The sequence below is a fragment of the Paroedura picta genome, chromosome 6, assembly GCF_049243985.1.
Source record: "Paroedura picta isolate Pp20150507F chromosome 6, Ppicta_v3.0, whole genome shotgun sequence".
In the NCBI taxonomy this organism is placed as follows: domain Eukaryota; kingdom Metazoa; phylum Chordata; class Lepidosauria; order Squamata; family Gekkonidae; genus Paroedura; species Paroedura picta.
Window position 1 is genome coordinate 32986268 of NC_135374.1, and position 142214 is coordinate 33128481.

Genomic DNA, 142214 nt, shown 5'->3' on the forward strand with positions numbered 1-142214 from the left:
GCGCTCCTAACCACTACACCAAGCTGGCTCTTCATTTTTGAGTGGCTCCACTTTCAGCCAAAGATAAATTAGCCTCGTTCTCGATTGGCGAAGACCCACTAAGTTCTCCATCTTCTATGGCAGTGGTCCCCAACCTGTGGGCTGCGGCCCGGTGCCGGGCCGCGAAGGCCATGGCGACGGGCCGCGGCTCCCTCTCCCCGCCCCGCCCCCACAGTAAAAAACTTCCCAGGCCGCAAGCTTGCGGCCCGGGAAGCTTCTTACTGCGGGAGGGCGGGGAGAGGGAATCGGGGCCGGGCCGCGCCTGTGTGGGCGCGCCCCGATGTGCGGGCGCGGCTCACGGGGTGCGGCCCGATGCGGGGGCGCGGCCCGATGCGGGGGCGCGGCCCGCGGGCGCGGCCCGATGCGCGGGCGCAGCCCGCGGGCGCAGCCCGATGCGTGGGTGTGGCCCACGCCCCAATGCCCTGCCGGTCCCCAACCTCAGAAAGGTTGGGGACCACTGTTCTATGGTTCATGAAAGTGCAGGTATCAGCACTGTTGCTGATAATCTTTGACTTTCATAAGCCAAAAGAGCAGGCATCTGCTTACAAGTGGATGGATGAGAAGTAGCTGAAGCAAAAATCAATGCCAACTCTTTAGGAAACAAGATGTCTGACTTTTCACCTACATTTCTCCTAGCTCCATTGAAATCCATGAAAAGTTAGACAGATCTCTTCTAGTGTTATTAACAACTACCTTTAGCTACTAGATGTGGTGCACCATGGAAAAATTAGTCAGCCTACCCCTCTCTGCCACAAGAATCACGGCTAATTGCCTCTTAATGGAACTGATCTCTGCAAAAAGTAATGAAAAGACTAATCTTTCCTAAATCACCCACAATCCTATAATCTCCCATGTTGGTGAACCCTGATTAAAAACACCAGCACAGCAGCTGTCTTTTTGTCCTCCCTAATTATGACTTGGCATTGGGTGTCATGGCAAGCTAGATATTTGGTTTCCCCCAGTCTTTGAGGACTGAATGTACAGGCAAGAGAGTGCATTCAATGGGACAGCAGGGAGCTGGAAAGAATGAGTCTGGTTCCCATGGATTTCACTTGATGAAGAATTTCCCCCTTTTCTACCAGCACTAGAACAGACAATAGGAAAATACACCTATCAAATATCAGGCAAAGAGGGAAAAGACCTTTCATTTCCCTCCCTATTGCATGTCAGCAGCTGTTGGTTTTCCAGAGTTTTTGATGAAGTTTAATCACCTAAAGGAGAACCCCAAACAACACACCTAGACAAATTATACTCTGATATCTGGAACAAATGTTGATAAAGCAATTGACAGATCACTACCTGCACTGATTTGTAAGAAAAGATGGGGGAAAGATTTCCCCCTACTTAAAGGACTATCAAATTGCCTTCCCTTCCTCTCTGAGAGAACTGTGACTGGCCCAAGGACACCCAGCTGGCTGCTTGCGAAGCCCAGTTCTCCAGATTAGAGGCTACCACACTTAGCCACTGTGCCACGCTGGCTTTTAAAGTAAGACCCAGTGTGAAATACAGTGGCACTATGAATTTAGGTAAATTATTGATTTCGCAGATATTTTAAAAATGGGGCCGTGAATTTCGCTGTGCTTCACTATGGACTATGGGGCAAATGCAACTTCATGGTTTGACAGGCATGTCACATCACATCAGTAGATATAGCTAAGGAATACACCCTGTTATACAGTGCAGTTCCGATGCCATGGCCATTCACATATTCATAAAGCACATATTCATACTGCCTTTCCCAGGTATGTAACTGGACTGAAGTTTTAAATGTTTGCCACTGTGCAAGAACAAAAGCAGGGTCTGGAAGTTATTTGATAATTTTAAGAGTCTTTTGTTTATGCAGCACACTTCAAAACTAGAAAGTGATTGACTTAAACCACAAAAATTGCTGTCTATGACTGCCTTCCATCAACAGCAATGCCTCCTGGCAGACCCAGACTACGAAATATTGTTTTGCTTAAAGGATAATGTGGTAAATTGACACCAATGATCAGAAATGTTGTCATCAAGTAGACTAAATCTGTTCTTGCTTCAGCTACCATCACTGCTGTAAAAAATGATTGATCCAAGCACTGAGTGCCATTAGGTTATATAGCCCACTTTTGGGGGTTGTTATAAGAGAGAGCCAGCTTGGTAAGACCTCACTCCCCCACATGCAGCCAGCTGGGTGACCTTGGGCTTGCCACAGCACTGATAAAGCTGCTCTGACTGAGCAGTAATATCAGGGCTCTCTCAGCCTCACCCACCCCACAGGGTGTCTGTTGTGGGAGAGGAAAGGGAAGGTGCTTGTAAGCTGCTTTGAGACGCCTTTGGGCAGAGAAAAGCAACATATAAGAACCAACTCTTCTACTTTATCTGTAATTATTTTACTTTTATTGTTAATGGACACAATAACTTGCCTATTAAGCTGAATTTTAAGGTTTTTTATTCTAAAACAGAACTATTAACCTGAACCTTAGCACACACAGTAACATCCATATTATGTCTACTGCTATTTATCAAGTTTTTTAAAAACACGGTCAAGGTTGACATTGTCAACGTGAACAGGGAATGTGGGACTTTCAGCTACCTCTTTTTTGGTCACCACTTTCCTGAGGCTGAAAGAGAGGCAAAGTCTTGCAGATTCGGATTTCCTAGCCAAGGCACACAAAGCTGAGCCTAGAATCAGATGGGGGGCTAGTCCAAGAGATCTGATTGTTAAGCATATAGGTAGGAAAAGGCCATGTTTCTGGTATTTGTACTACTCTTAACTACTCCGAAAATAAAGGCACAAAAGATCTTAAAAGTACTGTTTGCCTGCCAGTTCCCTGCATAAGTTCCGTAGCTGTTTACCCACAACATCCAGGATTTTGTTTTTAAAACCAATCAGTACTACAAACTGTATAGAGCAATTCCAACTGATGTTTTGAGTTTGTTCAGCAAGCAAGATTGTCTTCCCTGCTACAAAGCCTCATCTTGTACTAAGGCTAAGGTCCTTTCTCCACCCAAATCTGTTGGCCTAGGTTCAAAAATTTCCATTTACTTTCAAGCTCAAGCCAAAAGAAGCATTGGTCCAACTTCTCTCAAGTCCCAATCCCAAAAGGATACCTTTTGTCTACTATGTAATATTGTACAGAGAATACTCATAGCCTCAGTACTGAACATGCTTCAGCATTCTTGCAATATACTTCAGCATTAGCTTTATTGAAAATGGTGAACATCTTATGAAACACATTATAGTACAGAAGGGATATTGTAGCCAAGAGTTTATTTAAAGAAGTGTCTTTTTAGGGCAAATAAAGAAAAATAAACAGCAAATACAAAAAGTGTACAATTGCAAATAAGTGTACAAAAATTATCCATTCACAACTTTGTTTTTTAAAATTAGTGTTACTATTATGCTGTGTGGCTTCTGTGCTCTCTGTTCTCCAAGAAAAAGGTAATCTGACAGCTCTACTCTTCCTTCTTCCCCCACTTGACATTTGGAAATCAGCCTCCAAGGATGGGATTGTTTGATAAAGGAGGGATGGCCACATGGGGGGGGGGAGAGATTTAACCCTTTCTTAACCCAAATGGCTTTTACTCTTGCTGGGAAAACATTCAGGTACCTGTTCCTTTCCTACTGGGGATGACTTTATGCAGCAAGTAAACAACAGAGGAGGGAAGTTCCCCGTCAGCATTTTCTTCCTTGATCCAACAATCCCCAGAGGGATTTGCAAAAGAAATAAGAGTCTTTGAATATATAGATGACCTCTCAAAGAGTCACTGAAAAGCCTTAAGCTAGGATGCCCACTTCTTTACATACTAGCAAAGATTGTTTAAATACTATTGCGGTAAGGCTCAGCTGAGAAGTCACTGAGATGATTGACTCTTAAGAAATCAGCTATAAGGGCAAGGAAAATTAATACAGGTGAACTACTCTGTGATAAGGAAAGGTCTTATGAGAAACACAGAAACTTCAAGTGCAGAGACAATTTTAAGGCTGCAGGAACTTAAACCATGCAAGAATATGAAGAGGGCACCCATCTATGCCCTGCTCTTTTAATGCACATTTAGAAAAATTCCACATGTGACAGAAATGGGGTAGGAGGGGGGAAGCAGGACAGTGTTACAATTCAAAGATGCTGTTATACAACACAATATCTTTAACAGAATCTCAATTAAACATCATTTGAACAAGTGGGGAAGAAACCCACAACAGAAAGTTTAACAATACCATAGTTATAAAATTACTCAATTGGAGGCAAGATTTCAGACAGAAATAGTCCTGCTAGAAAACATTAGTGTAAACATTTGAAGTGCATCTCCTTACATTCTTTAACATTGTGAAGGGTGCAACTGATCTAGAAAAAGGCAGCAGCATGGGCTTGTGTGTCTATGTGCTAAATGTACAAAAAAAAGCTATAAACCATTGATCCAGGGCATTTGCATTCCATAAACAAAACCGGACAGTTGAATTAAAGAAAGTACAAATTCTCTTTCTTCTCCAAGAGTTAGCATACTGCTTATGTAGAGGAAAGCCTGAAAAATTCTGCACTGTTCTTCTTTGAAAGATTTCTAAGTTCAAATGGCCTTTCTTTAAAAAAAAAAAACTTATGCTTGTTAATATCATAGTCAAATAGTAACAAGTGAAGACAACTCAAACTTTGAAAACTGAAATTAGATTGAGAGGACCATTGCTTCTCACACAGACCCTGCTTTCTTTGTGTCTACTGCCCAATAGACAAATAGTGTTGTGCATATCAAAACAGCAATTCTTCCCCCCAAAATAAAATTCTTTGAAGAAGCCACTGTTTTTTCAGGCTAAAAGACAAGCTGGCAAAGTGGTTAGCGCTGTTGCTTCAGAGACATTGAGAGATTTTTAGGTGCTTACCTCTTTTTTTAAAAGTATATTTTTACTTAAAATCTTTTGCCATAATTTGCTCACACCTCCTACAGATTCTACTATAACAATTTAGTGCTATCCCATCGACACAGCAATGATTCATCTTTGAACACAATTCTGCAATAAGCTGGACTGCTGCAGCATGGTAACAAGGAAAACCACACCGGAGTAAATTCAGGTTTTTGTATTGCATTTAATGGTCCCAAAGCCCCTCTGGGCATCTGGACAGGGATGACAGGAGTTATCCCCTTAGGAGATATCCTGATTTAGTCCCCATTCAATTCCTTAGATCGCTATCATCAGTCATTACATTAAATTACTAGAACACCTTGTGCTACAGATACAAAACGGTACTTTACATATGTATGCTGAAGATGTGCCAACTTCATACATTGAACATAGTCTACCATTCAGCACAGATACTGGAGATGCTTTTCTGTCTTAGCTGATCTTAGTATTCTATTAATCTTTTAACAGACGTGTTACCTTTCATTTCCATGCAGTGCATATATGAACAAGGCTAAAGTCTTCCAGTTTCTTAATATAAATTGGCAGAGAACTGCACACTTTCACAAACTTCCATTTTTATAAGCTTGCTGCTATCAAAGCTGCGACAGAGAAATTCAGTTCTTAAATTACTTTCTGTATTTACAGTTTGCAGACTTTACATAATTAGCTTGCCTAGGGCTAACTTACAAAATTGTCTAGTATAAATATCTGATAATGTACAAAGAGAAGCTGTAATGTGCCAACTATCAACATCCGTAAGTTACATATCTAGTAAGTATAAAACTAGCTTTAGGCTTTCTACTCCTGAGTAGTCTATACACAAAAAAATCTGTCTTTAGATACACAGTTGGGTAAGGCTCACAGAACAATGTTCCATCAGCCTCTAGAGCAGAAAATCTACAATAAAAGACTTGTTTTTCTTTTGGAAGTCAACATTGACATCTTGTTTCTCAAGATACAAAGGTGATTTTAAAAATAAGCCTCAAAAAGTATTAAGAGTACCAAAAGACATACTAATTACAATACTCTCAAGAAACTGTACAGGATCCCTTAGCAAAATTCTTGATTCATTGTTACACAAGACAGAATTAATGTGATACCATCCAAAATGGGGAAAAAGGGAATGTGGCAAAGATTTGTGATCCCTGGATGCCTGTTCCAATCGCTAGAGGCTGTCGTCCCCTTAAAATGAAACTTTAGCTGAGACCAATTAATGGCAACCAATGGAAATAGAAGGCAAATATTAAGTTGGGTAAACTGGAAAAGGCTTTTCTGAAAATAAGCTCCCAGTGTTATTTCCACCCTGTCGCCAAAGTTCTTACATGTGCTTGGACTGAGGTTTCCACATGGCTTGATTTCAAAAAGCATCGATTTCAAAGAGGAATGTAGTATTCTAATAGAGAAAGGAGAGGGGAGACAAGTGGAACAGCACCTGTGAGACTAGGTAAACAATTCAGGAACAGGCATCAATTTTAAGAGCCTATTAATGGAATGTAGTAAGTCACTTGCAGAAACCAAAGAGCACTTGGTTACAGTTCCAACGTATAGTCCCCTTGTCACTGTTTCTGATCTGACAATGATTCAGCATTATTAATATCCTAGCTATAAGGTACTGTTAGGTAAGAAGGCAGTGACTTAGTTACATGAAGTTCCTTTACATTATTGCAGTGAAAAGTAATTATAGAAAGCAGAACCACCAATCCCTGAATTCCCAAAAATAAGACATGAAAAGCCCACAAGATAAAGTCCCCCAAATCCACTATATTTTAGTTCAGTTTGAAAAGATATCCCCCCTGTGAGAGAGAGAAAAAAATGTGCCTAAATAGGAAAGAGTAATTTTAATCCTCATTATGAATTATCACAACATGATTCACTGAAACTGCCTAACTTTAAAAAAAGTTTTGCACCAAGATGCATACAAAAGCTTAGTTAAGCAACTGATCCTGAGACTTATCACAAAATTCCTAATCCTTTGGTTTAGTAGACAGTTGCTTTGTTCTGTAGTATACAGGTTTAGCTAGCGAGCTGAGTAACTTGGCTCTAGGAAGGTGTGTACAATCACTTGATGGTGAAGATAGTTGTGCAAGTCTTCTAGTCCTAAAGGTGACAATTCCTTATACAAAGATGAAACTCCTCACTTTCCTGCATAAAAACAACAAAAAGCATTTTTGAACTGGTAACCATTAAAACTGATGTTTACTCATGACATTAAATCAATGCTTTTCATCATCCAAGACACAAGTTAAAATACATCAGCCATTCTTCTAGAACTTGTGGCTTTGAAACACAAAATGTAAGTGCAACAAGATATTTGCAGCAAAATATTTGTCTGTCCCCTTCTGAAGACTTTTTTCATTTGCCATGTCCTCAGTGATCCAAATCTCTTAGATGCAGTTTTTATGTCTTTGTAAAAAAAATTTAAGACTTCTGGTTTTAGCCTATTTTAATGATGTGTGTGTGTGGGGGGGAATTTTGATGCTTTTAAAATGTGATTTTATCACATCTGCTTAAAATTATTAGCCACCTTGCTGGCCCTTGTGAGGACAGAGAGGTGGGATAAAAATGTTATAAGTAAACAAATCCCACAAGACAGTTGACAGGTCTCTTCACATGCAGGCATGCAGTTCTCTCTGCCGGTGTAACACACTGGGTAAAGAGAACAAAGAAGTTTGAGGAGCTCCCCAGTTTAAATCTCACACCTGCTATAAACGCATTAGGTAGCTTTAGGCAAGCAAATGTGTCTTTCAGCCTCTGCACACGGCACGCACACACAGAGTTTGCAATGAGGGGGAAGCACCTGCTTTATAGGTTTGTTGTAAGGACTGCAATCAGTTGGTATCCAAACTTTTTCACTGACAGTTTCTCGCATACAGCCACAAATCTCCTGTTTAAAAGTTCAGCTATACCTGCAGATTCTGGTTTAAACTGAAGCCCATGATGTCTTGTTCTAAGAACAGTGTGGGCACCTAGATCTATAAATCAGAACTACAATGTTCACAGTGTCAAATCAGCAGCCATTCTATGCAAGGAACAAAATAAGGGCACCTTGGCACATAACAGCCTTATACTGCCCACCCTGTACAGGGATCATAATAAGAGTACATATATAAGGAGAAAGTAAATTAGTAGTAAATTAGTAAACAGCATCATAAGTACTTCTTAATAGGTTTCTTCACTCTACTTCTTTTCACAACTGGTAAAGTTGTCCCCCATTAATCGCTAACTATACATTTTTGTTGCCCCAATGTTTTTGTGAATGACAACTGAACCCAAAGGACTGCTTTTCTGGTAAAGAATTATCATACTGTATATTTAGACTTATGATGCTGTTTACTAATTTGCTACCTCCTTATATCTGTATTATGATCCCTATCACATTGTCTGAGGAAGTGTGCATGCATATGAAAGCTCATGCCTTGAATAAATCTTTGTTGGTTCTAAAGGTGCCATTGGACTCAAATTTGTTGTGCTACTTCAGGCTATCCACTTGAATCTATCAGAAATAAAATGTTATCCAGATCAGAAAGGTGGAGCTGGGACACACAAAGCATAGTCATGTCAGAGGGAAATGGCCAACATTTGAAAGTCTGTTGGTTCACCTGTTATGAAAGGCACACAGCAAAACATTTCTTCACTGCATCCCTGTGGGAAAAAAACAAAAGATGAAACAAAGGTATTGGCCCTTAAACATTTACACAGCCACATGAAGGTATTTAGACATTTCTGTGTGAGCATATTTGCCATACAACTGTCATGTTATAACAAGACTTCCAGATTGTCTATTGTTATACTGGAATAACCTACTGTTATTCTAGTCCTATAACAACAATATTTTGGATATCACTATCTAATGATGTAATGATTTCATTTATAAATAAACTCTAATTTTCACAAAATAGTAATTTATTAAGACCTGGCTCATTTTTCAAAACCACATAGGAAGTTGGTCTTATTAACTAGACAATTTATGAAGCCTATGGAAGAAAATTAAGGTTACCTTGCAAATGGTATATAGGAAATGCTATACCTAAAAGAAAGAGGGAAAGCATATTAGCAAGTACAGAACATACACTTTTCTTCCAGCATGACATGTATTAAGAAGTCTAACATGAACTCAACACAAATACAGCCCACCAGTAATGCACTGTGATAAAAGTTATTCTTCGAATGCAACTTCATGTACTTACTGGAGGATCTTACCAGGTGACAAAGAGAATTGCTGAAGATCCCATGGTCAAGCCATAGAGTTTCTGACAATTCATAGGAGCTACTTTTAGTTGCTTACAGTAAAAACGTCCAGTAAATACAAAAAGCTGCTTTTTATGGCATTGGGGAACAGGGGATCTCCACCCCCACTGAGGACTTAACAACTCTAGAGCAACAGAGAACAGAGGGACATAAGGACTTTACCACATATGAATTGGCCCAGGTCAGTGCACAAGATTTTTAAAAGGGGAGAGAGGGTTACAATGCAAAAAGTGTGAACTGATGCTTTGTACTGTTATACAAGAAAACCTATACTACGTTTACCTTTTATACAATCTAAATCAACTGCATTTCTTTACCAGCCACACACTATTTCAGAAACATAAAATGCAATACAAAACAATATCCCACTAAAATTGTGGAACAAATGACTGAGAGAAGTGTTGTGCAGAGGGTTGCACTAAAGGACTCTGGAGGTCCCTTCCAACTCTATGATAAGAAATTTTAGGAGGAAATGCATCAATCCACACTAAGTTCTATCATGAGTCTCTTGTAAAAGTGGTACCAAGATTAGACCATCAAGAATAAAGAAACTGTCTTTCTATTTATCACCATCTACAACAGCCTCTAACAATCCTCCAGAACTATAGTTGCTTTATTCTGAAAATAAAGTGCACCCCCAAAAAGGAGGATGTTACCTACCATGCTAAGGCAAAAAACTGCAACACACAGAAGATAAGAGCAAGTCCTTTGTTGTGCCACTAAAAAAGAAATAACTAATTAAATCAAAACAAATTATTATACATTTTATTATTAAAACACAATGGTTAACAATTCAAGCACTCACCCAGAAAGCTGAGCACAAAGTCAGTACGAGACACAACTAGAAAAGAAGAGGAAAAAGTCTATTAAAATAAGAGAGCTACTGTGACAACTGAACAGTTATGTGTTCCTGTATAAAGGTAGAACACAGTATTAAAATATAAGAACTATTTGACAAAAAAACCCTTACATTTGTGCATTGACTTAGAATATAACCTGCTCACCTACTCACATAGCATACGTTAGCAAATTTAAGGCTAAGTGCCTAATCAAATTTCTTTTACATTTTGTGAGTATATAATTTAACTAACAATAGGATAGTAACTACCATTCTAATAAGCACATAAACATGCAGATGCAATGTTTATATATAATGTTTATAATTTAACTAACAATAGGATAGTAACTACCATTCTAATAAGCACATAAACATGCAGATGCAATCACAGGAAATATTTTCTGGTTCAACAACCTCTATAAATAGAGAAAAAAATTATTTGTAGAAATATTCTATTATCTCACTTCCACAGCTACAATAAAAAGAAGAAAGGGAGCACTGGACAAGACTGAGAGTGTATAGATTCCTATCTGCCTGGATAGCTGAAAGGGACCTCCGTGCCCAGCAATAATATACACAACTCCATGTACCAGGTGCTCTGAACATCATGGCTGTCACTTTCATGCCCCTCCCCCCCTTTTAAAGAGTTTCCCCAAAATATCATGCTGGACTGTCAGAAACAGAAAGATGGACTTTGGTCTGCTCCAGCAAGAACAAAAGGAGTCCCATGACAGCTTAAATACTAACAGCATTTTATTCCAAGGGGGAATACAATTAAATGAATGCACACACCCTGAGTTAGCCCATTTTACATAGCTACAACAGCAATCTTGGGACTCACATAGCAAGGCGGAGGGGAAGGGGAAGGGAAGTAATGCCTCATCTCTAACCCTGCATGGAACTCCACTGACATTACCTAACATTAACCACACGGTGGAAACCTTGCTCCTTTCGTTCAATGGTATACTCTTCCCCCCCCCCCTACAAAGCCCACTAGCTTCTTAAGAGGACACATGGAACTAAAGCAAACTAGGGATATTAGGATACTGTACAAGCAATAGAAAAGGTACCAAGGTTGTTCAAATTAGGTAGTTTACATAAAATCTTTAACAAACATTAAGCTGAAGCTCATTCCAACCCACAAACAGTCTTTTAAAAATTAGCTTTGTGACTTACGAGCATGACTATAGTAGCTATCAAACGGGTTGGTTCAAACATTCTTTTCAATTGCCTCATAGGCCCCATAAGAAAGATGGTGCTGCAACAAGAAAAATCCCTTAATCCACTGGGAAACAGCCAAAAGAGACAAGACATGTAAATTGTGCCCACTTAAAGCAATATAATAACACTCCAATTCTATGCAGTCCACGGATTTCAATGAATTTAAACTGGAGTAATTCTGCACTCTTGTGGCGTAATTCTGCACTCTTGTGGCGCAGAGTGGTAAGGCAGCCGTCTGAAAGCTTTGCCCATGAGGCTGGGGGTTCAATCCCAGCAGCCGGCTCAAGGTTGACTCAGCCTTCCATCCTTCCGAGGTCGGTAAAATGAGTACCCAGCTTGCTTGCTGGGGGGTAAACGGTAATGACTGGGGAAGGCACTGGCAAACCACCCCGTATTGAGTCTGCCATGAAAACGCTGGAGGGCATCACCCCAAGAGTCAGACATGACTCAGTGCTTGCACACTGAGATACCTTCACCTTTACCTAATTCTGCACAGGCTTGCACAGTAAGTGTATTAGAGGAACTGTGGCACATGTTAGCCTCCAAGGTAATGCAACCTACTGCAAGAGGAAAGTTGGGGAATACTATACAGAAGAGCAATGATTGTTTCCCAATACAGCACTCCCTAGTTTATTTTATTTATATCTTAACAATTCATGTTAGTCTCAGGACGGTTTTCAAGGAATCTTTAAAAACAAACATTATTATTAATCCTTTAGTTGTATAAGTCCCATAAAAATGTTAGAAACAAATCTCACACACAATTCAACCAGAAATTTACATTTCTAAAATGAAGGTGCCAACAAAGCAACTGCAGAAGGAAAATCCACAAGCAAGGCATCGGAGCAGGAAAAGCCATTGTTCCTAAAGGCACTGCACAAAGAAGAACAAGAAGAGTTGGTTCTTAGATGCTGCTTTTCTCTAAAAGGAGTCTCCTCAAAAGCTCCTTTCCTCTCCCCTCAATGGACACCCTGTGAGGTAGGCGAGGCTGAGAGAGCCCTGACATTATTGCTCGGTCAGAACAGCTTTATCAGTGCTGTGGGGAGCCCAAGGTCACCCAGCTGACTGCAAAAGGGGGCCTGGGGAATCATAGCTGGCTCACCAGATTAGAAGTCGGTGCTCCTAACCACCACACCAAGAGAAGTAACTCAGTCATTGAAGAAGCATATTAAGAAAATATAGCTAAGGCACTGCTTAAACTAGGTGTTCATTTGGTCACCTCTAAGAAATAAAGGAAGGCACTGGTAATATTTTGTCTTTGCGATCATGTAATGCTGATTATTTGCTGTTTTACTCTTTCGAGTTATACCAATGCAGCAACATCAAGCATGGCTAAGCCTTGTAGACTATAAGCTAGGGTTGGGCGCTTCAGCCGCCAAAGCAGCCGTTCGTGCCCGAAGCAGCCCACGCCATTGTGTGGGAGGGAAGGGGCAGCATGGGTGCTGCCCCTCCCCCTCCCCCCGCAGCACTGGCTGCTTCAGGCGTGAATGGGTGCTTGGGCGGCCAAAGCACCCAACCCTACATACATGGTGCCAATTCCTTATTACTGGGTCTCAGGAGGAGCCTTCCAAACCACAGATTAATTAGAACTCTTAACTACTGCGATACTTGGTCATGCAACGGATCCCAAGAGAAATTACTATAACTGTGAATGTATTAATAATAACATAATTGAGCTAGACAAGAGGTTTTAAGCAGCCTTCGAAGAAACAAAATTTCCAATATCACTAGCAGTGTAAATACACCATAAATTGCATTCCATTTTAGGCCTTTTGTCATCTAACATTTAATATTTAGGAAAATGAGATTTGTTGAGAATAGTTTCAAACCACCCTGAGCCTTTGGGGAGAGCGGTAAATAAATACAATAATAAATAAATCTTAACCATTAGTGGCTCTCTAATATTGTAGAAAAGCCACTAAGGGTGGAGTGGGGTCTGGGTGTCCAGACACCGCTTCCGGCTCCACAGGCCAATCCGGGCACATCCAGCAAAGCCGGGTGCCCCTGGATCGAGCCGGTCCTTGGAGCACCCATCTCCCAGGAGCACCCACCTCCCAGGGCACAATAGCAGCCTCGCAGCCAGATGCTCCCTGCACATTGGACTGTGCAGCCCTGGCCCTGCGCACCACTCCACCTGGCAGCAGCAAGGGCAACCACAGCCAGGACAAGGACCGCCAGCCCCTAGGCCACTGTGCGCTCGCCCCACTGCCTTTGGACTCCACGGTCAGGAGCAGAGAGGGGGAGCCACTCCCCGCGCACCTGCCGCCTCACTCCCCCCCCCCAACCATTCCCCCACTAGTACCCACTACATTTTAAACTGCAGTGGGCTTTTGGTCTAGTAAATAAATAAATAAATAGCAGTGCTAGCTGAAGCATGAACAAGCAGTTGACGGAAAGCTTCCAATAACATGGAGTAATATATACACATGGTTAAATTACTTTCCAGATTTCAGGTAAACTGAAAAGCACAAGTATGATAAATATAGAATAGATTACACAGAAATAAGTTAACTACAACAGAGGAAAATATAGATTATGAATTTTGAGAATGGGCATTTCATTAAATTCATTGACAATTACCTTCCAAGGGATGAGATATTTCCCAACGTATAAAATACCGCAAACAGTATTAGTCCTTTCCTGGGTACCCATAGCAGGCCAGTACCCTTGAGAGGAAAAGGAGAAGAAAGAAATTTATAAGACAAACGATCTGTAACTAGGGGCTATTAAACACGAATTCTTACTGGCTCAAAAATTTCTTAATGGAGCACAAAATTCTGTGATAAACTTAGTAATCTACTTTCATGCAAAATCATTTCATCAGCCTACAAGTGTATAGATTAGTATTGCAAATCCATATTTATTTAATTAATTACATTTGTATTGTATTTCATCAAGCAGGGAGCATTGGGTTGGATTGTGGCACATCTGTTCCCCTACTAGTAGCATATCTACTAGTAGTGGAAGGATGCTCTGCTATTAGAGTCTGTTGGATCAGCAGAAGAGTAATTGTGTCAGCAGAAAACATCATCCACAGGGTAATAGATCTGTGGGCTCTATCCCTAAAAACATGTAGGCATGACTCTACTGTAACAGGTCAATCAGCAAACAATTATACTCAGACTTGGCAACCCAATTGTAAACTAACTAACGTTGTAGTTTGGGAAACCAACCCAAGTTTCAAAAACAATAACATACAGTTACATGTGAGATTAACCCAGCTTCTTCCGTGAAGTGGAGAGTAGTATTTTGGCCTCTCACTTATAGCTGTTACAGATTTAACTGACTTCCAACAGGTGACCAATGAATTTCATAGCTGAGAGGGATCTGAACACAAGTTTCTCTCATCAAAACCCTTAAAAGTCAATCAACCAAAACGATACTAACACAAGAAAGGAGCCGTATAATTATAAATGAACTTTTGAGAATATCATTTACACATTGCAACTGTTTGATTCCTCCAAATTCTCTGCTCATGTCAATATAAGTTTACCACAATTAGGATACACAAAATAAAACTGGTTTCTTAACATACAGCAATATAGTAAGTGCTCAGGGGAAGCTCAAGTCCTAGCAAGATCTTAGAGATGAAGGCATCAGCATTCAAAGGTGATTACCAATCACTTTCAAGACTAAAGAAAAAGTTATCAACACAGAAGGTGGAGGTCAAAGAGAGATGACTTGAGTTCAAGGAACTGATTACAAAACACAGATAATTTATAACAATGAACATAGAAGTTATTAATTTAGTAACAGAAGAAAAAGTGAAAAAGTATGTTTAAATCTATGCTGAACTTAAAAGAGCAAATATCTATGCACCAGTGGAAATGGTTATGGGGGAAAACATATTAACAGTCAGCCAGGCATTAAGAGGAAGCTGATAACAATGTTTTTCAGATGGTATATTACTCTGAAGGATAATGAGAAAGTAGATGGAAACTACAAAATAAATTGTTGGAAATTTCAAGATATAGGTGGAACCTTTTGCCATATGTGCCAGATTTGTAAAAATGTAATAATAAAAGGAAATACATGGGAAAATGTAGTCTTGTTAACATTTAAATTCCCTATGAAATCTAAGAATATGATATTAGGAATATTGCCTAAAACAACTATAACCTGACAAAAGCTGATAGAAGGGAAATGGGAGCCTTACCAAAATAGAGCAGAGAACTCCTGTAGCAAAACAAGCTATGAAACCTTTCACCCTTGTGCTCCAGCTTAGAGAAGATGCATCAACTACCTGCAAAATTGAGAAAAGACCATGATTAAAATTGTCATCACAACATCCTGAGTTTCTGGAGAGAGGGTGGTAAATAAATGTAACAAATTCTAAGACAAGAAGCAGATTGTATCCTGCACAGATTTTAGATGTTAAACATAAATTAGAGAAAAAATATGCAATATTCTGGGGTCCATATAATGAAAACTATTGCTAAAAGAATGGGCCAGGTTTCCAAGTAAAGTAAATTGAATCAAGAGCCTCTCATACATTTATTTTGACATAATGCTAATTGTGCATGAACAAAGCAGAAACTGCATCTTGTTATTTGTTCTAATAGCCACTTTAAACATACATACCCGTTACCTTCTTTGTCCCACAATAAGACCTTACACTGAACAATTTTCAACGCTCCCTGCATATTAGCTGTGCTTCATTATTTATCACCATAAGAACAGTCCCTCCCTTCTATCTTACTTGCTTCATCCAAGTTGAAAGCTTTGTATCCAATTTTCCCCTACAAGATTCTAGCAACAAAGTCTAACAGAAGTACACTGACCCACAAGAACAGACAGGGTATAAGAGTTTAATAACTAAATACAGTACCCTTCTGAAGCTAAGCAGAGCTGAAACAAGAGGCAAGACTGAGACAATTAAATAAGAGATGTTCTTAAAGTGTTTGGAAGTCTCTGTACGCTTTCCAAGTACAAATGTTTTGTAAAACATTTACTATTCCTTTAATAAAAACGAAATTTGGATCATTCTAATCACTGTTCAAAAATACCAACAAAAGCAGTTATTCAAAACTTATTTAAAGCACCTATAATTTCTAAAATCCAAAAAATATTTTAGTTAAAGTCAGGGTAGGAATGCCATACAGAGAGAGGAATATCATTAACGAAAGTTTAAAAACAGCACAATAAATATTCCACATTTTTTTCGGCTGCTAGGCTCACAATCAAGTAGAAGGAAACAATTCTTAGGACTTACTTATTCTCCAGCCTCTCCAGTAATATTCCCTCAAATGGCAGTTCCAATACAGGGATGTTATTTTCCCAGCACAACAATATTATATTTTATCATTAACAACCAAAATTCCTCTCCTACATCCAGTGCACCAACTACCAAAATACTTTCCCTTCATCCGGTGCACCGACTACTGTTGTAACTGATATGATGTACAGCTCAGGTATCACAGACATGCCACCAAGGACAAGCCCTTCAAACACAAATATGAACACCCCAGTTTGTGAGTTTCTATGTCACCTATCTTGGGACATTTTCCCCATACCTTTCATTTCAAGACTCGCCATTTATTAAACCTTTGCTAATTTTTTTTTAAGTTTGCGGGCTTTGCCATAAAGCTAGTGCTAGAATGTTTATTTAATTGAACATTAGAATCTGTGAGACCTTAGGTTTGAATCCTCACTCTGCCACGGAAACTCATTCTGCCAGGTCTTTAGTTGAGGCCATCACTACATCCTCTGGCCATGAACTCCACATTTTAGTCAGTCGCTGTACAAAGCAAAATTGTCTTTCATCTGTCCTGAACCTACTGCCTATCAGTATCATTGGATGCCCTCAAGTTCTTGTATTTTCCAGTTCTGCATTGGCCTTTTGGTCATTTGACTGTACAGCATTCCAAATAAAGCCACACAATACATAGAATCATAGAATCATAAAGTTGGAAGGGGCCATACAGGCCATCTAGTCCAGCCCCCTGCTCAACGCAGGATTAGCCCTAAGCATCCTAAAGCATCCAAGAAAAGTGTGTATCCAACCTTTGCTTGAAGACTTCCAGTGAGGGGGAGCTCACCACCTCCTTAGGCAGCCTATTCCACTGCTGAACATCTGAACTGGAGTGTTACAATATCTACTGTTGTAATCTCAATCCCTTTCCTAATAATCCCAAACACAGAGGTTGCTCTTTTTACTGCTCCAGCATGCTGGGTTGCCACTTTCATTGAGCTGTACTCCACAACCCAAAGATCTTTTCCCTTCTCAGTCTCAGCAAATTCAGGCCCCATTAGATGATACTTTAAGGGCTGTTGTTGTTTTTTGTCCCCATGTGCATCACCTTACACTTAGCAACACATTGTCACCCACTCACCCAATTTGGGAAAGTCCTCTTGGGAGTTCTTCACAGTCAGCCTTGGTTTTCACCATCCTGAATAGTTTTGTCTCATCTGTAACCCGGGTGCTACACTACTCACTCCCAGTTCCAGATCAGTCATAAATTAAATAGTACTGGCCCCAATGTCAATCCAATAGTTTCCTTGCATTATGTGATGAATCTTCCACTGAAAGAAAACTCTTCCCTCCAAATGAATACTCAGTGCTTAACTAGAAGGAAGCATCATAAATCATAAATATAAAATAAATAAAAATCAGACTCAATTCAGGGCAGTTGCTGTTAACTTACAAGAAGCTGTTTCTTATGCCCATGCTACTATTTTTTTAATCCAACTATATTTAAGCCTTGCACTTAATAGTTGAAAATATCACAAATACACTTGCAACCATTCCACTTGTTTTTTCCTAAATGGTACAGCCCTCACAAAGGCACGGTCAGCCCAAGCAGCTAAGTTCAAGAATTTAAAATTTTCAAAAACGATTTTCAGATCTTCAAAGACAAAGAAGAAGAAGAGTTGGTTCTTATATGCCGCTTTTCCCTACCCGAAGGAGGCTCAAAGCGGCTTACAGTCGCTTTCCCATTCCTCCCCCGCTGCTCTTTGTTACAAGGAGAACCATGAACCATTATAGCTTTACCCGGTATCTACCACTGCTCGACTGACGCTTCTGGTTAGAATGTTCCCCTCAAGTTACTCAGAGCAGCATTTCTAGTTTGAATATGCCCTCCACGGTCTCGAATATGTGCCTGGAGAACAATGGCCAGCGGATTCTGCCTAGAGCCGACGCGGCGAGCAATTATACACCTTCCCTTCCATCTTTCTTCCTATACATTCTTCATAGGTCCTTCAGTACAACGCCTATTTTAATAGGCCTGCATTAATATGCAAGCTTAATTCAGTCGGCGATGAAAAGGCAACTACAACGTCTTTGACCAGCAGGAGACCCCTCAGTGAAAAGCTTTCGCAGAGAAGAAAAGCAGGAGGACGCCGGAAGTGAAGCAGCCCGGTAGTGAAGGGAGGCAGGCAGGCAGGCAGGCAGGCAGGCGGAGGAGAGACGCTGACATAAGAGACGACGGGCCAAAGCCCAGCAAGGAACGCAGTCGAAATGGAGGGGAGGCGGAGGCGTCCCTCCCGGCCCCCCGGTAAGGACAGGCTTACCTCGGCCAGGGGTCCCGGGTCTTCCGCGTCTTGCCCGCTGAGAACCCGCTTCAGCTTGTCCATTCCGCGCCGCCCAGGCACTTGTTGTGCTGCGGGGTCCGCCGCTGACACCGACCAATCAAGCCGCCTCCCGCCTCGGAAGACTACAATTCCCAGACGCTTCTCCTCCGTCTTCTCCTCCTCTCTAAGCGGCCTGTCTAACGCAATGAACGCTGGGAGATTTAGTGCCTGCTGTGCCGCAGCTTGGGAGGAGGAGGAGGAGGTTCGTGTCTCCGCTCAGCTGCATTACGCGGAACAAAGCGGGCGCCCTGCTTCGTTGAGGGTTTTGAAGAGAAGGGCCATTCCGCTCCTGGTGTCACACGTTTGTGTGCAGCGTGCTGCAACGTGGCCTGCCTGGCCAGTCTGGGGGGGGATCGGTTGTTTCTCCTGCACGTGTACGTCGGGAACTCTGGTCGGAGTGGAGTCGGCTGACGGGTCGTGGACCTCATAAACACGCCGCGTGCTGGGCCGCGATTCTTTCTCACTCGCCTCTCGTTTGAACGAGTTGCCTGCATCGCGCAAATAACGTGGAGTGACTTTCAAGGACTTTGTTTCTGTGTACACCGAATCACAAATCCGCAAACGCGTGTCCGGGGAGCTTCAGGGTTGTGAATTCTGCCTAATTAATCAGGTAGCTATCATCCCAGTATTTTCTATGCCCCTATGAACTGTGGGCATAAGGATGTTCCTTAGGTAGCCGTATGCAAACTGCACGGATTGCTTGCAAGCATGAAAAATACAGAAAACCTGCCATCATCTGTCGATTTTTGAAAGTACAGGCTTATTAACTCCAGTCTCTGGAATGGCCCTACAACATTCTAGCTTTGATCCACTCCTGCAAAATATACCTTTCCTCACAGCCCTCCTTAGTGGAACATTTCTTCAGTACTTCCCCTGTAATCCAGTCCTAGATAACCACCACCCACAAATTAAGCCTCCACCTAGCTAGGGGCTATTTATTTATTGTTTGGTATGTGTGTAATACAGTCAGATTGTGATTGGCTACCATGCAAGAGACATTTGGAGATGCTTTGTCATTGTCTGCCCTCGCATCATGTCAGGGCCATCTGAACAGCATGGCAGGCTGCCAGGCAAAGCAGAGTTCTGGGACCCTACCTACACAACCACTCACAGTAACTTATTGATAAAATTAAACTTATATTTATCGGTACCACCAACAAAACAAGTGTTTTAACATTAAAAAAACATGCTGTACAGCTTGCCCGTTCACATATCAATACGTAATAGATTAGCATGGGGCCATTGTGCTTGTGAGGTCCCTGCGCAACTACCCAGCATTCCATGTGTTAAGACAGCCCTGCGCCATGGCCCTGGTATCACTTTCGAATGCTAGCCAGGGCCAAGCTTAGCTACCAAGATCTGACAGGATCAGGACTACCTGGGCTATCCAAGTCAGTTAGCTAGGGGCAGTTTAAATATTTTCATTTATTTTTCTTAAAGTTATTTATGGTTTGCCTTTCTCACATGGATTTGTGGGGGACCCGAGCATTGTCTTGCCCCTGTGAAATAGATTAGCCTGAAATCCAGAAAGCTTCCCTGGCGCTCTGTGTCCCCTATGATCTATAGTCCTATGACCTAAGAGAAGGCATACACAGTAATTTCTATATTTCTTTATCCTGCAGCAGGACAAGGATGATGGGTGCATGTGTATAAACATAGAAAAGCTCTAAAGCTTTAACATTCCCAATTTAATCCCCTTGAGAAAATATTACTTAATCCAGTGAAGAAATCAAACTTGAAGGGAAAATATAAAATGTGGCATACATTTTTATTTAGTGACGGGTGCTCAGAAGAATAAAACCATCACGTTTAGCTAATGAGCAGTAAGAAAGGCCTTTTGATGATACTGTCTCAAAATATTGCTCATCATCGGCTTTTCTATGAACAGAAGGGGCAATACAGATTTCTTTTACTTCAGTGGATTTTATGCTGTTAATAGATGGTAGCCAGTTGACACTGGAACTCAGTTGGACACCAGAACAATTGCCAGACATGAGAAACAGTGAAATCTGTATATCACACAATATGTACAATAATAAAGGACACAGGATTCCCATTCTCTTTCCCCATTGTATTTGTACCGTATGTTATATATTAATATGACAACTGAAGCTGACAAGTCAATATTTTCTTATGTTAAACATACCACAGATACTAGTGTGTTATACAATACACAGTAAGCCGTCCTCTCTCACCAGTCACCCTGATGTTGGCATGCCTTCCACCTGATTGTGCTACAAGAGAATAGTATAAATTAGTCTGACTGGATCTTCATATTATGTCAGCAGATATAAGGATGGAAAGCACCAGCTCCAGTGTTTGTTATTTCTCTTATAAAACTTCCTCAACTAATGTCAATATAAAAAATCTACTTTAGATAAACAGGATTCATTTTTTCATAGTCATGGAAATTGGTTATTTTTGCTTCACTGTCTTCCCTTCTCACTTTTTTGCAGAAAGTACCTGTTCCTATTTCACCCCTTCTTCAGTCAGGCAAGAAAACAGTTTTATTCTATTTTGACATATTCTATAGTATATCTCAAACTCCCATTAAGATAGGGATTCCCATATCATATGAATGAAGAGGCACTGATTATTTCAATCCACTGTTGCTAATTGAATTGGGGATAAATTGGACAAGAGTGGAGAAACTTCTGTGATCTCCCAGTTATAAAAATCTAGAAGACTTGCCAGCTATGACAGTGGAAGGAAGTTAAACCTACCCCCTAAACTGTGTGCAAGCCCTGCCCCCCCCCCCAATTCCTATTTACCCTGCAGTGGAAACAATATGGTATATTTCCCTATTGGGGCAAACTACAGCTTCCCTGGGGAGAGAAGTAAGCCATGATCTTAATTTTTTTCTAGAACTTTCTCCCCTCACATTGGGGGGGGGGGGAGACAAAAAACAAAAAAACCCAAGTGAGAAGTTTTCCACTGTGCTTAATCTGCCATATGGAGAAATGAATAAGAACAGAACAGACTGGCAGATGGAATGTGAGTTTTTACCTTCTGGCAAGCTGACATTGGGAAAGCATAGAAGAAGAATAGGAGAAATAAAGGCAAGGGTGAAGTTTCATATTCAAACCTGCATTGCCTACTGCTGGAACACAACGGAACAAGCATTACAGTCATATTAGGTGGTGTTTAGGTTAAGCTTTACATTGCAGGCCAAACATGCTTGCTAGTAGCCTGATGAGATGAAATCAGTTATGAACATTAAAGTCCTTTATAAAGGAAACAGCAGGTCATTTACCTATTCTACCACTGTAAACAATATTAACCCCTGGTGTGTGTGTGGGGGGGGTTTTGAGATCACAGGCAACATTGAATGTGGTAGCATGCAATCCCCTTAAATAAAACAATACCCTATTCATATCTAGTCCACTCCAAAATCATAGGATCAAGACTGGCAAAAAGTAGACAATATGGGATCCAAATATGAATCACAATTTGCCAAAAATTTATTATGCAGCTCTGTTGTTTTTCTAGCTCTGCGAAAGGTTTCTCTAGAAAATATCAAACAGCACCACTCGCATCTTCCTTATTTAAACAGACAGATCTCAAGCAACTGACAAAAAATGCCATCTAATATATTCAAGGCTCACAGACCTACTAGGCATACGTGATCCTCAGGAAACTGAGTCAACCTGACCTCAAGAGGAAGCATAGTTAGTGTATGCATTATACAACAGGGTCCTCTCTAACAAAAGTAATATGTTAAAGTTCTTGCAAGCTGTTTAATTTTGTGAATTGCTCCATTTTAAAAGGCCTCTACAACTGGTGAATCTGGCAAGCTTCAGAAGTATTGCTCCTGATTTGAGGGCTTATTTTCCAACTTCAGGTACACTGGCTGTGAACTGGAGCTATTCAATAGCTCCATTACTTTGAAATAAAGAGACAATTGAAAACACTGCAAACATCAGCAGGGGGGGGGGGGGGCTTCCTTCCCCAGGGCTACAGGAACATTTTTCATACATACAAACACATCCCAGTCCAGCAAGTAGTGGCATCTTCAATGGAAATGGCCAAGAGACTATTATATAATCTCCAGAAGAAAGTCTGTTTCAAGTCCACTTAGATTCCACTTAAGTGTGTTCTGGTACTGCTGCAGATTCAGAATTCAAACTTTCTGGAAATTCCAACTTCTCACACACCGTCTCCTTCACCGGTAAATACTGAGCAATCTCATTAGGATCTGTGAACAGGGCTTGAGGAACATGCTTAAAAAGAAAAGAGCAAACATTATGCCAAGCCCAACAAAGGAAACACAACCAAAAACATGCAATCTAGAGTGAAAAAGAATGTGACCTTTTAAAAAAGAATACAGCAAAAAGCTAACCACCCAAAAAACATTAAATTACTATGTATTGGGGGAGAGAACTGAAGACTAGTCAGGGTGTGTGTGTTTTATTAATAGTTGATAGATGAGTTTACAACAAATGCTGATTGCAATGTTGATATTTGTCAGTGGCTTTCATTAGGATTTTGTTAATGTTATTTTTTTTCAGTAAATGCTGAAACAAGTAGCATTTGCCAGAGTCTTTGCAGAAAGTTAATTTGTTCTAGGAAACTTCCAAAGCTAACACAGAAAAATAACCAAGCTTAAAATGTTAATACCATTAGACTTGATACTTTGCTTTCCCTAGATGTGTATTCCCGCAACATGTAGCATTTGTCAGCCTAGTAAAAAAGAAGAGATTTGAAATGTAATTGCATAGTTATGTAACACTCTGCATGCATTGCTAGTTTAAATAATCGATGTAAAATAAAGAAATTGAAATGGGTTTGTCGGTTCAATGACAAAAGATGATTTTTTTTCAGTTTAGCAACTCAGTTTAATCTAAGCAGTCACCTGGTGAATCACATAAACCTGGGCCTTAAACACATGTTAATAGTTCCAATAAAGATACTGAACAACATGTAGTCTCTAAATTTATGACCAAGAAATGACCCAATCCATCTTGAAAAAGCATTATTGGATACTAGCTTCAAAGACCGTTCCTAAGAATGGCCTTGAAAGGGTCCACCTCCCCTGACCCCCAGCCAGGCAGCATAAGGTGGCTTTGGGCCACTCGGACTCCAGAGCAGCTCGGAGCCGGATCAAGTGGGGTGGGCGGGGGCTGGCCAGCTCATTAGCAGGGCCGGGACAGAGCTCCTTAGCAGGCAGTCAGCAGGCCGAGAGGCCGTCGTTAGAGGCTCAGACTAGCAGGCCAAAAGACCCTTAGCAGGCAGTCAGCAGGCTGAGAGGCCGTCGTTAGAGGCTCAGACTAGCAGGCCAAGAGACCCTCCTTAGCAGGCCCTCCACCAGGAACCTTTGCCCAGGGCCCTCTCCCCTTACCTGCTGCTAGCTCCACGCACTGAGGTGCGTCTGAGAGCAAAGCGGCTAGAATCCAGGCATAGGGGGCGGGATCTGTAGGAACAGGTCCAATCAGGGTGCAGCCAGCTTTGCTGGCTGCACCCTGATTGGCTCTATTCTAACTTGAACAGCTAGAAACATTCCACCCCCCCAGGCTGTTTCACAAATATATAAAGGAACCATGGATAAGGATGGGGGCTCAACTTTATTTACCATTTCTAGTCCACCCTTCCCCAAAGACTCAGGGAAGATTACAACATTTTAAAACATACAGATTTAAAACTGATTTAAAAACGAAATTACCAATACCTGATCTTGAATCAGGCAAAGCAGAATACAAATAATATTTAGGTAGGATGTTCACAGATTGCGTGTAAACTGGGCAGCACCGTGTTCAAAAGAGATATTTCCACTGGTATGATGAGCATCAACTAAAAATAGTATTGATGACTACACAGCTTTTTCGCAGCACACCCAGATTTATGGACAAAGATAACAAGAAGTGTTTCATAATCCTAGGAAGGGCTATCTGAAATCTACTCAAGCCAGTCAGGCCATTACAAAGAAATACCTAGCCACTGTTTTGCCCATCAAAGTTACTGTACCAAAGCCACAAACACAGTGCAACTCAAGTCCAGATGCTTATTCCATCCAGGAAAGAATGAGTACAAGTATGAGTACAAAGTCTGTAATGTATTGAGTTAATTGGGCCAACTGCCCCTTTAAGGCTTTGCAGACATCTCCCTTGTATTGAGACTATTTAAGTTGCATGTGCGTTTTATTAGCTGCTGGTTGTTAGGTGCCCCTGTGCGTTAATAAAAGGTTTTGTAGAACGTGCGTCTCTCTATTTAATAATGGCGACGAGGATGGGATTTTGGCCCACAAAGAGAGAAGGAATGGAAACACAAGGGCACATTGAAGAGTTCGACGTGTCTGACCCAGGGAAGTGGGTAAGCTACGTCGAGCGGTTTGAATTTTATGCCATTGCAAACGGCATCACAGACGTTGACAGGAGGAGGGCACTTTTCTTCAGTGTGAGTCCAGTAGCACCTTTAAGACCAACAAAGTTTTATTCGAGATATAAGCTTTCATGTGCAAACGCACTTCTTCACGTTTAAGCATGGTATAATATAAGCATGGTAAGACTTCCTCACCTCATGGTAAAGCCTGGTGTCATTCATGCGGATAAGCACACCATCAACTCGCAGGAAAAACCTCAATAGCACAAAGAAGCTTGAAGGCATCACCCTCTGCCAAAGACCATAAACATTATTTGCATCTGCATGGTTTGCTTATCAAATATCTAGTTCAACAGTAAGAATTCTGTAACCGCACTAGTCATCAATAGTCATTTTGCAACAAGTTTTGAAACTTAATATAATCTGATCCTTCTATTTCTTGTAGGCACTAATGACTAATGAAGACACGTATGAACAAGCAGATTAAGAAAAAATGTTACAGGCCATTAAGCTGTTGACTTGTTTACAAAGAGCTTTCAGTACTGAAGAATATCTTTGTTGACTATTCTCTTGTCTACACCCATTTCCTTGATTCAAACCGATCTTATGCATGCTTACTTTGGAAATAAGTCTCACTGAACTCCAGTGAAATAATTTCTGAGGACTGTGCTATTATCCCCCCCTATTTACAAAATCTTCAATGCAACCTGAACATTTCTATCAAGCCTCAAACTTCTCTGTAAATCAAACAATAACAACAAAAAATAAACTAGATATTTTAAAAGGACTATTGTTAAAGTAACATTCCCAAAGAATTTGTTTGTCTGAATTACTTTAACCAAAGAGAAACTGAAAATGTCAATGTGGGCACTATATCATTCAGATGAGTTCTAACATTATTTTGTATTTCAAAATGACATGCAAAATGAGCTCACTATTTTGACACTGAGACTTGAAACTCCATGATCGTGAAGTTCATCTTCAAACAGCAGCACTTCTTCAAAGAACATAATCTGTTCCCTGGCTTTTAATTTTTCTGTGTCGATATGCTCTGTTGTGGCAGAAACCTGGGCAAAAAATATATATAATATATTATATAAACGTCTATAAAACTGTTCCATTCTGAATCAGACCATTGGTCTCTCAATGTTAGAACTGTCAACTCACACTGGCTACAACCCTCCAAGGTCTCAGGTAGAGGACTTTCATATCACTTACTGCCTGATCCATCTGACTGAAAATGCTGGGAATTGAACCTTATCCCTTCTGTATGCCAAGCAGATGCTCTGACATTCAGCCATGACCCCTCCCCATTAGGAAACATAAGTAAAGAGTTGCTAAAGAATACATTCATATTTGCAAGGTAATGAACAACCAAAAGAATTCAAAATGTACCTTTAACTGTAATGAATCACCCAATAGTGTTCCTTTATAATCTGTTGTATAAGTCCAATCATATGGCTTAACAACCTCTTTTGTGTGTTCAGGCTCAGATCTGAAAGAAAAAAGACAACATTTCTAGCATGTTAAATACTGAACAAGCCAAAGACTACAGCAATAAATCTATGGACCTCACAGCTGTCATGGCTCTCCCACATTTTATTATCACAACATACCTATGAGGTAGGTTAGGCTCAGAGTGTGAGATTGGCCTAATATCACCCCTTATGGCACTTAGCATTTGAATCTATATTTTCCAGGTATGATTTAACCAGATGCACAGCATGGTATAATGGTTAAGACTGGCAGCCTCTAATCTGGAGAAAGGGGTTAGATTCCCCATTTCTTTAAATGAAGCCTACTGTATGATCTTGGGCCAGTCACAGTTCTCTCAGCCCCACCTGCCTCACAAGGTGCCTGTTGTGGAGACATGAAGGGAAAGCGATTCAAGCCACTATAAGGCTGCTTCAGGTAGGGAAAAGTGAGGTACAAAACCCCCCAACTCTTCTTACTTACAAATCAGTGCAGGTAGTGCAGTGTATACAAATGTACTCCTCTCCCTATGCCACACTGGCTTAAAGACGAGACAACTGCATTCTTTATACAGATAATGTTTCTTGTTAGACACATGGCGATGTTCCCAGTACAACAGCATTGTGTATACAATTACCAATAATATTTTGTTATTACCTGCTTTCTTGCCACTCTTCAGCACAGGCAACTTTAACCACACCTTGAAAGTTATTTACACATCTTAAAGCATCAACTGCGTTGAACTCGATTCCAAACTGATTCTCGTGCTGAATCCTTAAGATATTGTCTCCAAACATCATTTCTGGGACACAAGGCATGTGCAGCTCTTCAGCTAGTCTAAATGGAAACAAGATTACAGCAAATTTGCTTTTTTTTCTTGAAAGAACTATTTTTTTATTGATCTCTACATTTTTCATTCCACAGGATATTTTAATATTTTTTACATGTCTAGTAGGGGATATGTTAACTGTGAGTCAGTTCCATTTAGTCAAGACAAAACCGGCAATAGGAGGACCATGATCCACAAAAAGTATTATACACCTCTTTCACATTATCATTTCACCATGCAGAAAACGACTGCATGTGGGAATCAATATGAAGCCAGAATGAGAATCCCATGTATGCTGGGAATTAATTCAAAGCTGATGACATTTTCCTCATATACAATCCATAGCACACTGCAAGTAAGAAGACAAGGCACACCTTAAATGCACAAATCTTTGAACAGATGAAACCATTTGTTTTGCAACGAATTGCAGCACACAAACTCAGTTGTTATAAAGAACTGCCAATATAGGAATTTCCAAAAACATTTTGAACACTGAAAAAATTCGAGGAATATTTGCTGTTACTGTTATTTAGCCATTGTAAGGGTGGGCGTTTGCTTGTTTGTCTCCCCTGTCCTGAATACTGATATCTGCAGATTTAGATTTCCGGGACGAAATGCAACGCAAAGAACTGAGATTGGCTGCCAGACACTCAGCAATGACTACTAGCTCTGACCCATCTCCCACCTTTCGGCCTCAGCCGACTTCATGATGTGGGTCCGAGCGGCGGTAAGCTTCCACGGCCCGAAAGTGAAGTCGCGCCGGCTGCTTTTGAAGGCGGGCATCATGATGGCGACGGCAGGGAGGGAGCGACCATAGAAGTCTGGACATGGGAAGAAGGCCCCCGAGGAAAGCGATGCCCGAGAGTTCAACTCAAAACAGGCGCAACCATCACAGGAAACACAAAGGAATCTCTTTCCGGTTCCGGGTTCATTCTCTAGGGGCGACTTCCGCTAGAGCCTCTATGGTTCTTGAAAGAACTTCCTGTTCTTGGTTGCAGAGAACGGAAGCTTGTGGCGTGGAGAGAGGAGGAGGGTCCTCGTGGAAACTCGAGTCAAGCCGGGCGAGTTACAAGTTGCATTTCGTTGCGGGCACTGAACGGATCCTACTGCAAGCCCCCGCCTACCTCCGAGGAGACAAGAACCCCGATCCAGAAGGGCATGCATGGGTGGTGAGAGCAGCTTTTCCCGCCAGAAGCGCTCCCAAAGGAAGCTGTGTACAAAGCCAGGCGATTTATAAGTACTGTAATAAATGATAGCATGACGTGCTATGTAGTAAATAATAGGAACCGTCCAAATTGGGGGTTTTAATTTTGGTTTTATTGTGTGTGCTTTAATGTAATCTGTGTTGTATAATGTTATAAGCCGTCTTGAACTTCTTAAAGACAAAAGTTGGCTAGTAAAATAAATAATTAAAACATCAAAAAATGGCGACATGCACTGTTCTAGAGAGTTTCCCCCCTCCTATAGCATAAATACTGCATCTGTTCAGACCAGGCAAATGCAGTTCTAAACATGTCACGCTGTACTAAATGTATAGAGATCAGTGGGTTTAGAGGTGTAAAGCTCAGTTAGGATTCCATTGTGACACGGTAATTTACCGGGAATCATGGTGCAGGGAGAAGGTGAAGGCGCTCCCCCCTCAAAAAGACCAAAAGGAGCATGAGGAGGGAACACTTCTGTTTTTGCTTTTTTTAAATGACTATTTTACTCAAATTTTCATGTAAGACAATCTATAATGTTAATTAATAATTCCTTTGTAAAGATTATGTTATGTTTTCAAGGGCCAGGATTTGGGAGACCCAGGTTTGAACTCCCACATTGTGGAAGTTTGTTGAGTGACCCTGAATCAGTCACTTGTGTCCACCTAATCCAGGTTTCGTGAGGGGCCTGGAAGGATTTCCTAAATGAGTGGGAGTGAGTTGATTTAGATTTAGACAGATAGACAGACTATAAATCTGATAAACATTTATTGGGTGATACTCCCTCCCCAATGGCCAATGATGGGCCTGAAGGGGGTGGCTTCAGGTGACCTTGTGAATAGCTATGCTTCCCAACCATATTGTGCACAATCACATCACTTCTGGGGTTTCTCAAAACCTAAACAATGTTTCAGGGATTTCTCAACAGTAAAAAAGTTGAGAAAAGCTAACCTACCTTATCTCATACGATTGTTGTCAGGATAACATGAAGGAGGCGATAGCTGTAAGCCATTTTAGGGCCCTGTTTAGGAGACAAAGATTATAAGAATCTACAGTGTGTTTAACAGTAAGACACTATTAAAGAGTTCAGTGTTTTCTGTGAAATGTAAAATACAACTAGACTGTTGTGACCATATGTTCAAATAATATAATTTTTCCCTACAAAATTATGCTTTTAGCTTCTACTTTTATTTTTTCCTACCTTTCAGATGGCAAAAATTAAGATATGTGTGCTAAGGAAGGACATGGTGCAACAGTTTGTATCTCTGTCAATCAAGTATTTGATATGTTAGTATATTTTCTTATAGAAAGCTAAGAATAATACCCTAAAAGTAAGCCCACCTAATCAGATTCTGAGTAGACCTGTTTAGGATTACATTTATGCTTTTTTGCCATAAATATGGCAATTAGTATTTATATATTTTAATTCCTAGACTGTCAATCCCTGCAAGCAGGTTTGCTGCAGTTCACAACACATCTAGATTAAAACAAATTTTAAAACATTATAAAATTTACTTTAACGTTTCATCACTTCCACTATCACCATTGCCACATTGGCCATTTTGTTATACTGAAAGGTAAGATGTTCTCCAACATAGAGGGGTGGGAGGCAAAGTAGAAAGAAGGACATGAAGAGGGGAAATGAGAGGAGTTGTTCCTCAGTCATCTTGCTTGGCAGAAGACAGTTAAGTTATACATTTTAAGTTTGATAAGAAAGTAAGCATTTCTTTTTTGTCTATCTGTAAACTTTATTTTCCCCTTTTTTCTTTTTTTCTTGGTCTGTTATATTTTTAAAATCTTTGAATAAAAGTGTTATTTAAAGAAAAGGGGGGAAAGAGAAAGGAAGTATTGCGTGTATTTTTATTTTTCCCATAACTTTATCCACCTCAGAACACTATATAACACTATATATAACACCTCAGAACACTATATTCAAAATTTCCATAAATACTTCGTCTATAGCTGGGCCCCCTGTGTCCCCACACAACAATAAAAGCTTTCCTCCTGTGCCCCAACAAAAGTAACCTGGCCAAGCCTGAGCAGAAGCTGAAACTGACAGTTGTTAAAGGTAAAGGTGTGGGAAGTTTACCAGGCGTAAACCTACTCTCATTCCCATTTTTCAGTGTCTGGCACCTTCTAGTTTTTAAATGGCCCCAAAGTATGACCTAGAGATTCTTTTTGGATCATGATGCTTTTTCTACTCAAACAGTAGGGAAGAAAACTGTAAAGTTTACAAAACAATGGGGTGGTTCCTAATTTTATATGACAAAATCAGGTAAAACCCTCCAACGGTCCAACCACAAATTCATGCCAAGAGTACTGCAGAGTGTTCAGAGCTGATGGAAAGGCTAGTGATGCTTTGACACTCTCGAATGTTCCTGGGATATCAACATAAATAACATTTTAGATTACTCAACGAAAATAGAGTCCAATTACACCTTTAAGACCAACAAAGATTTAGTCAAGGCATGAGCTTTCGAGTGCATGCACTCTTCTGCAGACTAAATGAACAACCATCTTAACTGTGGAGATATAAGGCACAAGAAAATTATGGCAAATTAGTAAACTCTTTCACAATATCCAAATTAAGCCATATAGTGCCATATGATAATTCTTTGCCAAAACAGCCAGTCCTTTTGAGTTCAGTTGCAGTTCACAAAAATATTGGGGAAATAAAACTGGCTACGTTAGTAATGGCAAACACTTTCCCAGTTGTTGCTGGCCCCATTTTAGGTTACCGTCAGTATTTTTTAAATGGGCTTTCCCTTAGGGCTGACAACCTCCAGGTGGCACCTTGAGATCTCCCACTATTGTAATTGATGTCACCAGACAACCAAAATCCTAACCCCGAACAGCCATGGCCTGTCCACTCTCATAACCAGATAGGAGCTTGAGAAATTGGCTTCTTTTCCTAAATTCTTTTCTCTGCTATCGAAGAGAAAAGAGCCCAGAGCTTCCAGCCAGACATCTCATCCTCAAAAAAAAAAAAAAAAAAAAAGATAACCACCTAAGCCTTCAGGGAGGGCAGTATATAATAAATATAATAAGTTTATCATGTTTCCCCTAGGGTTGCCACCTAGGTAGTATAATTTATCTCCAGATTTATTTATTTTAAATTTTTATACCAGCTTTCCCTGGGGCTTAGGGTGGTTTATAACAAAGCAGTGAGGCAAATAACATTACATATAAAACAGAATCAAATTTCAGCATACTCAAATTCAAGTTATTAAAATTTTTAAATTGGATTGAAATATTTCCTGTAACATTATCTTTTAGGAATGGGAGCCACTATCTGTGTCAGCGGTCGTAGAGGGGACAAAGTGCTGGAGTGGAGTGCATGATGGTTGTCAGCAGTATTAGATGAGAGAGGAAGAGTTGTTTCTTTATATCCCACTTTTCACTGCCCAAAGGAATCTCAAAGCTGCATACAATTGCCTTCCCTTCCTCTCCCCATAAAAGACACCCCATTAGGAAGGTGAGGCTGAGAGAGCCCTGACAAGACTGCTCCATCAGAGCAACACATCAGGACTGTGATGAGCCCAAGTTCACCCAGCTGGCTGCATGTGGAGGAGCACGGAATCAAACCTGGCTTGCCAGATCAGAAGCCGTCATTCTTAACCACAACACCACACTGGATTTTCTTATCATCTGTATAGTCATAACAACAACAAGAAGAAGACGAGTTAGTTCTTCTCTATCCGAAGGAGGCTCAAAGCGGTTTACAATCACCTGCCCTTTTCTCTCCCCACGACAGACAACCTGTGAGGTAGGTGAGGCTGAGAGAGCCCTGATATTACTGCTCAGTCAGAACAGCTTTATCAGTGCTGTGGCCAGCCCAAGATCACCCAGCTGGCTGCACGTGGGGGAGCGTGGATTCAAACCCAGCTTGCCAGATTAGAAATCCGCACTCCTAACCACTGCACCAAGCTGGCTCTCAAGTATGTTTGTATGTATTCAACATGAATACATAGGGAGGCCAGGTTCTTTGATGGATTTATGACCCAGATCAGTTTATCTAGACTAGATAAAATGGCTGCTTTGGAGGGCAGACTCTATGGCATAATCCCCTGCTGAGGTCCCTCCCCAGGCTCTACCTCAAATCTCCAGGCATTTCCCATCCCAGAGCTAGCAACCCTGGTTTCCTCCACAGGGGGATGCTGCACCAGTCAGGAAACCATTGCTGGGAGAAGGAGCAACTCAAGAAGACTCAAATCAGAGTAGGCTCCATTCTAATCTGGGCTCCAAACCGCAAAACCTCTTTGCGGTTTCTTTCTCTCAATGCACATCAGTACGACACAGCTGCCCAATGAAAATACTGTAGGCATTGGATGAAATGGATTCTTGTCCACAAACACTTTACCGGTCATGACCGTTTACCCTCCAGCAAGCTGGGTACTCATTTTACCGACCTCGGAAGGATGGAAGGCTGAGTCAACCTTGAGCCGGCTGCTGGGATCGAACTCCCAGCCTCATGGGCAGAGCTTTCAGACTGCATGTCTGCTGCCTTACCACTCTGCGCCACAAGAGGCTCTTCCACACACTTAAACTGCAATAAATCATCACAACAGACACCGATAACCTCAAATTGCACCATAGCTCTCCTTGCCCTCTTAGCTCTTTTCAGAATTGCAATTGAATTCTTCAGTGAGTTCTTCCTGAGCAACTTGCACCTAGGAGTGGTGTGCATACCCACCATCTTTTACGTAAGTGTTGTGTATGTGAATCTGCTGAGGACTGAGCTTGAGGTCCAAGGCAGGATCCTGGCAGATACAAAACCGGCTAATGTGCTTGCAAAGATCCTCTCTGCTGGATCCAATCAGTTTAAATCAAGTCGATCTAGCCAATCGTGTGGCTGCGGGAGATCCCTTTGTCTACCACATGTATATATGTTGCAGTTTTCTGCGGGGTTATTTGGTCTTGTCACCTCCTGCAACTTGTATCCACTCCTGAGATTGGCAATAAAGAGCTGTTTGTTTGCCCAGTAGCCTGGCATTCCATCCACGAACCTAGGGATATAACAATAAGGATTAAATTAATGGAAATATAAAAGGCAGTGTAAAAACAAGATTTGGTTCAGACTACCAAAAGAAGAAAGAGCCTCTTGTGGTGCAGAGTGGTAAGGCAGCTGCCTGAAAGCTTTGCCCATGAGGTTGGGAGTTCGATCCCAGCAGCCGGCTCAAGGTTGACTCAGCCTTCCATCCTTCCGAGGTCGGTAAAATGAGTACCCAGCTTGCTGGGGGGTAAACGGTCATGACTGGGGAAGGCACTGGCAAACCACCCCGTATTGAGTCTGCCATGAAAACGCTAGAGGGCGTCACCCCAAGGGTCAGATATGACTCGGTGCTTGCACAGGGGATACCTTTACCTTTACCTTTACCAAAAGAAGCAAAGCACTCAATAAGAAAGTTGTTATTTTGTTCCTTTTAAGTGTTTTCCTTTATTCAGTGGTGCACATTTGCACAAATATTTAGGGAGCTTAACTTAATGGGAACTTAACTCAAAGCTCCAGTGTCAGAATTAGGCTTTCCAGCATCCTTGCTTCTACTTTAGCCACTTACCCCAACCATCCTCCCCAACTCTGCAGAACCCCCAAATCAACCTTAAGGATACTGGAAACCTTGCAGATGTTTTGAAATCATATCAATTTACCTCCAATATGAAAAAACTTTGGATCCAACAAAGCCCATACCTGTCAAGAACATCTCAGCAAAGTCAGGTGGGCATAGGGTGGCCAGCTTCCCTCACCAGTGGCAGAGGGGGGGTATAGTTGCCAGCTCCAGGCTGGGGAATTCCTGGATATCTGGGGGTGGAGCCAGGGGAGGACAGACTTCAGTGGGATACAATGCCAGAGACTCCACTTTCCAAAACATCCACTCCCCAAAACATCTCCAGGGGACCCGATCCCTGTGGTCTGGAGGAGAGCTGTAATTCCCAGCAGTCCCCTGGTCCCACGTGTAGGTTGGTATCCCTCTGTGGACAGGGGAAGGGAAATGTCAGGACTTCATTGCCAGTCTTGTGTTTTCTTACAGTTCCTCGAGTTTGTTCGTGTCTAAAATCTGCCTTTCTTTTCGTCTCACTCAGTAGCGCGGAGAAAGGAATTGGTTGAACGCGAGGGGGGTGGGCAAGGAAGCAAAGTGTGGGGAGCCTGTGAGAAACCATTTCCCACTGGTGGCAGCCTAGACCGTCGCTTGGAACTACACCCAGTCGGCATCACCCCGCCTTTTCGAAAACGAATTTCGCCCAGCCCTGACCGGGTGAGGGAATCTGAAGGAATGAGGCGGGGGACGGGGGGGGGGTCGAACTGGGAAAGGACAAAGGAGCGGAGAAGGGGAGGCTTGTGGGGGGAGGAGGCAGGGGCGGAGTGAAAGGGGGCGAGGAGGAGACGCTGGCGGGATGGGAAGGAGTCGAGGAGGAGGAGGAGGGGGGCCGGGCAGCTTTCCTGGGACTCCGCGGGCGGCGACCGTGGGGGGTCTGGGGCGCCGTCCCGTGAAGGCTCGAGGCGGCGCAAGGGGCAAGGAGCTTCCTCCGACGGTGAGTGGAGCCCCCGCGGGAAGGGGCGGCAGGCGGCCGGAGTCTTGCTGGAGTGGCGCGCAATGGAGTTCCCTTTGTGTAAGGCGGGCGGGCGGGGATGCTCCTGCCCCGGACGGGCTCTGCCGCCCTCGGTCGCCTGGCCCCGGCAGCTGCCGCCTGCTTTGTCTCGCTGCCCCGATGGGGCTGGCATGGGCAAGCGGGCGAGGGGGGCGGCCCGGCCCGGGCGGGAGAGCGCCGCGCGCCGCCCTTCTCCACGCCTCGCTGGGTGGCCTCGGGAGAGAAAGGCTGAGCTGGAAGAGAAGAGCCAGTCCCGGGAGCGGGAGCAAGCGGAGCCTTTCCGGCCTCTGGAAGCGGCGGGGCGGGGGAGCATCTAGGACGGGAGGGTGTGTCCCGGGTTAGAGTTGCACTAAACATGCCCCCTCGCTGTTTGCCTGCCACAGCCATACATCCCCCAGCCATAAATTCCTCCTAAGGTGCCACAAATCCATAAAATATCGGACTGTAGCATGTCGCAGGCTGGAAGCATTTCCTTCAGCCTAAAGAACCTGCCTCCAACTTATGCAGCTCTTCCATTGGAGGAAGGCTTCAGGTTTTGCTCAGTGGAGGTGTAGCGTGCACAGGCATGTTCCTAAGCTCCAAAAGACTTCAGTGCATCAGCAAACCTGCACATCCATGGGGGTTTCTATGGGGGAAGCTCTTTGGGAGCCAATGCAGAATCTCCAGTATGCACGGGCAGCACATAGCACAGGCCAGCAATTGGGGCAGAGTAAATGCTTTTGTTTAACTTTTTAATGCCTTCCTTCTTTACAGGTGCCCAGCATGAGCTGGCCTCTCTATCATCCTATGCTCTGACAATGAGCATCAACTCGTCACTCAGCAATGAGAAGGCATTGAAGAACCTCACGCTGCTGGACGATGGGGCAGGCAGAATCACAGAATCCATCGCTATTATTGTCATTGCTATTTTCATCTGTTTAGGGAACTTGGTGATTGTGCTGACCCTCTACAAGAAATCCTACCTCCTCACACTGAGCAACAAGTTTGTGTTCAGCCTGACCCTCTCCAACTTCCTTCTTTCTGTGCTGGTGCTTCCTTTTGTTGTCACCAGCTCCATCCGGAGGGAATGGATCTTCGGAGTCGTTTGGTGCAACTTCTCTGCCCTGCTGTACATGCTGATCAGTTCTGCCAGCATGCTCACTCTTGGGCTCATTGCTATAGACCGGTAGGCTAATCTTACATTATGTGCTATGTGGGAGAGCAGCAGCAGGTCAGAATGCCCAGAATTTAGTGTTCGAGGCACAGAAATATGCTGTGCATCTGATAATACAATATGGCCATGTCATGAAGTTGTGCCTCATGGGAGTATTTATTGTCATCAATATGCAGCATGGTTTCTAGCAGACTTTTTCCTCTTTAGATATTAAGGTTGTGGTTGTTTTGGTCAGCCATTCAGTCATGTATGACTCTTGGCTAACCCACGGCACAGCCATCACCATGATCCCCGATCCCGCACTGCCTTGCCATGCAATGTTCTGGCTGGTGACCACCTTGCCTTCACCATTGGCAGCATCAGCACCTGGGTTCCTGCTGTATTTGCCCCAAGCACATCACAGAATCCAGGGCTACTTGCTGCAGATCCTTGCTCCTCCCCAGTCACTTGTTCGGTACCTTCCGGCCTGAGGGGCTCACCAGTGGGCTCCATATCAAAATTGCCTTCCCTTTCCTCTCCCCATAACAGACACCCTGTGAGGGAGGTGAGGCTGAGACAGCCCTGATATTACTGCTCAGTCAGGATTTTCTTATTTATTTTATTTAATTTATTTATTTGGATTTCTATACCGCCCATTCTTTACAGCTCTGGGCGGTTTACATGGAACATTATGAAATTTTTTACATGGAACATTATAATAATTTAATCAATAACATACAGTTTCAATACATCATAACAATTAAGTAACAACATAAATAACAACACTGGGGAGATCAAATTTGTTCAGTCATGGAAGGGCCAATTTTTTTTCAAGATAGGTTGCCAGGTCTTTCCTTAACCCTCCCCATTTACCCAGGCTTGGGACTGGAATGCTCAAGTACCCTACTGATGATATGCAATCAATAAATAGCATATTATTCATTAACATGGAAACTTTTCCTAGTGCTTTATTTTATCCTCTTAGGTTCTAGTATTTTGAGACTGTTTTTATTTATTTATTTATTTATTTATTTATTTATTTATCATACTTGTATACCGCCCTCCCCGGAGGCTCAGGGCGGTTTACATCATAACAGAGAACAATACATAAAACAGTCTGTAACATGTATAACTGATAACTAATAATTGTAACCAAAATAACAGCACAATATAACGGTATAACAATATAGTACTACAAACAGGTCCAGGGCTTATTGATGGGATTCTGAGGGGGGTGGTTTATTTATTGAATTCTGAGGGGGGGGTGGGGGGGAGCAGGGGCCCTTGGTCGCTGTTGATTACGTCTGGTCTCAGCCAAATGCCTGGTGGAGGAGCTCCTTTTTGCAGGCCCTGCGGAACTGTTTAAGCTCCGTCAGGGCCCTGATCTCTTCTGGGAGCTCGTTCCACCAGGTAGGGGCCAGAACAGAGAATGCTCTGGCCCTGGTCGAGACCAGACGGACTTCTTTAGGGCCAGGGATCCTTAGCTGGTTGGTGGTAGTAGAGCGCAGAGCTCTTTTGGGGGCATAGGCGGTGAGGCGGTCCCTCAGGTACACTGGGCCCTGACCGCGTATGGCCTTGAAGGTAATAACCAGAACCTTTAGTCTGATCCGTTTTACACCTGGGTCTAAAATTCGGTCTCAGCACTTTAAATACCTATTGTGCAGATATACTGGGTAGTTTGTATTGGTGTTATTTCCCAAACACAGTTCCAAGACCCCACACCAATGTGGGTTGTGTCATCCAAATGGCTTGCTGCCAGTGTAGATATATTTCACTGTTTGGACTAAAAGATACATCTCCATGGGACTCTTTATGCACCGTTAGCTTTCATAACTGCAAAGACAGTAGAAAATCTGGCTTACAAAGCAGTGTAAACCTCTCCAAGTCAGTTGGCTAAACTGGATTCCAAACATGTAATGCTGACTTTACTGGGAAAGATTCCACTGATATTGTATATGACACTACAAACATATGTTTTAAATACATGTATTATTACAGTGGGCCTTGTACATACTTGTAAACTGGCACACACACAATCAAATCGCATCATATCTCATGAGTCATGAAAGAGAGGTTTCTGTTTTATTTCTGAAATGTCATAAACAGACCATCTCCATGTATGGGCTTGGCCTACGTCATTCCGCCTGCAATCTGATTCCATGTGTTTCAATAGACTTTTTAAAAAACAAACGTAGAAAGTTTACAAGAAATACTTTCCAAAACAAGGATTTCGGGAGACCCAATAGAACAGGCAAATATTATGTACCAAGAAAAACTGTCAGTAATATTAGACCAAGGACACCACAGATTAGTATGGTAACAAGCAGACTCAGAAGTGTGACATTACATTTCAGCCAATGTGCCCTTTCTTCTCCTTCCAACAAATTGTCACAGCCACCCTCTTCCTTGATGCGATGTAAATAGCCCCATCTGAAATTTATTATAGTACATTCATATAAGTTTTACATAAACGGATGGTCTGATATCGAGTAATTACAAACAATAGTCTACTAATAGTATCATACTATAATCCTTTAACCTTGGCAATTTCACATCTTTTAATTTCCAGGTGTATGGTAAATTACCCATTTTGCTGGGTAAATATATCCAGACAGAACTGACATTCAATAGATCAACTCATTTATCTACTAATTGCAGTTTTATATATGCATATATTTGTGTTTTTCCCTCAGATACTATGCTGTCTTGTACCCAATGATTTACCCAATGAAGATTACGGGTAACAGAGCAGTTGTCGCCATTGTGTACGTGTGGCTACATTCTCTCATTGGATGCCTGCCTCCCCTCTTCGGCTGGTCTTCCTTAGAGTTTGATCAGTTCAAATGGATGTGTGTGGCTGCTTGGCATAAAGAGGCTGGTTATACTGCCTTTTGGCAGATCTGGTGTGCTCTGCTGCCTTTCGTAGTAATGATGATTTGCTACGGATTCATATTCCGCGTGGCCAGGATTAAGGCACGGAAGATTCATTGCGGGAGCGTGGTCATTGCAGAGGAAGATACCCAAAGGAATGGGAGAAAGAACTCTAGCACTTCAACTTCCTCCTCAGGCAGTCGAAGGAACGCTTTTCAGGGAGTGGTTTATTCTGCCAACCAATGCAAAGCTTTGATAACAATCTTAGTTGTGATTGGTGCTTTTGTGATCACATGGGGGCCTTACATGGTGGTAATTACATCCGAGGCACTTTGGGGGAAAAACAGCATTTCTCCTGCTTTGGAGACATTAGCAACGTGGCTGTCTTTCACTAGTGCTATATGCCACCCTCTGATTTATGGACTCTGGAATAAAACTGTCCGCAAGGAATTGCTGGGAATGTGCTTCGGAGACCGGTACTACAGAGAATCATTTGTTCAACGGCAGAGGACATCCAGATTATTTAGTATTTCTAATAGGATCACAGGTAACAAAGCATTTTTATTTATTTATTTTCACATTTATATTCTGCCCCTCCAGCACAGCTATAGATCTCCAAGTATAGTGTCATGCCCGCACCTATAGTTTATAGATATATATGCAGATAATGCATATAGGTGCAAAGACATGATTGTTTCCAAAAGGGTTTTTGTGGGGGAAACATTCATATCTCTTCATATAATGAAAAAGAAACATAAGAATTTCCTTGCCTTGGATTTCTCCTTTAGAGAAGGCATTCCTGCAATCACAATTCTTACATAAGTCTAATTTATATAAGCATAATAAAATTTTTCGATGGTTTCATTTATTGCCAGCCACTTTTGATCCACTGGCAAATGAATCAGGTTGTCAGAACAGGTTTGTGACAATGTTTCTGTTAAGATCCTCTTGCTGAACTATACATTGTTAATAATACTGGAACTCTTTTGCAGACTTGGGGCTATCCCCACATCTCACAGCACTCATGGCTGGCGAGCGACCCTTAGGACACAGCAGCAGCACTGGAGACACTGGGTTCAGCTGCTCTCAGGATTCAGGTAACTCTTTCTAATCGTGTTCCCAGCATTTTGCATGTAGGTGGCGAGAACTCTCAAGCTGCCTAGAGTTTTCTGTTTCTTGCAAGGTAAATTTGAGGTTCGGCTGAAGCTGGAGAACATGTTTTTGCTGTCAGAGCTGTGTTAGTTGTAATGCCAAAGCGTTTACATTTTAGAGGGAATGTGAGGAATCTGATAAGCATTACAGCGACTATGTCTGTCTGAGGAAAAGGCATTTAATCAATGGAAGGTTATACTCGAATAAAAAATTGTTAGTCTTTAAGGTGCCACAGGGATTTATTTATTTTCTGCATCAGATTAACACAGGCTACTCCTATGGGAAACTATAATTGTCTCCTTCTCCTATGCAGTACTGCAAACCAAGCTACAAATGCAGCCTGGGAGACTGAAAAAGATCCTAACTGGAACAGGAATACTGAAAGGCAGATCACAGCTTATAGAAGAGCTGCCCTGGGACCCAGGCCTCTTCTGTGGCCTTGCAATGGGCTTCAGTTCTGACAGAGATTTGGTCCCTTGTATGACCTAATATTTCACTGTACTCCTGCAGTGTGTGTCTGACAGCTATGCAATATTATTATTATTATTATTATTATTATTATTATTATTATTATTGAATTTATTACCCACCACTCCCTTGCGGCTCGCAATTTGTTTCTTTCACTTGATTTTTTTTTTAATTGACTAAATCAGTCGGGTCATTGTGATTATATAGGTAGATGCAATACTGACATAAACGTGCAAACCACAAAATAACTCATTTTAAACATGTGTTCTTGTTTAAATTCTAGTTATATTCTTTTAGATAGTTTTAATTAGCATTTCCAGTTTTTCCATTGTCCTAAGACACATCTCACCCGACCACAGAATGCACATCTTAGTTCTGCCCTACAGATGCTCCTTTGTGCTTGGCATTCAGTATTAATTCCACCCTTGGGCAGTTAAATCCGATGGAGGTTTGCATCCATCCGTCCAATAGGAAAGCTTTCCTAAATATACTGTCTCAAGCTCTGGTTTCCTTTTAGGAACAGACGTTATGCTGCTTGAAGACTACAGCTCGGATGGAGTTAATCATCCACACTACATTTATTCCCATCGGCGGCGGAGTTCTGTGACATTTGAAGATGAAGTGGAGCAACTTAAAGGTGGGCTTAGACTGCTTTTTGATAATGAGGTGTTACAAATATAAGAGATTTCTTGTTTTAATCTGTTAAGAATTTAAAATTGTATTGAACTCTGGTGCAAGATTTAAAGGACAACACAGCACTGCAGAAACAGCTTGGCACACTTGATGTGGAAGGGCAAGGCTGTTTACACATGGATGCTTTGCTCCACTTTGAAGTTTACTCAGAGCATCCCCATAAAGTTGTCCTCTGTTCATGCCAGTTCGGTTTTCCCCTCATTTGCTGCAAACTTTTCCAAACCTTATTTGATAAAATCTTTTTTTGAAGGATTGTTATCAAGCCACTTTGGATGCCATGTAGATGGAAAGGTATGTATTTTATGCAGGCTCCATCTATGTCAGTGCTATTTGCCTTAGCCCTGTGATTACCATTCTTCTCCCTATATACACTGGAGGGATTTTTCAGATTAAAAAAAAAGAATCACTTGTTAGATCACTGTAGGATCACTGTTACAACACTTTAGTACGATGAACTACTTATCCCCAAGTTCTTTAAAAAAGAAACAAAAACTTCTGGTCCTTTTCTTCAAGGAGATTTAAAGGGCGAGATGACCAGGTATAACTTTAGGATCGCACTGTAGATTCCCCAACTTATAGTTAGCCTTTAGAGCAGCGGTTTGGGAGGGGGGAAAGAATACAGATTAGGGTCACAGAATTGGGAAAGGAAGAATTTCGCCCTCGCATGCTTTTAGCCCAGTGACCCTGGTTTCCTGGATAGTTCCGCCGCCATCAGGTGGGGTGGGTTGGGGATTGTTCTTAGGTGTTTTATGTATTAGGGGTTTTATGGGGTTTTTACATGTTATCCGCCGCGAGCCTCAAGGGAACGGCGGGTTAGAAATCCAATAATAATAAGAAATAGGGAAAGATCGGACAGATGGTGACTGTCTTGTTTCCCCCCCCCCTCTATTTTGGCTAAAAGTACCTTTTGGGCAGGTCATTTTTAACTCTGAATGTGCAACAAGGGAAGAACAACCTGGTTCCTATCTATATCACCCATAGCTATTTTTTCAAGACTAGACTACACATCAGAGGCTTCCCCAAGGCAACATGTCATTTGATCAAAGCTAGTTTCCTCTTGTTCTAAAGCTTTCTAAATAGAAGACTTTTAGGGTCTTATTGTTAGCTAGCTAAATGTTGCTATAGTGGCTTCAGCATGTAAGATCTGCATCCTTGGTATATAGCTGCCATTGTCAAGCTAATGACAATGCACTATAGGGCGCATTCCCATGCTTGGATCACATCTCCATTTAGAATTACCATGCTATTCCATGTGGAATCCTGACCTCCACACTGATAGGTGTACGAGTGTGTGTATCACGCATGTAAAGTCATTTGTTGTTTACAAAAGCTAAATCCATTCCCCTAGTATAGTGTTATGTTACCCTCTCTGTGTGGTTGTACTTTCTTCAGACACTGCAAAGAATTCTGTTCTCCACGTAAAAGCGGAAGTCCATAAATCTATAGACAGCTATGCAGCCAGCTTGGCTAGAGCAATTGAAGCGGATGTGAGGATTGCCTTGTTTGGAGGAGATGCTCTACCCGGCTCTTTGTTTCCAGCGCGGACTGTGGTGGGGAGCAACGCATGCGCACGGCGTGGGGGCAGGGCCCACATTGGCCCAAGGCTGCAGCTGCAAAGCATTGAAGAAGGGAGTGCTTAAAATCACCTAAATAAGGAAGGAACCTACAAAACCACTAAAGACAACACAGAGCTGATTTCACTTTGGGAAAAAAAAGAACACTTTTATCAAGGACATTTGAAAATACCTGAAGACTTGCCTTATGCAGTATTAGAATAGGCCACTATGTGGCTGAATGTCTAAGAAGCAACAGAACTGTTGTTTGTTTTTAAGATGGGAGGAATTAGAAACAAGCAAAAGGCCAACGACAGATTTATTAATGAACTTAAAATTGTCTTCCCACTCTAATGGTGCAATCCTAAGAATGCGTTCATGTAAGTAGACCCCATTTCATAGATCTCACTAGGATTCTGAATAGACCTGCTAAGGATTGCACTGACACAACTTCTTGCAGTGTTCTCTTCCTCCTTGCTTCTCTAGCCGCTGAGATCATCCATTTTCAAGACCGCTTCTCTCTCCAAGCCCCACAAATTACAAAAATGCTTTCATTTTGTTCCAAACAGGAGTCCAGTGGCACCCTAAAACTTAACAAGATGTCCTTTGTGAATCAGAGCTCGCTTCATCGGATGTGTAGATGGTGTTAAGGTGTAATTAAGGTGTAATTAAGGTGTAATTGGACTCCTGTTAAATTTTGCTACTAGACACTAACATGGCTGCTGTTCTAGAATTTTAGCTCTAAATAGGAAAAGTATCACAAAGGGAAAGGGGAGTAATTTATATAAGTATTTGTTACTTACCTGATTGGACAAAAGAATAAAGCAGAATTTCCTGCTTAGAAAGGTGTGTTTGAATCAACATTATATCTCGGGGATTGCAACTAGGGCTCATGACCTGGGTGCTATACTTGATGGAGGTGCACTGGGCACCGACAAGCCCCCTGTGGGTGGTGGAAGCCCTGCATCCTGACCAGCCCGCACCCGATATCCATCCCAAGAGGCGAAGGATGGCTCAGTGGCATGCACAATGACTGCTGATGGCTTGGATGGATCTGAGGATGGGTGCAGCAGGTGCTTGTGAGGTGCAATGCCCAACAGCAGCCCAGTGCAAACTCTCGCAGCCTTCCCTTTGGCACAGGCATTGGTACGAGCTGCTCCCCTCGGCGGTTGCCAGTTGCCCATCCCAACTTCCTGAGTGGCTGGCGTGAGCCAAGGGATTCACAATCTGAGGCAGCGGGTCCATCCTCAGTGGGAGGGAGTGATTTGCAGAAAATATTTTTCTGCAGAACTCCCACCATGTCCATCATGCACTTTGGTTTAGTTAATATGTTACATCTGAACTTGTTGTTTTTGTCAAGTGTTTTATTTGAAGATGAACTGCACACATAGGTTTTCCTGAAGCAAAAACAAATAGGGTAAAGTAGATATTTGAAGCACTGAACTGGAATTCTTTAAGTTGCAACATCGGAACATCCATAATACATTTTACTGCTGTACTTGAAGGTCTTTCATGTGCTGCCATAGTTACATGTGTGTTTGATAGTGCTTAATCTAGCATTAAGGAAGTTTATCTGAAAATTTCTACCCCTGCTGTTCAAATGAATCCCTTCTTTAGTTCAAGGAAAGCTTAAACCTTTTTGCTGTGTCACTGTTTAGCTATCCTTATACACATGAGCTTTGAAGAGAAAAAAAAGATGAGCTTTATTCTCACAATACTGTAATTACAAGGAATTAGCTGTACATCAGCTGGGTGCAAGTGAAACCTTGCAGTGCCATCCTAAGCAAAGTTAATCTTTCTAAGTCCATTGACTCAAATAGATTTATAAGGGTATAACTGTTTAGGGTTAGACCCTCAAATTCTCTTTGTTTGTTCCATCAGCCTAAATGGAAATTATCTATATACCTGTTTACATCATATGGGATGGATTTTGAGGATTACTGGCTTAATCTAGCCTGGGCACCCTGTGCCCTGTGTGCCTGCCCTGTGTCTGCCACCCATGACACTTCTGTGCCAATTACCAGCCATCTTCTATTAGCCACAAAGTACTATGAACTTTTTAAAGCCTGAAAGTGACATAAATGCTGCACATGTCACTTCTGTAAGGCGCAATGTGCAGTCCCTTTCTGTTGGCTTTAAAGAGCTGTCCTAGCTTTGGGTTGGGTTCTGCATCTGAAAAAAAAAGGCAACAGGCCTGAATGGTGCTTTGTATTTTAAGCAGGTGTGCTGTCTGCTTCTGGTTTTAATTTGAAAGTCTGTCATTCGTTAAAGGTTTGGCAAGAGATAGAGGACCTGATACATTGGGAGTTCTGTGGATGGAGCTCCTAGCACTTTTTAAAACCTAATCAGCAGGCATTTGAGGACCCAGATGGGACTGGAACCACCACATGAGATTACGATAGCAGGAGTCAAAATTTTGCATGGACCTTTTTGCTGGACTGTCTGTCCACATTATGTTTACAACAGGGTGACTGGGATAATAGTAGCCTTGAAATGTCAGCATGTTCTGCAGGGCAGCCAAATAGCCTTGGCAGATGGGTTCAATCCATTCCACTAAGGCTTCTTTCATCACAGGAAGTTTAGCAAAAAGGAGTGATCCATCTCCGCGTTTAAACGTTCCCGTGAATGCTGTTTCTACTTTTTGTACTCACATCTTCCGCTGTTGTAAATACCCATGTCTTCCAAAGATCAATGAATAACTACCCAAAGTAGTTTTCATCTCCAGGATACTGCAATTTCTCACAAATGGTGGTGCCACTTAAAGCAATCTAACCCATTTAAACTAAAACCATTTCCCCCTTAAAGACAGAAGAAGCTGTCCTCCGTATTTTAAAGATGAATCCTTGAAAATAATGCGGATGGTTATTCTGACCTTACTGCTATAGTGGGGAAAAGACGGAAGAAATAGAGTCAGTGTCATTATATCACAAGACATTTTGGGGATGTTCATGGTACTCCGTTACTAGGCACAAAACTAAGATTGTATTCTCATAGAGAAGCCCTATATGCTACATATTACTTTTGTATTTCTTTCCCAAGTTTTAGAATGAGATGTGACTTTCTATATTCATTCTCTAAAAATAAAAATATTTGAAGACTGCATTTTTTTCAATCTGAAGTATGACAGTATATTCTAAACATTGGCAGAATACTTTAAGCAAGGTCTGGTTAGGTTACTTAAGAGCATGATATGGTTATTATTTACTTATTGTGTGGCATGCATACAGTATAGCCAGATCCTAGAACTGTCTAGCCAGGACTGCCCCTGCTTCACTTCCAAGATCTGATGAGATTAGGCTATCCTGGGCTATCCAGGTCAGGGCTCATGGCATTGTAAGAGAGTTCGAGCAGACCAATCACCTCCCTTATCTCAACTGACCTCAACATTCTGTCCTCTGAAGAGCAATGACAATACACATTCCTTGTGAGGGTATTTTTCTTTCTTGGGGAGGAGCTTTTTTGTTTATAAAAATGCCTCCCCCCAATAAGCCCTCAGCTTGAGCACAGGCTAATTTTCCCATCCCCTTTTTCAGCATTCCACATCTCAAGTGTGCACCACATTTGTTAAGCGGTTAGTTTTTCTTTCGATACAGGCATATTTTTCCCTGCATACCTGCAGAGTCAGCAAATAGATGTAGTGTCTAGCTTTCCTGCTTTCATGACTTTTTAATGAATGGTTTTACATAGTTATATTTTACACTTGCTAAATTTTATTAATGACCCCACTGATTACCATTAATGAGCCTCATGAAAGATTTCACTATTTTGTGAAGCTCTGTGTTGGCCTCATCACTCAGGGAAGGAGTTGGAATTATGGCCAAGGAAACAGGAATCTGCCTTTGCTTATGAGGAGAGTGATGTTTACCTAGAGCGAGTAGAATCTTGACTTTTATGGTCTCACTGTCAAACTTCAACTCTTGCTAATATGTCATCTTATAATGATTGGCCGAGAGCCATTCAGCCATGATTCCTATCCCTCTTAGCACAGTAGTAGTAATCTTAAGTTTATATTTTGACTTTGTATTTAAAATAAGGAATGGTTCCAGCTGTCAAGTGTTAAGAGCTGGATGAGTGCTGGAGGGGTTCCAAAAATCACGCATGAAGATCCAAGACTGTTTCTGATTATTTTTCCATTTATTTTTCCATTCCAAGAAAGCAGCAAAGGTAATTCTCAATATAACTAATTTCATATTTCCAAATGACCAAATGAAAGCTAGTTGCTATAGCTATCTATGTTCAGGTGTGTAGCTGTGTTGGTCTGAAGTAGTAGAACAACGTGAATCCAGAGGCACCTTTAAGACCAACTATGCACGGACCAAAAGTTTTGATCCTGAATAAAACGTCCTTAAGGGTGACACTGGACTCAACCATAGTTCTGCTGCTAGAGCTATAAACACTTGGTTATTATTATTCTTGGGGATAGACCTTGTTGACTGGTCCTTCAAGACTCCTTGTTTTGAAGCAGTTACTGTTGCCTACCTTGGGCCAGTCAATTCCCTCTTAACCCCAACTCTGTCCACTAGGAAACCACTGCAGTAGGGCACAATGTCCTGGCTATGAAGGTCTATGAGAGGTGGCGATCCAAAGCTTTGAGAGGGAATGCAGATCTATTAGGTATTCTCAGTATTTGTGATTTGATTCACAATGATGAAATAGGAAGTATGAATAAGGAGCTTCAAACTACCTTCAGCCTCTCTTGCTATGAAGATAAAGAGGCCACTGGAAGAAGGTTCGTTTACAAAAACTATGAGAACCAGATTCAGGTGGATAGCCATGTTGGTCTGAAACAGCAGAGCCGCTTTAAGACTCCTGAAGGAGAAAAGCGGCATATAAAAAACAACTCTTCTTCCGAACAGAGTTCGAGTCCTATTTAAGAACAATAAAGTTTAATTCTGGGTCGAACCTTCCTGAGCACGTACACTTCATCAGGTATCTGGAGAACAGTTCCTGCACACGAACACACACACACACACACACTTCTTGAATAACACGTTGTTTTTAAAGGTGCCATCGGACTCAAACTTTGTTCCGATCCGCAGACAGGCTAATCTCTCGCCGATGTCATGGTGCAGCTCCTTGCTGTGGCTGCTCCATCGCATGATGGGCGAGCATTTCCCACTGGCGGCAATCAAGACCGCGCTCGCCGGGCGACTCAAGCTTTCCAGTCCGCGTTTCCGCAACGCCGCCCGACTCCCAGGCCAGCCTCTGCCGCGAACAAGCCTCCCTCGGCCGCCGAGCGCCTTGCGCCACGGGAAGGAGGGCTCCCATCGCCAGCCAGCCAACCAGTAGCTTCACCTTTCCCCTCGTCGATTGGGCAGAAGACAAGGGCGCGAAGAGAGACCGTTTGGATTTGATTGGAGGGCGGGCAAGAATGTTTCCCGAACTCCCTTTTCAGCCCGCTCTCTTTTGCTTTGATAGGCTCCACGGAGACCAGTGGGCGGGGAAAAGAGTGCGATTGGCCGGTTTGGGAGGCTCCTGAGGTGCGCCTCTTCCTTCCTTCGCCGTTTTAAGAAGCCGGGGGAAGGAAGGGAGCTCTCCGGCGGCTTGTTATGGAGAAGGTGCTGTGCGCTGCGCACGGTGAGGAGTGGGCCGCGGCACCTGGGGCCGGGTGCAGGGAGGTGGCTGGCTGGCATGCAGGTGTGGGGCCACAAACAAGGGCGATGGGGAGCAAGCCCTGTAGGGAAACAGGAACCTCAAGGCAAATAGCCTCGTACACTTAACTATACATTAAAGAGTAGAAAGAAAGAAAGAAAAATAAGTCAAGGGTATGAAGTTCAAATCTGTTGGCGGAGTTTATATATACAAGGAGGGGCGAAGCAGCAGGCCACTTCAAAGGATAAGATAGATTTCTTGCGAAGAGAAACAACTTCGGAAAGAGGATTGCAGAGAGCATCCTGACTAACTGATTTTTACATTCTGTACATTCTGTAAGCAAGCCGGGAGGAAGAGCCGACCTGTTGAGAGGGGAGGTGTATAAAGCCCAAAATGAATGAGTCAAGAAGCAGGATGTCTCCAAATGAGTCAATAGGAGATTGTTGTTGTTAGGTGCGAAGTCGTGTCCGACCCATCGCGACCCCATGGACAATGATCCTCCAGGCCTTCCTGTCCTCTACCATTCCCTGGAGTCCTTTTAAGTTTGCACCTACTGCTTCAGTGACTCCATCCATCCACCTCATTCTCTGTCGTCCCCTTCTTCTTTTGCCCTCGATCACTCCCAGCATTAGGCTCTTCTCCAGGGAGTCCTTCCTTCTCATGAGGTAGCCAAAGTATTTGAGTTGCATCTTCAGGATCTGGCCTTCTAAGGAGCAGTCAGGGCTGCTCTCCTCTAGGACTGACCGGTTTGTTCGCCTTGCAGTCCAAGGGACTCGCAAGAGTCTTCTCCAGCACCAGAGTTCAAAAGGCTCAATTCTTTAACGCTCAACTTTCCTTATGGTCCAACTTTCACAGCCATAAATTGCAACTGGGAATACCATAGCCTTGACTAAATGCACTTTTGTTGGCAGGGTTGGCAGGGTGATGTCTCTGCTTTTTAGGATGCTGTCTAGATTTGCCATAGCTTTCTTCCCCAGGAGCAAGCGTCTTTTAACTTCTTTGCTGCAGTCCCCATCTGCAGTGATCTTGGAGCCCAGGAAAATAAAATCTGTCACTATCTCCATTTCTTCCCCATCTATTTGCCAGGAATTGGCCCATTATGCACAGAGTGGAAAGTCTGCATTCGGGGTGGAATGGCGGCGGCTAAAATCACCAATTATGCACGCTGCAGGCGGCAACCGGGTGCAGAGTCAACGTATGCCGCCGAAAAAGCCACATTAGCGAGATGCGGAAGAAAGTGGAGCTTCCTGGGACCAGGGTGAAACCAGAAGCGACTCCGGAGTATCTGCGTGCATAATTGGATACTCTGGGTTTTGCCGCCGTTGTGTTCCGTCCCGTGCATAATTGGTTTGCTTCGCTTCTTCCTCCTCCTCGTTCTCCATGCCACCGTTTCAGCGGCCGTGCATAATAGGCCATTCAGAGGGCCGGATGCCATGATCTTTGTTTTCTTGATGTTGAGTTTCAAGCCAACTTTTGCACTCTCCTCCTTCACCAGCATCAACAGGCTCTTTAATTCTTCATCAACAGGCTCTTTAATAGGAGATAGGAGAATATCATTTGAAAGTCTGACTTTGCTGAATACATATCTCCTCTGATGTCTTCTGCAAGACTCTTCATATTGTGCTCAGGGGCACTGCTGATCTTGTGTGTTCCAACAGAATTGTAAGCCCCAACACACTGGATGGCAGAAGCAAGTTGACTTCTTGGCAGGATGCTGGTTATGGTCTGTGCCTTGCAGAGCAGCCTTTCACAACTTTTTTACTGTTGAAAAACCCCTTGAAACATTCTTCAGCTTTGAGAAGCCCCAGAAGTGATGCACTTGTGCAGCATATGGTTGGGAAGCAAAGCTGTGTATACACCCAGCTGGGGCCCCTCCCCACTCCCTCAGGGCCCATCATATCACTCAAATGTTTAACAAATTAAAAATATATATATTTAAAAAAATTAGCTCCCACCCATTCAGGAAACCCTTCCAGCTCTATCAAGAAACTCTAGGGCAGTGGTTCTCAACCTGGGGGTCAGGACCCCTTTGAGGGTTGAATGACCCTTTCACAGGCCAAGCAGCTTGGCCGGGGGTGCCATCCACACAACAGCCTTGTGGGGTAGATCGAGATAAAGTATTAGTCTATCTCGAGCAGTGGAAAAGAGCAGCATCGTCATGGTGGGACAAGAGGCAGAACTGAACAGAGAAATCCCGGAAGAAAAACAATTTATATACCATAATGAACAATGGATCTTCATACCCTTGGTCAGTTTCGGTTTAATTTCTGTGAAAGAACACTTGTATAATTTTATGGTTGAGGGTCACCACAACATGAGGAACTGTATTAAAGGGTCGCGGCATTAGGAAGGTTGAGAACCACTGCTCTAGGGTTTCATGAAACCCTGCTTCACAGAGCCTGTTGTAGAGTCTTATGTCAAGAAAGAGGACATTTGGCCACCCTTGTGGGAAAAGAAATACCCAAGAGCAGTAGCAAGGTTACTCATTTGTTACAGGGGAATTTGATTGCTAAGGTGTGGTCTTCTCCTTCCCCCACATGGCTGCAGACATTTTCGGTATCCCAAAGGCAAAGTGGCTTGATGAAATGGTTTGCTGTAGACTGAAGGAAAGCTGAATGTTTGAAATAACAGGTTTTAAAGACAAAATCCTTACATACGTGGGGTATGCTTAAATTGTAGAACTACAGTGGATTTGACTTAAGCTGCTGCTGTGTTTCTCCTGTGACTCCTATCTTACCTCTCCCGTGGTTTCCTTGTCCTTCCTAGGGTTTCCCTGCCTTTTGAAGACTGGCATCAAAGATGGCCCAAACAAAAACAAAACCTTCTATATGTGTGGAGTCCAAGGTCAACCTTGTGGATTTGTCCTCCCCACCCAGTATGTTGAACATTCTTATGTTGTAGATTATCTGAAAAATTATGGTCTGGTAGTTACTGCTGTTGAATTCACTCATGTTAATTTACATTAATCTTGTATCCCCTGTACCTTTACAGGAAGAACTTTAAGCACATAAAATTCCTCATCTTGTTCAGAATCAAAATGTGGTAGTTTGGATTCAAATGGATATTAATTTAATCTATTGGATAAACATGAGCCCTAATAACTTTTCATTTGGGAATGATTTAGTGTATGGTTTTGACTCCCTCTTCCCTCCATGCTTGAGACCAGGTGGGAATGTTTGTACTGTGAAATGATTAGTTTTAGTTTAAATATGCCTGTATAAGACACGGATTAGCTCATTTACTTGAATTCTTTAGAGATATTTATCCTGTTATGTGATGCATATGCTCTTCGTGTGGCCTTGATTGTGTGCATATGCACATATACATACATAGATGCAGATGTCCTTGCTTCTTAGCAAGTGGGTGAACCAGCCATACATTTCTGAGACACAGGCTAACAGGAAGTACTTCCACTGGAATCTTCCACTGCTTTGATTTGTTCACAAGGGGCTTGTGCAAGACAATCTCTTCTTGAATTGTGTCTGTAGTCTTCCAGCTATATGTGCAGAGCTTTAGCTCATGAAAGGCTTGTTGCTATAGCTACCAGTAAGCAACACTGCATCTTTTTCTCAATATCAGACTCTAAAGATTGACTTGGATGTGATTTCTTTTTAAAAGTAACAATATAAATATGTTCAGAAGTATTTATTCATCTCTATAGATCTGCACATCTGGGACTGTGTTTACAGTTTTAAATGAAGAACAATAAGGGGAAACTTCATAAACATTTTTAATACTGTTACATATACTGTCCTCCTTTGCATTTTTGCAGGTGATATTAATACTGGATCACAGGGCTGTCTTCATGCTAAAAAGCATCAACCATAATCACATAGTTTGACAGGTTCATTGTCTACTCATTGAGGAAAAAGAAGAATAGTATCACATGTTACACATTCCATGCTAAGGTTTTTGAAAGATCATCTACATTTCATGAAGCACTTGTAATAGGTTATACTCCACTATCTGAAAGCTAACAGTGGAACAATATTATTTGAAAAAAGGAAAAAAATGTAAGTGTATAGAATATTTGGTTTGTAAACTAAATAATGCAAAATCTTCATAAAATCATAGAGTTGAAAAGGGCCATACAGACCATCTGCTCAATGCAGGATCAACCTAAAGCATCCATGATAAATATCTGTCCAGATGGTGTTTGAAGACTTGCCAGTCAGGGGGAATTGACCACCTCCTTAGGCAGCTTATTCAACTATTGAACAACTCTGATCCCCCCCCCCCAATATCTATCCAGTACCATTCTACAAGTAGTTTAAACCCATTACTGTGGGTCCTATCCTCTGCTGCCTTTCCTCCACCAAGTGACTACTTTCAAATACTTAAAGAGCACTCCTCATGTCCCCTCCCATCCTCCTCTTCTCCAGGCTGGGCATTCCCAATTCCCTCAGCCTTTCCTCATAGGGTTTGGTCCCCAGGCTCCAGATCATCCTTGTTACTGTGGGTCCTATCCTCTGCTTCCATCCTTTTCATTCTTCTCTGCATTCTCAATTTTGTCCACATTTTTTTGAAGTGAGGTTTCCACAACTGCACACAGTATTCCAGGTGCAGTCTGACCAATGTGGTATACAGCGAGACTGTGACATGTTGCAATTTTGATGCGATGCCTCTGTTGATACAGCCCAAGACTGCATTCACCTTTTTGCCACCACATCACACGGTTTGCTCATATTTAATTTACAGTCTACAAGTATCCCAAGATCTCATTCACACACACTGCTATCCAGAAGTGTATCTCCCATCCAGTATACATGCTTCTCATTTTGGTGACCCAGGTGTAGCACTCAACACTCATCCTTATTAAATTGCATCTTGTTCTCGTTTGCCTATTTTTCCAGCATGTTCAGATCTCACTGAACTCTCTCTTCTGGGGTGTTTGCTATTCCTCCCAGTTTGGTGTCATCTGCAAATTTAGTGAGGAGTCCCTCCACTCTCCTCATCCATATCACAGAAAGTACTGGACCGTGTACTGAACACCCACTGCTCACCTTCCTCCCATCCGATGAATCACTATAGACAACTACAATTATTCTTTGGGCATGGTTTTCTAACCACTTTCCCTATCCACCTAACCCTCTGAAAATCTAGTCCGCAGTCCTCCAGTTTACCCATCAGAACATCATGGGGAATCTTGTCAAAAGCCTTTCTGAAATCAAAGTAAATAACATCACCTTGAGTGTCCACAATCAAGTAAACCTGTCAACGAAGGACACTAGTTTGGTTTGGCTGGACCTGTTGAAGACAAATTCATGGTGACTTCCCAGGATCACCATGTTGTCCTTCAGATGTTTGCAGCTTGCCCCCTTTGTATGTATTTGTATTGAAACACAAAAACTTTCTAATAAGATGTTGAGCAATAGCTATCAACTATAGAATGAGGGCTCCAATTTCTTTGTCAGCAAGTATTGTTTCCTCATAGGTTTTATAACATACGGGAGAATAGAAGGATGTAAAATAATATTTTGGAACTGTGGTCCCCAACCTTTTTATCACCGGGGACCACTCAACGCTTGACAATTTTACTGAGGCCCGGTGTGGGGGGATAGTTTACTCCTCTACTCTCAACCACAGCCCTAACGCTCTCTGACTCTGGTCGCTATGGTAATGTTTAAACATCCCTTCAAAATAAGATACAGACACGCCACAACAATGAACATAAGGAACATTTTATTTTCATGGATGACAATGACAAATCAATGGGAACCCTGAGCTTGTTTCTCTGCAACGAGATAGTCCCATCTGGGAGTGAATGACACCCGAAGTGTGTTGTAAAGGGCTGGGGGGGGGGGAAGGCATCCTTCGCAGCCCACCTCCAATTAGTCGACGGACCACATGTGGTCCGTGGCCCACAGGTTGGGGATCGCTATTTTGGAACACAGTCTGAAGCTCTTACAAGGGTTGTTATCTGTTCCTGCTATAAACCTTACTTACATTAGTACCTTTTCTTCCCTCAGACTTTGTCCGTCTCACTGCTTGATGCATGAGGAGTATGTGGTGGACCTGCAAATTTTGATCAAGCAGCAGGGAACAGACCAATATCGGTATATTTTCCAAAGAATACCTGCCATTTTTTAATAATCTTATGGCATACTTGGGGGAGTCCAATGTATGAAAGACCCTGCTTGACATTCTGTACTTTGTTTTGTTGTTCACCAGATTGTTCTATAGATGTACTCAGCATGAAGAGGAAGGGAAGCAGTGGTGTGGAAGTGTCCCATGGCAGGTGCTTATACCTCATTGCAGTTTCTTTGTTGCTAGCAGTGTGAGATGTTCATGTTTCAGAAATCTGTTGTGCTCACTGATCACTTAACTGTGCTTAACTGTATACAACTGAACTCATCTTACAGCTGTGTCATTTGCACTCCTCGCTCTTCCCATCTGCCTCTTCTTTGGCCAACAGGGCTTGATTGATAACTCTCTGGTTTGATCTAGCTCCAATTGCCATGACAGGTACCTTGGCAAATTTGAGCCCATTCCCCCCCACTAACTGGGATTCTAATTCTTAGTTATCATCTTAGATTACCAGTTTGAGGATGGAACAAGCTCCAATTTGCTCATATGCCTGTATTTCGACATGATTGCAAGCTGGAGCTTCATCAAACCATAGAGTGTAAGGGAAGGCACAAGGGGAGTAGACAAGAAGGGCAACTGATCTAGGGAATATCAAGCTTGATTTGGGTTTGCCAGACATGTGGAATGATAGGAAATGGAACCTGTTGTAGAAAATAGTAAATATATTCATCATATTTAAATGTGCATCTATTTGATATGTATTATTTATTCTGGATTAAAGTTTTCAAGCAGTTTGGGATCTTTTGGCAAACATTCCATGTGCCACAAGATGACCAGAAAGGAAGTTAGGGGAAGGGAATTGGCCTTATACACAGTTTCAGAGCGTACCCATGTTGGTTTACAGTAGAACAGTTAGATTCCAGTCCAGTGACACATAAGAGAGCATTGACATTTTGCCAGGTATGTCCTTTTGAGTCAAAGCACACCCCTCACCCCAAATCTCGTTGGTCCCTAAGTTGCTAGCTGGTGGTCAGTAAAGACAGAAAATATTTGTGGCTGAAAACAAACTGATTAGGGCAGTAAAGCCTGATCCAGGACTTTATATAGCTTGTGATATATTGATATTATGTATTCATGGCTAGATCCTTCATTTGTTAATCATCAACATAAAGATCCTCAGGATGTCAATTTTCATTCTCTATCAATTTGAATGCAACAGTTCTGCAGAGACATTGAGAAGGCATAGTCTTAGTATTCATGGTGCTAATCTAAGATTTGATCTGAATTTCTGTAGGATTCACAGCCCACCAGATTGTCAGCTAAATCACAGTCTCAGCACATGATGGACTTACCCCTTAATCAAAATGATCAAAGAAACCCCTTCAAAGTGTCAGACAAGAATAAAAAAACATTATCTTTGAAACAAATTAATAAACATGATGGGGGAAATTCAAAAGAAAAAGATAAGAGAGAGACATTGGACTCTGATAAAAAGAATCTACAGAAATTATTGGAATATGCTGGGAAAGAACTTCCAAAAACAAGTAAGATTAAGTTTGGAGATAAAAGTGTTAGAACACCAAGGGAAGAAAAAGAAAGGCAAACTAATTCAAGTGACTTGACAACTGGCCTTCAAGAAACTGGACTTTTGAATACAAAAACAAATTCTAGCAAAAAAGGTGAGGTGCCCTCTGGACACACCAGGCAGAGTGCATTGATGAGAACTGTTGAAGATGGCTTGCAGAAGCCAGGAATAAGCTGCAGTAGCCAAACATCAAGCATAAAGCCTTTTAATAAGGAGCAGTTTGGAAAAGGAGGATCTGAATGCCGCGTAGACGAAAGAATAACACAAAAGACTCATGGATATGCGGGAAGTGAAAAGAGAACTGTGACACCCAGAGAACTTGAAACAGTTTGTGAATGTACCAGCTTGCCTACGATGTCTCCTGGAGAAAACACTATATTACACAGGGGGTTGACTGCAGAAGAAGAACAGGATACCAATAAAAATGTTATTGGTGAGAAGCATGATAGATCTGTTCCATCCAAATCACCTGTTGGACTGGTAGTAGATCCCTTGCGTGGAAAAGATTGCAGTCTGAAGAATTCGACTTCTGTTTCAGAAGAAAGTGCCCCTTCACAAAAGGCAGAAATTCTGGATTCCAAAGCCCTTCATAGCCAGCTTTCAGCTCAGCTAAGGCAAAAAAAGGTATCTTGGTTGCTTTCTTTTTCAAAATCTGAGTGTCCATTTATGCTGTGGCTCAAAGGTTTCTTGTTTCCCTTAAAGCTTCCAAGGTGAGACAGCCTTCAGTTGGTTACTTCTGTAAACCACTCAGATGTTTTACTGTGCCGCCCTAAGCAGGGTTACACCCTTCTAAACCCATTGATTTAAATCAGAGTAGAAATGTTTTACTGGTTTGTGTCTGGCACTGTCGGAGACTATCTTATGATACTTAGGCATTGTTTGAAGTCTATGGCACACAACACAGTGAAGAGCACAGAAGCCTTCATTTATAAATATATAAAACCAAGTCTAATTTTAAAATTTCTAAGGAATATGCCGCTCTGACGTGGATAGCCCAGGCTAACCCCATCTCATTAGATTTCAGAAGCTAAGCAGGGTTGGCCCTGGATAGTATTGGGGTGGGAGACCTCCAAGAAATACCAGGGTCATGACGCAAACCACCTCTGAACATCTCTTGCCTTGAAAAGCTCATCAAATCTCGCATGATTCAGCAAAAAAATAATTCAAGGAATGTGCATGTGATTCATAGTTGATTTTCCACCCCTTTTTTGGTAGTAATTGGAGGTGACTATTTAAATGACAGAATAGCATGTAGGAACTCGATGATGCCTTTTTCTCCCCCTCTCTTCTCTCTAGAGCACTTTGAAAATGGTGAATGTGCAGGCTCTGCCAGATAAAGGGCAACGATTATTAAAGCAAGTGCAAGAGCTGGAAGCTGCGCTTAGCTCTCTTAACCTGGCGTCAGAAGAAGGTGCAAAGGAAGGTGTGTCTATTTAGAAGCTATTGGCCATACAGCGGAGGCAATGTTGTTTTCTTTATTTAGAACACTCAGAAATATTTATTTGGTTCTAAATCTGTCTTGCTATCCAAAATGTTACAATGTATTTCCTCTTAATGCATCTTGGAGCCAGTTCAAAAAGCCTGCTGTTAGGGTTTGTTACCTGGAATGCCAGCAGACATGGGCAACGCCTGGGGTAGGGATTTGCAATATGAGACAGATTTTAATCTTTGCCATACATAAACAGAACAAAAAGCAAAACAAAATCAGGTAGATAGTAAGAGATTGTAAAATACTAAATTGGGGGGATTGCTGAGCTCACTATCTGCCTCTCCTCCCAGCCACACCCCCTCTCCCTTCCGTTCTTTTTTTTTTACTTTTGATCATGACTGCATCACAACACGAATGCTCCAGAAAATGAACCTATATAATGTTTTCTGCCTGATCTTTCCCTGCTATTAATATGAGAAGGTTCCTTCAAAAGGGAAACTACATGTGGAATTAAAGGGCTGTCGAAAAGCAGGAGATGGGTGATGGCCATGACTTCGCTTATGCTTAGATTTCCAGAGGAAAGACAGATTTCTGGATAGTCCTAGAGGGCTGATTACTGCCCTGCAAACCTTGATCATTAATTGTAGCCTGAATGTTGATGATCCCCCTGGAAGCCACAGATAGAGCGGTCATCAGGGGAGTGTCCCAGGGAGAAGTGGGGGAATACCCTGTGAGTCAGCTTCTTAATTGCCTGTATCCTGATTGTTACTTCTCAGCTTCAATATCAGGCAATAGGCAACAAACTTTCCATGGTCTGAGAATTTAAGGAGGCATTGGGATTGGGTCTCAGACACATAGCTCCTGACCCAGGGCTGCTTTTGTGGAAACAGATGGGATCATGTGTTTGCTCACAGAAAGCTATGGTGTTGAAGGGCTAGCTCTGAAATACTAATTTCTGAGTCGCATGTAGGAAGTACTGTACTTCACTGTTCTGCTGTGTTTGAACTGGGTTTTACCCAGCAGGCAGTGCGAGCACTATTGGAGAGGAAGAAGAATTGCAGCACAACCCATTCAGCAAAACCAACATAAAGCCACTAAGTACCCTGAAAGGAAAAGAACCACAGATGTTCCATGAGCAAGAAAATAGCAGACCATTTGAGCTCAATCTACCTGCGGAATCTAATCAATACTGCAGTAACCCTTCTGGAGGTAAGTGAGGGAGCAGCCAGCCAGTGATTAAAGTAAAAAGGAATTGGGAGGGACCTACACCCAGCTTACTTTAACAGCTCTTTTTGTCCCTTGAACATCTTTGGGTCATTATCCCAAATAAAATGTGTGCCTCTGAAGCATAGAATTGTGTGTTTTCACGATAGCCTGAATGGAAATATAAGCAGCTGCATTTTCACAAAGTCCATAGTTATCTTTGGGAGCCGCCTGATTCTTTTGTTAAATATTTTATGTTCTGAGAAACTCCATCAGAGCCTGTTTTTCTACAGGCTAGACTGTCAGATTTGAGCAAAATGTTACTTTTACTTAATAATCAGTTCTGCAGTAGCTCATCATTTCATTACTGTCTTCTAGAATATTCTTCTGTGCGGAACCTTTACGGAGGCCGAATGACTGAAGAGCGCCTCAGAGCTGTGTATAATGCCACAACGGATGCAATTGATCAGCTCCACAAGTCCCTCAAAACCTGCCCCACAGAGGAAGCGGTAACTGTAGACCCGCCAGGACTGAAGGTGAGCGAAGGTGAAAAAAGAATGTTGCTGCTCCAGTGTGCTGCCATCTTCCTTCTGCTAATTTTTTTTACATGAGCTTGTGTGACCAAAAGAAGCCAATAGAAATGGCTGAAAAGGTTTGTCTGCAGTCTTATAGATAAGAGACAGTGAACTAGACAAAATCTAGAGAAAACCGCTTAAGGATTGAGGAGTTGGTGTATCCTGGAAGGAGCGGGTGCTTGGGGTGCTGCGCAGGTTTAGAAATGTAGTTTCTGTGTAGTTTTACTACCTCTCTGTAAAAAATAGAGCATTTTTTTTAAAGATGGGAAAGTGTACAGAGGCTGGATTTTATCAATGAAAAATTGCCCATGTGCATCTTGTGTATCAGTGCTAAATTTCATCATTGCAAGTTTGGGAGGACCAGAAAAGGCCCCAGGTGACTGTTCAAAAGACCAAAAAAGAAAGTACTTATATGAGAAGGAATTTACTGTTGAAACTGAGGTCTGAGGGCTGTCTATTACAAATAGCAATTCGTTCCACATCTTGTACTGCCTTTCCCAGGTCTCCCTTTTGCTGCACCAGAAACAAGCACTTACTTGGCTCCTCTGGAGGGAGAACCAGGCCCCCTGTGGAGGAATCCTGGGTAAGAAACTTTTTGCCAGTTACTATTCTGGGAGTTTCTACAGCTCCTTTTCTGATAAAAGTCACTTTAGTTGTTTATCAAATGTCAAGCATAGAATGCAGGCTTCAATAACCCATGGTATGACCCTTGGCCCCAACCTAGAATGGAAGTAGGTTTTAATCTGAACCCTAAAGAAAAAGATATTTGGCTCAGCTCAAATCTGCTGTCCAACGGCATTCTGGTCTGGGTGGCATGTTGCTTCTTCCTTTGGCTTCCTCATGCATCTGAATAGGCATTATACAGCATATGATAGACCAGCATTCCTTTTTTCTTGAAAACGAGGCATTGAGACGTAATCAGCAATCAAATGCTTCTAGAGCTTTAGGTGCCTGATCAGAGGCTTAAGAAATGCAGCAGTCTTTGTTCCCATTTCACTCTGATTTTGTTCTGTGCTTTCCCTCCCCTTCCAGCGGATGATATGGGCTTAGGGAAGACTTTAACGATGATTGCCCTTGTCCTGACCCAGAAGCTGTTGCAAAAGGAGAAGCAAGTAGAGATATGCAAGTCACGACAAGGTACAGATGAAGTAGCACTAGCACTGTCTGTAGACTTGATTATGCAGACTAGAGAAATTCTCATCTACTGGTAACTTTTGTCTTTATAGCCAGTAAACATGGTGGACTGTTCCACTTGACATAATATATTCATGTATTATTCTTTATATATTTGAAGATTCCTCTGTTATCTTTTCCAATGGGACTCTGATTGTCTGCCCTGCATCCCTGATCCATCATTGGAAAAAGGAAGTAGAAAGGCATGTGAACAATGGCAAACTGCGAGTCTGTCTGTACCACGGACCCAACCGAAATAAGAATGCAGCCGTGTAAGTGCAAAGCCACAAGGCAGGGCTGGCTGGTATAAGCATAATACCATAGGAAGCTTGACGTGGCCCATTGCTTCAGTGTACATTTTCTTGGACTTGTAGAGAAACATTTTCACAGAGAGATTGTGTAGCTTAGAGTGTCAGCTGAAATGATGAGTATTTCCTCTTCAGAGTTCAGCAGCTCTCTCTGCAAACTAAGCTGGGCCAGTTTATATTTATCACAGGTCAGTCTTGTTGCGGTTGACAATTCTGACACAATCTTACCAAGCAGGTGAAACCTCCTTCACTCTTAACAGGGGGCTAGGATAATTCTGTTGAGTATGGTCTCTTTTCTGGTAAAGTTGAGCGTGGAGTCAGGGTACAAATTTTGTGCTGTTCTGTCTGTCCCATTCTCTCTATCAGATGCTGGAAGGGTGGGTGGAAATGCACAAGTCAAGCTTAGCAGCCTTTCTTTGCCTGTAAGGGGAGATTCAAATTCAGGCTCTTAGTTACTCGTTGGGATTTAAGCTCTGTTTTTTCTTTAGTTCTTTGTGGTTGTGTTGAGATACCCTGCGGCTCACATAGGCGTTTGTCTCCTCGTGCAGCCTCTCTGGATATGATATTGTCATCACCACCTATAGCATCCTAGGCAAGGAAATCCCCACACACAAAGAAGAAGCCAAGGACCACGTCATGCAGGTGAGTACAGACTAGTCTTACGCTTTCCTGAGGTGAAAGATACGCTTGACAATTAAGAGCCCTGTTGATTTTACAGACAGTGCAGGTGTTGTGTTGCTTTGTTAAGGAAGCTCCTTGCAGCGCGCTCCTTTTTGCTCCTATTCCTGCTGTAATTGTACTGAAACACTCATCGAAGGCTATGACTGAGCTAAAAAGTCCTCTGAACAATGCAGTGTTAGAAGACGTAATTAAAATGTATCATAAACCATTTCTTAATGCAATAGCATAGTTAGGAGTCACAATTAAATACATCTATATTTTAGTAGGGTCTGCCTTAGGAGTCAGGTTGGGAACTCCAGTTGGTATTGAATTCCACGGCTTGGGTTTTGTCAGGAGCTTGGGTGGGACATGCCCATTATATCCCTTCTACAGTCACTCAGTTGGCTGGCAGTATTCCAGGCTCCATTCAAGGTACTGAGTGTCGCATGCAGAACCCCACATAGTTTTGGACAATGATATCTGCAGGACTACTTCCCCATCACCCTCACCTTGTGGAACAGCCTGCCTGAGGAGTTCAGGAGGGTTCCCATACTTCTGCCATTCTGCAAACTATGTAAAACACAAGGGTGCCATATGGAGGATGGAGCAGAATTGTTCTCTCTTGCCCCAGAGGGACAGACCAGAACGAATGGGATGAAATTAATTCAAAAGAAATTCCATCTAAACATCCGGAAAAAGTTCCTGACAGTTAGAGCGGTTTCTCAGTGGAACAGGCTTCCTCGGGAGGTGGTGGGTTCTCCATTTTTGGAAATTTTTAAACGGAGGCTAGGTAGCCATTTGACGGAGAGGCTGATTCTGTGAAGGTTCAAGGAGGTGACAGTAGATGAGTGATAGGGATGTGAGTGTCCAGCATAGTGCAGGGGGTTGGACTAGATGACCCATGAGGGCCCTTCCAACTGTATGATTCTTTGATTCTATGAACTGTTCAGGGGGGAATTATTATGAAGGTGATGGCTATATTATAATGGAATGGTTCAAGAATGTGCTGTAATAAAGGAAAAGGGCTATGTGACTATACTGCTCCGTACACTATGTTGCTGTATGTATTATCTTGCTCTCACTGAATTGTTTCCTTAGTACCATTGGGTAACATATGTCTAATATTTATTTTCAGATTTCTATAATTCTGTTCTGATTACATAATTTATTAGATGTCTCATCTTATTGATTTCATTGATTTACCCTGTGTGATCTGCTTTATATCTCATTGAGCAAGTTGGATTATAAAGAACATAAAGGAATGTAAATAAACAGAGATACAATTTCCCCCGTAGTAATAGCACATTTTAATTGAATTAAAAATTGTAAGACTGGAGTCAGTGCCTGAACAGTTGCAGGCAGAAAGAAATCTGCAGACAAATGATAGAAGAACTTTGGGGAGCATTCCAATGGCCAGGGATTAGCATTCTTAATTTACTGTTTCAGTCAGCTCCCCCTCGTGCTGCCTCTACCTGCTTCCTTTCCACAATCTTTAGTTTAAAAAAATGAGCTTCTCCATCTTACCAGTTGTTTAAATTGATTGTGCAAATTAAATGTGTACACATTTTGCTACCTCTCTATATTTGACTATACCCACAGTGAACGGAACAGTTTAGAAATATTTGACACAATATACATTTGTGGAGCTGTAACAAGATTTATTATCTTGTAATTCAGTGTATGCACACACTCCTTCAGCCTGTGTGTTACAGAATTTCCCTAAATTCGCAAAGATTTAACTGTTTTATTTTGAAGTAAAAATGGAAGGAGGGAAATAAATCTGAAAGAGAGAAAAAATAACAGAAAGAAAAGGTCAATCTGGTTTAGTTTTTCATGCCAAATATGTAAATAACATTAATATGTTTAAATATTTCAGACACCCATTACTTTAGATTTTAAACCCAGATCTATGTTGTGCTCTAGGATAAGTCACCTCCCATCTCTCCCTTGCTCTGGATAAACTGGGCAAGAGTTATATTGGATGAGGCACACAACATCAGAAACCCCAAAGTGCAGGCCTCAATAGCAGCCTGCAAGTTGAGAGCTACTGCCAGGTGGGCTGTAACTGGGACACCCATTCAGAACAACCTTTTGGACATGTACTCCCTGCTAAGGTAAGTTGATCACAATCAGAAACTTATAAGAGCTGGCATTGTAAGTCTGTGTCTTAAACTAAGGGCTCATCACAAACTACAGTTAGACCCTGTTTGTCTATGGTCTCTATGATAAAAACTTGGGGAGAAAATGTGCTTCCTCCAAAATTGGGTAAACATTTTACCCAGATGCTTTAGATGGAAAGTATTGCCTCTCCCACCCACCCACCCCCAGTTCAGTGAGATCCATTGACAGCACTTCAGCTGCCACTCCTATTGTCCCTGTAGGTTCCTTCACTGCTCGCCTTTTGATGAATTCAAGGTGTGGAAGAGTCAGGTTGACAATAATACAAGGAAAGGAGGAGAGAGATTGGCTATTTTAACCAGGAGCCTCTTGTTGCGAAGAACCAAGGACCAGCTGGACTCATCTGGCAAACCTTTGGTAATGATTGTTCTGCCTCTCTTTGGGTATGAAAAGAAGCCACACAGATAACTCTGTCCTGTCATCTCTTTGCTGATGGCCAGCTAGTTGGTTTGATCAGTTGTGTGTGTGTTTCTTAGCTTTTAAATCATTCAAGTAAAAAAATTATCTTCTGTCAACTGAGCAGATTTGCCACAAAATTAGAAATAAGAGTTTACCTCTAGTTAAGACATTTAGTTCTTCGTACACATAAAGTTGACCAACACAGAGAAAAATTCTTACTAATGAAATGTTAAATGTCCCAGAATATTTGTCACTTTGGACTTGTACTGAGGTGTATTTTTGGCAGTCTAAAAACACGCTGTGATGCCATGCTGTAAAGTCTGAAGGCTAGGCATTATAACTTACTGAGATTTCTGGACCCTGAGAAGCGTGAAGTCAAATGTGGCACATGAACTTTCCTTAAGAGAAGTGATTTTGCTACCGCTCTTTAACAACTGTATTTCAGCCAGTCATGAATGACGCTCATTTTATCCATTTGGTTCTTCCCTCTATCCAGGTCTTACTACCTCAGCGTCTCACTCAGCTGCACAGATTAAAACTCTCAGGTGATGAACAGTTGGTGTATGATGCGCTATTCACACGATCAAGGTATGATGGTTTCTTGGAGGCGTTTCTTAGCTTATTCTGTTTCAGCTACAGTTAACAGTTCCAACAGTCCCAATGCTTTCCTTCTGTACTAGACTCTTTCTAATGCACTGTGCCCCCTTCTATTACTGACTTGTTTACTCCCACTCTGTTCCTCAAGTATCTTTGGTAAAAGTTGGCATATATGCAGCATGTTTCTGAAATGTACCTAATTAGAATCACACCTCCAAAATAACAGAGAGCAGTGTTTTCCCTTCAATTGATTTACAGGTAAAGCTGCTTGCTGCCTTGTTGAACTGAATCCTTCTAGACCTTCCTGCTATGGGGACAGGTCTTTCCTTCCTGCTAAAATGGTATTGAGTGTGCCTTAAAACTTAAAAGGCTAAGTGGAGAAGATTTTAAATTTGTTCATTGCTATTACTACCCCAGCTTAATGCTGCATGGAAGAAGAAGAAGAGTTCGTTCTTATATGCTGGTTTTCTCTACCTGAAAGAATCTCAAAGTAGCTTGCAGTCAGTGTGGTTGTATAGTGGTTGGGATATGGTACTAGGATCCAGGAGAGTTATGTCCAAATAACTGTCAGGAAGGTCGCCAAGTGACCTTGATCTAATCACTCTCTGTCTTAATCTATCTCAGAGGTTTGTTCTGAGGATATACTAGAGAGCCGACTACTACCCTGGGTGGGATAAAAAAAGATACTAAAAATACTAGGAAAGAAACTAACAATGTATTAAGGTACCAGTGTTGCAAATTTTGAATTAGGTGAAGACAACCAAGAGAAGGGGCTGTGGATTAGTGGTATATCATCTGCTTAGTAGGCAGAAGGTGCTCATTTTAGCTTAGTTAAAGGGATCAGATGGTAGGGAATGGGAAAGACTCTGGTGGGCCACTTCCAGTCTGAGTAAACAAAACTGATCTTCGTGGAACAAAAGGTCTGATTCAGTATGTTATGAAAATCCTATGTCTGCTACTTACTTTAGGCACATCGAACAATGAGTAGACTGATGTGGTAAAGGAAATTTATTCAAATTAAATTGGAGAAGGGCCCCTCTTTTAGAAAACAAACCTCAGTGGCTGGGCAATCCAGCACCCGCTTTTAAAACCTACTCCCATCCATCAAATCCCTAAAACCATCTCTCCACGCTCTCAGGGTGGAGTTACAGGCTAAGCTCACCGAATTGTCTACAACCTGCAGCATTTAGATGAGATTTCTAACATGGATTTTTTTAAAAGAAACAATGCTGTTGTTTACTGATACATGACCACCTCTTTGTGTTGCAGCTGTTTACGGTTCTCAGCTTGTATGTATAGAAAATGAAACTCTGAGTGGACAAATCTGTCTGATTTGTTTTAAAATGTGCCTTGTTTAATCAGGTCAACTCTGCAGTCTTACCTCAAGCGGCAGAAGGATCAACTGACAGAGCGCATGAGAGAGAACCCGTTTGAGAGAGGTTAGAATTCTTAAGATATTTGTAGAAATGTGTTGAATGTGATGGGGGTAGTCATAACTTTATACTATTTTGTTGCCATGTTCATTTACTGCTCATTATAGCAAATGTTGGCAGATGCTGCTGTAGAAGATCCCTCCCCTCTCTAGTTGCTCTGACATGTATATTTCTCTTGGCTAGTGGCACAACAATTTCAAGATGGTCAGCGGGACTCCGTGGGGAAGACGAGCACAGATACTTTTCCTGGCTCCACCACTGTTCATATCTTGTCCCTGTTGCTGAGGCTCCGTCAGTGCTGCTGTCATCTTTCTTTGCTGAAAACAGTAATTATGCGGGGTCATACAGAGTGCTGGTTGCTTGCAAGGCAATGTCACCCTACTGCAGAAGCTGCTGACTGAGTCAGTTTGGTGTAGTGGTTAAGAGCAGTGGCCTCTAATCTGGACCACCGGGTTTGATTCTCCACTCCTCCACAAGCAGCCAGCTGGGTGACTTTGGACTAGTCACAGTCCTGTTAGAGCTGTTCTCACAGAGCAGTTCTGTCAGAGCTCTCAGCTCCACATACCTCACGGAGTGTCTGTTGTGTGGAGAGGAAGGGAAAGGTGATTGTAAGCTGCTTTGAGACACCTTCAGGTTGTAAAAATTGGGGTATAAAAACCAACTCTTCTTTATTGCAGGCTCTGGAGCAGGCCAACTTGGACAGTGAAGGCATCTCTCTCTCATTGGAGGAGCAGCTCTGTGCTCTGACCTTGTCCGAACTTGATAGCAGTGACCCTAAGTCTGTGGTCTATCTCCTTGGCTCACCCTTTGATAAAGATCTTTTTGAAATCACAAGACAGAGTACCAAGGTATTAAGACTGTAGCACTCCCTTTTTAGGGAATTCTGGTGACTGCTCTGTGGCTTTCTTCCCACCAGGTATTTTTACAAACAAGGTATAAAGCTATATTTCAGTGTTGAAAAAAGGTAAACCAGTATTTTCATTCTATACAGTCAGACTTCTACTGCTACATGAATGAAGAGGCCAATCCTTTTCATTAAAACACAGTTAAAGCTGTTTACGTTGCATATAATTTCACAGCTACTTAACCAGCAGAATAAACGCTTCTGCCTGCTACATTTTTATCCCGCTCTTCCTCAAAGGAGTTCAGCGACATATATCAGTTTCCATACATCCGTTGTATCTTCAATACAACCCTGTGTGTGTATGACTGGCCCAAGGTCGCCTTAGCAAGCTTCAAGGCTAAACCTGAGTATCTCCATTCTAACACTTTAACCACTACACCAAACTAGCTCTGTCTTTTAAATTTCTTAAAATACATTGGCTTCGCTCAAAGAAAAGGCAGCCCAGAATTACTGGGAGATTCCAAATGGCGCCCCTAGAAGAGGGACAGCAACATTCAATGAATGCTTCACTCATCCCCTCCTATATACCCCCAGCTCCATTGGTGGGACAGAGAAGATGGATGTGATTGCACAGGCATTTTGAATGGTGGTGGTTTGTTTTTTAATTGCCCCCAGACTTCAGTAACTTAACACCTGGTTCTTCATTTCATAAAAAGCAGCTAAATAGGTTTAGGTACCAATATCTTAACCAATAGTTCTGTATCATACAGTGCATGCCTGGGAAAAATGAAAGAAGGTACATCAAGTTTCCTTGTTAAAGCAATCACTAAAATCCAAACACCAAAATTTCTGTAGCCACAAGTTGTACTGCTTGTGTTGCTATTATGTCATCCACTGCTTGCAGCATGACATGCTTATGTATGTTGCCCAAGTCTTACATCCTTGTATTCATTGATGCCTGCATTCAATTTGTTAAAACTAGGTGCATTGCTGATCATTCATTGTTTGACTTGTTTCGTTAAAGCAAGGCAGGCAAATTCCTCTTCATTTAAGTTCACACAGTGCTTTTCAAATGTTTGTATAGGAGATTGGAAGTGCCTTCACAATCAATGATGATAATGTAATTAATGTTGTAGAGACTGAGGTTCCAGGTGCAGCTACTTTATTAATTTTATTACTTATCAGCCAGCTTGGTGTAGTGGTTGAAGAGTGAGGGTTTCTAATCTGGCAAACCGAGTTTGATTCCCAACTCCTCCACATGCAGCCAGCTGCAGTTCTGTCAGAGTTCTCAGCCCCACCTACCTCACAGGATGCCTTGTGGGGAGAGGAAGGGAATTGTAAGCTGCTTTGAGATTCCCTTGCGTTGTGAAAAGTGAGGTATCTCTTCTTATAAATAATAACCATCCCTGAATTCAGCAGACCTTATCAATGAGTAACACTGCCCCAAGATGTCACAGTATATAAATTAAATGAATGAATCAATAAATAGCTTTGCATGGAATTGGATCGTAAGTCTACTCTTTCCCCCAACTTTCTAGTTATCACATCTCTTGGAAGAGCTAAAGGCCATCCAAGGTCAGTGCCAGAAAAGGTAAGTTTAGTTGTACCAGGTGATCTGGGCACTACTGTAGATGCAGGGTGGTTACTAATAAAATACACAAAGAAAGGTGAGGTACTATTTGGTGTGATTGTGTTGCCTGCAGCAATATGAGCCAATCCCGGTTAGCTTGAATGGGGAATGTCAAGTTAATGTGTATATGTTAGAGAAAGGAACATGCAAACCAGAGTTTTAGCTCTAATTGGCAACACAAGACACAAGCATCACCTGTCCAATGGGATCCACATTTCTGTTTCTGGATACTCAAGGATCCCACTCTTCTTATATTTGAACTCCAAAGCATTCTGATAGCATACCATGGAATGCAATCACTTCTGTTCACCTCACTTCTTCTGCCCTGGCACACTCCAGTTTGGTCTTTGGGGTCTTTTTGTTTTATGGCAAACTTTAGTTTGCTGTTCCATTTGAAGTCACTGTAGTTTGCTCAGCTATAAGAAAAAGAATTAGTTGCAAATGATGCAAGAGGGAGGGAGGAACACACAAGCTTCCATTCAGTTAATATCAGACCATATTTTGCTTGCTGCATTGAGCCCAAAACTAAAACACTGTCTCCTGTCTTTGTAGTGTTGTTGTGTCTCAGTGGACTAGCATGCTGAAGGTTGTGGCAGTACACCTTGAGAAGTTTGGCCTGAAATGTGCCACCATAGATGGCTCAGTGAATCCAAAGCAGAGGATGGATGTGGTTGAAGAATTCAACAGTAATCCTAAAGGACCTCAGGTATGGAAAAGGCCAGAGAGGTTTTTTTCTCACTGCTCCTATTATTTTCAATAGGTAATCGCACCCAATTCAACTCAATTGCTGTGTATAATTCCAGCACCAGGTGAATGTTCTGATCCCCTCCCCCCCTGACGGAGCCTACATGGCAAAATGTGCAGGGACTTTGTACAATAAATCTATTACTTATTAGATAGGATTAAGCTAGCAGTTGTTTAGCCCGTTATTTTGTCTGATCATATGTAATGCATTTGAAGAAGAATGTTTTTCTAAAGAGTTCAGATGCTTGAACTAATCAGTAACTCCAGAGATTCCTGTAGTTAATTCAGTTTTCTGAAGCAGCAAAAGAGAAGAAAAGGATGCACAGGTGATACAGGTTTGGTCAGGTCTTTTTAGGCTCCATATCTGATGCTGGGCACAAAATTCAGCTTTTGAAGAATCTGTTGTAAAAATAACTTTCTACTTAAACCAAATGTAAAAAGAAATGGTGGATCTGGGGTGGGAGATGAGCATCTATTTCCTCTCCTCCTCTGTTTTAGGTGATGTTGATCTCCCTTCTGGCTGGAGGCGTTGGCCTCAATCTCATTGGTGGAAATCATCTCTTCCTCCTTGACATGCACTGGTAAAGATAAAGGCTGTTTTGTCTTCTGCCACAAAAGCTTTCCAGAGAAATTTGTTACTGCAGAAATCAGAATGAGTTCAGTTAAGGAATTTGAGTTGTTTAGAAAGGACCTTTATGCGGAGCTGAAAATGTGAGCTGTCATTTCTGCTCCCAAATGACTTACATCTGTAGCTTAAGCAGAGTGACAAGACAGCTTCCTTTCCTTTCAGGAACCCAGCTCTAGAGGACCAGGCCTGTGACCGCATTTACCGTGTGGGGCAGCAGAAAGATGTCATGATCCACAGGTCATACTTCATTCTATGTATTGTGTCTTTTTTTAATTTGTGAGTTGTGGATTTGTCCCCACAGTTCTAAGAATGAGGCTGAAGCGCTGCAGAACCACTTCTGGCCTACTCCCTTATGGGGTTCTTGTCTGATTCCAGCTCCTTTCTGTTGAATCATTTAAGCTGCTTGAACAAAGACTGACAAGACTTGTGCTAACATAGCGTGCTTGATTTCTAGGTTCGTTTGTGAAGGGACAGTAGAAGAAAAGATCTCGGAGTTGCAAACCATGAAAAAAGAGCTGGCCCAGAAAGTGCTGTCGGGAAGAGGTGACTCCTTCACAAAGCTCACCCTGGCAGACCTCAAGCTTCTTTTTGGCATTTGACTGTCACATTTTGAATGAGAAGTAAATTAAGGATATATAAAGTGATTAAGTCAAGCTTTTGCAATTGTGTTGCAGTCTTGTTCTTTGTAAGTGTATTTTTTCTGTAGGAGAAAGGGCTTGCTCACCTATGATAAGAGGGTAAGGGGAAGAAAGGAGAAGATGCTCTATCACCGATATGGAATGAGTTAACATATTGCCTTGTACACTTCCACCCACTGAACATAGTCACCTGAGTATTTATGAATTTTCAGCTGTATTAGATGGTGAGCATGAGAGCCAGTGTGCTGCCTAGCAGGATCATCATGATACCAGTGTCGGCCAAAATGGATCCCTTGAAGGAAATTATGGGGAATTATGAATATTGCAAGAGGTTGGGTAGCACAAGATCTTTCTAGCAATTTTTACAGGGGCCTTTCTCTTGGAGAAACCCTTCTCAAATAATGACAGTTTACACTCAAGGAGATTTATTTGGGGAAAATATTGGGATACAAGCAAAAACATACTGGTTCCTAAGAAATGAAAGGGAAAGAGGGAGGAACTCTGGGCAATAGTTATCTGATCCAGAAAAACAGCGGGGTGGGGTCACGGCCCAGAGCAGCAGCCTGTATTGCAGGCTGGGTTTCGTGGAATATGAGAATGAAGTTGGTGGGTTTCTGGTCTACTTTTTAAGCCAATTTTTCATATTCACCAGGAGGAAAGGTCAGAGGTGGGGTCAATAGGATCTTGAGTTACCAGATAAGCGAGACAGGAAAGGCTTCCATACATATTTTTTCATCAGGAAAGAACATGAAGGTAAAAGCAGTACATGATTGTTCGGGGATTATCCACTAGGCCAACTGTTATTGCAGTCCTTTGTCTTGGACAGGGTAAGAGATTATACTGGCCCTCCTTTTTGTGCACATTGTTGCAGCATACCTGTGATAGATAGAAAATCTCTTTGCTTGAGGTTTGTCTTGACATAGAGAATCTGCGCTGCTTATGTCTGATGTCTGATGCGTTCCCCAGTCTGTATTGACACATGAAACGTGTCAATACAGACTGGTATCCCCATACCTATGTGAGCCTGTGGCCAGTATTATACTATTAATATATATAAGGACTTGTCACTGATGAAAGAACTGAAAACAGAGATTACCTGGATTCCGTTTTGACAGAAGTCCTAAAGAATAAAGAAACAAGGAAAACCACAAAAATAGGACATTTTTCTTTATCATATTGCCAGTGGATAGGTCTGTTGCTAACATTTCCCAGCAGACTGCAAGATGTTAAGCCCTGATGGCCAAGTGCTAAAATGTTCTGAAGAAGAGTTGTGAAGCCAAAATAGCCCCTCATAGTGGCCTCACCCCCCCCTTAAATGAAGAGGAGGGGGGCATGCCTGATTCAGTTTTGTTACAGCTCCCACCTCCAACTGTTTTACTGGCCAAGCTTCTTAAGGGTTTGTCCAAGTACATTAGTTACACCCCCAAAACGACAGCCATGGGGGGGTGATAATTTTACAGCAGTTCGCTTAGTACATCTGCTTCCTGAGAGTAGCATTTGGATATCTGCCTAACTGAATATGGAGCAAACCTGCTGCTCTTCTGTTCTGTAAATTGCCAATTGTGCCCTACTGTTATAATATTGAAAGCAGGGCTTTGCTTTACTAAGCTGCAAAATCGCTATCTTACAACCCATGTGTTTTGTATGAGAGAAATAGTCCTCCAATTGTTGCACTGAAAGTCCTGATTTCTTTTGCTATGAGGAACAGGAGTGTCCAATCTGGATGCAAAGTTACTTGATAATACATCTAAAATATAGTGTGTGATGGGTGCTTGAGCGGGGGAAGTAATATCGCCATGACATTTAAAAGGTAGGAATTCAACAAAGTTGAGACTGAATTAACTTTTTTGGATGAAATAATATTTCAGGTTAGTGTGGATTACTTGTAAATGTGTAGAAGCATTTTTGCTCAACTGTCAGGATGGCCGAGCGGTCTAAGGCGCTGCGTTCAGGTCGCAGTCTCCCCTGGAGGCGTGGGTTCGAATCCCACTTCTGACAACAAAATATTTTCTTAAACGCAAGAGATCGGGGTCTTTATACAATTCCCTGGGCTATTTCATTAAAGAGAAATACCACTAGGATTTCAAATACTTTTACACCCTCTTCACAATGGGAGTGCAAGGCTTGGTGTTTACAAGCTGCAGGAATAGGTCCCTGTAAGGTGTTCTGATCGTTTTCTGCCGACATCCCCAGGGGACTACAGATTTTGGCGGCGCCGTGGAGCGCTCCGTATCCCTGCAGCGATCAGCGGGCCACGAGGGCCACTCGAGTCGGCGAACGGGGCAGCCAGCCGCGTTCCGTCCCTCTGCTGCCAGCGCGCGGCACCGAGGGGTCTTGGCTGGGTGGCCGAGCACAGCGCCGGAGCGCCCTCGGCGTGCCTTGCCTTGCCTTGCGCGTGATCTCTCCCAAGCAACAGCAGGCTTGCTCCAGACCTCCTTTGGGTGGCCTATTTCTTAAGGGTGGGGGGGAGTCTTAAAAAGTATTTCGGTTCCGGTCTCCCTGAAAGCCGAGGGTGTGTCTATTAAAAGGGTCCCCCGCGCTCCGTTCCCCGTTGCATTTCTCAGCCGGGAAGTGCTTTGGGCACTTCCCATGCTGGACGAATCCAACGGGTTCACGCCAGCCTCGGCCTCCTTTACACCTTTGTTATGTCGGCTGCACAGGCCCGGGGGGACTGGAGGGAGGGCAGGCGCCCTGAAGCGCCCACAAAGCGGGCGAAATGGCTGCCGCCGAGCCCGGTCCCAAACCCGGCTCTCTAGGAGACGCTTCCCTGGAGTGGGGGAAGATTACTTAAGTGTGTGTTGATTTGGACAGGCTATTTATTAAAGGGGGGAAGGAAATTGGGGGGGGGGACTCCTCTTTGCTCAGGCTTTTAAATCAAGTGGAATTTAAGGTCTTTCCAAGGGGACGGGAAAATGTCCTGTCCCTGCTTGTTTCTCTCTGGCGCAGGGAGGGGAGCATTTGCTCTGGAGGCCAAAGGTGTCCGGTTCAGACTCCGGCCACTCCCGTTCAAGGGATCAGGTAGCCGTTGGGTGAGAAAGACTTCTGCCTCAGACCTTGAAGAGCCCCTGCCTGGCTGAACACACAGGAGGTGCCGCCTTCTTTTGGTGGCGGTTACCCATGCTGGAGCTCCTCGCTCAAATATATATATGATCAGGAGACAAGCTTTACTGCTAAATTTAAAAACTAACATGTTGCTAGTTATAGAGGATATACACCAAAGGGTCTGTAAGGAACTGGCATATGGATTTCAGGACCGGGCAAAAAACAAAAAACAAAAAAAACTAGGCTGCATCTTGATAGCACCTAACTAGCTAAGGATCTTGGCTTTCCAGTGTGGAGGAGCTCTGTCCAAATGCCATGGAAGCATCTGTTAGCATGGGACATGGTGAGAAGGCTAGTCTACTGTCAGCTGGAGCTAGAGTGGCTAGAAGAGCATATTTGGCTCTGACCTAGGCCCTAGGCTGTCTTCATCTTGTTGGACCACAAGAGCTAAGCAGGGTCAGCCCTCATTAGTACTTGGATGGGAAACCACCAAGAAAGGCCGGGGTCAGGTAGACAATGACAAACCATCTGTCATCCCCTCTTCCCTTGAAAATGTTTTGCAGGCACCCTGTGCAACTTCCAGCACCACCAGTGCTAAAAGGGGACTATTTGAAAAAGGGCATCTAGCTGCAACTGTCTCATTGTAGGTAATCATATTATAAAAACACTGTTATATACAATGAAGTAAATAAATAATGTTGAACCACTGCATCCAGTGTTCCTTATTAAACCCCCTGAAGTTTCACGCATTTTCTATCCTGGAGGTTGCCTATTTTCTTACATGGTTTCCACAACAACCATTAGAACATATGTCTAATTTTTACCCCATGCTTCCTCAAAAAAGTTCAGTACATTCAATCTGCAGTTCAGTTTTACTGGTGGCTCTTATTATCAATGCTTCTGTTGAGGACGTATGAAGATGCTGTGTGGGGCTCATTTGCAACCCCTATCAAACAAAGAAGAGATACACAACCACTTTGGCCAAGGAGGGACCTCTCACTCTTACAGCAGAGAAGAGGGAGGGATCCCTCAAGCATCTGTGCTTCATTTATTCATAAATTATCTATAAGGAGTTTGGGGGCCAGGTTTGCAGGCAATATCAACTAAAAGCAGATTGGTTTATCATGCACTGGGTAACAGGGCTTGCAGACAGCAAGGGCTATCCTGCAACAAGTTGCACAGTCCATCTGAATATCAGCTAGTCCCCAATCACTGTCGTGTGATGCCTCCTTAATCTGGATGTCCATTCAAACCTGAACATTGGCCTTATGTATTACATTTATATCCTGCCCTCCCCGGAGGCTCAGGGCGGTTCACCTAGAACATAGGAACAGAAACAATACAAAGAAGTCATTCATCATAAAACAATGGAACAATAAATGGTAAACAATAAGAACATGAAGATGACAATGAGCCAGTAGTGATTACATAATCAGACTCCCCATCCCGTATGTAATACCTTAACAAAATTTCAAGGTAAAGTTACCAGTCGTTGAAGGGTACTGTCGTGAATGAGTAATTGATTAATCAACATGAAGGAATGATAGTAGTACATCCATTCAGATGGGTAGCCCTCTTGGTCTGAAGCTTCAGAACCAAGTTTGAGTCCAAAGGCATCTTTAAGACCAATAAGGTTTTATTAAAGGCATAAACTGAAGAAGCGCGTATGTACCTAAAAGCTTATAAAGCTTATAAAGCGTGGTTGGTATAAAAGATGCCACTGGACTCAAACTTTGTTCTCATATTTAATTGATAGTTCTTACAGCAGAGAAGATTGAGGGGTCCCTCAAGCATCTGTGCTTCATTATATTCATAATTCTGTATGGAGTTTGGGGTCCAAATTTGTACACAATGTCAACTAATTTTCAGGATCAAAACCAAAGCAGATTGTGGAGAAGTTCTTTCCAAACTGGGTAAGTGGGGAACACCATGCTGAAAGTGTCGTGTCTGTGCACAGTAGTGATGAGAAAAGAGAATTCTACAACAGGGATTAGTAGAAGGACTCCCAGTAAAATAGCTAGTATAAGTGATACCCCTTGTATAGATCTAGGGTGCAGTCACAGTTTGGATACTGAGTGCAGAGCTGGTCATCCCATCTCAAAAAGTTAGATTGTCCAGGCTATGTCAATGACCACTAGTTAGACATCTTTAAAAGGCAAAATCATGGAGGATACCTGTGATGGATTAATTGGCCTTCTGTGGTCAGAGACAGTCAAGCTTTGAATGCCAGTTTCTGGAGTTTGGAAAAAGGATGCTCAAGTAGATAGGCCATTGGTCTCATTCAGCAAGCATTGTATTCTGAGAACCATTAAATGGCAAAATTACAGGAATTGTTAGGGAACCTATTTTATCTTTGCGAACTTAACACTTAGCAATATCAATACTAAATAACAAATAAAAACCAAAACGCAGAAATGAAAGACTCTAGAGGCACCGCTGGGATTCGAACCCAGGATCTCCTGTTTACTAGACAGGCGCTTTAACCAGCTAAGCCACGGCGCCTAAAGCTGTGAAAAATGTTTGCAAAAATGCTCTCTAAAGGATATGTGGACAGAAATTTGCATTATAGGCTTAGGACTTCCCCATTTATTTACGTTTCCTAAGACATTAAAGCCTAGTCAACGCTATTCATCAACCTCGACAATTCTTCGAAATGCCTGGATCGAAGCGACGGACTGTATTAGCTGTCGATGAAAGACCTCCACCTTAATGAGTTTGCTTTCCAGCTCTAAACTTTCTTTTCCTCCTCTTGATGTAACCTCCCCCTGCCTAGAAACGAAATTTGTGCCACATTTTCCAGTATGCTGACTTCAATGTATCTTGATGCCGCGTTTTATTCTTTGCAAGCGGGAGACTGGAGACCGAGGAGCCGGCGTGAATCTCCCTCCCTCCGGGGAATCCAGCAGTTTTGCAGCAACCCATTTTAGACCTGGCTTGAACGAAGTGGCGGGGAGGGATGGGGCCGGTTTCGGGGCTAGCAAAGCATCCTTGCCCTTGTCAACGAAGATAATGGTCTGCAATAAAGGGGTGATTCTAAGAGTGACACTTTCTTTCGTCGTCCGGTTACTCGACTCCACTTGAAGGACTGCACGTGCCGCCAGCCCGGTCACGTCTCGTCTCTTCCTCGTTTGTTGTTCGCTGACGAGAGTCCCAAATGGACGAGCCTCGGGGAAAAAACAAATGATTTGATGTTCGTGGGCCAAGGATATTGAAAAGGAAACCACTAGTGTAGAATGACTGCCGCGTCATTCAATCTCTTTTGTATTTACAAGAGGGAAAATGAGAGAGCTTGCCACAACATCGGCCGGTTAGCTCAGTTGGTTAGAGCGTGGTGCTAATAACGCCAAGGTCGCGGGTTCGATCCCCGTACGGGCCAATTCATTTTCGCAATTAAAAAAAAAAAGAAACCGGTTACTTTGACCCACTTTAATTGGCCTTTTTACTTTCCTATTATCATAATGTCAGTATAACAAACTCTGCTGCTCTCTTAAATACGGGGACATTTTGCCGGAGGTAATGTTTCTGAACAGGCTCTGCTTTTTGACAGTCAACAAAGTGCACAAAATCTCTGAGCTTTCTTTAGTATTACGACAAAATCTGAGTCCAGTGGCACCTTTAAGGCCAGCACAGATTTACTGAAGGCGTGAGGTTTCGTGTGCATGCACACTTCCTCAGACAATGGAACAGAGATCATCAGCGTACAGATATAAGGAGTACATTAGTAGAAAATTAGTAAACAGCATCACAATAGTCACCATTTGATCTGTTATTCTCGCAAGGAACTATCATATTACGTATTTATCGTATTGCTCACGCCTTGAATAAATCTGTGTAGGGTTTAAAGGTGCCACTGGACTCAAATTCTGTTCTGCTACTTCAGTCCTCCAGGCTACCCACGTGAATCGTTCTTTAGTTTCGTAACCCAAGTGTACTAAATGCTATTTCTGAATAGTGTTACAGGGGAAAGAGGTTTGCTTCCTCTAAAATAGCTTTTTCAATCGGATAATCTTAAGTGTAAACAGAAAACATGTAACGAAAAAAGAGCCTGGAAAAAAGAATACCACCACCACCACCCCGCCCCCCAAAAAGGGGGAGGGCGTTGAGAAAAATTTTGCCGTGACTCGGATTCGAACCGAGGTTGCTGCGGCCACAACGCAGAGTACTAACCACTATACGATCACGGCGCGCCACTGCAGAGCTGTGAAACTGCTGCTGAATCATCCTACATCATTAGCACCTAATGACTGACAGTCTCGTCGGCATTGAAACCTTTCCGAAGGGCGGGCAAGTAAACAGTTTTTTCAGCAAAACAAAAGAGAACAATGAGCCTCCTCATATCTTATACTGAGACATAAGCTCCTCCGTCCGACAGCATCGGCGAGTCCAGCCACCAGCGGACTGTTCTGCCTCGCGCTGCACTTTGCACTGGAAACGAACACGTCGCTCATTTCCGCAGGGCCTTCGGCAGGCGCCACCCGCAAGACCCACGCGCGGCCTGGCCCGCGCCTTCCGTGCTGCGGCCCCTCGCCCTTTGGGGAGCGCCTGCCTGACCGGCCGCAGAAACCCCCAGCCTCAGCGCCCTCCGCAAACGAGCCCTGCCCGAATGGGCCCAGGAGGACATGCGCAGATGGAGCAGGGACGCCAAAGGAGAGCCAGCGCCGCTGCGGAGTCGGAGGGGGCTCAGCGGGTGCCTTGAAATGCGGGCTCGGGTTTCCTGCCCTGTCCGAGTCCGGCGGTACCTTTTAAGCCCAACCAAGTTTTAGGCCAGGGATGCGCCGTCGTGGGCACAGCGGGCCTCGTCAGCTGCAGTGAAACGAGACTTTCGCGACCATTACGCAGAGGTGGTGGTCGGGAGGTTAGGTTTTTAACGTTTTAATTTATTTGATTTTTATACCACCCGCCCAGGAAGGGCTGATTTGAGCCAAGATGAAGAAGTAACTGAGTGACAAGTATAGCGAAGATTGTATTAAAGCAGAAAGACATGTGAATAGCTGCAAATCAGCAGGTGATACAAGAATTAACAGATGCGAGAACTAGCTTTGTGTCCAGTGACACCTTTAAGGCCAACAAAAGTTAATGCTGGGTATAAGCAAGAACAGAGTGACTTCTTATGCGTCGTGAGATAAGAACCTGTTATCTCTGTTAAGCCCTGGGAATTCCACTGTACTGAGTGCTGAAATAACTTGGAATTCAACAGTCTTCTGTTCCGGTCTGTTTTCCAAATTCTTTTGCAATAAGACAACTACTTTGACATCTCCCATTGTTTTTTCCAGGAGGCTGAAATGTACAGATTTCGCAGCCTTGTGATTCTTAATGTCAGATTTGTGTTCATTTGTCCTTTGGCATAGGGTCTGGCCTATTTGCCCTATGTAAAAAACTGAAAGGCATTGTTGGCATTTCATGGCATATGCCATGTTAGAAGACTGAGCTGGAGGTGGTATAGTTAATATTATTAGGTCCAGTGATTGTGTTGCCTGGGTATATGTGGTAGTAAAGTTAGCATCTGGGTTTGTTGCAAGCTCTGGTACCAGTGCCATTAAATGCCAGCAATGGTGATGGGACAATTAAAAATATTCTCATAGAGAATTATATTTTGGGTGGGATATTTTATTCCATTGCTTTCTAACCTTGAAGATATATAGCATTTTAATATACAGAGATCGAAAGACGCAAAATGCTTGTTGTTGCCATATAACTTGATACTTTTTTTAAGTAGGAGAAAACTTTTAAATGAGAAAGTCTTTAATCAAGTCCTCAAAACTAATCCAGCCTGCCCCTATACTTAGCAGCGACAAGGCCTCCAGCTTGTCTTTTCACATGACTACCTCTCCCCCTCTCTTCTGGCTGCTAATGATTCATTTCCTATGAATAGCCATAACAGAAATAATGCCTGAGAAAAAATATTTCCTCTTCAAGGTGCGCCCCTTCCCTTAGTGCCCTAAGCACATGCTTATTTTGCCTAATGAGTCATCCAGGGATGGGAATAGCAACATCGCATGCACTGATTTCAGTCCTTAATAGATCCCAAGAGGCTTTGGCCACTGTAGAGCTTTATTGTTTAAAGAAGTTCCTCAGCTAGATCCTTTTGCCAACAGACACAGGTTCCCCCTCACTGTGAGAGAGTTGAATCCTCAAAGCCTACCCAATAAATTAAACTGTTTTAATGGACCTTCTCCATCATGTCATGGAGCACTTTTGTGAAAGAATATGAATTATTTGTGGGACAATTGTCAGCAAAGAAAACAAGCATGACTTTTATAGGTGGAGCAAGAGTGGAGATCAATAAATATAATAAATATATATTTCCATTATCACAAACTGACTGGGAAAACAATTGATTAAAATATGTGATTTTATTATAATTGTCTATAAAACCACAAAACTGTACAGCTAGAATACTACTCATACTCACAGGGCTTTTAATGTACAACAGGAGAAGGAATTAAAGTCCTGACTATTTTCCATGATTGTCAAAGGTTTGAGATCAAGTTTTTTGCAGGGAGAGGGGATTGCAGAGTTTAGGCCACAGATGTGCAGGCCCAGAAATATGAAGGGAACCCCTTCCCCCCCCCCCCATTTATTTTCCAAGACTGGTAGCAGGAAAGAGATAGCAATTTGGGTGGAGAAACGAGAGAAACCTTTTCAGAAAAGCCTCCTCTATATGGAATGCTTTTAAAGTGGTACACAGGACATTCAGGTACCAGTCCCAAAGTGCAATGGGGACCTCTTAAAATACATATTGCTCCTATAACATCATGTGTGCATCATATCCTCTGATTCATCTTGCTGTTTGCTTCCCTGGGATAACACCTATGTATCAAATGGGAAGAATAATCAGCATACAAGTGTGATTCCTATTTGCAGACTCCAAGGCTTAACACAAGCCATTCTAGTCAGCGGATGTAACTAAGTGTCTTAATTCAATCAATCGTCCTGAAAGAAGGTCAGAGCACCCTAATTTATAATGTTAGAGGTATCTTTTGCCCTTCTACTACGAATGCCCCCAAGCACTTCACTTTACAACCAGCTTCCCACTAGATGGAGATCCGGCACATCCATTTTCAGTGAGTTTTGTCAACCCAGGCAGAATTAGCGTGCTTTCACTATCTCACTGTTTTAACAGTGTTTTCAAAAAAACCTAATAATAAAAATGTTTGGCTTGGAGTGAATCACGATAATGAAGGACAGATCATGGAAAAGAGCCATTTAAAAGCTGCATGTACACATTTTTCATTTTATTCACGGTTGTGGAAAATACAAAAGCAAATTAAACACATCCTTGAAACTGGTTTGAATTATCACTGCTTATTCCTGTTTATATCCTCTTAAGCTACTGTTTCTGAAACAACTTGTTTCCACAAATATTATTATCAAGCCTCATCCTAGTATGGAAAACCCTGGATTAAATCTGCTTGAGTAAAAGTGCCAAAATAACTTCTTCTACACCATCCAGGTTTCAGTGGTTTGCAAGATCTACATATGTGTGTACAAACCACACCCTTTTGCAACCACAGATTATATATGGCTCGATTGTGACAATGGTGTTAGATCCTGGAACTTGAAATTACTGCCTTTTCTAGTGGACAGAAGAAAAAAGTGAAAAGGTGCTGACAGCTGCTATCCTTGAGGTCTCTGGTCCTGAGCTGTGCTATCACAGTTCATACTTTATTTAATGACAGAAAACAGCTGCGCTGCATGTGGCTGTCTTTCACTCACAGTTCACAAGTTCTGATGCACTATCAGTGTGGCAGAGGTTTCCTTGAAGTACGACATATTCAACAAGTCAGCCAAGGTCGACTGAATGCAGATCAAGTAAACTCTTTATAATACACTATTTTAACAAATAAGCATCACCAAGCAATACACTAACTACTGGAGCAAGCTACAAACGTTTCGAGAATAGCATCAAGTATAAGTGTAAATTACAGGTGGTCCCTAGAATGACTCCCTGATTGAAGAAAACGTTACAGCTTAGAGCAGAGTAGTCAAACTGCAGCCCTCCAGATGTCCATGGACTACAATTCCGATAAGCCCCATGGACATCTGGAGGGCCGCACTCTGACTACCCCTGGGGCTTAGAGCATCTGATATCACTCCAGGCTGATCACACTTTGCGTGCACCTCGATGAGCCTTTTTGTCCCCTGCACCTTAGTCTGGTTGCAAATGTCAGTTCATCTTGCAGGACGCTGTGTCTGGAACAGTTTGTGGCATTTCAAGAGAACACTATGTACCATCATTGACTCTTTCTAAGGCACATGGTAAGCGAACAAGTAGACAAAGATTGGCTGCAGCTGCAGCACAATGACGGTTTGAAGAGAGAGCCTGGAGAGTTCAGATCCTTTCTCATGGCTGCTGGTCAGTGTACCCAGTCTCTGGGCTGGCGTAAAACTTCTAGGATTTTTGCTTCCCTGGAATTCTCTGAAGGTGAGTACATATATTCCCACCTGCATACAGGACAAGGAGGAAAGAAAACAACAAAGGTATTGGTTTTCTCCCAGTCCATACAGTATAATTACGAACCATTTATCTCCCTCTCTGCTTCCCTGCAAAAAGCAAAGTGGTGTGATTTTGATTACCACACAACATTTATCAACGTTAGTGCTTGGTTTGTATTTTACATCCCAAAATACAGTGGTCTGCTTTTCAGTTAACTAAATGCCTTTGCTTTGTTTTTTAACATTCAAATGTTTGTTTATGCATCTTAGAGCATAGGTTCAGTTGTGCTCACTGGGTGGCTTAGGATTGTGTCAAAATGCCAGCATAATGGGCCAAAAAGGATGTGATTTCAATCCACTTTGTACTTCCAATCTACTTTGCAACTGGACTTTGCTGTGTGAATCATCAAAATCCACTTGCAGATGGATCACTAAAGGGGACTGAAAGGAGATTGTAAGTGCATTACCTGGCATGTGTGAAAGAGACTAGCAGTTCAACTTGAAAAAAGGCAGACTGGCAGTGAAGTGGGTGAAGAGCTGGACTTAGCTGGAATCTTATGTTTGATCAGTCATGCCAGGATAACATGACTCCTACCAGTCATGCCAGGATAACATGAAAGGGATAAAAGTTCAGACATTCCTGGTTGAGTCAATGAAGAGCTCCAGATGCCTGCTTCTCTCCCCTCTTACCTCCTCCACCATACTGGAGAGGATTCAGGTTAGCTCTGCAGCCCATAAATGTACAGCATCAGGTATACAGAAAGCTAGCAATGGAATACAGCTCACACCATAGAGCAGCAGGCTATAGGCTCTACCTCCACATATAGCAACATGATCCAGTAATAGGAATCCAAATGCGGAAGCAGGTTCACAGAGCTGCTTAACTGGATATCCAATTCAGCTGTGTCTCATTGAACTGGCTACATATTTTAGACCAGTGGTCCCCAACCTGCGGGCCGCGGCCCGGCGCCGGGCCGCAAAGGCCATGGCGCCGGGCCGCGGCTCCCTCTCCCCGCCCCCCCCGCAGTAAAAAACTTCCCAGGCCGCAAGCTACTTACTGCGGGAGGGCGGGGAGAGGGAATCAGGGCCATGCCGCGCCCGTGCAGGCCGTGCCCGCGCGGCCCGATCCGGGGGTGCAGCTCGCGGGCGCGGCCCGATCTGGGGGCACGGCTTGCGGGCGCGGCCCGAAACGTGGGCGTGGCCCGCGCGCGCAGCCCGATGCCCTGCCGGTCCCCAGCCTAATAAAGGTTGGGGACCACTGTTTTAGACTACTATATGCTTCCTGAGTATAACTGCCATATGATAAATAATAAATAGTGTGATTGGGCTCTCACCTGGCAGTGAGTGGCAGCGACATAAGGATGCTTTCAATCCTAGATCCTGGTGTTGCAAGACCAAACTTTGTACCTCTGTCATACACCAGATTGAATTCCACATACCTGTTGGAGAACACAAGAAAGAGATGCTGTCACAGGAGGATGTCACCAGGGAACTGTCTGTGCCCGAGGAACCAAAATACTATCCAAAAGAAATGTTAACTTCTGTATTTGCATGAAACTTTTGCGTTTGTGCACAACTGATTCTGACTTTGATGATGGTCACAGTCCTTCCTCAGGGCTATGCAATTTCTACTCAATCGCTTCTATGGCTTTTGAAATGTCCCTGCACACAATCTCAAATTGCTGCAATCTGCACCCAATACTGATTTCCATGCGTGTGAAAAATCTTGAGATACACAAAGTTCTACACGGCATTTTAACAATTACGAAACAGAACAAAACTGATCTTCAAGTGCTTTGTCTTATAAACAAAAGGTATCCATTTGGGAACTACTTTTGCAGTGATTCAACGCTGTCTTCTTGAAGCATCTTGCCAGAGATGGAACGTAAACTTGCCAGAGATGGAACGTAAACTACCAAATAAGCAGTATTAACAGAGTATCCAAGAAGCTTGCACTTAAAAACTCAATCGCAATGGACTGAAAATGACCCTAAGCTCTTGTCATTGTTTCATCATTTCTGCAACACAGCCAACCGCAGAAAGCTTCCGCTGTATCACAACAGCTTTGCCTTCTCTCTGTGCAGCCTATCATTTAAACCAGGTCTCTTTAGATGTTTTCTGTCACAACAAAGGGAGCCGTTCCCAAGTGTCTCTGTCATAAACTACAGTTCTCCCTTCATCCCCGCCATTTCTTATGCCCTTAGATTAAATCAGTGTTGAGGGTACAGTGCATCACCCTAAACTGCACTAAAACATATGTTGATCAACTTCATATCTAGCACAACCAACCCCATTACAGTTGAAACTACTGCATCCTAATCTGCTCTACACAGAAAATATATCAGGCTGTTGCTGTTAGTGTACTAGGCACTTGTGATAAAATACAGCAGGATCCTTTTGAACTGTGGAAATATCTTCTGTATGCCAACAAGTTCCAAATAATGAACAGTAGGAGAATCATTAGATCACTTTCATTGGGTACAAGATACATTTTCTTTAACTGAAAAGAAAATGTGTGTTCTTAAAAAGCAAAACTCCATTTTCAGAACTGCTCAGGTGCCATTTGCAAATTACGGAGATGACTAGTACTAAGAATCACTCCTGTGGTTTAATTCCACACTATTTTGATAACTTTAACTTTGCATCATAGAAAGAGTCCACCCAATATGTTCTTCCTTCTCTTGCCAAAAGACAGACAACAAACCCAACTCTCCACAGCATATGCTATCTTTAGGACCATTTACAGTGATGGACAGTGAGAGGAAGGGGTTCTCATGGCTAGCCCAAAGCTCCTTATCTTAGTGCAAGAAAAAGCAGATGTCAACTGAGCTTAATCCCAGAAGATACACAGTTTATCAGGAGACACAAAGTACCGTGAATGCCTTAATCTTGCAAAAATAATGCTCTGCTCCAAGACTCCACCTTTTAAAAAGAACTGCTCACGTCAGCAACAGGCCATATAGCACTTAGGGGATAAGATAAACTTGGTAATTTTACCGAACAGCCAACCTTCAAAAAGACACTCAGAACTTACTAACACATGGACTCACAAACAGTGGGCCAAGGAAATCAACTATTCCAGTGTATTTTCAGCAACAAGCAAACTGAGCATTGTTATTTCATTGATACCCCAACTTTTCTCTCCAATGGAAACCCAAAAATGGCTTACAATATTCTCCTCTTCTCCATTTTATCCTCACTATAATCATGTGCATTAGGGTAATTCAGCCTTTCTCAACTTTTTTACCATTGAGAAACTCTTGAAACATTCTTCAGGTGTTGAGAAACTCCAGAAGTGGTGTATTCGTGCAGGCTGTGGTTGGGAAGCATAGCTGTGTTCATGCCACCTGGGCTCCCTTCCCCTTCCCCCAGGCCCATCAATGACTGTGACTATATATGATCATCACCCGATAAATTATTACCATTTGTTTTAAATATAAAAATTAATTAACTCCCACTCATTCAGGAAACTCTTCTAGAGTTGTCAAGAAACCTTGGTTAGGCTGAGAGCATGTAACTGGCCCAAGGTCACCCAGCAAGCTCCTTCAGAAGACTGGGGATTCAATCGGGGTCTTCTAGATATCTCAGACATTTTGACCACTTTACTATGCTGATCCCACCCTGAGGAAAAAGATTTGAAATGAACTACATTATGTTTGACTAATAACAGAGTTGAAAGGTATGCATTGAAAGCACAATGGATACTTTAACCAGGGGCCTGGTCACCATTTTTTCTTGTCAGCCTAAAAGGTCATCAGTCACTCACCTGCCTCTACGAATCTGCTGCCACAGTTTTTCCTCTGGTGTGAATGGCTCATGACAGTGCTTCTTTACAATGGGAATGTAGCAAGGCACAATAGCTTTGGCACAGCTCTGAACAAACTGAAAGGCTTCCTCTTTTGAGGGCCAGTCCAGATCATCAAAAAATATGCCTCCAATCCCTCTTCGTTCTCCACGGTGTTTGATGTAGAAATAGTCATCACACCTGAAACCAACAACCATCCAAGTCAAGGACAGCACACAGATGTAAAATCTAACATCCCCCAAACATACATGAGGCTACAGCAATGTGAGCAAATAAGCAAGCAGCAGATATTTTTTCCTTTGGAAAGAGTTACAAACAAGTCCCCCAAAACACTGTGTAGGCAGTAAATGTCCATTCAGATGTTGAAATACACGCTGTGTACTCCAAACCCAGTCTTAAAGTACACAAGCAGTAACCTCTACCTCCTATACATCTCCTATTCAGTTTCAACACAGAAAATATACCAAGCAGGTTTTCAGTTTTGTTAGCTGAATATGAAGTAACAAACCATTAATATCCCAGTCACAGGATAGGCATATTTTTATCATAAAAGGACAAGCTGGGAAGCAGAGAGTTAAATATAATTCCCAGTATAAGCTTTAGTTCCTCAACAGCATTAGCTGCTACTGCAAGAACGTCACATTTTTATTTCAGCAAACTGTGGACTAGAGCAGGGGAAGTCAACCTGTGGTGCTCCAGATGTCCATGGACTACAATTCCCATGAGCCCCTGCCAGCAAACGCTGGCAGGGGCTCATGGGAATTGTAGTCCATGGACATCTGGAGCACCACAGGTTGACTACCCCTGTACTAGAGCACATTCAGCAGAGGATTTGCTGCAGACTATCTCAGCCTGCTATTCTGTAATGGGAACGGTTCTTTATGACAAGCTTCTCACAAGTTGGCAGAAGAGCTCACATATTTCTTTGGGAGAATAGCTGCTGCCACAGTGCAGGAGCTGAAAGAAAAAGCTGGGGCAAAAGCAGATGAGCAGCACCAGGCAGGGCAAGAGGAGGAGTGCTTCCTAGTCATTCTCGACACCTGTGCTGGCTAACAGAGACAATTCCTCTCCAAAAACGGAATCACAGATCAGGAAAAAGCTGAGTTGACAATTGCCAAATGTTAAATCTTGAATTACAAACTGCATTATCCGATATAAGTTCTTTTGTTAAATATGTTATTATATACTTAAGTCAAGGTGTTTTATTGTATTGCATTGTATTATGAAAGTTTCTAATGTAAACTGCTCTGAGCCAAAAGTGAGGGTGGTATATTAAATAAGTAAGTAAGTAAGTAAGTAAGTAAGTAAATAAATATGAAAGACGGTAATACACAATTTGTATTTGACAAGCCTTATTTAGAATAATTTCAAAAAAGTAGCCTGCTTAAGAAGAAAACTAAAACATTTCTTAATGAAGGAACCTTTCCCCACGAGTTGAGATAGAGAATAGCTGATGGTCATGGAACATGTTCACAGGAAATGTAGTTCTGCAGTCCTGATTTATTCAGAAAGGCAACAGTTTTAAGTCCAAGCTGAGTTGAAATTAAAGGATAACTGCCCCCACTCCCATGTTGCTTTATAAAAACCTTTTAAAGAAAAAAGAGAGGAGCTACTTGCATACCATTTCTTGAATTTAGGGTACAGCTCTGGATTGTGCTTATCACAGGCTTCCTTCAGCGTTTTATGAAAATGAACAGCGTCTTCTTCGTTCAAGTAAGTTGGAGTAAGGTCTGTTCCACCACCAAACCACCACTGTTTTGACCCTATAGGAGGAAAAATGACATATATTTTACCTGTGAACCCATTGCTTTTCATGTTTCTTTTAGTAATATTAGAATCACGGTAAAGCATTTTACTGACATCTGTAATAAAATTAATGGCCTTACACAGTGTCTGTATGAGACTAGTAATAAAAGCAGACAGTTATCTATATATTTACTATCAAGTCATAATTGACTAATGGTGGTTCACTACTGCCTGCCTCTGCACAGCAATCCTGGGCTTCCCAACATTGATCGAAGCCAACTCTCCTTAGCTTGCAAAATCTGACAAGATCACGCTAGCCTGGGCTATCCTGGTCAGGGTTCATATTTGTTGTTGTTAGGTGCAAAGTCATGTCCAACCCATCGCGACCCCATGGACAATGATCCTCCAGGCCTTCCTGTCCTCTACCATTCCCCGGAGTCCCTTTAAGTTTGCACCTACTGCTTCAGTGACTCCATCCAGCCACCTCATTCTCTGTCACCCCTTTCTTCTTTTGCCCTCAATCGCTCCTAGCATTAGGCTCTTCTCCAGGGAGTCCTTCCTTCTCATGAGGTGGCCAAAGTATTTGAGTTTCATCTTCAAGATCTGGCCTTCTAAGGAGCAGTCCGGGCTGATCTCCTCTAGGACTGACTGGTTTGTTCGCCTTGCAGTTCAAGGGACTCGCAAGAGTCTTCTCCAGCACCAGAGTTCAAAAGCCTCAATTCTTTGACGCTCGGCCTTCCTCATGGTCCAACTTTCGCAGCCATACATTGCAACTGGGAATACCATAGCCTTGACTAAATGCACTTTTGTTGGCAGGGTGATGTCTCTGCTTTTTAGGATGCTGTCTAGATTTGCCATAGCTTTCCTCCCCAGGAGCAAGCGTCTTTTAATCTCTTTGCTGCAGTCCCCATCTGCAGTGATCTTGGAGCCCAGGAAAATAAAATCTGTCACTATCTCCATTTCTTCCCCATCTATTTGCCAGGAATCGAGAGGGACGGATGCCATGATCTTTGTTTTCTTGATGTTGAGTTTGAAGCCAACTTTTGCACTCTCGTCCTTTACCCGCATAAACAGGCTCTTTAGTTCCTCTTCACTTTCTGCCATTAGAATGGTATCATCTGCATATCTGAGGTTGTTGATATTTCTCCCTGCAATCTTGATCCCAATTTGTGACTCCTCTAATCCCGCCTTTCTCATGATGTGCTCCGCATACAAGCTAAATAGGCAAGGCGACAGTATACAGCCTTGCCGAACTCCTTTCTCAATTTTGAACCAATCAGTGATTCCATGTTCAATTCTCACTGTTGCTTCTTGACCTGCATATAAATTTCTCAAGAGACAAATAAGATGCTCTGGTATTCCCATCTCTTTAAGAACTTGCCACAATTTGTTGTGCTTCATATACTACTATATAGGGTTCATATACTACTGCTTTAATTTGTAGACACAGAAATGCTTAACATTTGGATGAGCAAGACTAAAAACCACATGCCAAAAAATCAAACAAACCAAAGGAAAGCTGCCCTGCTGGTCTCCTAGTTCCACATTTTCTGGTGTGTGTCTATCATAATATTGCATAAAACCAAGGGAAAACAGACAGAAAAGAACCATGACAGTTTCTATAATATGGTTAGGATATATAAAGAAAACAGCTGTCTATAAAAATGCTGAGGTATTTAAGTTTAGTTAGTTTTTTCGCTTGCCGTCTTGTCACCTTTAGTAATTGTAATTACGGGTTTTTATGGGTTTCATTGTGTTTTTATTCTTTTATATTGTGTGAACCACCATGAGCCCAATCGGGAACGGCAGTATATACATTCAATAAATAAACAAACAAACAAACAAACAAATAGCATATCATCCATGACAGGCATATGTATTTTTATATAGCAAAACATTCTATAAAATAAGTCTGTCCTGAGGATCACTGAGAGACATTACAATAAAATCATTGCTGAAAATACTAGGCGCCACAATGAAATTTCTAGACAGCGTTGTAACATGACTCTTGGGATTTGTTGACCACTGGGTTAGGCTTCCTGCTATGTTTTGCAATTGGTTACATCATATTTTCACTGATACAAGATCCCGATGATTATGGGGCAGCACAGGAAGCCCATAATTAAAGGTGCGTTTTTGAATGCGTGTTAAGACACAAACTACTTTGATAATCTTTACATTCTGTGAGAAAAAGTTGCCTTTGAAACAACTCATGAATAAAGGCCATAGTCTTGTTCTTAAGAGATACTTCTGTTTTCTGTAAGATATTTTACAGCTGTGTGATTCCTCCTATTGCCTCTCCAAGGAGCATCTTAGCCTCTCTTATATTTCTGACGCATGAGAGCAAAACATTCATTCCAAAGATTCATAAACAATTAATTTAAATAAATGCTATATAAAAGTTTTCACCACAGCTCAGAATATAACTTCAAGGGGATTCTTAATCCACTGATAATACATCTCTGTGAAGTTGGACATTATGCATTACATTTATTCTAGATAATCAGAGATCTTACCATCTGCTTCCTCAATTTCAAAGTATCTGTAGTTGAAGTGTATAGTGGGAACGTAAGGGTTTTTTGGGTGAATAACAGAGCTTACCCCCATGGCACAAAAAGGCAGTTTTCCTAGACAGAAATACAAACAAAAACAGTTGGAATATTACATAGCATGTTTAGTGCCTAAAGATTTCTAGCTGCTGCTCTGGTTCCTTGCGTCCCATAAGAAATGCTGGAATTTGTCTCTTTAAAACAAAATTCATGTTTAAGATTTCCCCAGAGATGTTTCTTCTGAATTATGTGGGGAGAATTCTAAGAATTTATGTTGTATTTGGAGCTTTTTCTATGTATTTTAAAAAAAAAACTTTAGAGAAATAATTTGTTTAAAATTAAGTTTCAGAATTCAAATTCCTATTATTCAGAATACAGTTAAGGTCTAGGCCAGAGAAAGTCTCAAGGAGATATTTCAAGTAATTTTATTTTCTGGTATTGCTTGTTAATATCATACTGGCTTACTTAATACTAAACATACACATTTCCTAAAGGTCAGACCCAAAGCAAGTTCTGACACATGAAACTAAAGGTAGTGATAGACAAGCAGCAGCAGTGGACTAAAGAATGCTATCCTTTGGGATTCTACCTCTTATTCTTGTTAATAATAAGTACTGGAAGGTTTGGCAAGAGAGAAGCATTGGTCTTCAAAGAAGACAGGACAACATATGTTATTTATGGTGGCAGCTACAAGTTGACCAAAGAATTGGGGCCACAGTCTTTACAATATGGGATGGAAGTTCACATGCTTATATTGTGGCAGCTGTAACCAAACAGAGCAAAAGGGTAAGTCAAGCTACTGCCAAAACCATGGATTTCTTTTTGCACTAGCATAACATTTCATTATGTGACTAGACTATGAACTCCCTATCTGAATAGAGCTATTTTGGAGGGAACTCTTCAGAAAACAAGTTTCTTAAAGTAGTAGAATGCCTAGTTTACTGTGACAGACAGAAGGCTGTCCTGCCCCTGAAGGGAAAAAACAGCCACTCAGCTGAGCCTACGGGGGTGCATCTCCAGCAGCCAATCAACTTTTGGGAGGGGAATGGAAGGCTGGAGGAGTCCAGGTCTATCTTGGAGAGAGTGCAGAGAAAGCGGAGTTCTGCCTTGGGGAGAGAGCAGGGATAGTTCAGGGTTGGGTCAGAAAAACAGCAGAGAGAGTGAAGGGTAGCTCTGCTTGGTAGTGTGGCAGAGTGGTTTAGCTCTGCCTCCAAGAAAGAATGGTATCCGTCACCTGCCGCAGGCAATGGAATGCAGTTCACTTTACCCGCTTGTATCACTTCGTTCTGCTGCACATATACACTAAGCACAGGAAGCAGAGCCAAAGCACAAGTTCTTCAAAACCATGAAAAACTGCACATAACATGTAAATGGAAAAATGGAAGTTGCTCTCAAAACATAAATTTAGTAGTACTGAATTCAACCATCACCAACCAATCAGGTATGCTGTCCCATCCCTGACTGACCATCCATCCAACGAACGGCCAATCAGGAAGGGTGTCCTGGCCCTGACCACATCCCCCTCCAGTTTCTTCCATGTAGAAGAAGTGCCGGCTGGTGAGTGGGAGCTGGAGGGAGGGTGTGGGGCCTGAGCACCCCTGGCTGTGGCCTTGCCAGGCCTCGGTGGTGGGGAGAGGTGGAGCTAGATGCCACCAGCAGCTCTGGTCGCAGCAGGGGGAGGAGTGGCATCCCCGCCAGTGCTTCCCACTGCCACCCTGAAAACACCCACCGAGGCTGAGGCGAGCCCTTTTGGGGTGGCAGAGTTCCCACCAGCACTTCCTGCCACTGCTTGAAGAGTGCCTGCCAACGCTTCGGTGAGCCTTTTCAGGGCAGCGGCAGGAAGAGCAGGGTTCCCACCAGCCCTTCCTCCTTCTCCACCCCGAAAATGCCCATCAAGGCCTCTCCAGGCCTCAGCTGGTTTGCTAGGGGTGGGAGGGGGTCCTAGTGCCTGTTGTATTTTCAGATACAACAGGCTTTGTGGCTAGTTTTAAATAAAAACATGCCTTACCATCCTTGGTCTTCAGAGTTTTCCCCCTGCTTCTCATCTGCTGAGCAGCTTCTTCAGAAAGGTGGCCAAACACTACAGAAACGTTGACTCCAGCCTTTTCAAAGATCTCACCATCCTGAAGAACACAGCTGATTCCTCCACCACCTGTTCAATACAACAGCCAGCATTTTCTTGTGTTGTTAACCCATTCAAGCAATCACTTATTTGTAGGGATACCTGGCTGGAATTTACAATTTGGTAGTATTTCTGTGGGATGAGGAGTTGATGTTTAGTCGATTTATTAGGTGATCCACAATTGTATATATCATATATCGTCATCATCATAATCACAAGTATATATTTACATGTTAGAATATGAGACTAAAAAAAACCCCACTGTCTTTGCAGTTTTTAATAGGTTGGGCTTTCTGATATTTGTTAAAGCTAGATAAGACCTCAAAGTTGGCCCCTCCTGTCTTATCCTCCCAACCTCATACACCCTGAATGAAATGTAGGCTTCAGATACACGCTAAGAAATGCCTATCCACAAAATCACCCAAGTAAACAGTGTAGAGACATTTAAGAATGATGCTTATAAAAATGGTCTCAATTCATGCATTCTTGGCCTTCAATACTACACATATTCCTGTGGTTTGGTCATGACACTTTATCATGGGAAAATTTTATCTCCTAACAGAACAAACAAGTACATCATGAAATAAATAAATGTACTTAACCAGGAGGTGCATAGAAATACTAATTAACAACACTTACAATGCATCCTATTACACTTTTGTTAATTTCTGCCCTAGGACACTTCACTTTCCAGAGATAATACATCATCTATATTACTGTGAAGCTCCATTAAATCAAAATCTCCATCATTATACAGCAGCAGAGAGGTCTTATGGAACTCTCTTTTCATACAAAGAATCATGGGCTGGAATCAAATACAAGGCTAGAGAGATGCAAAACCAAGCTGTATTTCATGGGTAGCAGCCAAGCAGCTTGAGCAGCACTCATTTAAGCAGCTCCATGCCCATGTGAGCACCAGGTCCCATGCAAATGCTGTAGGAGCACACAGGCCAACAGGAGACCGACTCTGCCTCACAAGCATCAAGCCATCAAAACATCCAACCGAGATCCCATACAAAGACTGCATACACAGATTTCCTTTTTTCATCATACAAAGTCAACATTCTTGTACTGCAGAATAGCACATCTTGCCTCAGTGGCCACAATTCCTATGTATTCATTCATCTATAACCACAAAAGGGACATGTCAAAGCCACACAAATTCTAAATGTCACCGGTCAGTTATAGGGTATTTACAAGTAGCTAACCCAGAGTCTGAATTCTTTCTTCCCACTACTATAGCAGCCATGTGAGCCTCTCAGCATCAGCTCTCCCAGCTACACTAAGGCCTGGCACATAAACAGCATTATTGGATGCAGGATTATTCATTGCAGATTAGTCACACAGACGGCTGGAACACCTTTGCACCAACCTGTCATAAAAGTACATTTATCCGCTCAGCATTTATTTACAAGCCAAGAAGGAACTGCAGAGCAGGTTAGCGATTTATAGCTTTGTTATCAAAACCTGCAAGTTACAGATGGGCTAGAAAACGCACTCCTAAATGACTTCAGTCCTCCTCCACGCGCTGGCCACCAAGGAAGCCCTATGAAAGTCAGTGTGGGGGCCTCCGTGCGCCCCTCAAATTAGAGCACTGATTCTTGTTTAACGGCCAATCAGACGCTAACCAAGCCAGGTGGCCAGACTACTGGGATCCAGCCTGGGGAGCCCAGCCAGCCGGGGAAGTTGGCGGCCCTCCAGATGAGCTCCTCCCGAGCGCCAGAGAGCGGATCGCGGGGGGAGCGCCTCTGCCCCCGGGGTCGGTCACCTTCCGGCCTCTCCCAGCGGTCGACGGTGAAGGAGGCGCCGCGGTCGAGCTGGGCCAAGGCGCGGCACACCTGGCCCTGCGTCTCCATGATGAGCAGCTCCATGCGGCTCCGCATCTCCCCGCGCCGGCTCCGCAGCTCGCGCATCCCGCTCACCGGCGGGGCCATGAAGGCGTCGAAGCGCCGCGCCAGGCCGCCTTCGCCGCCTCCGTCCGCCTCTTCCTCCGGCTGGCTCCGCTGGCGCGCCATCTCCGCCCGCCGCGCCAACCCCAGCCCGGCCAGCACCGCCGCCGCGCCAGCAGCCCAGGCCAGCGCGCCCGACGACGGCCGCCGCCACTGCTGCTGCTGCTGCCACTCGGCGCCACCGGGATCGCCCGCGGACGGCGGCGGCTCCCATCCTCCCGAGGAGGAACTCCTGGCGCAGCGCAGCCTGGGCTGCAGCAGCATCCCTCGGGCGCCCGCAGCGCACACCCCGCGCAGCAGCCGGGCCATCGCGGAAGCCACTGCAGCCAGCGCCGTCTGCCAAACACCTTCTCCTAAGCGCCCGCGGGGGGGGGGGGGGCGGGAGGGAGGGCCGGAGCACGGCTTTCTGGGAAACGTAGTTCCGCCGCCCACCATGCTCGAGGTTAATGGAAGCGGCTCGGACTACAATCCCCGGCAGAACCTGAGAGGGAGGGAGGGCCGGTGTTTTTCTTTTTCTTCTTCTTAAGGGCGAAGGTAGAAAGCGGCAGTGACTCAACAGACTGAGCATGGCTTTCCAGCACGTCCGAAAAGGGAGGGAAAGACGAGGGAGCCGCAAGATGCGATATAGAATTGTATTTGAATGGCTCTGTGGGGTGGGGCCCAGTTGCCATGTATGGCTGCAAAAGTTGGACCATAAGGCTTTTGAACTCTGGTGCTGGAGAAGACTCTTGCGAGTCCCTTGGACTGCAAGGCGAACAAACCGGTCAGTCCTAGAGGAGATCAGCCCTGATTGCTCCTTGGAAGGCCAGATCCTGAAGATGAAACTCAAATACTTTGGCCACCTCATGAGAAGGAAAGACTCCCTGGAGAAGAGCCTAATGCTGGGAACGATCGAAGGCAAAAGAAGAAGGGGACGACAGAGAATGAGGTGGCTGGATGGAGTCACTGAAGCAGTAGGTGCAAACTTAAATGGACTCCGGGGAATGGTAGAGGACAGGAAGGCCTGGAGGATCATTGTCCATGGGGTCGCGATGGGTTGGACATGATTTCACACCTAACAACAAGAAGTGGGGTGGGGTGGGCCCCACTGAATTCAGCGGGCGTTCATTCAAAGTCAGCACAACCAGCACTGGTAACTCCTGAGTCTAATAAGTCTTCTGAGTAAAACGCATCTTGAGGGCTCACCCTCGCCCAGCACAGGAAAGTGACACAGGCCAAATAAGACTTGCAGGGGCAAACAGATATGCCGTTTTTCCAGGTGGCCACTGCAACTGGTTCAAATGGTGAAATAGATATAATAACTAGACTGGACATGTGTATTACTTTTTGAAGCACTCCAGGTAATAGTCGCTCATTCTTACAACAGTTATGTAAAGTAAGCAATGTTAATAATCACATTGTAGACGGCTGCAGCTATAGCACACTAGGATCACGTTAGTTCCGTGGGTTATGCCCTATCAGAAAATTTCTCTCCCGCCCCCCTCCCAATTAGTTTTAGGCACATAAGATAAAGATATCGACGGTTTATGCCCTATCGGGAAATTTATCAGAACATTTTAATGTTATTTTAATTTTCATATTTAAAGTCTGTTAATTTAAAATTGATATGTTTTAACTATGCATTTGCGGGTTTTTATATGTTGTCAGCTGCCCCAAGATTGTAAAGGGGCAGCCTTATAAAGCAAACTAACAACTGATAAAATAAATCTTTTCCATTTTAGATAATTCAATTCATTACTCAAAAATATTCAGAGCACCTAATTTTGATGAATTGATACAACAATGGTCAATGTACAACTCTCTCTTCTTCCACATATACAAGTGGAACATCTCAACATCCATTTAACCAATAAGATAATTGGTCACTTTGAAAAGAGGACTAGCTATTGCTTTACCTTCTAGGTAAACTTGATAGGGAATGAATATATTTACACACATATACACAGACAAGATCTCTCTCTTGTATAACTTTTTTATTTTGCAGGTGTTTACTTTGCTGCCAAGGTGTTTAGCCATTATGGTCCTGATTATTCGACAAAAAGCATGATGTTAACTGGCCATCACTTACTTCTTGCAGTGCTTATAATGAATAAAGCACTTAAAATATCAACAGGAAAAAAGTACAAAATATGTGTATAGAAGAGATGTGTACCTAAGCATACTTTGGGGGAGGGGTGTAAACTATCATGAAATAAGGGTAAAAACCTCTATGGTAGAAGTTAGTTTTAGTATAGAGTTTTTGCCCAAATGCCAGAGTATCAGCCAGACGTCTCTGGTGTGATATCACTTCCCATGTAATGTCTAGGCCAGTGGTTCTCAACCTGGGGGTCAGGACCCCTTTGGGGGGTTGAATGATCCTTTCACAGGGGTTGCGGCAGAGCAAGCAGCTTGGCCGGGGAAGGGGGCACCTTCCACACAACAGCCTTGTAGGGTAGATCCAGATAGAGTGTTCGTTTATCTGGAAAAGAGCAAGATCAGCAAGGTGGGGCAAGAGGCAGAACTGAACTGAGAAACACTGGGAAAAAATAAATTTATATACAATCACTAACAATGGATCTTCATGTCATTGGTCAGTTTCAGTTTAATTTCTGTGAAAGAACACTTGCATAATTTTATGGTTGGGGGCCACCACAACATGAGGAACTATATTAAAGGGTCGTGGCATTAGGAAGGTTGAGAACCACTGGCCTCCTTGCTCCTCATAAGTCCTCCCCATCCCCCACCAGTTGCCAGGAAGGATCTGGTAAGTATGGCAATTAAGAGATTGGAACACCGTTCTTATGACTTTTTAATTTACAAAAGAGACAACTAAGGGAGACATGATTGCGATTTATAAAGTTATGCACGGGACATATAGAGCTTTTTCTCCCTCTCTCAAAATACTAGAACTTAATAGAATTCAATGAAGTTGTTGGGCAGTAAATGTAGGGTGGATGAAAGAAAGTATTTCTTTATGCAACAAGTGATTAAAATGTGGAACTTGTGGTCAGAGGATGTAGTGATGGTCACAACATAGACAGCTTTAAAAGCGGATTAGAAAGATTAATGGAGGTCTGGCCTATCTGTGGCTAACAGCTATGGTGGTGACTAAAGAGAACCTCCACATTCAGATGCAGTCAGTGGCTGCCTACCAAAGAGGCAACATCACAGGAAGTCCTCAGCTTCTATGCCCTGTTGTTGACTTCCAAGGGTAACTGGTTGGTCACTGTGTGAGACAAGATTCTGGACTAGATGAATTGCTAGTCTGATCCAATGAAGGCTCTTCTTACGATTTTAGTCTTATAAAATAAATATATTTATAGAATATTGCTTCATCTTATAAAATCTTTTAAAATGCTACTACAATGCAATGTTTTAATTTCATTAGTAGAGATGATGATAGCCAGCAACAAGACTGAGTCTCTTGACTGAGAGGTTAAAAGATTGAGAGGTTAAAAAGGAGAGAAATAGGGATGGATGATTCGATAGTTTCCAGTCTATTTTACACATCTAAATATACTTTTGTAATTACGTCTAGGTTAGTTCTATAAATCTGGCCATGATGGTCAAGAGATTGAATGCATTCAAGAATTCATTTTCCTTGGATCACAAATTGATTTGAGTGGTGACTGCATTATGGAAATAAAATATTGAATTGCTCCGAGTTGCTCAGCAATGATAAGCTTGAATCAAACATGGAAAAGCAAGGCTATAAGCCTGACTACTAAATGTAGATTAGTTAGAGCTATCATATTTCCAGTAGCCAGTTTTGGCTATGAAAGTTGGGCAATGAAAAAATCGGACAAGAGAATAATAGATTCATTTGAACTCTGGTGTTGGAGAAGGCTTCTGTGAGTTCCATGGACAGCAAAAATCACAAACAAGGAAATACACAGCATAAAGTCTGATTTATCACTGGTAGGCACAATCACGAAACTCGGCTCACTGACTTTGGCCGTATTATGCAATCCAACTCAGTCAGTGAAAAAGGAAACCAGGCCAACAAAGAATGAAGTGGTTAGACACGATCAAAATGGACACCAGCCAGAAAACTGCATGGCTGAGGTAGGCAGTGCAGGATCAAGGATAATGGTGGCAGCTGTGCCATGGGATCGCCAAGAGTCAGACATGACTGAATGGCCGACAGCAACAACAGTTCTATATAAACACAATGGTCTTGAAAGAGTTTCTAATAGACCTTTCACTTCTGTAGGATATGAAATTTAAGCCTGTGCCTGCAGAACAGCTGCTGGTGTATCTGCTATGATCAGCGCATTGTGAATTTATATCGTTCTAGGTATTCAATACAGAGTTATTCATTTACCTACTTGTGTAGCCAAGTTAACAACTAAAACAAATGATTAAATGCCTTTGAAAATTCTTTAGGAGCAGTACAGCAATCAACAACTGACCATCAACCTGTCTTTTATATGCCTCCTATCTTCAGCTATATTTTTATTTACTTTATGTATCTCACCTTTCTCCACAGAGGGGACCAATGCACCTTACATTATTCGCTCCTCCTTTTTACATTGTGAGATAGTTTAAACTGAAAGTATGTGACTGATTCATAATCACCCACTGAGCTTCCGTGCAAGATGGGGATTTGAACCTTGGTTTCACATGCTCCAGTCTGAAACTCTAACTGCGATACCACGCTGGCTTTCAGAGAGTGGCAACAGTAGCAAGCAGCCAGGCTTTGTTGAATCATGTAAGTTGTGTGGCATTAAGTGACCCAGAGGTTGCTGCCAGGCCTAGGGTTGCAAACCTCCAGATGGGACCTGGCCACCTAAAATCACAACTGAACACCAAATGTCACAAATCTGTTTTCATGGAGAATGGCTGCTTTGGAGGGTAGATTCTATGGCATTATATACAGCTGAGGGCTCTTCCCTCTCCAAATCCTGCCCTCCTCATTTTTCATCACAAAATCATCAGGAATTTCTGAAATTGGCAACCCTAGCCAAGCCTGACCTCTTGAGTACTCTCAAAGGCCAAAATAGGCCTGGAAAGGGACCTCCTCTTCCTTCTGACTTGCACTGGTAGAATCAAGTCTGGAATACTGTGGTCCATTCTGCACGACTTCAATGTTGCAAAAGGCTTGCAAATTGTAAACACTACTAATTTGCAGTTCCGCAAGATGTCGCACACAATCTGCCACACTCCTGAAACAGTCCCGCAAAAAGCGATTCGTTGTAGCACTTAAAGGGAAATCCAGAAAAGTGGATTCACCCTCCGAAAAGCGCTACACTCTTGCAAACAATCTGCAACACTAGCGAAAAAGACCTGTGTGTTCCCATTGTTGCGGTTCCAGCAAAGTCACTCCCCCTGGCTCTCTCCTCCAAACTTCCGGCGAAGCGATTGCCATTTTTCTTTCTCGGAGCGAGCAGAAAGCAACAAACCGGCAAGCCTTCATTCACCCAGCGAGGCTTCTCTGGCTACAGTCCCTCCACAGAAGTGCTTTAAAGTCACCAAGCACAACACAGCCTCGTTTGCAGGTTCCCTTTATTTTTGGCCGAAAATCGCGCCCGTGCGGGGGGGGGATTTTTCTTTTCACTCGGGGGAGAGTGGTAATGATGACTCGACAGCTCACATGCCAGCTAGATGGGTCTCTACGTTAGGAGGAATCAAGGCATATTCGTTGAAACGTGTGTTGTTGTTTTTTAAACCCTGTTCTTAAAGGGAAAGGGGCTTTTCGGAAGCATGATAACAGCCGCTCATTGGCTGTTTGTTTGATTGACAGTCAGGGGTGGGACAAAGCACAGAAAAAATCGCTTCCTTTCTAGTGATTTTTGCGAGACGGGAAACCTGTGGGAAACGATTGAAACGCTACTGGATTCCACTACAAATGCAGGTATGCGTAATGCCGAGATTGCACTTTTAAAAATAGCGTTTCTGCTTTCAGGAGTCAATTGGCAACATTGGTCCTTGTGCAGAATGGGCCTGTGTTTACCTAGCAACAGCCACTAAAGGAATCATCTGCTTAAAGCTACAGGCACTCCTTTTTATCATTTTGGACTTTTTAACCCCTTATATATTTTTTTTCTTCAGATTTCACATATTTCTACAAACCTAGGGCATTTTTTTCAGGTTTATAGAAAGATATATTGCTGATTCACTCCAATCACCAGATTTAGGTATCCTCAGATTTATCTGATTTAGCTATTAGTACATAGCAGCCTTTTCAACTTTTTGATTGTGGAAGAACCCCTGAAATAATGGAAGTGATGTTAGCTGGCCATGCTCCTAGAAGTGGCATCACTGGAAATGACATAACCACCAGCACCCTCCTTTTGCTCCCCCCTTTACCATTACTACAGTGACTCTACCACATGTAGGCTGGAAAGAAGGGCAGGAGTTGGGAAGACAGCTACAACCAACTCTCCGCCTTTGAGGGGACAACAGGAGGTGATTACCTCCCCCACACTGGCAGTCTTCAAGCAGTGGCAGGTCAGATACTTATCCTGGATCTTTAGGCTGATCCTGCATATGGCCCCTTCCAGCTTTATGATTCCAGGTAGCCAATTATGCCCATCCCTAGTAATAATACTCAAATAAAAACAAACACCCTCCAGTTCAGCTCACATCCTGCTCATGGTAATGATCAGGTTCCTGATTGTTTGCCAAGTGGTTTGGATGCATCCAAATAAATACAGCTGTCTGTTTGAATGATCACACTGCCCTCTCCCACAGTTACTGCTCCCAATGCAACTGTTACATCTAAATGTTTAGGAGTGGGGGAGCTTATTTTGATCTTTTTCCTTGAAACTTACCCTGTAGAAGATGTCTCTGTGTGCCCTTGATGTTTGTTCACCCATTAACTAATCTTGCAATCTGTTATCACTTCAAGAAAATATGCATCCAACAGCACAGGCACAATTCACTCCCTTTCCCTCTTGCCTCTCTTCTTCTTTGATTAAGGGTTCCCCAGATCTGCATCCCCTTTCAGGGGATGGGGTTAGCAGCTTAAAATGGCTCTGGGAAGATACCCATGCCACTTCTCGTCCTACATTACTTCCAGCTTGGCTTTGTAATTCTCCTGGGCTGATGGTGGTGATGCTGAAGTGGTGGTTGCTGAGACAAAGAAGGCCCCTGTGTGAGCAGAGTAGTAGCTGCTGGTGGTAGGGAAGAAGAGGAAACAGTCCTCTTGGTAAGAGATTGGACAACTGCCTGCCAGGAAATTTCATGCTAGGTTAAAGGGACAATGTAAAAGGATTTCTGCGCCCTTTAAATGTAGTGAAATGCTTACCTAAGGTAGTCGTCATATTCCAGCCCCTCCATATGACATCGCCAACATCCAACGTCTGGGCAGTAACCGGCCAGCTACATCCTCCATTTTAAAGCACTAGTTGGTGAATCCCAAAAAGTAAATTTACCAACCTATGTAGTGCTAGCTAATGGAAAGCAGCCAGTGCAGGGAAGTTATGGAGGCTAAAACGCACTAAAGGCACCTGCCTCATTCCGCCCTCACAACCGCCTTCCTCTCTCTTGTTCCCTGGGATGGGAATGTCTTTTAAAAAATGCTTAACATCCTGGAGCAACAAATAGGTGCACAAGCATGCAGGTGATGCCAGAAATAATGTTTTCCCCAACATTGTAGCACAAAGCATGCCTCTCTAAAGCTCCCCAAAATCAGGAATGATTCCATAAGGGGTAGCATTCAAAAAGCACTGTAATTAGATGCATAAGCATAGCAACGGAGATGTATGCATTACAAAAAATTAGCGGGCATCGCAGAACTTTTAAAGCATGAAGAAAGGGGATTGGCTGCCTGGCTTGACTGAGAAGCAGAAGAGAGTCAAGTATAAACCACGTTGCTCTCTTCTGCCATTTCCAGCAGCACTTGTGGAGGGTGAGAAGCACGAAAACGCAGCAGAGAAGAGAGAGGCATCAAAAAGGTGAGGAGGGGCCGGGAGGCACGATTATATTTAGTGTTACACCATTCAGCTGGTGTAATGCTATTTTTACCAATGTGCAGAAATGCACTGGTGAGTTAGTTTTGTTCACTGACAAAGTCTGCAGAAGAAAGGGTTCTTTCCCGAAGTCTCTTCAGGTATAAGCAGGTTGCATAGAGCCATGGTGTCTTGTCACTACAACACTTATTGACTTGGAAGGATGGGTGTATAAGGATGAGCCATAGCCTAGCCAGTATTTGGAATCAAGGAAATAAAAGCTTAATAGCATTCAAGTCAATGAGGAACAGCGCATGCATGAACACAGCAGCTGGTTCATTACAGTACAAGCACTTCTTTTCCTGGCAGAGTGCAAGCTACCTTCAATGTAGCTAAATGCTGCCTAAAGTGACATCTCAGTTTTCATGGAAATCAGGAAGTTTTCTCTGTTTCTGAGATCATCCTACAAAATCTCCACACCGTTGCTGAGTATAATTTTTTAAAATCTAGCAATAATGGTGTTTTAAGGTCATGTAAGGCAGTGGTCCCGAACTTTTTTATCACCAGGGACCGGTCAATGCTTGACAATTTTACTGAGGCCTGGGGTGGGCGGGATCACACTGTGCAGTGCTACACTGCAGGGCAGGGCAGCCCCCGATGCAGCAGCCAGGAAGGAGGACGAGGAGGAGCCACGGCCCGGTACTGACTGATCCACGGAGCGATCCCGGCCTCCAGACCGGGGGTTGGGGACCACTGACGTAAGGTACTCAGAGATTTATATCCAATGGCTTGTTTGAACCTGATGGGTAGTTGTGTTTGTCTGTAGCAGTAGAAAAGAACAAGAGGCCAGTAGCTCCTTAAAGACTGACAAAATGTGTAGCAAGGTAGGAGCTTTCATGAGCTCAGATAACAGAGCAGCTATTTCAAGGAGGTAGAAAATTGCATGAGTCCAATGAATTATGAGTGCACAATGCCTGGATGGGAGAGATAAGAAGATGCATTTATGGTAAAACATGGAAACAGTGATAATGCTCACTAAGCAAAGCAAATCTTTCACCAATGCCTGTTATGACTTTCCTCTTCTTGCCCATTTGAAAAAGGCTTCAACATATGCTTTTCATACCTGAATTTCTTTTCTTAGGTTGCAGATGAATGCTTACATGTCTCCAAGCCACTAGGCAGTTTTGTTGAAGAAAATATTCATCCACATTTTTCTCAAGCTATAATTTTGATTGTGTACTTATTTATCTTTTAAAACATTTTTCTTCCTTAGCCACATATTGTCACATCTTAAATTATTTACATATATACCTATATATAAATGACTGTGATATTTGAGCGCTTGAAAGAGTAGAATGAATGCATACACAAGGTGAGAGTAATACCCTAAATCTTTGTGCACATACACAAAACATCAGTAGTGAGACCTATGCTTGTGCAAACCTGTAAAACATCTAAGGTAAAGGTAAAGGCATCCCCTGTGCAAGCATCGAGATGTCTGACCCTTGGGGTCATCTAGGTAAAACATCTAGGTAGGTCAAAACTTGCTGCCCCCAGTAACACCCTCCAGACGATGTTCATTCAATTTTTACCATTTGAAAAATGAAAAAAGAATTTCTTTTAAAAATTAAATCATGGGATGTCAGTCCATTATATACCATTGAATAATTTCACCCTATTATGTGAAAGGGTTGGTTGAAAAGTCTGATTCTAAGATGATTTTACTCTAACAGCATCAGCAAAATTATTGCAGCTAGCTGAAAGAAGAAAAATCTCCCTTCTTAATTATGGAATGGTACCAAAAAAATTGGGAGGAAGTTTAATCACGAAAATAAATCATTATGTAAAGTCTAAGGATTTTTAGAATCCCTTTAATATCTGACAAGCCACAACGACGATTTCAAAAGCCTGAGGGTCAGAGACCATGAACTCTGGCAAGCAAAGTGAAACATTGGACTCACCTGATGGTTTCTTCTTTTCAGTATGGCAAAGTCATGCAGAGTGGTTAGGTCACCCCTCTGCTTGCTCAGGTAGAAGAAGAAGAAGAAGAAGAAGAAGAAGAAGAAGAAGAAGAGTTGGTTCTTATATGCCGCTTTTCTCTACCCGAAGGAGGCTCAAAGCGGCTTACAATCACCTTCCCTTCCTCTCCCTACAACAGACACCCTGTGGGGTGGGTGAGGCTGAGGGAGCCCTGATATCACTGCTCCGTCAGAACAGTTTTATCAGTGCCGTGGGGAGCCCAAGATCACCCAGCTGGCTGCATGTGGGGGAGTGCAGAATCGAACCCAGCATGCCAGATTAGCAGTCCGCACTCCTAACCACTACACCAAACTGGCTCTCAATTAGGGCAATTATAATGCAAATTTTTGCGGCCACCTATCTGGTGACCAGAGCCTGATCTTCCAGTTCTGCCCCAGCCCTGCTGCATCTAGAGCTTTATTTCAGGCTATGTTTATGTTTGCATAGGACTCATTGATTCTTTTATCTTACATTGTCTTTCCCTGTTCCCCCATTTGTTTTTTGGTCAGTGACTAAATTGTTTCTGGTGTCCAGGCAACAGACTCCATCCCTTGGGTAGCTGTGGATGACTTCACCTCACTGAAGAGAAGAAACTATCAGGTGTCCAACGTTTCATTCTCCTTCAGCGGGGCTGAAGTCATTTAGGTTAGCTGTACCCAGGCTGTACCTGGGGTGGGATTAGCCAGTCTTCCTCAATCTTGAGTCGCCCGGCGTAAAAGCTTGAAATCCAAAGACAACCTCCGTGGAATCCACCTGGTCAATGCAGTGGTGCCTCATAAAAATTGGAAAAGGACGACCATGTTGCTGCCCTGTTGGTGTCCGCTACTGGTTCCCTGGAGGAGAATACCATGGAAGATGCTGTGGAAGATGCTGTGGCATGGGTGGAGTGTGCCTAGACAATGCTCGCAAACCTATGGTCAGTTGGGAACCTAAATTGAGTATGGGAGGCCATCTGCTTGGCCCCTTTCAGGAGATGTTGGACATAAACATTAGTGGATAGAGTTAGATCACTCAAGGAACCACACGGCACTGAAGGCTGTCATCTGTCTCTTCAGTGAATCTGTCCAAAGAATCTATCAAGAGAACCAGTTTGGTGTAGTGGTTAGGAGTGCGGACTTCTTATCTGGCATGCCAGGTTCGATTTTGCACTCCCCCACATGCAACCAACTGGGTGACTTTGGGCTCACCACTACACTGATAAAGCTGTTCTGACCGAGCAGTGATATCAGGGCTCCCTCAGTCTCACCCACCTCACAGGGTGTCTGTTGGAATACAATGGGTGCTAGATTGGGGCGGAGGGTGGGATGAAGAACTCAGCAGATGGCCTCTCCCTCCCCCCAGGACCTGGAAAGGCTGCAGGCTGGAGGCGCCCTGGGAAGGGAACTCACTGGCAAGGGGCAGGTCTCACTGGCAAGGGGCAGGTCTCACGCAGTGTGTGAACTTGGGGTACTTGTGGATTGTAAACTAAACATGAGCAGGCAGTGTGATGCAGCGGTAAAAAAGGCAAATGCCATTTTGGGCTGTATCAACAGAGGCATCACATCAAAATCACAAGATGTCATAGTCCCATTGTATACGGCACTGGTCAGACCACACCTGGAGTTCTGTGTGCAGTTCTGGAGACCTCACTTCAAGAAGGACGTAGATAAAATTGAAAGGGTTCAGAGGAGAGCGACGAAGATGATCTGAGGCCAAGGGACCAAGCTCTATGAAGATAGGTTGAGGGACTTGGGAATGTTCAGCCTGGAGAAAAGGAGGTTGAGAGGGGACATGATAGCCCTCTTTAAGTATTTGAAAGGTTGTCACTTGGAGGAGGGCAGGATGCTGTTTCTGTTGGTTGCAGAGGAGAGGACACGCAGTAATGGGTTTAAACTTCAAGTACAACAATATAGGCTAGATATCAGGAAAACGTTTTTCACAGTCAGAGTAGTTCAGCAGTGGAATAGGCTGCCTAAGGAGGTGGTGAGCTCCCCCTCACTGGCAGTCTTCAAGCAAAGGTTGGATACACACTTTTCTTGGATGCTTTAGGATGCTTAGGGCTGATCCTGCGTTGAGCAGGGGGTTGGACTAGATGGCCTGTATGGCCCCTTCCAACTCTATAATTCTATGATTCTATGATCTATGATTCTATGATCTATGACTCTATGATTCTATGATTCCGTGAGCCGCGGATCGCCTTCCCCGGGGCCTGGGGAGCATTTTTCTACATCGGGGGGGGGGGGAAGCAAACCGTCCCCTAGGGCCCGCTGTATTTTTTTTACAGCAGGATATAGTAACTTGAATAAAACTTTGTTGGTCTTAAAGACGCCACTGGACTCTAAATTTGTTCTGCTGCTGCAGACCAACGCAGATACCCAAATGAATCTACAAGTAAGTACTTATTGCTCCTGTATTGACACTGAAGGGAGGGTGTTCCAGCAGATCCAAAATTAATATGGTTCAGACTGTGATGTTACGAGAAATTCCTTTGTTTTCAGAACTGCTTCTAACCATGAATGCAGGCTCCGAAATCCCTCCCCACCTGTGGAATAACTGACTCAGGAACAGTTTGCCAGCTGAACATGAGGTGACCTCATGCTTTAATGTATTCCAATGGAGGTTGCTTTTAAAATTCTTACTGTGTTGTTTTTCTGTGATGATTTATCAGTCACCCTGATAAATCAGTCTTTTCCAGTACCTTACCCAAGCCTTTATAGCATTAAAACAAATAACCCCAAATTAAAATCAGTATGATTTTGGTGATTCATTTTGGAAGGGTGCTTAAAGTGGCAAATATATAAAGATGGAAAAACAAAAAATTATATATACCCTGCCTGTTGCCAGCAGAGATGAAAGCTTACACTCTTTTGCTCTTTTCGTCATTTTCAAGCTGACTTTTAACAATAAAACAACAACATGGTACAGTGGTTAGGAGTAGTGGTCTCTGATCTGTAGAACTGGATTTGATTCCCCACTCCTCCACATGCAGTCAGCTGGGTGAACTTGGGATAGTCACAGTTCTCTTAGAGCTGTTCTCACAGAGCAGTTCTGTCAGAGCTCTGTCAGTCCCATCTACCTCACAGGGTGTCTATTGTTGGGAGAGAAAGGGGAAAGGGTTTGTAAGTTGCTTTGGGACTCCTTCAGTTAATGAGAAGTCGGGTATAAAAAAACAGCTCCAGCTCTAACAATGACAACAATGTGCCTTTAGGCCCCGTCTCCCATTTCTTTTTCCAGACTAACAGCTATCTTATTGCTAGTTAAAGAGTGTTAAATGTTTCAGGTAGATTACAGGTAGGATTGGCTGGTAACAGTATCTCTTGAGTCAAGGAGAAAAAGAGCTGAGACAGGTAATCACAAACAGAAGAAGGGTTTGAATCAATTAATGGGAGGGGCAGGATTTGAATAGTTTTGATACCTTACCAGAAAGGTCAAGGATGATGTCAGACACAGGAAAGCACATCAGTGAACAGGTTCTCTCATAAAATCTAGGTGGAGGAAGAAAAAAGAATCTGGTTGGAATAATCTACAGTGGAATGCACCAAGCATCTTCAGTCTTACCTCACGACACCAATGGGCTTGGATCGCAGAAAGTCTAGGTAGGACTGCATTGTTAAAATGTAAGCTGATACAGACTGAAGAAAATACAAACCTACAAGGAACAAGGTCTGAGTCCTGTTTAAGACCAACAAGGTTTTATTCTTGGCATGCACACAGAAGCTTATCCCCAGAATAAAACTTGGTTAGTCTTCTAGACCAGTGGTCCCTAACCTTTTTATCACCGGGGACCAGTCATTACTTGACAATTTTACTGAGGCCCGGGGGCAGGGTAGTCTTTTGCCAAAGGACGTCACCACCGCCTGAGCCCCTGCTCCACTTGCTTTCCTGCCGGCGCCTCTGACTTCCGACCACCCGCTGGGGTGCGCTGCCAGCAACAGCTGCACAGTGCCATACCGAGGGGGAGCCCCAGCCATGGTGGCCACCAGACAGCACCAAAGGTGAGCCGGCAGCAGAGTGGCAGGTCAGCCCCCGAGGCAGCAGCCCGGGAGGAGGATAGAAGGAGCCACGGCTCGGTACCGAATGATCCACGGACCAGTCCCAGTTCCAGGACCAGTCCCGGTCTCTGGACCGGGGGTTAGGGACCACTGTTCTAGAAGCTCCTGGACTCAGAGTTTGTTCTGTGGCTTCACACCAACAGGGTTACCCACTGAAATCCGCAAGGAGTATGGAGTGAAATTTGATTATGTGAAATTCAAATTCAATCAAGAAAAATTAGAGATCTATCTTTTTCTTCATTCTACCTTTTTGTGATTATATTAGAATGGAACATAATTTCAGCCTGCGCTCCCTGCATTTCACGGCCCTTTATACTGGCTGACTATTTTTGTATTCTCCCCTCAAAAAAGGGTCTGTCCAATGAGGTGTTTGTTGCTTCTGAAAGAGGCATTTCTCTTTTTTTGCTGCAACAGACTAGCCCAGCTGCTCCTCTGAAACAAAGATATTTTTATTCTACAGTTGTTTTAATGCTGCTGGCATTTTGCAGTTGACCATCTTTTAGTGGGTTTGCTATGTTTGTGTGGCTCCTACCCCCTCTCTTTTAATGGTCACTCTGGAAGGCGTTTGAGCCGAACAAACACCCTTCCTTGCTTCCGCTTCCTTTTTGCCAGGCCAACAGGCATGTTGCTGGTGAAAGCATCCTGAAGAGTGGGCCTAAGGAGCCTGCTCTCTTTCGGCAATAATGAGAAACAAAACAGATGCATAATCTGGCAGTCAGGTTTCTATGAGAAACAATACCTGTACAAGTAAGAACACAAGGTGATCAGGTGGCACAGGGGGTCCTGGAATTTCAGTTTGTTTGGTATACAGAAATAAAATAGTTGTTGCCAGGTTGGTCTCCTCCAGCCCTTTGAAGGAATCAAGTGCTAGAAGCAAGTTTGAGATTCTACATGTTCAGTTTTACATGTTGCACAGGATACTTCTACCAGCAAGATGCTTTTCAGTTTGACAAGAAGTGCCTAGAAAATGGAGATTATGTATCCAGAATGAATGACATATATTAATCATTGTTCTCCTGCCAAAATCATGATCCTCAGCTGGTCAGGAAGTTATTTTAGAAGAAGAAGAAGAAGAAGAAGAGGAAGAAGAAGAAGAAGAAGAGTTGGTTCTTATACGCCACTTTTCTCTACCCAAAAGAGTCTCAAAGCAGCTTACATTCGCCTTCCCTTTCCTCTCCCCACAACAGACACCCTGTGAGGTGGGTGAGGCTGAGAGAGCCCTGATATCACTGCTCGGTCTGAACAGTTTTATTAGTGCCCAAAGTCACCCAGCTGGCTGCATGTGGGGGAGTGGGGCATGCCAGATTAGAAGTCCGCACTCCTAACCACTACACCAAACTGGCTTAGCAAGGAAGCAAGCAGCACAGGAGATAAAGAACAGACAAGGACACCATGACCACATTCAGACGGAGTGATGAAAAGGCAGGAAAAACCCAGAAAAATTAAAAGACTGGGGGAGAGGGGGTCTAAACTGCTGTTCTTTAAATATTTCAAGCAGCAACACTGGAAAATTTGATTAGCACTGTAGAAAAATTCCAGTGGGGAAAAAGGGAAATGTGCAGAGTGCAAAAATAAATTTGAAGGTGCTTTGGGGCCTAATTCAGATTGGGTATGTGGTGCAGGGGTAAAGAGAGGCTCCTGCCTCCCAGCTGCACTGTTTTGAACCAAAACAGTGCTGGGGAGTGTTAGTTGCCCTGCTGCATCAAAGTTCATGAAGTCGTCGTCCCCCCCCAATAGGGCACTATCTCAGGAAAACAATGTGGGGGTAGGGAGGCAAGTGTCCCTCTTCTCCCTGCACCATAGTCCCAAAATTGGGCTCCCATACCACTTTTGAAAGGACTCCCCACCAGGAACTTGTAGCTGCAATATAGCTGTGAATCTCCATGGTGGACATATATAAGTTACAGTGGGTAGTTTGGTCCTAAGATACGTGTGCTAAAGCTGCACGGGGCATAGCAGTTTGCAATTTTCTCTGGCATTATGTGCATTTTCATTTTTTGTTCACAGAATTGAAAGCTATTTATATTTTATGTTAATATATTCAAAATAGCAAATAAACATGTAGTAAATGCTAGAGGGCGTCACCCCAAGGGTCAGACATGACCCAGTGCTTGCACAGGGGTTACCTTTACCTTTAAACTGTAATTGTGCATTTTAAAATGTGTAAGTAATTAAGCAAGTTTTTTCTTGATAAGAAAGTAAGTATTGATTAAATGTCACACATACAGAGACATTTTCTAAGGGCTTTTAATTTTTTTTTTCAGGGCTTCAATATTTCTGGAAATTTGTAATTGTCTAGTTAAGATGGTCAGTGGCATAACAAAATACAGCTGAAGAAATAAAAAGAGTTTGTGGTATAATAAAAATTCTGGGACTTCACATTTAGAAACCTTGACAAAGTCTGAACTTTTGTTATACACAAACTATAAATTTCCAAACTTCAGTTTTAGGGCTACGGTATATAAATATTTAAGGTCTGAAAAAAAAACATCTGTTAAGTGTACCAGTGTTGTAGTATATTATAAAATAAAACATAAAACACCAGTGTTTTATAAACCAAATAGATGATTTTGCAGGGCTCCCTCTCCCCCTAAGTTTCTGCTGAACTTGTAGTCTACCTGTTTCATTGTTAACGGCATTGCTCAGGTACATTGGTGGTGGAATGAGTACATCCTTGGTGGAAGTTGTAGTGTCATAAAGAAACACATTTAATCATTGCACACTGAGGCTATCAGATGTACAGAACAAAATACACTGACCCCCAAGAACAGTTTGTTTGACATTAGTCTGAGCGACAAAGAAACATGCTTTGAGGCCTAAATTAGGGGGAGTAATTGTTTTTTAATGCTGTGCTTTGTTCTCTAGAAGAATGGGAAACAGGTATAGCACTTCTTGTTGTGTTCTCTCTAGAAATGCCAAAAGTATACCAACGGCCATGTTTCCAGCATCCCTTGTATAAAGCATCTTTGTTCCAGTGAGAGCAATATAAGCATTAACTATCCTTATCAAGACCCTCCTTCTTCAGCAGGTTAATTATATGGATCAGACTGATGTACAGTGCATTCTTATTGCATGCAAAGGTTTTCTACACACTTGGAAGTTTGTGTGAACTGACTCTACGATTTTAGTTTCTAGCAGCAATCACCCCCAAGGCCTAATGGATCAGCAAAATGAGATCAAAATAAATAATGACTTATAAACTGTAAATTGGAAATGTTAGAAGACATGTAGAATACAGTATGTGGAATGTGACATGATATTATGCAGATTTAATATTATGGGTCTTCTCTCTTCTTTTTTCTTAAAAGTTGTCTTCTAGAAAAAGATTGGTTTTTTCCTTTTTATATTATAAAATACCAGCTTCATGCTTTTAATAAATAGTAGTTCTGTAATAATTAATCTGTAGCGGTCTAGGAGGCGCACAATACATGATAACCATTTGATATGGGAGCACGATAGAAGAAACTGGTGCATCTTGCTTCTAGCTTGTCCCTTCATCTGAAGGGACAACATCTGAAACTTTTATCTGCTATCTAGAGATTACTTTAGAATCATAGAGTTGGGCCATACAGGCCATCTAGTCCAACCCCCTGCTCAACGCAGGATAATGACCTATAAACTTTCAAAGCTCCCTGATTGCATTAATTGATTTTAAAAGTCCAGATGTAAAACAGCGTTCCTAGTATCATATATCTGAAAACAATAATGCTAGGAATAGTTGAAAGCAGAAGGAAAAGAGCAAGATCCAACAAGAAGTGGATTGACTCAATGAAGAAAGCCACACCCGTCTGTTTGCAAGACCCAAGCAAGAGTTAATAATAGTATGTTTTGGAGTGAAGCAATAGCATCTCTCTCTCTCTCACACACACACACACACACACACTCACACACACAGATACAAGACTGCCACATTGCTTTTAGTGCCTCAAAGAACCCCCAATAAATGTCAATAAACATTTTGTACAATTTCTTGCCGCCACACTTGAAAGAAGTTGGATAGAGCAAGACAGCAGGGTCTCAGTTAATTACTCTCAGCATTCTACAGTTAAGGCTATATCTGCCCATCAATCTCCAATTTATTCCGTTCACTATGTTTTCCTCAGAATTAAACCCAAACAAATGGTGACCATATAAATTAAGCTTGTTTTTCCAGCTTTGTCTTTGCACCAGTTAAACACCTTCGTTATGCTGTATGCTAATTTGCTGTTCACTATATACCCCTATGTACAGACTGGCAATTTCCATTTCATTGTATTTTAAAATGTGTGAGTGCACATGAAAGCTCATACCTTGAATAAAACTTTGTTGGTCTTAATAGTTCTACTGGACTCTAAATCTGTTCTGCTGCTTCAGACCAACAGGGCTACCCACCTGAAGCAATCTTATATAAGAGTCAAATGCTGTTATTGCGTGAGGTTTCTCTTATTTATAGCTAAGATCCTGTAATTCTTCTCCCTTTGAGTTTTGTACTTCCTGTGATACAATCTTGGGGGTGGGGGTCTGCAGTGAGAGGGAGAAACCAATCTCCCCTTTCATGTGACTAGAAATGTGATTTGTGTGAATGGAAAAAGTTAAGATTGAAACCACTTGTCTTTTATCTCCCTAAGCTAACAGACACATTTTTATGTTACTTTACATGGACAATGCAATTGTTCTTTCAAGGACTTACGTTGGTCTTAGAAGAGCATTCCACTCATTTGCTCAATATTGCTAGGAAAAATGCCTAGAGGTCAACTAGTTGAAAACAAAAGCACCATTTTTTACAAAAAAACAAAAACAAAATCTTACCCAGGTGCATTGTTTTACATACCTGAGAGTGATTTTCCAGGCGAAAGGATCAAAAAAATCCAATATGGCATATGTAACCTTGAATGCACAAAAAAGTGCTGGGGCTGTTTAAAATGTTTTTTAGACTTCAAGGGGGCCTAAGTGTGATAGTAGTTTTTGGGCTATTTATGATGAAATCTCTTGCCCAACTCTTATATGGGGCTCCATTTACTATTACGTCAAATCATATCTTGATGGAGAAGATCCAATCAAAATTCTGGAGATCAACTGGGTGCCATCAATATGCATATGGCACCCAGCTCTATCTTCTGATAGATGGCCACCTGGATCTTGCCAGATGTCTGGAAGCAGTGACGGATTGGTTCAAGTGGAGTCGCCTGAAACTCAGCCTTTCAAAGACAGAGATCCTGTGGCTAGGCAGGAAAGACCGAGAGGAAGCATGACTACCCTGCCTGGGCGGGGTTCAATTATCTGTTGTTCCCTCAACCAGGAATCTGGTTCAATGCCTCCTTATCTATGGATGCTCAGATCTCAAAGAGTAGCGTGGCTGGCATGTTTCCATCCTCGTCAACCAAACTACTAGTGGCAATTTGAGCCACTGTCATCTGTACGATGGTCACCTCTAGACTGGACTTCTGTAATTTGGTCCATGCAGGCCTACCATTATCCTTGCTCTGGAAACTGCAACTGGTCCAGAATGTGGTGGCTAGGGTCCTTACAACCATACCTTGGAGGATACACATTCGACCAGTGCTCCAACAACTGCACTGGCTCCCAGTTGAATTCTGGATTATGTTTAAGGTATTGGTTCTCACTCATAAGGCCATCAATATTCTGGGTCCTGCATATCTGAGAGACTGCCTTTCTATCTATTATCCCAAAGAGTTCTGCACTCTGCTAGTACCAACCAACTTGTGGTCCCTGGCCCTAAGGAGTTGCCTGGCCTCAACTTAGGGCCAGAACATTTTCTGTCCTGGCCCCTGCCTGATGGAATGAACTCCTAGATCACATCCAGGCCCTGCCAGAGGTAGCAAGGCCAGCAAGATGGAGCTCTTCCATCAGGTTTTGGGTTGGGGTGATGATATGCTAAGCATCTAGCATCTATTGGGCCCACCAGTTCAACAGGTTAATATTTTTCTGGATTACAGTAGTAAGGAGGGAAAAAAACCTTTGCCCATTGAATTTGTTAAATACAGAGAGGTTGATTCAGGTGGCAATCCAAGAAGATGGTATGTTCTTGGACCTGAATTATAATTGAATTTGGTTGTTGTGGATTTTACAGGTGGTGTGGTTGTGGTCTCATAGTTTCACCAGTAACTGTGGCTGGCATCTCCAGACATAGGACACAGCAAGATGGGAATATCTCTGTACCATAGTGTGGAGTGTGTAAACAGTTGCTTGGAGTTTTATTTACTCCTGGAGTGGATCGGGGTGTAATGCATCACATTCCTGTCTTATCTGGGATTCTCTCAGGGGATGGGCTGTAACTAGAAAACACATTCCCTGTGCCTAGGTAGTATTTATTAGCAAATCCATTAGGAAGTGTTTTTCCTGTGCCTGGGTGAAATTCATTAGAAAGTCTATTAGTCAAGGTTTTGGCTGTCTTATCTGTTGAACTGTTGTGAGCTGCCTTTAGAGTCCCATGGTTATTTAATCTGGTGTTTTTTGGAGCTAGGATTTTTTTAAACTAGTAGCCAGGTTTTATTGATTTTTAGAATATTTTCTTTAAAAAAATTGTATTGGTGTTTGTGAATTTCTCTGGCTGCGTTGTGCAATATTTCAAATGATAGAAATACATAGCTCCACACTTTGGCATACAGAGATTCCCATCTTGTCATGTCCTACCTCTGAAGTTGCCAGCCACATTTACTGGCAAACGTCTGGTACACTGGTAGACTTATTCCTTTTAAAGCTGCCTATTCCTGTGGATATCAATGAATCCTCTGATAATGAATTCCACATTTTAATCACTCTCTGCGAAAAATAGTATTTCCTTTTATTCATCCTGAACTTACTGCCCATCAGTTTCATTGGATGCCCTTAAGTTCTAGTATTTTGGGAAATGAAGTAAAAAAATTTTGTCAACTCTTTTCACCCCATGCATAATTTTATAAACCTCTAGCATCCCCCCCCCTCTTCTCTTGAGAGCCAGCTTGGTGTAGTGGTTAAGAAAGAGTGGCAGCCTCTAATCTGGAGAACTGGATTTGATTCCTCACTCGTTCACATGCATCCAGTTGGGTGACCTTGGGCCAGTTGTAGCTCCCTCAGAACTTTCTCAGTCTCACCTACCTCACAGGGTGCCTGTTGTGGGGAGAATAGGTGACTGTAAGCTGCTTTGAGTATCCTTTGGATCAATGGTCCCCAACATTTTGGAGGCTGGGGACCGGCAGGGCAACTGCCCGCCCGCGCATGCCGTGCAAATTCCAAAATGTTGGTGAGGCAGGACTTCCCTTTGCATAAGCTGTGCTGATTTTTCCTCAGCATGCTTTGTCCCTTCATGCGTCTAATAATGCTACTAATTTGCCTGAAGCAGGCCGATTGGCCTGTAATTGCCTGGCTCCCTTCTGGATCACTTTTTAGAAATTGGTGTAACATTTGTTACTCTCCTGTCTTCTGGTACAGCAGTTGAATTTAGCGATAGGTTACATATAAGGGTTAATGGATCAATGATCTCATATCTGAGTTCCTTAAGAACCCAGGTATATGCCAGACTGAAGAAATGGGGAGATAAAACATATTCTTGTCTGACACCTTTGCCAACTGAAAACCAGTTTGTTTCTCCATATCCTGCCTTAATACTAACTTATTGTCCAGAGTACAGGTTGTGCATCAAAACAGATATTGTAGCACACCCATTTCTTTTCAAACCGACCATAGCCTTTCATGACCCACACAGTCAAAAAGCTTTGCTACAATCTATGAAATTCTCTTGTATGCTTCAAGGTAAATTTACAATATGAACTCTAGTGCCTTTTCTAAATCCAGTTTGAAAATCTGACAATTCTTGTTTCTTATATAGTAAGTCCTTGTTGTAAGGCTTTGAGCAACCCATTAAATGAGAAATTAATGCAGTGGCCTGATAGTTGCTGCAATCTTTGAAATCTCCTTTTCTCAGAATCAGAAAGTAAATCAAGTATGTCTGTTGTTTTATTTTGCAGATTTATTGGTACAATTGTGTTAAGATTTTGATGGACTCCATTTATGTGCCTTTGAAAAGTTCTATTGGCATCCCATCTACTCCTGGTTTGTTTCTCTCAATAGCTCAATACAGCTTGCACTTAATTTTCTAAAACTAAATTATTCAAAAGATAGTTTCAGGTGCGTAGCCCTGTTGGCCTGAAGCCAATGCAGTGAAACTACAAAGGAAAAACTACTTTGTGGTAGGAGAAAGTAGCATCAAGTGGCAGCTGACTCATGGCAACCCCATAGGATTTTCAAGGCAAGAGCAACCCTGGGGTTTCTTGGTGGTCTCCCATCCATGTCCTAATCAGTGCTGAACCAGCTTCTGAGACCAGGCTAGCCTGGGTCATCTAGGTCAGGACAACTTCTTTATAGTTAAACATTCAAATTCATGCTTCTCTTCAAAATGACCAGCAATCAAATGGTTCAAAAATATCTGATGCCAGCCTCTTCAGAGCAGAAGGTAAGTACTAACTAATGTATGGAGGTTGTTTGGGACAGTGTAGACTGAATATCCATTTACCTAATTTCAACATAATTCCAGCAAGCTCTTTCTGACACACATATATTTTACTAATTATTTTGTGGAAATGGATCAACTTCATATTGCTTTCCCACAAATTCATTCTGAATCTTTGACTTAAGAAAAAGCTTTTTTCCTTCACAAAGGCAAGAACCGTTAAAATAGCCACTCCTTAGACATCATACAAGAATTTCAAGTTACTATGTTAGCCCATGCCCAAGGGATAAAAAATATCCAGGAGTAACAGCAATGTAATTCCTTTTATTATGACCTGGAACTGGCTTGTATTTTCTTTAGTTCTCAAAGGGAAGGAACAGTCTCAGCAGGGAAAACAGTACAATCTTGCCCTGTCAATCCTGTTCATCCTTTCCAGCTGCTTTGCTTTAAAAACTGAGATATTTATATTACTTGCCCAGGGATATAGGTGATGTCTCCCACAGAGCATACTTTGCATAGAGATTCCCGACTCCATTACCAGAGTCTTCCGTGTGCAAAGACACAGGGCTGAAAGACACTGCCAGGTGGGGAAAGCAGCCTTGGCCCAGGTGGATCAACAGTTTGATAAGTTGTGTATTCCCCCCCCCATTAAAAACCCTCCTAGATCACAATGATAGTTCTTTGGTGGTCTGTCATGAACAGCCCCCTCCTCCAATAGTCTTGTGAACAAGAAGAGAAGCTGTTTTTCTGTACCCTGCATTCCTCTACTACAGGGGTAGTCAACCTGTGGTCCTCCAGATGTCCATGGACTACAATTCCCATGAGCCCCTGCCAGCAAACGCTGGCAGAGGCTTATGGGAATTGTAGTCCATGGACATCTGAAGGACCACAGGTTGACTACCTCTGCTCTACTAGATGGAGCTTCAAAGCAGCCTATACTTGCCTTGCCTTCTCCCCACAACAGTAACCCTGCGAGGTAGGTGGGGCTGAGAGAGCTCTGAGAGAACGGTGACTGGCCCAAGGTCACCCAGCAGGCTGCATGTGGAGCAGGAGTGGGAAATCAAACCCGGTTCCCCAGATTAGCGGGCGCGGGTCTTAACCACTTCACCGAACGTAGAGGATCGAGGCCTGTGGCTGCCCCAGGAAAGGGAGAGGCAGAACTCGGGCGTTCTCCTTAAGCGTCTCCTCTGAAGCAGACTCTTGACTCGGGTCTTCTTTCACACGGCTGCCGGCATCAAAACACATCCCTCCCGCGCGGTCGCCCCTGAAGCCGCCAAAGGGGGGGGGGGGGAGGCACGGTTTCTCCTTGAAAGACGAGCGCGGAGTTTTGGAGGCGCCGCTCTCCTCCGCCCCGGTGCCATGCTTCCCTCGCCGGGGAAGCCAGAGAGGAGGACGCTGGGAGATCCCCAAGGCGGCGTTGTTCGCGGGGACGGGACGGAGCGCGCGGACGGCGCAAGGCTCCATCCCCCGGCACTGAGAGCCGCCCGTGGCCGGTGTCCGGTGCCTCGGGAGGGTCCCTCTTCCTAGTCTGGGATGAACACGGCTCAGGAAGGACTGAAGGGATAACAAGCCCGCCCCGCTCCGGCAGTTCCGTCGAGGGGGGGAGAGTTGGCGTCGCAAGTCGGAGGGATTTCCCCTCTCACCTTTTGGGCAGGCTCTGGCGGCTGCAACAGGCGGAGCCTCGGGCTTTGGCGCTCGCCCACAATCTCTCTGGCCACTCGGCTCCAGCCTCGGCGCCCAGCGGCCTCGGGAAGCCCACCTCTCTCCCTCCACCCCCTCCCTCCCAGGCTCCGCTTCCTTCCTTTGCAGCCCCGACTGAAGCGCTGGAGGGGGGGAAACGGGCGCTGCTGAGAAGACAGCAAGAGAAAGCCCCGGCGCAGCTGCACAGGCGGCTGCAGCCACGCTGGAGCTCCGCAAAAGACCAGCAGCCCACCGGGCACGGTAAGGCCAACGAGAGCCAAGCGAGGCCGGCGGCTGTCGATCTTGACCGCGCCGCTTTCTCGGTTCGGGGACCCAGCCCGGGTGAAGGGCGCGCTCTTGGCCGCTTCTCTGAGCCCCCGGGGTCCCTAGCGGCGCTCGGTAGGTGGCGCTGTCGATTATGGGGGCAAAGCGTGCGGCTAGTCCTCGGGGGGAGGGGCTCTTTAGAAGCGCGTCTCTTCTTGCGAGGCCACCGAAGCCCTTGGCCGACGGTGAGATTGGGTGGGACAATTCCGCCCTGGCCAAAGTTGCGCAGCCCCCAACGCCCTCCAGAGCAGCGTCAGCAAACCGGGGAAGGGGTCACGCTGCTCTACGATCGCTGAGGGAGGCCCTTAAACGGGCCGCGGTGGGAAAGGAGGCTGAGTTGGAGCAGCCCGTTGGGGCCGAAAGGAGAGGGGAGACCCGGGACCCGCCGCCAGGTTTTTGGGAGCCGAAACCCAAGGAATTGGAGCGCATTTGGGTCGCGGCCGGCTGCGTGCGCCTTTGCCCGGGAAGTCCCTGTTGAGGGAGACGCAGCCGGCCAGCGCCAGCTCTTTCCCGGCTGTAGACTTCGCCGCCCTTCGCTAGCGTCGGTGCGCCCCTTCTCGCCAGGCGAAGGCAGTCATGTGGGCAGTCATCGCAGAGCGCGGGGCTTTTTCTCCTTTGTCCCGCAACTCAGGCGAGGACCCCCGAATTTGGGCTCCCTTTTTTCTTTTTTAGTGCCTCCGCTTCATTCTCTCCCCCCCCCCCCAAAAAAAGAAAAGAATTGCAGAAAGCTTGAAGCACAAACTTCGTGCCGTGCCTTTGATCAAGCCGAGCTCAAAAGAGGCCTCGGCGTGAAACGGGATCCAGGAGAGGCGTGACTTCCCCCTTGGAGGCGCAGAACGGGAAAGGCCGACCTGCCTGGTAGCCCCGTCACGGCCCCGGGAAAAGTGAGGAAGCCCCCCCTGAGCCCCGCGTTTGGGGCAGGGACGGCCGCTGGCTCAGCTATCGAGCTGCGAACTGGCAGACTCTCCCCTCCCCACACCCCCTTTTTGTCAACGGGTGGAAATACCCTCCGCTTTGAGGCCCTGTAGAAAGCCTCACACGGAGGAGAGGGCTTCATTCTCCGTGATGAATTTGAAAGAAAGATCGATGTCATTTGAATTGCTGCTAAAAATCTGCTTTGTAAATTTCCCCTTATGGCTTGGATCTCTAATTTGGGTTTTCCAGCTCACCTTTTTTATTACTTAAAAACCAACCTTCCTCTACACAGATTTCCTGTGCAGTAGGTCAAGCTGAAAGTGTGTGACTGGCCCACAATCGCCCAGCAAGCTTCCAGGGTCCAGTGGGGAGTTGACCTCGGATCCTAGCCGAACAATCTAATCACAACTCCTGTTGCCTTTCTTATTACGTATTTATTCTGTCAATAGCATAGGAACAGGTACAGCTTTTTTACAAAACAAAAAACCACACACATGACCTCTCAGATTAGGAATGTTAACTTTCCTAGTTCTGGAGGAGGGGGCTGCCATTGGGGCCAAATCTGAGAAATGTCAGAGGTGGCTTGCCATGTCCTGCCTCTGCATATTCCTTGGAGGTCTCCCATCCAAATACTAGCCATTGCTGACCCTGCCTAGCTTACAAGGTCTGGTGAGATCAGGCTAGATTTCCTTGGAAGAGTCAAAACAGGTGAGCATATATTCTGCCTCCGTGGGCTGTGCAAGTTTTCTGTGCTTATGAAAAATGGGATTCTTCTAAATCCATTCAGTTTTAATGGATTTAGAAGGGGTAACTCAGTTTAGGATTATGCTATAAGTCTTTCTTGAGAGCCAGCTCAGTGCTGTGGTTAAGAGCAGCGGCCTCTAATCTGGAGAGCTGGGTTTGATTCCCTGTTCCTTCACATGCAGCCAGCGAGGTGACCTTGTCATAGTCCTGTTAGAGCTGTTCTCACACAGCAGTTCTGGCAGAGCTCTCTCAGCCCCACCAACCTTACAGGAAAGGCGATTGTAAGTTGCTTTGAGAATCCTCCGTGTAGTGAAAAGTGGGGTATAAAAATCGACTCTTCTTGTTATAGTGGTCTTTAGCAGGATCTTTTCAAAGCTGATACACAGTTGTTTTATATATTCTTGACAGAAGCAAAAAAAAACAGCAACTCCCACTTGTTGAATGTGTACGCTACTTTTTCTAAATAGCTGTATTTGTCACTTAAAACAGCCAAACACATGAACTAGGGGAAGAATGTGTGCATAAGGAGTAAGATGAAAGAATTCTGCTCATAAATAAAAAGGGGGAGGAGACTACCCGGCAGATCACTTCCTCAGAAGGTTTTCTGTGCTTTTTGCAATTATTATTACAGAAGTTTAGACTATAGTCTATAAAACTTGTAAAAATTGACACTGGCATTTGATATAGCCAAAAAACCACTCAGCTGACAAGTAAATTATACAGGAAAAATTTTAAAATGTAGTATTTTGCCTGCCTTCTCTCTCATATTTCTAGGTCTCAAATTTCTCAGCATGCCAATGTTTTATATTATGTATATGCATGTCTTCAGGGCAACATTGTAGCAATGTGTATATGTGTTCAGGATATATGGCAGTGTGGTGTACATCATATTGCTAGAATGTCAAAGAATGTGAATAGAAGCAAAATGTCTCGTAACTTTTTCAAAGCAAGGTTTTAACTGTATCATTCAGTGGCTACTCAGGCTTGGATTTTCTTGGTAAGCATAAAGCAAAGATCTTTGGAAATACTCTTAACAGATTCAGGGAAGGAGAAGCTAGCATTTGGTGAGTTTAGAGGTACGCAGAGGGAACAATGGCTTTGGATAAGAGCTTGCCATATGGAAAAATAGTTCAGCAGTGGAATAGGCTGCCTGGGGAGGTTGTGAGCTCCCCCTCACTGGCAGTCTTCAAGCACAGGTTGGAAACACATTTTTTTATTGGATGCTTTAGGATGCTTTGGGCTGATCCTGTGTTGAGCAGGGGGTTGGACTAGATGGCCTGTATGGCCCCTTCCAACTCTGTGATTCTAAAAATAGAGCTTTTGGTACATACCCACAGACTTCCTCTTTGTGCTGCTAAATGGCTTTCTGCCAGCTTTTTGGTTGTTTTCCAGCACAAAATCATTCTCCCCAAACCTTTTGCCCCATCTGTAGAAGAAATTATCAAAGAGTCTAATCTTTTACAACAGTGGGATAAAAGCCATAAAGGAAGGCTGATTTTGAGTTGTAAACATGGCCTGAATGGAAAGAGTTAAGCACTCTCCTTACTTGTCCTTTCTGTGTACCTATTTACAGCCTGTCCAAGCTGCTTTTGGCTGTTAAAAAACACATACGAAAAAATGCACAGAATTCCTTGGAATGTTTCATTTGACCCTGAAAGTGAGGGGCCAGTGAAAAGCACCTACTTTTTTGAAATTTTTGTAAGCAGTGTGTTTGCTGCAATTGTATGTGAGCACAAATATGTTGCAGTGAAGAACAGGACATCCGTGTACACTTCCTTTGGAGGAAGGATGAGATAAAAATCTACTAAATATTGGTCAAGTAATGAACCAGTGAGGGAGAATATAATTTAATTACTGCCACTTGAAATTTCATAAAGCATATGAACTATAATACATTAACAAAACATCCCTAACTAGTTAAGATAACAGCACATTAAATCATTGTACAATTGACCACCAAAAGTTTACTTCATCAGTGGGGGAAAAATTCCTCAAGAGAACGATGTGTACAATCCTAAAAAATGACCATATAAACATTGTATCTTGGTGATCAGATAAAGTAGTTTGATGTACCTCCTGGAAAATAAATACAAACAAATTTATAAAGAGTTGAAGATTACTGCCCTCCCGTACACCCTGAGCCATATGGGAGGGTGGGGTATAAATAAAATAAATAAGTTTCTTAAAAGAAGAACATCTAAAATTAAATTCATTAAAATTAAATAAATAGCATACTGACTATATGACTCTACTAAATTCCCTGAAATCTGAAAATGTATTCAAAGATAAAATGTCACCAAAAGCAAGCAAGTGCATGTGCACACATAAAATAATCCAAGTATCTGATCCAATATACAACCCTCGCTATAATTATAGATATAGGAGTATAGCCATGGAAGATCAAGTAAAATTTCCAAACATACACATGGAGACTGAAAATTTCAGTTTGCATTACTGAGTGTAGGCAGAGACCACCTCTCTGCCTGCACTCCCCAAAGAGCCCTATGCTCCACCACTACCAACTGGCTGGTGAAGCGCATTGGACCTCAACCGGGGCCAGAGCCTTCTCTTCCACAGGGAATTGTAAAAGGGAGCTCCTCCACTAGACATTTGGTTGAGGCTGGCTGAGTCAACAACATCCATGGGTCCCACAGACCCATGACCTGAACCCAAACTGACCTCCCTATGGGTTCATGTTAGAAGTTGTTGTTATAATGTGATCTGCTATAGTACCTTGTTTAATTTTGGTACCCACTGTTAAGATTGTTATTATGATTATAATTACAATGTATACCCTCAACATTTTATTTAAACTACCCTGAGCCCCATGGGAGGGGAAGTATAAAAAATCCAATAAATACCCTCCCCCTCCAGCTTCTAGCGATCTTGGGTATGAAGATGGGCCTTTATATTTGCCAGTGCATTATACCATGTCTCAAGTCAGAGTAGGGTTTCCAATGGTCAAGGGACAAGCATCTAAACCTTGCCCAGCTCCTTGCTTGTCTCTGTAGCTTTTGAAAGAAACTAACTCATACTCGACCAGCAAAGCTGTGCATATATTGGCTGCATTATTTTGCATATATTGGCTGCATTAGTTGTTCAGCATAGAGTACATCCCATGCTGTCCTTAGCTATTTCTGCCACCAAGAGATAAGAGAAATATTGTACTGCCTGCTTTGTGGCAAGGAAGCTCGTGCTTCCTTCCATCGTAAAAACTGACATTTATAGATCACTTGTCTATGTCTGAAGCACTGTGGAACTGAAAGCTTTGTCTGTTGGCTGCAGATTAAGGTTGGAACAAATAACATCTCACCAAGCTAAAAAGCAGCATGTTTTCAAATTATCCTGGTATTTTTATTATGTCAAGGTCTGCATGATCCCCAAAATTGCATGTTCTTTCAACACCAGTAGTTAATCCAATAAATAGCATTTGCTAAGCTATTTTGTGTTAAGTACTGGGGTGTCCAATAACTTATCTGAGTCAAAGCTTAATGCTTGCCAGAATCCTGTTATTCAGAGTGTTGCCCTTGACAGAGGCCTGGTGTAAGAATTTTGTTTTAGCACTGCTTTCAGCTTGAAGGAAATTTGAAAAATCTACTAGAGCCTGCTTCTGTGCTGAGAACAGTAGACTGGCATGGATAAGTCAGCACTGGAAGCTTTTATTTGTATGTAGATGAGAATTCCTATCATCATTATCACTTGCCAACATCTGCTCATCAGCCAACTATTAGAGAAAGGACAGGGTGACCACAAAACAAGCCTATGGCACTTTAAAGTATACTTGAGGACCTGGATACTTATGCATTTAGTTTTGCTGCATTAAACTAGTCAAGTCACTCCACTGGAATGTATAACAACGTGTTAGCTTTTCTGTGCCCTGTCTACACTTTCCCCATCTTCCATGCCATTGGTCTCAAATTTGCTTTGTTGGCATGGTCTTGGAAAGATTGCAGCAATACCAAGGTGGTTTTCATATGGAAAGAGAAAATCTACATCTTCCCAGTCCTACCCACATCAGCATTATTTCCCCTGCTGCAATTGACTGTGATGGCTACCCCCCAAAGCATTCCTCCCTTTTCAGATCGCAAATTGTAAACCTCACATGACCTACTCATGATTATACATACCCAGGGCAGAGGCTTTTCCTGGTTGTCCTGGGTCTAAGAGGGCTGGCAGGGAGGCATTTCTGGTGTCCCCCTCCAGATGGCACACAGAGGCTGCATCAGGAGGTGCCCCCCCCATGTCCTCCAAGTTGAAAGAGGCCAGGAGCTCTGAGCAACTTCCTGACAGCAGAGTAGCTTTGGTTCAACCCAGCAAGCTTCTGAAACTGGCAGAGAGTTGATTCCTTATCAGCCTTTCTTGCCTGAGAGCTCCCTCCTGATTGGGGCTAAACCACCAGGGCTGAGGGCCATGATTTACTCATGAGTAAACATTCCCAGGGTAAAGGCTATTCCTGGCTGTCTGCATGCAATTTGACCTGACTCGCCCTCACTAACACAGTGCAATTTGAACTTATTGGCACTCGTTGGCAGAGTGTGATTTGAATTGATTGGCTCTCATTGGCAGAGTGCTCATTCCATATTGGCTGCATACCCCAAGGGCGGACCAAATAACTTACCATAGGTTTCTTAATTACTGCTTCTGTGTCAGCTTTTCCTAACATTTTTACCATTGAGAAACCCCTGAAACATTCTCCTGGATCCCATTTCACGCTGAGGCCTTTTTTGAGCTGGGCTTGATCAAAGGTAGCACACAAAGTTTCTGCTTCAAGCTTTCTGCATTTTTTTTAAAGGGGGGAGGGGAGAGAATGAAGCAGTGGGACTAAAAGGCTCCAGGCCTACATATGGAAGATGGAGGGTTCCGTGAAGGATGCCCTTGAAAAGAAGGTGGACTACACTCTTCGCAAGGACCATGAAACCATGGCTATGGTGTTGCTTGCCTCGTCTATCACCTCAGTCATCATGTGCATCATTATAGCATGGGCAAGAAAAATGATTCAGCTGCTCGGGGATAATGACTATTGGACGCTGCAAGTAGAATCCGCCAGGGGTATCCTTTGCTGCTGATGCGTTTCTTGATTCTACTATTTTCAATGCATGCAACATTGCTTCGTCATCAGTGGTTCACAGAGTTCTTTGGCTAAGGGCCTGGCAAGCTGATGTCAATTCCAAAGCCATAGTGACAGCCTACCCTTTCCATGGTGGAAAGATATTTGGTGAAGCCTTGGATAGGGTCCTCATCCATTCGCAAAAAATGAAAAGAGACCCCACTCTAATTATTCCTTTTGTAACAGCGGCTCCTTCTCTCCGAACTGACAAGACAGAAGACAGTCCTGGTCTCAATCACGCCAGCCATTTTGTAAGAGCAACTAAGAACCGGCACCCCATCGACAACAAGTGGGATGAAAAACAGTCAAAGGGACTGACTACGCCAAGGATCTGGTGTGTGTGGGGGGGGCAGACTGCAACATTTTTAGAAAGCTTGGATTGATGGAGCATTGGATCAGCAGGCAATTGAGTTCGACAACCATCGAATTCAAATACCCACCACCAACAAGATTCCTTCGGTCCCCGTTAAGCAAGCAACCTGAGAAATGCCAAAGAACCCTGGATGCAATAAGCCACCTTCTACACACTCAACCAGAGCGGCAGATACCTTTGCAGCCTTTAAAACCAGAGTCTTGATTGAGGAAATTTGTAGGACAGCGACATGGTCTTCCTTTACTACATTTGTGAGGCATTACAAAATTGAGGCTCAGGAGGAGGAATTGGTAACCTTTGGCAGACGAGTCTTATAGATTCTTCGGACACGTTCTGTTTTAACCCCACTTTGGCAGATGAGTCTTATACACCCATCCTATTTAGCTTGCTTACATAACCAGTATGAAGGACTTCCCCCACTGAAGGAGAATTAAACATTGGCCTACCTGAAAGTTTCTTTCTTCAGTGAGGCAACGTACTCCAGTATATTTTAGCTTCCTCAATATGTTGTATTACAAAGTGAAAAGCAGATACGTTAGGAAAAGGAGTTGGTTTTCATGTTAATATTGCTGTTAATGTTTAAAGTTCAACCATTAAAGAGGTTAAATGATTCATCAAGTTTGTTGGATAAGAACATTTTTGGTTGGAGCTTGGCTGTTCCAGGCCTGGAGGGGTCAGACTACTACGATCCCAGAAGGCATTCTAATTTGCATAGCCATGCAAGGAGCAGTAGGAGGCGTGTCCTAACCAGTATGGAGGACTTCACCCCACTGAAGAGAAAAAAAACTTAAGGTAGGCCAGTGTTCCATTTTGCTTACTTATTTTTGACCTTAATACTACCGTATAGCCTCAGCATATAGCAGACCTTCCATGTGTTAGATGAATCCTCCTGCTGCATTTAATTTAACCTCAAAACCCTGCAGTTCAGCTTCTTTCAAAGGCACCTCTATTTCCATATATGCCTTTCTGTTCAGGGGAGACCTGTGTTTATACAACACTAGCATAATGGGCCTAGCTTCTCAATAGATTCTTTGTGAGATGCTAAACCTATCATTAAAAGGAAAACTTAATAATTAACTGAGCCAGCATAAGAACCGTATCCTGATTTTGAGATTGTGGGGTTAAAACAAAATATGTCTGAAGAATCTATATAAACTACAGTTGTGACAGATGCTGAATATACAGCCTGCTACATGTTGTCATTCTGGGAGTATAGAAGGATTCTTTAGCAAAAAAGAAAAGAAAAGATTATTCTGTTTATTTGGCAGTGCTTGGGCTGAATTATTTCAGGTTGAATAGACCTGAGAAGAAAAATACCATTAAAAAAAAGCCAGCCTGATCCTGGGTCTGGCTTGGCTTCTTCTGCAGCATGGTTAAAACTGCTGCAGGAGAAGCTGGGCCCAGGATCTGCATGTGGTGTGGGGACCTTTTCCTGCCACATGCAGATCTTAACTTGGATGGCTTCTCCTGCAGCACAGTTTAAGCCAGCCCCAAACCGAGCTGGTGCGAATAATCTGCTGCCCACTGTACAGCTGATCTTCTGGCTGTCTTCTGCAGTCCCTTTAAAAATTAAAAAAAATGGTAGAGAGGTGGGAGTAATCTGCTGTTTGTCGGGCTTCTACTGCAGTCCCTTTACAGCAGATTACTCCCACCACCATTTTGGATCTACTGGTATTTCTCAAATATATCTGGAATTTTCTTGGGATTCCCCCTCCCCCCCCAGTTATCCTGAGAAAACCCGAATACATTCTGGAAGCCAAAATATATACGGAAAATGTGGTATTTTTTGTGTGTGGGGGGAATATATTTTCAACTTAGGTAGATCTGAATGTACACCCATACTTGCAAATATTGATGCAGATCTGATGCCCTGAGAGTCTAGGCCTGTGCTTCTGGCTTCTACCCATGGTTGCAGGGTGCTGTTGCATCATTTTCTTAAACTAAATACTCTGACTGCTCCTAGTGATGGGGAATAGTGTGAGATGAACAGTGTATGAAGAAGTTGTGGTGACTTTTTTGATCAGTATTTGCATATGGAAATTATTACTTTTTTTTTTTACAGAGAGAGTGAGAGCATATTATTATTGGGAAATAAAAGCTATTACAAAAGAACATGTTTGGCAGGTTTTCAGTTATTATTTCTTGTTTTTTTTTTAATTGCTTGTATTAAATACACACATTGCTTAATGTGGCAGAGGAACATTTACCTTTTAATAGACTTGCACAATGGAATGCCAATGCAGCTGCTTAATCAGCTTTATTTTCCAGGAGGTTCTCAAATTTATAGTAGTTCCACTTTTTTTTTTTGCTCTTTTATGTGAACATCGAAATATGAGTTGCACTGCAAACATTACACCATGAATTTCTGCATTTTCTCTCTCACTGTAATTATGCAATCATAATTTTATGTAACTTTCATTATTTGCCAGTTGAAAATAGGCAATTAGACTTATGTACCATGTGTACAGAAGTGTACAGCACCATGCACCATGATATACAACACCATAGAACAATGACTTATGGAACATTCAGTGGTTGGCATATTAAATAGTTTAACATGTTGTTTTCAAGTAATATATTTCCTATGTCTTGTCACAGATCCAGATTTGTATGAGTTTTTAAAAATTGTGTGTTATCTAGATTTCTGAAGTATTTAATTTTTCAACAATTCAAAATTGAACTTTATTGAGGACTAGCTCAATCCATCCAAATATAGATATAGATCTTAAATGTTTTACCATGTTTAATTTTTATATCCTGGACTGTGACAGTAAAAATAAATAATAATGTTAATAATATTCCTGAAATAGAATCTTTAGCACTAGATAACAGATTTAGTACATGCTAACAACTCCTGCACTTTGTAAAGAGGAAGCTACAATTGCTATAATAGAACAAAATTTTGGTTCAGTGGCACCTTTAAGAACAACAAAGTTTTATTCAAGGTATAAGCTTTCGTGTGCATGCAGACTTCACCAGATACAGTATTCTGCTGCTTCAGACCAACATAGCTATGCACCTGAGTGTAGCTATAATGTAGCTAGGACAAGGAGAGAATGAGAGATCGCTCACTGTCTGCTGCTGTTGCTGGGCTGATATTGTATCAAATTACATAGAAGATGCAGTGAATCCCATAACTTTCTGCTTATCTGTCTCAGGCCACCCACAAGCAGGGATGGGCATAAATGGGTCATGGTTTGTGATGTGCTTGGTTCGTGAGCCACAAACGATCACAAACTTTTAGGTGCCCAATGAATTGGTTTGGTTCATAAGACTCATGACACCGTACATCCACCACAGCAGGATAGATATACCAAACTCACACAGAATCTCCAGCTGACGCTCCTTCTACCTGCATTCCAAATTTGGTGAGGATTGGGTTTAGGGGATCTGAGTTACGACCCCCAAAGGTGCTCCCAGTTAGGTGCTTTCTGGGGACATGACTGGCACAGGTTCAGGAGTGTATAGGAAGACCTTGTGCAAGCTAGAGACATCAAACTCGCAGGAAGCCTCCCCCTGATGTGCTTCTACATGCCTTCCAAGTTATTTGCAGATTGGAACCACAAGAAGGTGCCCCCAGGAAAGTACTTTTGTCAAGTGCATGTTCAAAAATGTTGTACCCACCAGCTTCTCTTGTACCAATATATAAAGGCTAGAAAGAAGGGTTATTATATCTGGGAAGACTTAAAAGGACAAACTTCCATGCAACTGACTTGCAAACTTTTCTCATCAGCATTTTCCCCTTTAAAAATGCTTGAGGCTTCAAAGTAGGTTCTTTGTGAGAAATTAATAAAGATTATAGGAATAAATAAGCCATTAATAAGATATACTGTTGAGAATAGTTGCTTGCTCTTCAAAACAATTTAGAACATTTTTTTGTTTAGATGGGGCAGCAGCAGAATTTTGATTAAAGCAAGGATTTTTTTCACTATCCCAAGCTGGCTCAAACTACATGCACTAATTGCTTAATGATATGCATCTGTTCTAGGGACCTGTGGCCAATCACTGTTTCCTACCTTGTCTACAAAACAGACCATCTGCAGGCAAGCTGCACATTATAGCAGGGTCCTGAAACTTAGTAAGGTGTGATCTGCTTAAAAATCAGGTTGCCTCATTGTAGAATGACAGATGAACCTTGGCTTTGTTGAGTGATGTGGTATGTGACCGCAGCTTGGCCATAAGTTTCATGAGTTTCCAGAGCAAACAAGAACAAGGGCACACAAAACCGCACTATTTCACTCACCTTGAAAGGAAGGAAATTTTTTGATTTGTTAGGCACCTTCATCTTTCTGAAAAGGCATCTGACTTGCCCACTTGGAATACAGCTTTAGTTTTGCAGAACGGTGCTTTGTTTTCAGCAGCTCGTTTTAAAAGAAAAGTTCTTCAGAAATCTTGTTCTGCCAACATCCACCAATCACAGAACAGTATGTCAGTACTAACACCCCCATGTTAGTTATATGAGCATGCATAGTGATGCTAGTGGGGTCTCCCTGATGCCACTATGCCACTACCTGCAGAACACAACAACAGAAGAAACAATGGCAAAACAGCACTTTTTACTGTATGGAAGACTGTGGTGTGTTCAACATGAGTCCTATAAGCACCACCCTCCTGGGAACTCTGACATGGGGTTTGAATCCACACGTAATCTTTTTTGTTAGAAGAAAAATAATTGGTTTTTATATGCCACTTTTCCCTACCAGAAGGAGTCTCAAAGCAGCTTACAATCACCTTCCATTTTCTCTCCCCACAACAGACACCCTGTGAGGTGGGTGAGCCTGAGAGAACCCTGATATAACTACTCAGACAGAACAGCTTTATCAGTGCTGTGGCAAGCTCAAGGTCACCCAGCTGGCTTCATATGGGGGAGCAAGGAATCAAACCCAGCTTCCCAGATTAGAAGTCCGCATTCCTAACCACTACATCAAGCTGGAATGTTCCACACAGACACTGCCGTAGGTTGCTTAGCGGAGAAAAGACCAATGGAAAACCCATGGCCTCTGCCAGAAGGTCACATCCTATCTGGTGTTTATTCTAGAAACTCTCATTTCCTATCACCTCTCCCCATCGTGTATGGTTTACCAAACAAAAGCAGTAATCATGGAGTTTGTGAGCCCCAGGGAGCCTTGCTAGACACAACTGCGAGTTTGTTGGACCCATTTAGCCTTCTCCTGTTGTGTGAGACTGATATGTAAGACCACTGAGGTTAGTGGCAAGGAGTTGGTGAGCATAGACCTTGTTGACCAAACTCCATTAAAACAAACTCCTTCAGGAATGAAGTCCTGAAGGTGAGATAGGTAAGTTAGGTTGCCAAATGTCTCTGAAAGCTCTTGTCCTTACACACTGATGTTAGATGCAACTACATTGCTCGAGCAACTGCTTGTTGAGCAGCTTACCATGGTGTGGGAACCAGACTAGAACATTAGAGCTGGCAACCATATGCCAAACAGCTAGAGGCATGCTGGCTCTGTAGCAGTTGATCACATTGTAACTCTGCAGGTGATTGATATTGCAGGGAGTAAGGGTTCATGTATGTCTCTAGCCCTGGTGGAGGCAGCCTGTAAAAGAGACAAGAAAAATAATGACTAATCTGCAGTATCCAGAAACAGTTGCTGGAAGTGTGCTATGGATTTGGAAGAGTGATGCTCTAGGCCAGTCCAGGGGTTTTCTAGTGCCTACACCCTTCTCAGGGAATTACCCCATTATAGGATTCTCCTGTAGGAAATATAGAAGGCCTGGAAGAAAATTGGAAAAAATGGGGAGGGAGAAGTCTCCCTCCTTTTTTCTGGAAAATTGGGGAAGAAAAACAGATTATGAAATATTTTCTTTTACAATGATAAATGACATATTTATGACAAGGTGTTTGTATATTTAATCCTCCAATATTATTTCTAAAACGCTATGTAACACTTGAAGACTTTTATGTAAGACCACATAAAGTATCAAATCATTGTGATTCCTGTACACTGAATATAAGCAAATGCTGGGATACACTTCAAATAGTGATAAAATACTGAGGATTGAATTCTCAGATGTGGAAAAATATGCATTTCTGTCTCTTGGAGGGCACTTCATTTGTCACAAGAGAAGGAAAAAGGGTTCAGTATCCTTTTTGCTTGAGGGCTTCACCTTGTTGGTATAGTTGGTGGATTTTCCTGTCCTCTCAGCTGCTGGTGCTAAGGAGGAGAAGGAGAATTAGAGAAGATAATAATCTTAGTTTTGTTATGTTGATGGTTTCCTTGGTTTTTATTTGTTTTGTGTGTTTTCATAATAGATAGTGACAGATTTTATTTTCCTGGGCTCCAAGATCACTGCAGATGGGGACTGCAGCAAAGAAATTAAAAGACGCTTGCTCCTGGGGAGGAAAGCTATGGCAAATCTAGACAGCATCCTAAAAAGCAGAGACATCACCCTGCCAGCAAAAGTGTGTTTAGTCAAGGCTATGGTATTCCCAGTTGCAATGTATGGCTGCGAAAGTTGGACCATAAGGAAGGCCGAGCGTCAAAGAATTGAGGCTTTTGAACTCTGGTGCTGGAGAAGACTCTTGCGAGTCCCTTGGACTGCAAGGCGAACAAATCGGTCAGTCCTAGAGGAGATCAGCCCTGACTGCTCCTTAGAAGGCCAGATCCTGAAGATGAAACTCAAATACTTTGGCCACCTCATGAGAAGGAAGGACTCCCTGGAGAAGAGCCTAATGCTGGGAGCAATCGAGGGCAAAAGAAGAAGGGGACAACAGAGAATGAGGTGGCTGGATGGAGTCACTGAAGCAGTAGGTGCAAACTTAAATGGACTCTGGGGAATGGTAGAGGACAGGAAGGCCTGGAGGATCATTATCCATGGGGTCATGATGGGTCGGACACGACTTCGCACCTAACAACAACAACAAGTGGCACAGTCAGCCAGAAGGTATTTAAAAGTACTCTTAATTCCTTTAAAAACTCTTTCAATTTGATTATTCAGCAATCTCAAAAATATTTGAGGTTTTTTTCCCAGAGCTGGCCATTTTGGATAGCTGAAATTCATCCCCAATCTATAATCTGCTGGAAGAATAGTCAGAAGATACTGATAATACATCTTGGATATACTGAATGCACACCCTAATGGCAACACTGTAGGGTTTTCAAGGGGGCAGGCAAACAGAGGTGGTTTGCTGTTGCTTGCATCTGCATAGTAAGCACAGACTTCAAAGAGTGCCCTTAGTTGTTTTGATGTTAATCCTACCCATTTTTGCCCTGACCTGGGTGGCTCAGACAGGCCAGATCACATCAGACCTCAGAAGCTAAACAGGATGAGTTTTATTTGGATGGGAAATCAAGTTTACTATGCAGAGGCAAGCCGTGGCAAACCAACTCTTAACATCTGTTGCCCTGCATACCCTACAGGGTTGCCATTAGTTTTCTGTGATGTCACAGCACTTTCTGCCAACAAACCATTTTTTACTTCAGGGTATCATCCTGAGCTGCTCTTATTATCAACTGCATTTTTAAAAGACAGTACAACTGAAACTTGCAAAGCCCAAGTACTGAGTAGAGCAGTGCTTAAGAACATGGATTAGTGGGATGCTAAAGACTCACAAAACAGAGTTTCTGTTTAAAATATCATCATTATTTTTTTAAAAGAACAGAACACATAATTAAAACTTATTTCTGGGCTGGATTTATAATTAGTCACTTAGTACTGTGTAATCTCTTCAAGTGTTCCCCATTATTATCTTGCTGAAGGTATTATTCTTGAATTACCATGGCTGGTCAGTTCCCAGAGATAATGGCTTAAGGGAGTCTATGGCTAAGGTCAGACACAGGCTCTTACTCAGTCTCTTAGCTTCTCTACCATTTCTTTGTATTTTCAAAAATGGATCTGTAATTTCAAGTTTTAAAGTATTGTTATGTGAGCAACACCCATTTAGACATTCAGGCTTGCCTTGAAAAAACCATAGTCGCCCTGATCCTAAAGACATGCAAGCCTATGGAGGTGCAGAGAGTAGCTTGAGTCCTGCCCAGTTCTGTTCTTGCCATTTGGTGGGTTTGTCTACTTCTGTCTGCATAACTGTTTGGAGAGATGCTGGAATAATCTACCGATAGTGAGTGCTCCACTTTAATCATGCCAAACCATACCATGGCTGCGCACTAGCAACATATTGTAACATTATACCACTGTGTATTGTCCTTCTCATTTATCTGGTGGTCCCGCAAATGATGCAATTATGCTGTTTAATTCAATGGAGCAGTGTCTGAATCCCCCCCCCCCAAGTATCATAAGCATGATGGCTGGGTCCAGAAGTACATGCACTGTTTATGTGTAGTGGCCTGCTGTGTATGCCTGCTGGCTGCCCATCCTTATCCATTGCTGTCCCTCTATATATTTGTGAAACAGCCTAGGAGGTGACATGCCTGGCTGTCCAAGTTGGAATAGGGCCACTATGCCTTGATTGGCTCTGCCCCTACATCTCCTGCCCTCCGTTCCTCGACTCTAGCCTCTTTGCTCTCAGACGGCTCAGTGCCTGGAGCCAGCAGCAGGTCAGGGGAGAGGGCCCTCAGCAAAGGGGTGGAGGGCTTGCTAACGAGGGCCACTTGGCCTTCTAAATAGGGCCTGCTAACAAGGACCTCCTGGCCTGCTAAGCAGGGCCTGCTAAGCAGGGCCTGCTAACGAGGGCCTCCAGGCCTGCTGACTGCCTGCTAAGGAGCTCTGTCCCAGCCCTGCTAATGAGCTGCCCAGCCCCCCCAACCCATCCACTTGATCTGGCTGCGAGCTGCTGCCCAAAGCCACCTTAAGCTGCCTGCCTGGTGGCCAGGGGATGGGACCCTTTCAAGGTCCGTTCTTAGGAACGGGCTTTGAAGCTAGTTCTTTGATAACCCTGAATTGTGTACAGATAGCCCTTTGAACATAACAATAGGATCACAGCAAAAACAAACTAACAAAAATTTAAGATCTTCATTATATATTTGTATACAATAAGTGTTTCTGAGATGGTATAAGTTGATTAAGTGTGGCTGCTATGTTTTGGGTCAAGGTTGTAGCTCTGGCATTCCTAGAGATTTGGGGGTGCTGCGCACAGAGGGCAGAATTTTGGGGAGAAGAGGGTAGTTAATTGCTGTGGAGAGGCAAGTCTGTAGAGTTATCATTTCCTTAAGAGAGTTGTAATTCTGGGAGAATGCCATGTCCCACCTGGGGGTTAGTAACCTTAGACCAATGTGAGCATTTCTACAGCTCTAGCATTATAAACAAATTAAGATCCCCCCAAAACCATTTTCAGTTCAATTCTGAAAACTGTACACTAGCTTCTGAAGCAGTAGTCCCCAAGCCCCGTTCTGGAGACTGGGACTGGTCTGTGGATCAGTCGGTACCGGGTTGCGGCTCCTCCTCCTCCTCCTCGGCTGCTGCCTCAGGGGCTGCCCTGCCACTCTGCCACCAGCTCACCTTTGGTGCTTTCCGGTGGCCACCATGGCTGGGACTCCCCCTCAGTGTGGCACTGAGCAGCTGCAGCTAGCAGTGCCCCCCAGAGGGTGGTGGGAAGTCAGGGGCATCGGTGGGAAAGCAAGCGGAGCAGGGGCTCAGGCGGCAGCGGTGACATCCCTTGGCGAAAGACTACCCCCCCCCCCGGGCCTCAGTAAAATTGTCAAGCGTTGACCGGTCCCCAGTGATAAAAGGTTGGGGACCACTATCCTGAAGGATTTGATTTATTGAGAACATTTATGGCCCGTTATTCTGTATGTATCCAGAGCTTCATGTGGAGATAATTTCAATCCACATGGTGCACAGTAAAATACTATACCCCCAAAGTAAATCATCATGGAAAGCCAGCTAAATTAATACATAAAAGCTGTTTACAGGTTTATGAATTCCTCCAAGTGACAGCTCCAGAGCATAATCAGTAACAAGTTTTTCAACTTTATTAGACCAAAGGTTCTTTCAAAAAAGGGCTGTCTTCAGATTATGATGTCATGTTGGCAAGGAAAGGGCAAGATACACTTCCTGACAAAAAAGGCATTTCATAATTATGGGGTGGCTGCAAAGAAAACTCAACCTTTCTTTGTCTCCCAAGGGTATAAGCAGAATAACAAGTCACTTTGATGGGACCTGTTGGAGTTGTTATGATACTATTGATTCTTTTTTTCACATGTGGGAGTCATGTAAAAAAAAAAACCATAACATTCTGGATTAAAATACATGAGAAATTGAAGAGAATACTAGAGCTTATGTTTCCATTAGACCCCAAATGTATGTTGTTGGCCATTTTCCCTGTTAATTCACCTGCATTTGCTGGAGAATTTTTCTTTTTTGCGACCACTGCAGCAAGACATATAGTCGCTTTGAGATGGAAGCAGCAAGAGTTACCTGACCTGGACTTATGGTTGGAGAAGTTTAGAGAATATGCTGTGATAGCAAAACTTATCAGCCTGGTGAACAGAAGACCACCAGAAGATTTCATGAATTCTGGGACTTTCTCTTCAAATTTGTTGATAGATAATATACGAATGTAAGACTAAGAAACTTCTTTTCTGTTTCTTTTTTCTTTATGAATTAATATATTCAAATCTTGAACATCTTATTGAGCTAACATCTGCTACCCACCCTGTGGCACAGAACTCAGTCAGGCTATCTAAGCCTCATGGGGTGGTTTCTGGTGCGTGGGGCTTGCAGGTTTTATCTTTGTTACTGTTTTATTGTGATTTTACTCTTGATCTAAACTGCCACGAGCTGGTTGGCCCAGGTGCAGCAAGTAATAAATTTAATAATAAAACATATATATGTTTTTATTATTAGAGAGACAGAGAGAGGGAGAGGGAGAGAGAGACAGAGAGAGATCTAAACCCAGTGTCCCCTGGGTCCTAGCTCTCATTGCTTTCCTGGTTGCAATGCGCTTTCTTGCTAGTATATATAAAATAACCTAATACTTTGAATAACTGAGGTACATGGATTAATATCTTTGAAAAGCACTTTCATGCCTGGACAGATTTGTATGGAAGAAGAAAATTCTTGAATACATTTTTTTCAGACCATTTAGGACTCTAGCAGTACTGTTTTTAAGGAAGCCTACTTAGACTCTTCTAGTACCTAAAACTTTCAGTGAGGTCTGGAAGCTTGACTGGCAACCAATGAAAATAGATGACCTTTGGAGTTTTCTTCCCTCTAATGTCTGCCTGCTGCAGTCTGAACTAGTTTATAAATTCTCTTCAGGAAGCTACTTGTAGAGCATTTAAGTCTAGATGTGACTAATGCATGAATAGCCATAGCCAGATTTCTCTGACCCACAAATGGGCATAGCTTCAAAAATAGCTTCAAAAGTACAGCTAACAACTGGCTACCTAGAAGCAGTAGCAAATCAAGGAACACCCCAAAGTTGTGGACTGGCCTTTGCAAAAGATTTCAGCTGCATCCAATGAAGATACAAAGTGCATTTCTATGGTAGTTATGCTTCTGACTAAGGGTACTTGTATAGTTTTCAGATTTAATTTTTACCTTTTTTGTCCCAGTCTAGTCCCTCATAGTTCCTAAATGCTGGATCAGGCTTCCTGTGCCTTTCCAGCATTAGATGGAAAAGAAAGACTGACAGCTGAGTGTCATGTGCACATTGATAACAACATAGTCCAAATCTCTGGAGGACCTTAAGCAATGGTTTCAAATATATATTGAATAGTGTGGAGGGTGAGATGGAACCTTGTAGTGATCCATAAGCCATAGGGCAAAGCATTGGTTCTGAAGCACCACCTTTCCTGCTCTTCAGGAAGGATTGCTGGAGTTAGTGTGCCATCCAAACCTAACCCAGTCAAGTGATTCAGAAACATAACCGTAAGTGATGGATTCAGGTAGGTGGCTGCATTGATTTGAAGCATCAGAATAGGTAAAGTATGGACTGGTTACACGTATTTAAATTGTATCTGAGGAAGTGTGTGCACGCACCCAAAAGCTTATACTTTGATTAAGGTAGCATTGGAGTCAAACTTTGTTCTATTGCAAGTATTGCCAAACTGGCTTCCTTCAAACTGCATCATTCCCCCCTTCCATAAGTAGAGCTACTGTACAGTAAAAATGAAAAAAAAAACAGCAGCATGAGATTATTATAAATAATAAAAAGCCATATAAACACATCATAATAGTTTGAGGAACAGGGAAAATAGTGGGAGATGTTGTAGAATTAATTAAAGATTCATGGTTGGGTATAAGTCTTGTAATATCATGTTTTGCTAGTTCACATTGGTCATGAATGTATGAGATATTGTTGGAATGAATGTCAGTGGGGCCATGTGGGTTATTCTTGTCAATATCCTCCCATCCACACAAACTTGTACCCATTATTAGCAGCTAGTTTTTCAGCAGGGCAGCTCTGAAAAAGGAGTGGAGGGCCGGCAATCTAATTTCAGAAATGCTGTTAGTAAATTCTGCCATCAAAGATGCCATTTAATCTAATTCTTTTGTCTTTAGGAATGGGGGGAGGTGTCCTTCTCTGTTGGCCAGTTTTGACAAAATAACAAAGTTGGTGATGTATTACTTATTCAAGCCATGCACAGAGTGAGATAAGAAATATCTACAAGGTCATTCTTGGGTCAGGGAGCAAGTTTGTGACCTGTGAAGAACTGCAGAGGGGAAAACTATTACACAGAATCATAGAATCATAGAATCATAGAGTTGGAAGGGACCTCATGGGTCATCTAGTTCAGTGGTCCGCAACCTTCTTGAGGCTGCAGCGGCGGGGAGGGCTTGCCCGGCCGCGCAAACGTGCATGAGTGGCCCTGCTGCCCTCTCCCCCCCTCCCACAAAAAGAAGCTTGCTGGTCCGCAAGCAATTTGCTTGTGGCCTGGGAAGTTTCTTACTGGGGGGGCGGGGAGAGGGAGCCGCGGCCCGGTGCCAGGGCCTTCGCGGCCAGGTGGTTGGGGACCACCGATCTAGTCCAACCCCCTGCACTATGCAGGACACTCACATCCCAATCGCTCATCTACTGTAACCTGCCACCCCTTTGCCTTCACAGAATCAACCTCTTTGTCAGATGGCTATCTAGCCTTTGTTTAAAAATTTCCAAAGATGGAGAACCTGCCACCTCCCGAGGAAGCCTGTTCCACTGAGAAACTGCTCTAATTGTCAGGAACTTCTTCCGGATGTTTAGTTGGAATTTCTTTTGAAATTCAGTTGGAAATACTATGTACATGCATATTTTTTCTTCTGTTCCTCAACATTTGAACATCTTTTCAGTGGAACACATATTCATCATCGAAATTTTGCCTTCTCTAGGGGGAAAAAAAGATGCTTTAAAAGACATCTCCCAGTTGGCCTCTGAACCTGTGTCATTTCTGATCTTTTCCCCAAGCATAATCACAGTAATTCCCTAAAACTGTAACTTTCCCCTCCACTAAATTGTTGACCAGAATTCCACCCATGTAATTTCAAATACCACAATAGGTTTTTAGCACCACCCGTAGAGCTCACTTGCTGTTAGTTGTCTACTGAGTAGGTCCACAGGCATTTTTCATAGAATGATAAATTCCCCCTTGGGCTGTCTACCTGAACCGCCTCTTTTAACCCCTCTCAGAATTCCTGCAGTCTTTATGGGTCTGATTTCTAAATGTTGAGGAGGTAAAAACTGACTGAAAATTCTTTTTGTAGATCAAGTGCTATCAAGTGTCCTAAGCTCCTGAGAAAGCAAACAGTTTCATGATACTAAAAAGAAATAACTTCATGCAAGAACATGTTTACAGTGGAATAAACCTTATCTTGGCACAAGGAAACATTCAGCCTAAGACATTTTTTTTGCTCAGGAAAACGCTGTGTGTATTTGAAAGAATTGTAGGAAGATACCAATATGACGTTGCATGAATGTATCACTGGCCTAAGATCACCCAGACAGTCTCCTTAGGAGGGTGGGAATTCAAAGTGGATCTATCAGATCATTGTCTGACACTCTGACCAATATTTATTATTTATTTATTATTATCTGGATTTATTGCCCACCACTCTCATAACTGGCTCGTGGCTGGTTATAGTTTGTCCGTATTAAAACCATCTGACATATCTCCAAATACAATAGACTCATAAAAACATTTAAAAGACCATGGTAGACTGCGCCCCATTAACCCCTCCAAAAGAAAATTAATACAAGAGCAGGAGTGGGAGGAGGGAGCACAGATTGATTAGTGATTGCTATGCTTTTTACAACGGGGAGGCTTCATCAGATTTTCCTTGCCACATTGGCCTCAATCATAGACCTGGCAGAAGAGCTTCGTTTTGCAGGCCCTTCAGAAAGCTGAGAGCTCTCCCAGGGCCTGTAGCTCCTCCGGGAGCTCTTTCCACCAGGTAGGGGCCAGGACCAAAAAGGCCCTGGCCCTGGTTGAGGCCAAGCGCACCTCCTTGGAGCCGGAAGTATACCATGCTGGGTCTCTTGACAATCTTGCCCATCTTGGCAGTGGAGTTGCCAGATCTCTTGGATGGAAAGGACACTTACCAGGACCGAGAAAAAAAATGCTAGAAATTAATGCAATATCCCTGTGTGACCCTGACATGATGTAGGCATGTTGGGAGTGATGCTTTGGTTTTCAGGCAAAACTCTATGGTAGAATTAGCCTCTGCCTTAGAGTTTTGGCCCAGACCCAGAGCATCTCCCTCCAACATGTCTACGTCACATCTGGGTCACATAAGCATGTAGCATTAATTTCCACCATTGCTCCCTTTTTGAGGGGAGAGGTGGGGGCTTAGAGTGGTGGATTCCGATTAGAGAGATCCTGGCTGAAATCCCCACTGACCCATGACACTCTCTTGGTGAACTTGGGCTGGTCACTTCTCAGCCACCATCTCATGTGCTCCTTCTCAGGGTAGTTGTGGGGCTAGAGCTGGAAGATGAAAGTATGTACTCAAGCTCCTTTGCAGAGGGATGGAATGAAAATAAAAGAAATCGCATTAAGTGGTGTGTGGAGCTAAAAGTTTAAATCCTTGTTCAGCATGTCATGAAAAGTGTTAACAGGGGCAGTGATCCTTAGATCTGGAAAGACCCCTAAAGCAGGACTTCATCAGGTATATGGTATTAGCATATGGGCATATAACTTGTATTGCATCTGACAAAATGAGCTCTAGCCAATAAAAGTTTATGTCACAATAATTCCATCTATAGGGAAGGAACAGGACAAAACTTGCTTGCTGTAAAATGATTAGTTTATTAATATATAATTAGCATCCTCCTAGGATTTTGCCAGGAATGAATCATTCTTTCTAGCTTGAATAGGCTTGGCTCTGTCCATGTCAATGACCTATCAAGTTATAGCCCCTCCTGTTGTGCTTAAAGAAACAATCTGGCTTTGCAGGGCTTCCTGTTTGTTTCTTCAGTTACTGAGCCAAGGAAGATGAAGAGTTCTGAACCCACAGAAGTGCTATAAAATGCTAGGTATTACTATTATTCAGTGCCTGAGTATCTTTCTGAAATGGATTGAACTTTTTAACAATTTTGATTGGATTTAAGAATGTACATTGATTGAACAAGTTGATAAATGTGCAGAAAGGTATGGTAATCTGGCTTAATTGTATACAATTAATATTTGGGAAAGGCTGAAACATGCATACTTCTAAGACATAATAACGAATGAATGCTGTCTTAAACTGGCTGCTTTAGCCTCTGAAGAAGGAAATGTTGGTTTTCTACTTGTCTTTGTTCTCTGGCATTTAAACTGATTTCAGCTATCCATTTCCCCCTTCCCAACAAATCTACATTACATACTTGTTATGAGGTTCAAAATCCTTTCCATTCAGCTGAAGCCAGTTCATATTATATGTGATCTACAATCAAATCCATGGTACTGGAGAATAGACGGCACCCTAAGGGAGAATGTGCTGAGATCAGGGCCACAGGAATAGGCAGCAATACATGTATTTTAGTAAAGAAAATATAACCTGGACTGGGGGTTGCTTGGAGGCCTGGAGACCTCCCGTAATTATAACTGACCAAACTGACTACTGAGATCAGTCCCCTTTGGGGAAGAAATGGCTGCTTTGCAGACTGGTCTCCAAGACACTAAACCCAGGTAAATTCTTCTCTAAAACCTGCTTTCTGCAAGCTTTATCCCCAAATCTCCAGGAAGTTCTAATCCTTAATTGGTAACCCCTTATCAAAAGTCATGAAAGATTTGTCCAGGTCAGTAGAAAGAAAGACAGGACACCTGGAGATGTAGCATCGGCAACTGGTTTATGTGAACAGGCTACAGAAATCTTGGGATCTTTCCTTCTACCATCCATGGGCAACTTGAAAAATGAAGGGTTCCACATTTGCAATAAAACTTTTGTTGCCTCACAACTACAAACTGTTATGTTTTTTGCTTGCTAATCAGTGTTCTGGGCCTAAGTGGCTGGTTTATAGGCATGAAGGCCATAGACTGTGATTCAGACATTG

At 42.9% G+C, this 142214-nt stretch overlaps 6 protein-coding genes, 1 long non-coding RNA gene and 4 other non-coding genes across 18 annotated transcripts in view; 5 read left to right on the forward strand and 6 right to left on the reverse strand.

Annotated features, from left to right (window-relative positions):
• Positions 1–4602: 4602 nt before the first annotated feature.
• Positions 4603–18954, reverse strand: SFT2D2 (SFT2 domain containing 2). The gene is made up of 9 exons (XM_077342034.1): positions 18732–18954; positions 15376–15462; positions 13800–13885; positions 11175–11256; positions 9966–10001; positions 9821–9879; positions 8910–8939; positions 8512–8554; positions 4603–7054 (listed from the first exon to the last, which is right to left on the reverse strand). The coding sequence occupies exons 1-8, from the start codon at positions 18792–18794 to the stop codon at positions 8515–8517; spliced, it is 483 nt and encodes a 160-aa protein (XP_077198149.1). The 5' UTR covers positions 18795–18954; the 3' UTR covers positions 4603–7054; positions 8512–8514.
• Positions 18955–20540: 1586 nt separating this feature from the next.
• TIPRL (TOR signaling pathway regulator) lies at positions 20541–28330 on the reverse strand. The gene is made up of 7 exons (XM_077342033.1): positions 28094–28330; positions 27237–27416; positions 26502–26601; positions 26042–26173; positions 25302–25397; positions 23409–23471; positions 20541–23011 (listed from the first exon to the last, which is right to left on the reverse strand). The coding sequence occupies exons 1-7, from the start codon at positions 28192–28194 to the stop codon at positions 22877–22879; spliced, it is 807 nt and encodes a 268-aa protein (XP_077198148.1). The 5' UTR covers positions 28195–28330; the 3' UTR covers positions 20541–22876.
• A 6391-nt stretch (positions 28331–34721) lies between these two features.
• On the forward strand, positions 34722–46164 carry GPR161 (G protein-coupled receptor 161). Of its 2 annotated transcripts, none has more exons than XM_077342031.1 (6): positions 34722–34861; positions 35949–36360; positions 39021–39745; positions 40191–40295; positions 41336–41455; positions 42904–46164. In XM_077342031.1, the coding sequence occupies exons 2-6, from the start codon at positions 35993–35995 to the stop codon at positions 43149–43151; spliced, it is 1566 nt and encodes a 521-aa protein (XP_077198146.1). In that variant the 5' UTR covers positions 34722–34861; positions 35949–35992; the 3' UTR covers positions 43152–46164. The 2 variants fall into 2 exon arrangements, with proteins under 2 accessions (XP_077198146.1, XP_077198147.1); XM_077342032.1 differs by lacking the exon at positions 34722–34861 and adding an exon at positions 34987–35138.
• Positions 46165–48486: 2322 nt separating this feature from the next.
• Positions 48487–70722, forward strand: TTF2 (transcription termination factor 2). Of its 3 annotated transcripts, none has more exons than XM_077342035.1 (23): positions 48487–48641; positions 51423–51531; positions 54626–54712; positions 54828–54894; positions 55978–56892; positions 57565–57691; positions 58718–58906; positions 59279–59436; positions 59977–60058; positions 60508–60612; positions 60770–60920; positions 61505–61598; positions 63540–63730; positions 63998–64151; positions 64690–64781; positions 66153–66229; positions 66407–66549; positions 66901–67071; positions 68606–68658; positions 69250–69403; positions 69940–70022; positions 70232–70306; positions 70524–70722. In XM_077342035.1, exons 1-23 carry the CDS (start codon positions 48614–48616, stop codon positions 70666–70668), a joined length of 3450 nt encoding a protein of 1149 aa, XP_077198150.1. In that variant the 5' UTR covers positions 48487–48613; the 3' UTR covers positions 70669–70722. The 3 variants fall into 3 exon arrangements, with proteins under 3 accessions (XP_077198150.1, XP_077198151.1, XP_077198152.1); XM_077342036.1 differs by having other exon boundaries at positions 58721–58906; XM_077342037.1 differs by lacking the exons at positions 48487–48641; positions 51423–51531 and adding an exon at positions 52430–52669.
• Positions 70723–72622: 1900 nt separating this feature from the next.
• Positions 72623–72705, forward strand: TRNAL-CAG (transfer RNA leucine (anticodon CAG)). Its single transcript has one exon. It is a non-coding gene; the product is annotated as a tRNA-Leu (tRNA).
• Positions 72706–76177: 3472 nt separating this feature from the next.
• TRNAT-AGU (transfer RNA threonine (anticodon AGU)) lies at positions 76178–76251 on the reverse strand. The gene has a single exon. It is a non-coding gene; the product is annotated as a tRNA-Thr (tRNA).
• An 800-nt stretch (positions 76252–77051) lies between these two features.
• TRNAI-AAU (transfer RNA isoleucine (anticodon AAU)) lies at positions 77052–77125 on the forward strand. Its single transcript has one exon. It is a non-coding gene; the product is annotated as a tRNA-Ile (tRNA).
• Positions 77126–77861: 736 nt separating this feature from the next.
• TRNAH-GUG (transfer RNA histidin (anticodon GUG)) lies at positions 77862–77933 on the reverse strand. The gene has a single exon. It is a non-coding gene; the product is annotated as a tRNA-His (tRNA).
• A 2150-nt stretch (positions 77934–80083) lies between these two features.
• CPOX (coproporphyrinogen oxidase) lies at positions 80084–94721 on the reverse strand. Its single transcript, XM_077342039.1, has 7 exons — positions 94176–94721; positions 92294–92437; positions 90253–90363; positions 87612–87753; positions 85952–86170; positions 83520–83624; positions 80084–82194 (listed from the first exon to the last, which is right to left on the reverse strand). Exons 1-7 carry the CDS (start codon positions 94663–94665, stop codon positions 82107–82109), a joined length of 1299 nt encoding a protein of 432 aa, XP_077198154.1. The 5' UTR covers positions 94666–94721; the 3' UTR covers positions 80084–82106.
• A 5270-nt stretch (positions 94722–99991) lies between these two features.
• On the reverse strand, positions 99992–118404 carry LOC143839690 (uncharacterized). 2 transcript variants are annotated; one of them, XR_013231821.1, is made up of 3 exons: positions 117649–118404; positions 107646–107710; positions 99992–103201 (listed from the first exon to the last, which is right to left on the reverse strand). It is a non-coding gene; the product is annotated as an uncharacterized LOC143839690 (long non-coding RNA). The 2 variants fall into 2 exon arrangements; XR_013231822.1 differs by having other exon boundaries at positions 99992–104248; positions 117649–118019.
• A 5-nt stretch (positions 118405–118409) lies between these two features.
• Positions 118410–142214, forward strand: part of ST3GAL6 (ST3 beta-galactoside alpha-2,3-sialyltransferase 6) — a 56065-nt gene continuing 32260 nt past the window's right edge. For 2 of the 4 annotated variants that reach the window (XM_077342041.1, XM_077342040.1), the window contains exon 1: positions 118410–118646. The gene's annotated coding sequence lies outside the window, so the exon portion shown is untranslated. Of the gene's footprint in view, positions 118647–118762; positions 118785–119468; positions 126641–142214 lie in introns of those variants that run through there. The other 2 variants (XM_077342043.1, XM_077342042.1) reach the window with 2 other exon arrangements.

What these genes read in the sequence shown, in the direction of transcription:
- TIPRL (XM_077342033.1), bottom strand. Translation starts at nt 28,194, where the DNA reads ATGATGCCCGCCTTCAAAAGCAGCCGGCGCGACTTCACTTTCGGGCCG. An exon ending in AAGTCGGCTGAGGCCGAAAG is followed by an intron (nt 27,417 to 28,093) that starts GTGGGAGATGGG and finishes GTTTCCATTTAG; the next exon opens with ACTAGCTGAAGAGCTGCACA. An exon ending in CAAGTCTCAGTGTCAAAATA is followed by an intron (nt 25,398 to 26,041) that starts GTGAGCTCATTT and finishes GGTCTTTGGCAG; the next exon opens with AGGGTGATGCCTTCAAGCTT.
- CPOX (XM_077342039.1), bottom strand. Translation starts at nt 94,665, where the DNA reads ATGGCCCGGCTGCTGCGCGGGGTGTGCGCTGCGGGCGCCCGAGGGATG. An exon ending in CCGCTGGGAGAGGCCGGAAG is followed by an intron (nt 92,438 to 94,175) that starts GTGACCGACCCC and finishes TGTATTGAACAG; the next exon opens with GTGGTGGAGGAATCAGCTGT. An exon ending in AACTCTGAAGACCAAGGATG is followed by an intron (nt 90,364 to 92,293) that starts GTAAGGCATGTT and finishes ATTTCTGTCTAG; the next exon opens with GAAAACTGCCTTTTTGTGCC.
- SFT2D2 (XM_077342034.1), bottom strand. Translation starts at nt 18,794, where the DNA reads ATGGACAAGCTGAAGCGGGTTCTCAGCGGGCAAGACGCGGAAGACCCG. An exon ending in TAGCTACTATAGTCATGCTC is followed by an intron (nt 10,002 to 11,174) that starts GTAAGTCACAAA and finishes CTTCTTTTCTAG; the next exon opens with TTGTGTCTCGTACTGACTTT. An exon ending in CAGTTTTTTGCCTTAGCATG is followed by an intron (nt 8,940 to 9,820) that starts GTAGGTAACATC and finishes TCTTTCTTTTAG; the next exon opens with GTATAGCATTTCCTATATAC.
- TTF2 (XM_077342035.1), top strand. Translation starts at nt 48,614, where the DNA reads ATGGAGAAGGTGCTGTGCGCTGCGCACG. An exon ending in GCGCTATTCACACGATCAAG is followed by an intron (nt 64,782 to 66,152) that starts GTATGATGGTTT and finishes TTGTTTAATCAG; the next exon opens with GTCAACTCTGCAGTCTTACC. An exon ending in TTCCTCCTTGACATGCACTG is followed by an intron (nt 70,023 to 70,231) that starts GTAAAGATAAAG and finishes CTTTCCTTTCAG; the next exon opens with GAACCCAGCTCTAGAGGACC.
- GPR161 (XM_077342031.1), top strand. Translation starts at nt 35,993, where the DNA reads ATGAGCATCAACTCGTCACTCAGCAATGAGAAGGCATTGAAGAACCTC. An exon ending in GGGCTCATTGCTATAGACCG is followed by an intron (nt 36,361 to 39,020) that starts GTAGGCTAATCT and finishes TTTTTCCCTCAG; the next exon opens with ATACTATGCTGTCTTGTACC. An exon ending in TGAAGTGGAGCAACTTAAAG is followed by an intron (nt 41,456 to 42,903) that starts GTGGGCTTAGAC and finishes TACTTTCTTCAG; the next exon opens with ACACTGCAAAGAATTCTGTT.